The sequence below is a fragment of the Balearica regulorum genome, chromosome 9 (assembly GCF_011004875.1).
Source record: "Balearica regulorum gibbericeps isolate bBalReg1 chromosome 9, bBalReg1.pri, whole genome shotgun sequence".
Taxonomy (NCBI): Eukaryota; Metazoa; Chordata; class Aves; order Gruiformes; family Gruidae; genus Balearica; species Balearica regulorum.
Window position 1 is genome coordinate 16,386,961 of NC_046192.1, and position 144,179 is coordinate 16,531,139.

Sequence of the window (144,179 nt, forward strand, 5' to 3'; positions counted from 1 at the left end):
TTGACTTTCACGGCCAGTCTATCTGGCTCCAAAACTCCAGCCTCTGCTTTTTGCTATGTGCTCAGGAAGATGATTCACTGCTGTCATGGGTCACAGAGAAACAAAACAGCTCAGGACCCAGAAACCACCAGCTTGAGCCTGGCAGCCAGGCAAGGCTGTTTGCCAAACCTGCCTGGTGAAGGCTCAGCATAGGCACGGCCGTGCTCCACGTCTGGGTAGTGGCCATGCACTGCTGCCCCACGGAGCAGACCACGCAAGGGAGCTTTGCAGGACTAAAGCACTGGCCTAGTGTAGCTCCTCCTTAACTTTTGCACAGCAATTGGTATAAGCTACACATTTTATAGCTCAGCAAAGCAGAAGGACACACAGCCCAAGCTCCTGCTTGGCGCTAGGCTGGGCTGCCCATATGGTTTTACCACTGAGAAACAACGTGCAAAGAGGCAGAGCAGGAGGCCAGGTCCTGCAATCCTCCCACCACAGTGCAGGCGGACGCTTTGCCACCAAGAAGGAAGGGGGTTCTGCTAAGCCACACAGGACGGGAAGAACGTGATGAGCAAGACACCCTTCACAGGCTCCAATCGGACGTTTGCCAAGTTCTGTTGTGTCCGGATAAGTTTCATTCCAGGGGACTGCTAGCTTCAGCACACTTAGAAAACAGCATAGAAGGGCATGCACGTCTTCAGGGGCCTACCCAGGCTTGCAAAACACAGCTGGAAGCTTGTGATGGATCCCTGCCCTGAAAACTTCATGCCTGCATATGAAGCATCCCAATACCCAAAGACAAAATTCCAACGGGTACGGGTGGAGGGCAAAAAGGGGAACGCCAGCTTAGATTCCTCAGCACTGAACCCCTTGCTGCAACATAAGCAATGCAAAAGTTCCTACTTCAGCAGTGGATCACAGAAGTCAGCAACTGCAACCATCAGCAAACATGTTTCAAGCTTACCTGGTTAATAGAAACCAAAATCCTATTTTACCTGATCCAATTTGCTCATCTAGAGGCAGAGTCTGTCAGCTGAAACAGCAAGTTCTTGCACTTGTTATAGCAGCACTTCTCTCTTTAAGGGCAATTACTAGTTTTTAACATCATGTTCAAGCAATCCCTGACTGTCAGAGTGGAATCAGGGGACTGATGCCTCTGGATATTGATATCCAGGGACAACTGCTTCTCTAATCCTTCGGCAAAAAGGAAAAGAGAGACCAGAACCAAAGAAATCATGCAGCTATTCCCTACCTTAATAGTGAAAGTGAAACTAACTGCCAAGGGAAGCCTTTTCCTCTTTTAAGATCTTTGTGGTTTGGGTTGTTTTGGTTTTGTCTTTTTTCCCAGCTGGTTTCCAAGCCCCCTCCCCCAACCATAACCCAGGAAAACTGTAAGAGAGGGAGAGACATGGGCCCCCATACAAAAACCACTGATGAAGCTGGGCTGTTAACGTGGTGGTCCATGGACAGACTGAAGGCACCGGCTGATGGCAGCCACTCCATCACTTTCAAGACAGCCACCCAGCTACTCTTTCAAATCTTTGGAAGAGGAATTGAGATGCAAAGGAAAAGGAAATTACTGTGGTAGGAGAGAGGATGCATGGGGTGATGCACAAGATGATGCGCAAAGCTTTTGGTGTAAATTAAATAAGAAGGGCAAACCTCCCCAAGCTCTGAGTAGGGTGGAGGAGATGGCTGTGCAAAGCTATCCGCAAGTGTGGAGTTAGGAAAGGGCAGCACTGACCCTGTCTGCTCATAGCACACGCTCCCTTCCCCCGATCAGGACACACAACAGTCACAGCTCCATCGTGTTTGAGCAGGACACTGAACACGGGGCCCTTCCTAAAGCCCTGCTCAGAAACAGAAAAAAGAAACCTGATGAAAGGGCAAAAGAGAGCCACACAAGTGATGCAAAAGCCAGAAGACTTCACATTTCAGCAAGACCCTTACAGGGGCTGACCCATTTGAGCTGCTGGAAAGAAGGCAGATGGGTATGTGATGGCACCGTATAACACACCTTTGTGGCATGGATGCTGTGGGGATGAGAAAAACTGCACATGTGGACAAAGGCCACACTAAGCCCCGGCTGCTCAGAGGAGAAAGCAGCAGCAAAGTCTCCTGCTCATTTCCGAGAAGGCGCACAGGCAAGAAAAGAAGCTCTTTGGGAATTCAGTGTCATTTTCAGTTTGGCTTTTATTTTCATTGACTTCAACAACAAGGTGTTCCAAAACACACACAGGTCCTGGTGCAGGCAACACTGTCATTGCTACAAGCATTGGCAGATTCTCAATTAGCCCATACGCTTTGATGTATCAAAACAAAATAAAACAAAAAAATCACAGCTCTACAGGGGAGGGTAAAAGCTACAGCAGTTCAAACTCACTTGAAGATTCCAGTTATACAGAAGTGGGCTCCATAGTGGTATACAGTAGAAAGAAGGTTTTCACAGCATGTATTTTAACCATTAGTGATGCAGCAGAAAAGCTCCATCTCACTGCTGAGTTGAAAAGCAGATATTGAAGTTCTCGCACCCAGACTCTGGGCGCAGCATTAACTGCATTAACCTTTATAGTCAGAAGCTTCCTAGTTCCTAAAATGACGGTATTTTTGCATCAATATTTGTACAATACTGAAGCAGCTCAGAAGGATTACACAATGGAGATGCAAAACCTTGGAGGTGAGAAGGGCACAACCTAATTCACCTCCAGGAATTTGCAAAGTACCTGCACTAACACTTTCCCCACACTAACACTGCCCCGCTGAATTAAGTCTTGCATCGAGTCAAGAGTAGGATGACTTGCTTCTTTTGTAGCATATAGGAGAAAAAAAAAAAAAAAAAAAAAGATGCAGTAAGTTTTCACACTGAGCATGTTAAATACTTTGAAATCTAGGACGCTGCTCTTTGAAGTGTTACAAAATAAAATGATAAATCAGGCTTTCAGTACCTGCCCCCTCCCCCCCTCAACTGCAAAGTAACACAGGAATCTCAGTATGAAAAATACAAATATATTTGTCCAGTGATGAGTCATTTGTTACAAGGTATACTGTAAGCATTCTGCATAAAAATAATTATTAAAAAAACCAGAAAAACAAACAACATTTTATTGTGGTTCTGTCAGACCCGGTAGCCCAAGAAGAAATAAAAATTGGCATGTTATGCTGTAGGAAACAAAAATTACACATACAAAAAAATATTTATATACACACACTTTACAGGGTAACCATCTTGCATTACCATTCAGAGCTATCCAAAGTAGGCTTGCACAGTTACCAAAAGGCAGTCTTTGAATGCAACATAGACCTGGCACAACAGATGGAGGAGGATGCTAACAATACCGGACTTAAATGAAATACGTGGCACACAGCAGGGACCAGAAAACAGCCACTGCATTGAAACGAGATTATTTGCTTGTAGCAAGGTAGGATGACAAGTCATTTAAGCTGCTTTTTTCATCTTTCCCCAATAAAAAAAGTCAGGCTTACTGTTAAAAAAAAACAAGCCAACTTGAAAGCAGCCACGCTGAGCCAGGCTCCTTAGTTTAGGTTTGTTGTATATACGTTAGAGTCTCACTACCTTGGCCAATATAAATGTGAAAACATGCACTCGGTTCAGTTATTCGTCCACAGGACCACTGGCAGTCAGAGGAAATGCCTCAGAGCACAGCTGCTGTAGAACCAATAAAGAAAAAACAGAAAAATCAATTTCTCATGTAAACATGACTTTTTTTGCAGTAGCAACACTCATATTACAGGAAACTGGTCCTTGGTCCAAGGCAGTTGGAAATTTCTTTTTTTACTCTCCACTTCTAGTTGCTCATCACTTAGTCTATAGTCACCAGCAACAAACCACAACAGGCTCCAGCCTATTACAGATATATCTAAAGATGGTTCTACTTTACTTGGCAGGAAACCAAATCTAGCACGGTCTAAATAAAAGGTTGTCTGGGTTTAGGGTAGCTGAAGCCCTACAAATAAGTGTGCAGCTCTCAGTTGGTCCTCTGTTCAACTGGAGGCTAGGCAGGCAAATCCTTATGCTAAACTAACCAGGCTGCGTATGTGACAAAGCCTAATTCTCTAGCTTAAATGTCAGTAGTAGTACAGAATGACTAAAGGTTGGATGGGGGACAGAAGTCAAGAGCGACCAATGGCTGTATTTGTGTTGACATCCTGGAACAAGTAAACCAGGACATACATGTGGATGTAAATTCAAAACAAGAAGAAACAGTAGGTTTGTTTTTTCCCCTGCAGAAGGCAAGGGAAAAGGAAAAAGTGGGTTGGTTGCAGGTGGCCGTAAGCGCTGGCCTGCCCAGCAAAGTGCATGTGCTGTCTCCGCTGGAGAATACTACACATGAACAGAGCACTCAGCTCCGTGGGAAGAGGCTGTTTAAGTGCAACGTTCAGCAGACTAATTCCCATTTATTTTTCAGATGAACCGCCAGTTCAGGGTTTGGTGGCTTTAGGCTTTTTACATTTGGTTTTGGTGTTGGGTTTTGGGGTTTTTTTTGGCTTTTAAAAAATTTAATTTTAACCTTCCTGCTTTTCAAAGTGGGATCGCTGGATGAGAGAGACAAATTTGCAGGTCAGGACACCCACAAGGTGTATGAGGATTCAAAAGTCAAGAAAAGAAGCCCTCCCCCCAAAGAAAAACACGAAACAAGAACGACACCTTCTCGAGAAGGTCAACGGCTTTCAAGGGAATACCACCCGCCTTCCCCCTTCGCTCAGCTCTCCCTCTTGCAAGAGCTGGGGGTGGAAGTCGCGGTCCAGGAGCATGACCTAGACAGCATCAAGAGCATAACTAGCAGGAGTGAGCAAGAAGACTCCCTCTGCCCTTCGTCCAGGGGTGCAGTACCAAGCAGAAGGAAGACAAATGAAGGGCTGAGCAGTTTGTGGCCGAGGCGGGGTGGAGCGGGGTCTGCAGAGCTCACTCCCCTTCCTCCTTGATGCGTTGCTGTTTGTTGCGCCGGGCATCCATGTCGAAGTTGAAGTCGTTCCACTCGTCGCGGGGCGGGAAGGAAATGGTCTGCCGGAGCGTGAAGCGGACTGCGTCAATGACCCGCTCCCCCCGGGTTTCGCTGGAGCCCACGCTGACGGTGGAGGCGCCGCTGGGGGTGCGCAGGAGGTGGGGAGGGGAGGAGAAGTCATGGAGCTGCCGGTGGTCCAGGATGCCCTTCCAGATGGCATGGCGGAACTGCTCCGGGATCTTGAGGCTCACCAGATCCTGCAAGGCAAGGAGGAGGGCTTAACAGGGCAATCCCTGGGCAACCTGGGCTTTGGGAGTAGAAGCAACCTCTGGGCCACCCTGCAAATGCCTCTTAACCCATAAAGCTGCTAAAATCCAGGGGGTCATGATGCACTGTAGGACACAAACCACTAATCCCAAAGGTGATGGTTCACTTCTGAACAAGCACATGCAGCCAAGAGGCAGCAAGGACTGATGATGCAAGGTCTGTTTTGAAGCTACACAAAATACACATTCATGCATGAGATGTGGTGACCTAAAGCTAGACTTTTAACTGGACTGCACAGCCTCTGAGACAACCTCAGGGAGATCTGCTGGTTGTCTATAGTGGGGGATGCATTTTCAAAGCTCAATGGCTTTGAAAACTTCCATTTTTATTTCAAAGCCTGATTTTAGAATCAAAGTCTGAGCTCGGGTATTTGAAACTCTGGGTCTGACTCTATAGAAACTTCCTTAATTGCTTGAACATAACCAAAATTTAAGAACAGAAGCCTAACCTTAGAAAACTTGGACTTTGAGGCCCCATCATCTCTGCGCAGGTACAGTACCTGAGGGTAACCTTACCTAACTCTGGGAAATGTCATATCAGCTTCTGAAAAAATTAGCAACCAGCTTTGGTTAAGTTGGGTCAGCTTTTCTAATTAGAGCAGAAGCAGTAAGGCAGGCAACCCAGGCTAGGAAGCAAAAGCACCACAGCCTTGCAAAGTCTTGGGGCAAAAAATGGGATGGCCAGCTCTGAGGAGAGCAACAGCACAGGAGAGGAAGCAGCAACCCTACGGTAAAAGCCATGCAAGAGGAAAAAAAAAAAACAAACCCAAAACCAGGGCTGAGATGCCAGTGGCAAGGGAAGATTGTTAAGGTAAGGCCAGAAAACAGAAGCAGGGAGTGAAAAACGCAGACCACTTCTGGACAGCCTACTTGTCTGCAGGCGAGTGAGGTGTTTCAGAGCAGTGTAAACTGAAACCAAGCCTTGCAGAATTAACAGGCATGTGGGCTGGGGCCACTTCAGGGGCTAAACTGGACAGTGGTGGGGAGGGGGAGACACTCTTTCTCTGTGCCAGGCAAGGCAGTTACTGTGCTGGCCCTGAGTCCAGCCTCTCTTCACCTCACAATAAGTCTTCTCTGTGTGCAACAGCCTTAAATCAAACTAATCATATAAAAAAAACCCTGAGTCTGGATTTCTGACCCGTTCCTACAGTAGGGCCAAGAGTGCAAACAAAGGAAATGGTGAGGAGTTACTTACATCCATGGAGTAATGCTCAATCTGATAGATGGTGGTCAGCCCCTGGGTCGTGAAATAATCCACACAGGATGAGCAGCCCAACCTCGCTAAGAAGCTGCAGAGGAGGAAGGAAGGAAGGAGAAAGAAAAAAGGATCACCCTGGCTGCAACAGCCCAAACCACAGAAAAACCAAATACTCAGCCAATCTGCAGCAACAGGAAACAAAGCTTTCACCCTTGGCTTGACCTTCTCCAAGACATCCCAGGCCAGCAAGCCACATCACTACCACATCAAAGAAGTGAGGGAGTCCTTCAGCTTGGCTCCTAGCAGACAACCCTCATGGCAGCACCTTGCCTTAGTCAAAAGCTGGTGCCACACAGCCTGGATCTTGGGGCAGGATGGCTCATGTGGATCCTTCTGCCACCTCACTTCATCCAGAACATGGCTGAGCCCGTGGCAGCCTGCTGCATGGATAGAGGGCTTCAGCAACGCTCAGACACACGATGTACACAAAGTACTTCAAATCAGCACATTCCTCCCTAAGCATAAAGAATTCCTCCTTTATGGGCAGCATCTTTCAACCTGTTCAACCTCATGGAGGGCAGAGGGATTCTGACCCCAGCCATGTTGAGTGGCCAAAGGGGATAAAAAGAAAAAAAGAAATGTTTGCAAGACTGCCTGGCACCCTCATCTTCACCAGTCCAACAGGTGCTGCATCCCTTGGTTTTCTTGCAGTCCTAAGGTCCCTGTTTATCTCAGCTGCTCAGAGGTGGGGGTTTGAGGCTCCAGGAGAACAGGGCGAGGGACCCAGCAGGACCCTTCAGGCTCCCAACACGAGGCCTCCGCTCCCTGCGGGTGGGAAACATGCGCCGGGCAGCCTGCTTCCGCTCACCTGACGATGCTGCAGTCTGTAGGGTATGGAGGAGGGGGGGTGCAGTGGGACGTTGAAGGCATGGAGAGGGGAGGAGGCAGCGCCTGCGTGGGGCTGAGGCCATTCATGTCGCCGGTCATGGCCATGTGGGTGCCCATCATGGGAACTGGAGGAGAGAAGGAGCAGCACATTGTTACCCTGGTGTCCCCGGATCCCTGCTAACCCCCAGCACAGCACCAATGGACAGCACCTGCAGCCTTAAATCCCCTGCAAAGCATTGCACGGAGCATTTCGGGCAGGGCCGCAATGACCGCATGAGGACCAGATGACAGACAGTCCTTCAGGAGCTCCCCCCTCGCTGGAGCAACTGTCGGCAGCACCTCCACCACGTCGCCTTCCCTTACAAACAGGCTCAGTAGAAACCCAAGCAAGCTGCAGGCATCTCAGCTTTCCCTGCCACAGGAGAGGAGCAGGACAGAGCCAGCGGAGTAACCCAATACAAAAGCCAAACAGCTTTGTTTTCAGAGACACTCAGAGCACCCAAAGGGGATCAGCAACAGGTGTGGGCAAGAGCCCAGTGCTTTTGAAATAAAAATTAAAAATTTTAAAAAGAAAAAAAACCCAAACCCACTCCAAAACCCACCACCACCAAAAAAACAACAACAAAATCGCCCAAAACGCACTACCACCAAAACTCGGCCCCTAAAACCATGTCTGTCACCCTAGATTTACAGGGCTGCTGGGCACTCTTCAGCAGCCAGGAGGAAGAAGGTTACAGAACTGTGAGATGCAGATATTTCCTTTGAAACAAAGAAATGTCTTAATTGAACTGAGGGGAAAAAGTTTGTCAACATTTGCATCTCCTCTGCTGGGAAAGGAAGAAGAAACAAGTCTTGAAAGGCAGATGACGGTGCAGCCAGCCAGATCTGCAGCAAGCAGTAGCTCTGTTCACCTCTGTGAGGCTCGGGGCAGGATGCTGAAGCCTGAAGAAGGCAGGTGATTTGCCCCATGGCACAGCAGTGAGCACTATTTGACTCTGCAGGTTCCCAGAAAATGACTCCAGGCTCCCCGGACTAACACTAGCCGCTTGGAGATGCCAAGTCTCCTTGCCCAGACTAGCGGGAAGCACGCGTGGAACAGGATAAGAAGGAGCAAGGGTTTCTTACTGTTGGTTCCCATGCCGTCAGGGATGGTGGTTGGGGTCAGGGCATTGCGCTGCTGAGGGTTAATTAACTGGCTGACTGAGGGCAGCTTGTTCATGCTGTTCATTTTGCTGAGTGGTGGAGAGTTGGAGCCGTAGGATGACTGCGACTGCATGGAGGTCCTGCAAACCAAGGAGATGTTAGGACAAGGATCACAGCAGCTGGTTAAGAGTGTGCATCTAAGGGTCTATGTTTTCTTTTTGTGGCAGTGGTGAGCTACTGCTAGTGAAATCACTGACACCATGGGAGCAGATAAAGATCATTAGAGAGAGAGAGTCAACAGGAAATAAGAAGTTTCCCCAGATATTCTAGGCATTTGAAAAACAAATGGTGAAATACCATCAAAGGAAAGCTTCTCTTTCAGTTCAAAATTTTTAAGGAAAAGTTTCTACATAAGTGTTTCAGTTGAAAAGAACATACACAAAGCCAGCAAACAGCTGCCAAAACTAAAAAAGAGTATTTTTAAGTTAAACTCTCCTTGTGGTCAGACTTTTTTCATAAGAACAAGAACTGAGGAAATAATCTCAAACCATCCTAACTACCCCTAAAACCTGACTGGAGAAACAATTTTCAGATCAGGCCACGCTTATGACGTTGGTTTCTCTGAAATTCCTAGTTATTCATATAATCAGGTTGTTATCAGGTAGCCAGAGGCTCTTTGCTCAAGACTGACTCCACACACTGTAGGGACCTCTACTGAGATGATCAGAAGTGCCTGGGACACTGACATGCAGCTTTTGTTGGTGTGAAGGAGAACCTGGTATCCAAACCCCGCAGGCTGCTTCCAAAGAGTATCATATTCCTACTACCACTCGACAACAGCACTAGCCTCCCTCAAGTCCAGACAGCCCCAAACTCCATCCAGCTCACCCCTGCCCAGCCCCAAGGGTCCCAGCTGCAATCCTGCCTCGTAAGCGATCCAGAGCACGAAGACCAGACTTCTTCTGAACGGCAGCCCAGTTCCCAGATCAAGTTACGGCTGTGGCATCCCATCTGCAGTGGGGTCTTATTTGGGATATGCAGAAAACGATTATTAAAGCGGGTCCAACAGTACAATTGGCAGAGCACCGCCATGCCGCAAGAGACCAGGTTTTTCTCTCTCCGACACCAGGGGCGTTTGCAAGACTGGGCAAAGGCGCTGGGGAAACGGGCATGCTTCCCAATATGACATACCCCTGCAAGCCATGCTCACCCAACAGCGTGGAGGTCACCCAGCTTGCCACAGAGCCCAGCACTCATTTGGCCGTATCATGGTGACCCTGCAGTGAACGTGCAAGGGCACATTCCCATCTTATTTCCCATTGGGAAAATTTTTCGTCTGAGTATAACTGGTTACACCAAATCCTGGGAACTGGCTTTTCTTCTATGCAAAGAGAATAGTTATTACTTCAAATAAGCAAAGTGTAAAGGAAAGAAAAGGCTTATTCCTAGATAATTTACTAAAACCTTCAGCACTCAAGGTCAAGTTTCATACAATTATATAGTCTTCAGCTTCCTGCACTTTTAAGACTTGCATTGTTGGGTGGAGAAAACATCTATGCTAACAGGCTATAGTATCTAAGGCCCTGAAGAAATCTTACCTAATTACACAATTACAGGAGGTACAGAAGGGTGTGAACTGTCCTTTGGCAGTGAAGATGCAGGACAAGATCCAGCAAACTTCATAGACTCAAGGAAGTGGAAAGCACAAGAAGCTTCACAAATTAATATTAATGATGGCAGCAACTCCCAAGGGGAAATGAAACCGAGCCATGAAGTTCAGACCCAACTTTTCAGGGTGAAGGGAATGATTCAGATCTGAGGTTTCAATTCACCAATTATGAAAGTTGAGGCCAGCCATGAAATTCAAGTCAGGTTGACACCACCCTTAACCTAAGAGGCTTCTGGATTTAGGACCAAAATTAATATTTCTACTTTACAGGTTCAGGCACCTATCTTAACTGGGCTTCAACTAAAATTAATACACACCCGAGTAGTCTCTTGGGGCAAAATCTGCATGATATACAAGTGAGGAAGTCACCACATACACAGCAAAATTCCAAATCAAATCAACAAAGACTTCCCCAGAAAGATTTAATTGCATTGTTTAAGCTCAGGACAGATTTTATTCACAGAGCTCATGACTTAAAACTTTTTTTTTTTTTTTTTTTTGAAAGGTTGCCTGTTGCTATGGAAGAAGATTCTCCAAGGAGGTCAGTAGAGGGCCCAACTTTGCTCTCTCCACCACCAACTGGGATTTCAGCAAAGCTAGTTAGGAGACTACTAAATACTTTGGGGATGAAAAAAAAAAAAAAAAAGAAAAAAGAGAAGCAAGCAAACATAACCCAACCCAAAGCACTCTACACTATACAAAACAAATGCATACTATAACATATAGCTTAAGGACTCCATTCTTATCTCATTCATACTCATAAGAATCAAGATTAAGACAATCAAGCTCAAGTGAATAAAACAGGAAACAAAGGCATTTTTCTTCATACCCATACTCGTTTCAACTAAACTATTCCATCACATGACCAGATATGTAAAAGGTCTAGAGAAAGCCATCTAGCCAAGGAAAAGTCCCAAGATAAACCAAGATGCAAAATTTTATTGAAAATTAATGTCACACATCAATATAGCAACAGCCTCAGAAACACAAGAAAATGGTTTTGGTATTAAACACACGGACTACATGGTGTTTGAGGATTCATTTAAAATATATTGCTTTTTTCTCTTTTTTTTTTTTTAAACAGGTATTATAAGAATGTCATGCACAGTGATTTTCATTAAAATTATACTTACTATGTCTCAAGAAAGATTAGAAGTAGGAGCATTAACATTTCTTTGATTCTATCAATGCCAATGAAATGCATTTTAATATCAAGGTATAAGGACTTCAAGTAAGAGACTATTATACTTCTTGGAACAGTCTGATACGAAAGGCACCAAGTCACATTCTGCAACTGATTTTTCTCTCTTCAAGAGGCTATGTAATTATTTAGCCAATGATATTTGTAGTTATGCAAGCATATATGAGGGCAATTGCCTTGCATGCTTCAAGGCATATACCGATCATCTCAAGAGGTCAGGAAGGAACTTCCTCCTCCTGCCACATACAAAGCACAATTCAGTTCACAGGTTACTTTGTATACTTCTGCACTTTCCCAGAAAAGGGGTATCAGCCCTTCACCAGAGGTAGGAAACTGCTTGGATAGACCAATTACCTGATTCAGTAGACAAGTCCTAGAGTCCTCATTCACATTAGGTGAGCACACCATCACGTAAGCAGCCTCAATACAAATTACATCAAAGATTCATTAAGTGCAAGAATAGGGCAGCTCAGACTCAGACAGTTTAAGATTTCGCCCAAGCCCCTGTGCCAACAGTTTGCTATCCCTGAAGACCTAGAGCTAGTCACAACGCAGATATACCCAAGTGGAATCGAAGCTGTCCAGTTCTGGGCCTGCCCTTCCTTACAGCAGCCACAGCAAGTGCAGCAAGGATTACATCCCAAGTTCACACATGGTCAACGTGCCCATTGACAATGTTTTTTTTTCAAGTAAGGTTGCTCACTGGACTGCGTAACACTGGGATGTCACTGATGTAGTCTAGTAATGTCACAGATGACACTCAACTGTACTCACCCACTTGGAAGGCCTGTGAAGTGGGACACTAAAAAAGCAGAGAGATGCCCCTGATCTCTACATCTCAAACAGCTGCTATTCTAAAGCAAGCAACAGGGCATACTTTCAACCACACAAGTGGTTTGTAGGCTTGGTAACTAACTGGGAGCATGGAGAGGAGGAGCCCTGATGGTCACTAGGCAGACAGCAGCTACAGCACAGGTACAAGGGTGGAGATGACGACTCCCCTTAGATTTCAGGTATGGGAATTTCCCAGGGCAGGCGGTGGATGCAATCTGCTCTCCAGGGAATGGAGCTATAATATAGGGAGTGTATATACATCAACTAGTTGACATAGACTGGTATGACATGACTGACTGATAAGGCCTAATTAGTCCACTTGGTTATTCCTTGAAAGGAAAAGGCTTCCTTTTCTGAAGCTCCAGAGATGACAAAGAAACAATCAAAAGACAGCTGGGAAAAGTTTTTCTTCTTTTATCTGCAGAGGACAAACTACAAAGCAACTCCAATTGCTTCCATCTCCAGCTTATTTGATTAAAAATAAAAAACACACCTCTAAGATAACCACCTTGTAGCTGCAAAGCAAATCAAGTCGCCATTAAGACCAGTTTCACAATCATCATCCTCTTATAGGTAAGGTGGACAAATTGGAAAGCCTTTCCAGAGGACAGTGGGATGCAAACAATTTACATTCTTGTTTGGTGGAAGTCCCAGGTGCTGTATTGCCCATCATGGTACAAGTGATTTCTTAGAGGTCAGACCAGATGATGAACTGGAGCATGAGCTGGAACCTCCTGGTGTTGGCTGTGGATACCTTGTATTTTCTGGTGGGCTCCCTCCTCAAACTTGCAAGCGGACAAGCCCTGTAGCAGAGCTCTAGGTATGGATTAATGCGTCCCTGTCGCAGTATTTCTATATTGCCATCCACAAGCAGACAAGCCAAGATCCAGGAATAAACCTTCATTGAAAGGACAGACTGACCGCACCAAGCATAATGCTGTGTCTGGGCTGCATTCGCAGTTCAGGTTCCCACCTCTCACAGGGAAAGGAACAGTATTGTCTTTCTTCTCCCAAATAAAATGGTACAGAGCAAAAAGTTATCTGTGCTTTGTGATCTTGAAGTACTTCCTGGAGTTTCCAGACAAAGTAAAGAGGCACTTGATTTGGCTAGCTTTACACAAGGAACAACGGTAGAGCTGCATCTGTATGAAATAGTCACTGCTCATGTTTAATTAGTTATTATTTATATTTAATCACAATTTTGGGGGCTCTACTCCATCAGCCCTCCCCAAAACTCCTATGGTAGAACAAGTCTTGCTAAGACAATGAAGGAGATATCCAGAGATGGGATATGGCTCTCAAAGGAGAGTTAGTACGAGTCATCACCTGCTCAGATCACAGCTCTGCTGTCTGGAAGCAGATGATGTGATGTTCAGAGATAAGAGTCTTCTCTCACTGCATCAGGCTTTTTTCCTTGGTGGGTGGCCAGGAGGCCTGCTCTGCATTTGGGAGGCACCTTCTCTTCAGGCTGTGCCTAACCACAAGTGTGTCAGAGCTGGGTACACACCTGCCCCGAATAAATCCAGCACAGACCGCTCTTCAGGCACAGAGAGGTCCCCACCAGCATTGATCCAACCACCAGGCTGTGTCTCCCAGGGGCTGCTGATCACTGGTATTTACATCTGAGGTCTGCTCCCCAACCACTGCTGATCTGGGCAGACGCCAGCCCGCAGAGAGCACTGTTCCTGGTGTGCCTTCAGTTACCTTCAGTAACATCTCCATTTCCTGCAGCCATTGAACATCAGAGGGTTCCTTGGGAGAGATGCCGCTGCCTGAAAGTGTGGGCTGAAGGACACTTCTCTACCAGCATTAGGGGCTGTTCCTCATGTAAGGATGTTGAGCACCTCTCGGAGGGGACAGCCACAGGAGGCATCACGCCCACCCTCAACCAGCTCCTCCCTCATCACCAGTATCCGCGCCTAATGCCCCACCATCCGCAATACCAGGTTCATTCCATGGCACGTTACTTGCCTTTTGATCATTCCTCCTTCATGCTGGTCTGGGCTAAACACTTAGAGATAATGTTTCCAAAGAATTCAAATCCACCTTGTCAAGCCTCATACAAACAGCTTTCAGAGGTAGAGTTTGATACAACCAGTGTGAGGATTTACAAGTCCTTGCTTAGAAACGGTCTCCTGCATGGGAATTGCTAAGCCAGGATGCACTTTACAGACACAACAAGCAAAAGCAAAGGCTACTGGTTGCAAAATTAGTGGACGAGGTGGACATGGCCTGAGGCGACTTGGCTGAGTCAACTGCAACATATGCTGGCACCACTTTCCTTTGAACTGTGATGTTTGCAGTGATGGGGTAAAACATAGTAAGGTTGATTAATACTCTAAAACAACATCTAATAACTGCTGAATGTCTGCAAGGGGCAAGCTCCGACCCCTTTACACAGGTAGGGCAATAAGCAATTTTGGACTCTCTACCCTTGTTCACTTTGAGCAGCTCAGCTCACTGCTTGGATTGAGACCACAGAGTCAGAAGGGACCTTTCCAAGTTCAGCAAAGCTGGTGCTGGTGCAAAGTCAAAGTCACCTAGTCTTTCCTACAGTTTTTCTGTATTTTAGATCAGACTCTTTATGATTAGAAATAAGGGGAAACAACTCATGATGCTAAATTAGTGGACATTTCTACAGAAAAAGACATGATTTCTTACCAGTGCCAATTCATATAATTATTACCTCCCTCTGTCCAGCAGTACAAATACTTCAGCTACTTGTGCTATTACTGCATGACCAGCATTAAAACAGGCCAAATTGACAATCACAGACTGTTTAAACACACCCAACCCTTTTCCACCCCACCCCACCCCCCCCAGCCCATGAACACATTTTTAATTTAAACATGACAAGAGGCTTTTTTAAATTGAGACCTGCTCAGAGAAACCCCACTGAGTTTTCACAAATACAGAAGTAACAGGAAAGAGTATCAAGAGGTTACAAAAACAGGAAGAAAACGGTACACCAAGACAGACGACATCGTGGTTCCTGACCTCCCAATGCTACAGGCTACAGCTAAGAGGTCTGTAGAAGTGTCTGTTGTTTTTGCAAAGTTTGAGTCCCTTCAGGAGATTACTCTCGCTATTTACTCTGTTTCTATCAGGCTGTGTATTTGCCCCACTGTTCCTAGTCCCGCCAGCTGGGCAAAGTGACCACCAGCTCGGTTCATGGATATACTGATGGGTTTGGGGGGCTGGAATGTTTTAGGATGGCATCGGTCTGTTTGGGAGGGTCTCTCCTTGAGTCCGTGAGTTCACTCCTGAAGCAGGCCGAAAGGAGACTGTAGAGAAGGAACCAGAGAAAAAGAGATGAATGTACAGGACCCTGCACCAGCCACCAAGAGAGAAAGTGTCACTTTCCACCTTCATGATCACAGTATGGGCTTTGAAGGAGGGGAAAAGCAGATGTCTTAGCACCTGGTGTGAAGGTATGTGACAGGGAGATTTAGAAAGCTGGAAAGCCCCAGGTACAAGCGAGTGCTTGGCAAGGAAGAGAAAATGACTAGTTGACAGGGAAATCTGATTTCTGTGTCCGAGTGTCACGGGTGCAAATGGTGCCCCGACACTGCTCCCAGCAACAAATGCAAGAGGAAAAAAGCACTCAGCCAAAGAGGAAAAGAAGAGAAGCAGCTTCCATTGAGCCCACTTCAAACTTCAATTACTTAAAAACCAGAAGCTGGTGCTAGGGAGAGAGAATAGTGCCTCCTGTGAAAAGGCTGTATTGATTACATCTCAAAGCAGCCAGTGGACCTCCCGCACTAAAGCCAAGGGGTCCCTGGGGCTGCCAGCTGATGCAGAAGGCACTGCACCCTCAGACACAGCAAAGCAAATACAGCATGTCTTCATATACCTAGCCCCACGCTTTTTTTTTTGCTTACTTTCACCTGGGCAATTCTCTAGTGAGAGCACTATCCAAGTGCCTGGAGTGCACAACGCGTGCAAGCACAGCACTACAAAACCAAACCATGCAAAAAAAAAAAAAAATATCACTGTCAGCTTCCACACCAAAAACTAGGTGGAGGTATGAAGAATACCTTCCCCACCAGCCCCCTCCCCACGACAGCAAGCGCCTGGATCCCTGCAGCTCCCATCTCCGCTGGAGCACTCCAGGCACTGGATAGCTCAGCTTTGTCATGCCTCACTTGCAAGGTTAATTCCCTCTCATTTGCATAATGAGCTATGCTGCTCACTAGATTGAAAGGCAGCCAGTGGGCTGGTAGATGCAGCCCTGCTGATATAAGAGAAACATTTACTGGAATATAAGATCCCACACTGACATAACAGCCATTGGAAGGCTTTGTGAAAACCCGTCAATTATGGGAGTTGGACTTGATGAGCCTTACAACTGGAGATATTCTATGATTCTATGGTATGACCAATTGAAATAAAGACTGTTCTGAAAACAGTGCTCAGCAGGGTGAAACTCCGCATAGGAAATTTTGCTAATATGAAAAAGTGTTTTCCAGTGAAACCCATAAAGACTGTGCGGATACTCCCTGGAAATACTGATGGTAAGTGTATTTCACAGCAAAGAATCAAAGAAACCTTCCCTTCCCAACAAAGCAGAGGCCACCTCTGGCATCTCTGCCAGCAGGGATATTCTGGCAAATCCATGTTTTAAACAAATGGTGGCAGACCATGAAAAGGAAGTCTTCTAAATAAACATGTGTGCTGCTGTTCAAATATCAGCCCCAGGATTTGGCAGTGAAAAAGGAAGAATAGAAACTGCAGAAAAAACCCCACCATCCCACCTATGATCATGAAGGTATTTGGCTTAACAGTAAATAAGAGAAAACCATGCACAAAGGAGCAAACAGAGAGAGGAGATGAAACAGAGAAAGATTGTCGTCTGGCACAACGTGGAGCATTGCAGTATTTTGGTCATCTTGTGGGACACAAAGCGTTCTGATTGTCACCAGATTAGTCCTTTTAATTCCAGAACAGGAAGACAGTTGCATCTGCTAGCCTGCCAAATGCAATGCTGGTCTCATGCAAGGTTGCTCTTACCCAAACCAGTTCCTACAAAGTGTCTTCTCTGCCCATTCTCACATCAACACTTGAAGCTCCTTGACAATTTTTTGGGGGCTGTGCAATTCCATCTATGAATCTTTTCAGCCTAAATGCCCCTTTGCCCTGAACACATTCCTTCATAAATTAAGTCATACCCTGGATTACCGAGGAAAAAGCACCAGAACCCAACTGCACCTAAGAAGCTATTGCTTGAACATGCATTTCAGCAGAGGATCCTGCTTGATGGCAGGCTGTTGGCAGACACAACTGCAGCAGCTCTGGACAAACACTGAAAGTTATTTTTCTCCCCACTCCTGGCATCCTTAAAAGCTCTTAATCTTTCTCCCCAGTATCTGAGCACACTCAGCAGCTGAGAAAAATGAGTATATAACTGGAAAAGTGCCAGGAGACATGCCGCAAGAAGTTTCATTAAATTAAATGGCTGGACTCATACACGCTGGTCTTAAAGGTAACACAAATACCAACTTCAGTTGCCAGGAAGCCATCCTATTGATATAGGAAGAATGAAAACAGTAATTATGGCAAAGTAACTGTCAGCACCGAGTGAAAGCTGTCATCTGCTGCTGTCCATTTCTGCTTACAAAACCATTTCTCAGCTGAAATGGCTGTAGTTCAGGTAGAGCTTTGAAGACACGCAGCTGAGTGCACAAAGGCCGCAATGCCTAGGAGCTAGTAAATACAAGCTACAGTATACACAAACAGTGCAGATGACTGATAAAAATAAAAAATAATGAAAATCTTAAGTGCCCTGATAAAGAGTCCAGAGCCCCTGGATGCTTGAGCCATTTTGGCACAAGGCTTTTTTTCACACCTTCACAAGACTCCAGCTGACACTAAAAACACACAGGTTGAAATGTGAACACATGCAGAGATCTGGCAGAAAGCCGTGGTATTGCAGAAGTCCTGAGACAAGGCCAAGGCACCAAAATAAATCCCTACAGGCTCAAGTGGGACTTATGTGGTGCCTTGGCCTCGTGCTAACCTCTGCAGAGGAATGAGTTATACCCACAGCCTCTTGACGCGTGAGCTTACCAGCAGGAACGCTCAAGATCCTAAGCACTACCGCTGGTGGCTACCTACAGCCTGGGCAGCTATTTTCTGTCACCCGATACAGCAGGTGAAGCAATGCCCGTGAATGACATCGCTTACGGTCTGTCTGGGAAGTTATTCTCTGACCCAGTCTCTGTAACTGCAAAGCTTTGAGAACAGAGGGGGAAAATGGAAACCAGACACTTATTTGGCCCTTCTCCTCCCCATCCTCCTGCCACTTACACCACCCAAAGTAATCCTGGCGCAGCCCTGCCAGCCAAGTTCAGATAGGGACTGTGTCTGCCTAGATGGAAAGTTTCTCACACGCAGTGTGGAGAGTCAGTGACAAAGTACAGTTTTTAAAAACACTTTAAAAGTGCACACATTGAGTCTTTGAAGTGCCCACTGGTCACAAAGCAATTCTTGCATGTTTTATCCTTGCTGCTGGAATTTCAGCTTCCCTTTTTATAGCTGAGGAACCTAGAGTATTTATAGGCCACTGAGACACCAGTCCTCCAACAGCACCAGAGATGTGCAGCAGCAGGATCTGAGCGCTCAGCTGAGCTGGTGCTCACAGTCCCAGCTCCACGGGCTCTTAGCAAGATCCTCAGGTGGACATCCTGGAGAAGGCATGGAGATGGCTCCACATTTGCTGCTGTTCCCATGGAGCAGACGAGAGAAGAGCACACCCACTCTCGCTCCCCAGCTTGTGCACACACGTGCATTGGGTTTCTGTCTGCAGGCTGTTCTACAGCACTGCCTTGCTGTGCCTTGGGCTCCGGCTGGAAGTCAGAAACGAGACACCGAGTCTGTCCTCGTTCACCCACCAACAGGTGAATTGTGTGGGACAGGAGACTAGAGAGGACTTTGCAAGCAGTCAGGCCTGCTTTGTCCCATTGCACAGGTCATGAAATCTGAATCTCAAACTCGTAATATCTCTCGTTCTGGCCCAGAAACTTGGCTTCGGCCAAACGCCTGGCATCAATTTCTACCAGCTCTGACCAGGGGCTTAACAAGCAGCTACGCTGTTGGAAAGGATTTTACCGACACAGTACTCTACAAGTGCTTGGCCCTCGGTTGAGCGCCGCATCCCTGCGAGCAACTGTGCAGAATCCTTCTGTGTCTCTCTCCTCTCTCTCCCCTTTCACACCGTCCTCACCGCACAGGTCACTGCAAGCGCACTCATACTCACTGCTTCTGAAGCAAGTGCTGGTGCTGCTGCTGCTGCTGCTGCCGGTAGGTCTCAATCGTGTGCTGGGGAAGGTACTGCATAAGCTCCAGGGACTCTTTGATCTTTAGTAGCATTTCATATGTCTCCCGTCCCCTCACCTGGATCATGGGAAAAAGGAGGAAAAGAAAAACCTTAAAGGACTGCATCTAGAATGACAGACACCTTAGCATGTTTTAGATAAAGTCAAGTAAATAACCGGAGCAGGATGCAAATACTCTGTTTAAACACTATGCATACGCAATAAAACCGCTAAGCCTTGTGCTAGAGGTACAGCAGATGATGTTGAAGAGTGATAATCTGACACTGCAGGCTAATGAACATCTTGGGGTTGTCATCTGACTTGATGTAAATTTATGCCAATCAAAAGCAAGATTCTGATGCAATCTGTTATACAGAAAATGTCTTCACCTGCCTCAGATGAATTTTACATGCCTTGAGGAGAGAGGGGAAAAAAAAAAAAAAAAGTACTTGAATTTGGATGTTGGGTTTGGATCTCCCTTCTCCTCTAAGCACACCATGGTTTGTGATTTATCCAACTAAATGTGGCTCGTGGGAAAGCAGCTAAACAGTCGATTACAGATACTTCTTGCCTTTTCTAATCCTACGCTTAACACAGCGTATTTCACTTCTATCACTCCACAACGATGGTAATACATATAAAAGCTACAGAAACATCCACCTTTGTCAGTAAGGCAACACTCATTATCTCTAGAGAAAGTTCAAGTGCCACAGACCCAGAAATGACAGAGGAGGAAACTCAGCTAGGTCTCCAAGACAATGTTTCCACCAGGACAGGCAGATCCCTTGGGATACTCTCATATGCCTTACATAAGCCACTCTCAGTCAGCAGCTAATGAGGTTTTTCATATTTTTTGTTTGGAATATGTATTTACAATAGGTATCTCTGGGGATTAAAAAAAAATAATTCCACATCCCATCCTCATCCTCAGTTCTCTCTGAGGTCTAGGTAAGCAGACCTCAAGTCTAGGTGAGACTTGCCTCAAGTCACTGAGGAAGACACTAAACATAAGGTAAATGCAAAGATAGAGAGAACTCACCGGCAAGTATAAGAGCTCATCATCTGGGGAACGTCTTTTTTTGATAGATGTCATCTGTATGCCATGAGTTCCTTGTCGAAAAGCTGGAAGAGAAATCCCAAAAGCATCCCATAAAAAAACAAAAAAACAAAAAAGAAAAAAAGAAAAAAGAAGAAAAAAAAAAAAAAGAAGAAGAAGAGAAGAAAGACATGAAGTGCATGGCCAGCTCAGATCTGCAGTGCTCTGAAAGAATCTCTGCCTGAGCCACTCCAGAACTGCACTTGCAGCTCCTGGCTCCATAAGGCAGACACGATTTTGCAGATGTTGGGTGGCCATACTGCTTAGGGAAACACATCAGTCAAGAAGTGCTAGATATATGGCAAAAACCCCAGCAAGTCATACCTAGGACAAACACTGTGTCTTTGCAAGTTTTGGTATTACCATGCTCATGAGCTATTGGCGGATCAGTGATCCATGAAGGCAAGAGAACAGGCAGGGAGCACACAAAAGTCACTGCGAAAATGAAGCCCCCTCCAATCTGCCTCCTGTTAGAACCTGCTGCTTTGCTGTTCAGCCTAATGCCATCACTGAGTGCACACAGGAAACCAAAGCTGCGTTTCCATATCTTGCGTGTCTGATGAGTACACTGCACCCTTTAAAGCACAGAGAGAGGCCACTCGCCAGAACACCTCTGATGCACAGCAGGGTTTACATGCAGTCTGAATCTAGAACCCTGTGGCTGGAAGACACATGCCACAGCATGAGACACTCGTTAGAAGGAGCAGAGAATGACAGCACAGTCCCAAACAAGCAGTAAAGGTTCAAAAGGTGATTACCGAGTCCTAGCCATGTACCTTGAGGGTGGCAAATAAACACCGCCTCCAGCCACTGCTGGCAGGGCTGATCTAACACAGGCAGCGCAGCAAGGGAGCCTGCAAACCCAGATTGTCAAATGTCGCTTTGGGAACACCAGCTCATTTTTCAGGCTGATTGATCCTGGGAGACCAGACATCTAATGCCCTCCTGCCTCTAACAGCCCATGCACAGCGCCGCTCCATCCCCGTGGAACCTGCACCTGGTGACAGCACGATTTGCAATCTGCCCAGCTCTGCCAGCTACTTACGGCGCTTCGTACCATCACCATTCTTTGTGCTGTCAGAGACTTGCTGCTTGCGGATGCTGTCCTCGTCTGCTTTGCGATCTCTGCCTGGGCAAGCGCAAATGCGGGCTTCAAAACATCGGCGGCCCAAGACTTGCCCACTGGGAAAAGAGGTGAGAGGAAACATCAGCATCCCTCAACTTCAGTATGTGCAGACAGACCCAAACCTCCCATTTCCCAGTCAGGATCTTCCAGGTGTTGGGCAGCTCCCACCCATAAAGATTTGAAAAATATCCTGTGGCACCTTGCATCAAACTGTCCCTAAGTATACGCAATGCTGCCCTGAGCAGAAGAGGAGCCAGAAGGTCACCTCTCAAGCAAAGGGCTACACTCGTGATGCACTACTTACTCTCTGGTTTCCAGTGTCACAATGATGAGGATTGGGCGACGGTTCATTCCTCCCACGCAGCTACTGTTACACATGAAGTTGTACAAGACTGTCGTGAACTCTGTACCAACCTGGATGAGACAAAGGGGATGAGCAGAAGATACGGTGGATGGAAAGCTCTACTTTTTCCAGGCTCTTCTCTCGTACTCCCACAGCTGTGCTGCAATCAGACTAGCATGAAATGAGCCCCACCATAAGGCTTCCTTAAAAGAAATTGAGAACTCCTGCTCTCAGGGGATCAAGAGATCATTTAAAAGTTCATTTCTGACAAAGAGGAAGAAGGGTTTCATTGTGATGAGGATGGGGAAAGCACAAGATCCCAACTCTTTCGACTAGGGTTAAAACCCCCACCCCTTTGTGTGCCGGAATGCCACCACCCTGAGCTCACAACGTACCTGGGGTGGCTCATAGGGGACCAACACGCTCTGCCTCCCGGTGATGGGGTCTTCTACATACTGGGCATGGCTGTTCCCTTCCACCCTGATCAGGTGGCTGGGAGGTGCAATCTGCCCTGCAAGGGTAAGGAAGCAAAAAACCAAGAGACACTGTTCAGTGAAGCAAGTTCATGCGCAGGGCAGCAAGATCTTCCACCAAGAGAAACCCCTGCACCTGGACCCAGAGGTCTACCAGAGCACACACGTGCCTCCCAGCCCTTAAAGCGTACCTTCCCAAGGTCCCCACTGCCAGACAGAGGCAACGCAGACTTTCTCAAGCTAAACACCTGAACATGGGCTTCCCGAGATCCTGGACTAAGTGAGCCCAAACGTCAACTGAATGGCAGCTCACAGCCAACTGTGAGCAGATATCTTTGAGCAGATAACTCCATGTGGATTTTCACATTGGTTGAAAGCTTTTCTTTTCCATCCCCTAATGTGTACATGAAGCAAATTCCTTCAAGTCTCAATCCCTACTCTTTTCCCCATCAACTGCTAGCCCTCCTCTGTTCCCTCCCATCAGTCTTGATCCTAAGGAGCTAAAAAAGATTCAAGCAGCAGGAAAAATATGCATTTAATGGTCAGCTTGAAAAATCATGCTTGCTTACAATGACAGCAGAAGGGAACATGGTCATCTTTGGGTTTAGGCCCCTTTCCAATAATTTTAAAAAGTATTTTCCTTCCGGCAAATTTTCTATAGTGTTTCTACACCATACAACTATATTCTGAGGAGAGAAGCCTGTTATGGGTTCATCCAAAAATTTGTTTTGTGTTTGAAGGGTTCATTTCTTACTCAAGAGACAGCATATTTCTAGAGAAATAATTATTTCAGAATAAGAATTTGTAGATTTAGGTTTTTTCTTTCTTAAAACTCCATCACTGAACCAGCTATTAACCCTCAAAAACACTAGTTCTGTCAGAAAAGCACTTTCTAATATGAAAAACTATTTCAAAGGACTGTCTCAGTCCACTCTGATTTTACACTCCCAAGTCCTCACTTATTTTGAGGCTTGTCTAGCTGGCTGCATCATAACCAGCAAAGGGATCCAGGCTCCTAAGACATCCTGCTAACTGACACCAACCTTTTTTTTTTTTTTTTTTACAGTAGGAGATAAATAATGCACGTAGAGTAAAACAGATGCGCATCTGAACTTATGTGAACTTAAGCAGCCAAGGCAAAACGGAGCCCAGCCCATGAGTTTGCAGAAAACCCCAGGACATTTTTAAACCAGCTGCTACTTCACTAACATAAGGAGAAGCAAGTAAAAGATTAAAACATTAATACTGAACCAATAGTGTTAAATGTACAGGAAGGTTGCCTACAGTTGATGCTGGCACTTGGTGTTATCCTGCTAGAGATAAACAGCCCCTCTGTCTTTGAGGCGTGGATTAAGGACTGGAGATGATATTGCATCCTGTTACGAGATCCCTGTCCCAGTGATGTGGAAGCTCATTCCTGAGCACAAGAACAGCTGCTTCTCATTGCGGGAGCAAAAGAGGAGCGGGGAAAGGCTGCCAGAAGGGCACTGCCTGCCATGGGGACAGACATCCATCCAACCCGAGCAGGCGCAAAGTTTATTTCGGTACTTTCTTCCCAAGGATGTGCTTGCACAGGAACAGCTAAAGTGTAGTATGAAGCTTCCTGCTAAGCACGGGAAATAAAAAGCTGCACAAGACCTTGCAGAGAAGTCTGCTTCCAGCAGGTCTGCTGTGAAGCTGCTGCCAAATCCCTGCACCAGCTAGTCATCAGTCAAGCACCTTTGGAGAGGAACTACCAGCAAATCACTGCCCTCCTTACCCTCGTTGAACTCCCGGCTCAGCTCATGGTTCGGGCAGCGTTTGACCACTTCGGTGACATGTTCAGCTTTCTTGTAGACTGGCATAGCCCTGATGACGGCTCCCTGAGGTGGCGGGGTCATCACTTTGATCTGGATGGGACACGTCTTGGCAATCTGGCAGTACAGCTTTTTCAGTTCGGTGGAATACTGGATGGGAGAAAAGAGCAAGAGAGAGTCAGGATGTTCAGCTAGAGGTGGAAGTGTGCTACAAGGATGGAGGTGCCTTTGCACGTGTAGATGAGTGCACCAGCTACTGCACGTGTATTGCATTTTTTTCACACAACAGCCACACCACATGTGGCAAAACCCCCGGACCTTTACCTGTTTTAGAACAGTAGAGTACAAATCTACATCTTAATTTTCCCAAATGCAAAAATCTTCAGATAAAGACCACTACTCTTAAACAAATACAATCTTTATTCCTCTTGGCCACACACCCCCTCTTCCAAGGGACGCACATTACTCACCTAACAAAACGGACACGACAGAAGCCCTCCTACTTTTGCAGAGTTGTGCCAAATCTGACATTTTAGTCATCTTATAAAAGCATCTCAGACCTCTGCTGATCACCTGTATGGCAACCTCCCTGCTTCTAAACTCAAAGCATTGTGTCCATGAAGTAAGGGGGAAAGTAACAATACTATTAATAACTAACTAAATATCAAAGCTCAGAAGAGTTGAGCAGCCCAAAGACCAGGTCCACAGTGAGAGCTAGAACTGACTCCAAAAGGGAGGTTGTGACCATCTTGGGGTGGGAAATAAACACCTGAAGCAGAACAAGATGCTTTTATTCACTGTGCTAACTCGGGACGTACTAGATTCCCTCTTTTAAGATGTTCCCCACTAAAGCAATAACACTGGTGCAGCATTTTTCTGAAGCGTGTTCACATCTGGAAACCTTTACACAGCAGAATATCGAGGCACAGGCTGAAGTCATTGGTTTCTGTTCAAAAATCCACACTGAAATAAGGGCACGTGCTTAGTAGAAATGGTCGCAAGGAAACTCTTATGTGGTTCAGTACAGTCTAACCTAAACCCATTTTTCTGGATGTCCCCTGTGAAGGGGACTCTCTGATCTCCTCTGCTATAGAAGGTTGTTCCAAAAACCAGCTGTTCTTATCAGTACCCCACTCCAAAGGCTTTCTGTTTTCTCCCAGTGCTCAGACATCTGCAAGCGCAGAGCTCTCCCAGTAACTCTAACCATGTAACCCACAGGAATTGCTGGCATTTCCCCACTTCCATCTCTTCTGTTCTTGCAGAGGAAGAAAAGTGAAAGTCCCAAGGTAGCTGTTTTCTCAAAAAACATCTCTAGCAGCCGTGGCCGATACAGCCCCGGTCCCAACTGTTCAAACAGAGCACCAGCAGGTTCACACAGGTTGGGAGCACGACGTGGCCATCCACCCTGCTGGGGTGGAAAGAGCTGGCGCACGCATGGGTGGGTGGCGGGTGACGTGGCAACAGAAGGATTAGCTAGTGATATTCAGGGATTATTTGCATTTCAAAGCGTATGCCTTGCTAACACAGAAAAAAACGAAGTTGGGAGAGAGACACTGAGGAGGAGAGGGGGATTAAAAATCAGCCAAGCTGGTCCCTTCCCTCCTCACTCAACACCACCCTGCCATATGGCAGAGAAGATGCTACAGGTATTTAAGCTAAGGAAAAAAATTCTTTAAAATGCAAAGGCCAAGTTGTGCAATGTATTTTATGTGCCTGCAGGCTAGAGATTAAACCCACAAAGGATTTACCCAGCCCGCGGAAACAGGGAACATGCCAAACAATTACAAAAAAAGTTGCGAAATAGATCTAGATGATGATTTGTATCGTACATCTTTTTAACCTGAAATTCCTTATTGTTTTTTGATTAAAAAGCAATTCCTTACTGAAGGTAAGAGTGAGCTCACTATGTTGTCTTTTCATCTCAAGAAGCAGGAAAAGAATCACTTATATTTGAAAGAGGAAGAAAATTTAGAAAGCATTGTTTCCCTCAACACACCAGTTTGCTAATAGCATTGTGAAGGTTTCAAGGACAGAAAGCCTCAAAATCTCGAAAAGCCAAGGCATCCAGGCGATTTGTTAACACTATTGAAGTGTAAAGAAATTGGGTACCCAAAGGCGATGGGCTGCAATGAAAGCATAAATATGGAAGTGTGATGGTGCAGGGAGGGCACACAGCACACACCAGGAGCCAACGTGTCCGGTGTCTGCAGGCATTTGGAGAATTGAACAAATGGAAGGAGATACACGCCCCTCGGTCACGGATCAGAAGTGTTAGTGTTCACTGTTATTTTATGAACAATATCTTCAAAGACAGAATGCTGAGGTTATGGGGCGGGGGGGGCGGGTAGCAGAAAATCACTCCTTTCAGAAGGACAGGAGAGGTGCCCAACACGAATACCAAAGCTCCAAGTCAAACAGCGTGGCCCCTCTGCCAGCAAAGGCAGGGATCTGCTCCTTGTCCTCCCTTCAGCACCCCAACTGTCAGACCCCTTTGGCTACAACCAGCAAGGAAGGCATCGGACCTGCAGCTTAAATTCACAGAAAGCAAAACAGCTAAGGACTAATGTGTTACGATGAATAAGCCTATCTAACAAAGAAAAAAATACATATATCCCCAAAACACAGGGCAGACTCAAGAGCTCCAGGCTCTGGCCAACACCTTGAATTTGGCATGTCAGAGGAGGGTGACCAGGAGCCCTCCTCTGCTTCAGGATACAGGGCATGGGGAGGCAAACAGCAGCACCCAGCAGAGACAAACAAGACAGCAAGAGGCTGTGCCGCCTTTTTGTCATCTGATTGCAAGAGGGGTTCAAGCCTCGCACGCACCACACCGGGCTCAGGGCCATGGCATATCGCCATGATTTCACATCTACCTCAGGCACAGCCGCCTGTGAGCGTGCAATTGCTGAGCAGTTGGTCATTTAACACCAGTGTAAATCTGTCCACGGGGTACCTGCTGTCAGACAGTAAGGGGCTTGGGTTTCCCACCCTGCCAACTTTGCTGCAACCATGGGTAACCTGACGCTCAGCTATCTATTGGCATAAACAGATGCGAACAACTAGGTCATGGTGACTTCGTACTGGATCGGTGATAATCGCTATATCCATGAAGCAAGACAGGATATTGTATATAGATTTCAAAGCAAATACGCATCAGAAAAAAGCCCCAAGGCAGGAGCTGTCTGTGCATTCAAAGAGTGCCTGCAAGCAAGGGTCACCCCTCTCGGCACACATGCCTCTCCCCAGCGGTCTCCAAACTGCCCTACCTCGCTGACGTGACAATGCCCCTGCCCACCATTTTCCTACAGAAACTGACAGACGCTCACTGTATGAGGAGTAAGATCACAACCAGCAATTCCCAGAAATCTAGAGCATGACAATAAGTCAACGCACTTCTGTTACTTGCTAGTATAGGAAAATGAAATTAATTAGGAGCAAAAAAATACCAAAAATTAGCTTGACCCAATCAACAAACCTGTCCTTTAGCAAGATGACAGTAGTCATGATCTAGCAGCAAGAACAAAAGCTGCGCCAACAGTCTGAAGAGTGTGAACACTACTTCTACCAGACGCACAGACCAGAAAGTTATGTAAAAGAAATAAAAGAACAGAGCCTGGCGACGTGTTATCCGTTTGAGAGGGAGAGGAAAGAGCTTTGGCTCAGACTTTTCTTTGGGGTTTGAGTGCTGCACATCATGCCCAAATAAGCAGACTTCAAGAGATTGCTAAGAACAACAGTGAATTTAGCTTTTTACTTAATAATATGTTTTAAAAGGAAAGAAGAGAACATTCCAGTGCCTGCAGCCCTGCCCTCCCCACCTGCCTGTGCAGACATACTATATTACCCACTCTTGGCACCCTGGCTGGTAATTCAGTATCACAATACACACACCAGTTACCATCAGGCAACACCTGTCTGATTTCTTAGCAAGCCCCTACTCCGGAAGGTGTGTCAACAAAGGGTTTAAAGGAGAAAACAAAACATTTTTCACCTCTCAAGTGAAAAATTTTTGCTAGAAAGGACAGAAGTCTCCTGGAAATAAGTGCTGGGTGCAATACAAGCTGCAACGGCTTTTCACTGAGCATTCAATTCCCCTGCAAAACTCTGATGCAGTGAAATCCCCCAAGCACTACTTTGGAAATCTACCTCTAATATTGGTTTTACCATCTGATCTAGCCGAGGGATTACGGCCTCTAAGTCTTTAAAAGGAGCAGGGTTCAACCAGCTCTGGGAATGCTGACGGATGTCAACTTGAAGGTGATCCCAGAGGCTGGCTTATGGCGTGACAGCTCCCTGAGCCCCTTCTGCTCAGATCAACAGGTCTTTCAAATCTTTGGCAAACTTCTTTCAAGAAGTCACGTTTTAGTTCAACTCAGTTAAACACTAAATTCATTTTACTTGATGTTTTCAAAGCCAGTCAGCTGTGCTTTGTCCCCTATCAAACTAACTCCGAAAAGGGGGCAGGGAGGTAGGGAACAGGTCAGAAGAGTGGGAAAGCAACATTTACTTGCACCAAAGAATTTGCAGATGAGAAGCAAGGAGTTGCAAAAAACCAGAAAGTCACCTGCATAAGGTTTATTCTTTTATGAGAAAAAAGGTAGTAGGAAGTTACCTACTAAGAATAAAAATTTATTTATTTTTTTTTTTTTTTTATGAACAGCGATTTAACTTTTCATTTGCAAAAAAACCTGTTGGGGGCATGGCAGGGACACCAGATACATGTGTATGCACACGCACACACACTCTTAACAAGTGCCTTGTATCCACAGAAGGCTCAGCAGTAAAGTCCAAGAGCAGCTCTGCCAGGAGCGCTGCGGACATAGACATCTCCTGCCAGATTTAACCTTTGGCTCAGCATAACCTTAGCCACACCGCTCACTAGTTGACTCGTTGCAGCTCCAGTTTGAGGTCCTCTATCTCATCAGGCTCCAGAGAAAAGCAGACAGCTTGCTGCTAGCAGACGTAGCAGACATTCAAACCATGGGGCATGACAGGTCTAGCGATTGTCAGCCCCAATGCATCTACAGGTCCACCATGCGTGACAACAGCCCCCAGACCCACAGCCCACCGCACCAGCGAGCATCCCCCCACCTGAAGGGGAAACCACCATACGATATCCGGGGAGGACGGGAACGGGAGGGATGCTGATGCAGCCCCACAAGCGCTTTGCAGACATTTACCAGACTTCACCCTGGGCCAAAGAAAAAAAAACCCATGTCACCCTCTTTTACCCCTTGGGGAAGGGCAGCGATTCACCCAAGGGGGTCCACCTTTGCAGAGACTTAAACTTCACGTTCCCCTTGAGTTCCCCCGCCGCCGCGCACCCCGCGCCTCGCCAGGCGCGCATGAACGGTACTGAGGAGCTATTAAAATCCTTCCTTCGAGCGCTTTTCCCCAGGAGCCGCAGCCAAAGGCCGCCTGTTGCCACCTGTCAGTCGCAGGGATTAATTACCTGCGCCGGGCTGGGAGCGGCACATTCCTCCCCGGCCTCACCCTCCGAGATGTTGACATCAGGCAGGGGGGCCCCGCGTCCCCCCGGCCGGCAGCGCGGAGGGGACGGCGGAGGGGAGGAGGTACGCGACCCACGAGCTGCGTGGGGACGGGCAACGCCGCGAAAACCGCAAGAGAAACGGGAGAAGCGGCGAGGAGCGTGTCGGTGCAGGTCCCCGCTGCCCCGGGGCAGGCGGCGCTCCCCACGCCGGACCGGACGCCGACGGCAGCTGGTGCTGCACCTTGGAAACCTTAGTGAAAAAATAAATAAATATATATTGTGTGTGTGTGTGTGTGTGCTGACCTGCTTAGGTAAACGGGGAAGGGGAGGGGTGGCAGGGAGGAGAGCGGAGAAACGTAGCCTGAGGACAGGGATTCAGCGGGACGGTGCCTGGTGTGTGCCGCATCCCCTCCTTGCGTGCAGCCCCGCCGCGGAGCCGCCTGCCCCCCGCCCCCCGGCTGTGGCTAACCGCGGGGCTCAGCCCACGGGCAGGGATTTGGGAGAAGCGGTGCTGCCCCCCCAACCCGCTGGAAAGGGACGCTTGCGCTCGGCTGAGCTGGCACGGCTCCCGCGTTCTGCTATCGCGCAATGCAAAAGGGAGAGAAAAGCGGATTTCACCCCCCCCCCCCCCCCCCCCCCGCACACCGGCAGATGCGGAGCTGCGTGCACAGCCACCTACTCGCCTTGGCAGAGAGCGGCAGCTCCGTGTTCCCCCCTCCCCGTACAAACCCCTGCGATGTCCTCCGCTCTGCACTCCTGCCCAGTCCCCTGCCACCACCCCGCAAACACCCGTCCCCAGCCACGCACCCTGTCTCAGGGGACAGTGCTGAAGCAGGCTGAGAAGGGCGAGCATGGGGACACGCACAATTGGTCGTGTTTGGCAGGAGCGTGGCAGGTCAGGGGGTAGGAGACCCCCTGAAATTCCCCAGAATATTGAATTCAGATCATCCACTAGATTCTCCCATCTTTAGGAAAATGGGATCATTCATTCATGCAACAATACTTCAGCCTCTCGCTTGAAGCTCCCCAGAGATTTAATTCAAAACTACCTCGACCAGGATATATTATCTGCTTTAGGAATACTCCTCCTCAATGTTGCCAGCAAAGCCACAATGATAACAGAAATAACACTGATATTTGCCCATACTATTTTTGCACTGTGAAACAGTTATAAGTTTGAAAACGTTACATTCAAGGGCTTTTACATTTCAGTTTCTTATCTACAGACTTATTTCATCAACAAATGAAGACCTCTTGAGGTTTGGCTTGAAAACGCATTTTTAAATGAACAACAACAAAAAAAAAGAATGAAATGAAGAGTATCCTGTTTCAAGAGAGGAAAAAAACCTCTGATGGAAAGCTTCAGAGGCAAGCTGGGAATTATTTTACACATGTTTTTTGATACAATCTGATGGCTGTAAAGGAAGGCTTTACTATATAATTTTGTTAGTTAAGTTCTCTTCCTTTGCTAGTCCATTTTATTTTTTTGAAATTAATTTATTTAAAAACCAAAACTGTAAGACTCCTGCAGTCAAATGACCTTACCTTGCGTACCCAGCTCACACACTGCTTGTGCATCGTATCCAGTTTCTCTGCCAGTTTCTGAACTGAAACTTTAGCAGTACCAAATAAGTTTCAGATGCTAACAATGTCTAGTAATTTGCATTTCTGATCGACTACTTTGCACCGGAAATTTTGCAAGTGAGGTGAAGGTATGAAATGAGAGTGAACGTGCTGAAAGCCAAAGCTGAGCCAGTGCTGAACAACTCTTCCCCTGTGGGTCGCAGTAAGCGCCCGCTGATGGTGGGATCCCACGTTATTTTGTAATGTGGCAATTTTCTCTGACTGAAGTAGCTTCCACAAGGAGTATCTATTTTATGTTATTACCCAAAATCCAAGGTACACTCTCAGGTACCTTCTTACAAACACTGGTTTACACTCATACACAAAACACCCAAGAATTATCCCCACAATAGCACGGTTCCCTCTGATGCAATGTAACAGGCCAAAGCACACACGCTTTGCAAGCATACCAGGCTCTGAATGCTGTGCCTATTTCCATAGGATCAGAATGATTTTGCAAATAAAGCCTCCCATGCATCAGACCTCATGCTGCATTGTCATACTTCAAACATTGGGTTTTGGTGTTTTTGGGGGTTTGGGATGGACACATGTTCTTTTCATCCTGTTCAACTCACAAGTTGATATTTGGGTCTCCCAGTGTCTTCTGTATTACAGATGCACAACAACATAAGCAACCCGTTTGACTACCAAAGAAGATACACCACTAAAACTGTGGAAGCCCACTCTCATACTACCCACACTCACCTAAAGGCTATGAAGTGTTAACACTTGGCAGAATAGTGAGGAGTAAACAAAGTCAGACTAAAATATTAGTTAAAATTGGAATTGAAAAACATCAGCTTGATTATTGAATATTATTTAGTGAGTCAAAGTTTGACAGCAACATTTTTAGTCATTACAGTGAATGCAGAAGCAGCTCCATGAGCAACTTAATTGCATTTCTTCCCTCCTTTCACAGCTCCACTATCCTCAAGAACACTCAGCTGCTTCACATCCTCCTAGCAGGAGGGAACCCGCTGCAAACGAAGTGCTACACTGAAGGTACAAGTATTTGCATCTATATAAAACACATGCAACTCCTTGCAGGTAATGCAAGTGAGTATATATATGACCACGTGTGTTTGTTTACATGAAACTGTAAGTTGATTAGTATAACACTAAGCATCACACCAGCTAGAAACAGTGACACTGACATAACCAGCCAATTCTACTCATTACATCAGAACATATTCACCAAAGCTGCAGGTAAAAACCTCCAAGACTTGATTTAGCAAAAAACCTTCAGCATATGCCCAACTTTTGGCAGCATTGTTACCTGCCACCTGCTTAAGCCGGTATGCCTCTGCGTAAGGGCATTTGTGAAGTCAAACCTGGACTTAAAGGTCTGATTCAATTTGTATTTTAAAGGAAACCAGAATTTTCTTATCAAGGAGTCCAGAAATGAACTGGCAAGAACATATCCAGGCTCCCGACAGCAAACCCACCCCACCGCATACTGCTGCTGACTCACGTGCACATCAGCCTCAGATATTGAGCATCAGAGACTGTTCTGCTCAGGGACTGCTTTAAGCAGAGCCTAGGTTAGCCATTTCAAACCTCCTCCTGGCTTGGTGTGAGGGATGAAACCTTCTTACAACCATCTGTCTCAGGTTCAGCCAAAGAGGAAGGCTGCTGTTTGCTTCCTATTAACCTCTCAGATCTCACTTGTTTCAAGTCCGCATGTTCCAGCATGCTCCATCCTACCTGTAAAACTCCAAAAACTCTAACCAGCCAGAGGAAATATTGTCTGGAGTAACCAGACACCAACTTTTAGTGCATCTCCCAGTCACTTTTGTCCCCTGCTGAAAGTCAAAGGGTGATGAACTCAACCATAAGGAAGGAAGAACCACAGCAGCACACAGAGGTTGTCCTTACTGATTGTTTCTGTGCATGCTCAATTAAGATAAGCAAATGGCAAAGCAAAAATCCTAAAGCTCTCCAAAATAAGCCTGCTCCCACCAAATCCTGCCTGGTTTCATCAACGCAAGTCAGCTATAAGAGTCCCTGACAAGCAGATTAAGCCTTGTAGCCCTCTAGACAGTAGATGTATGCTTTGGGCCCTCAGCAATTTGGGATACAGTCACAGGTTCAGATAGCTCCACACCAGCTGAAGATCAAGGGGAGGAAGTAGGGTTCAAAGAAATGCCAGCTGTAAGACCTAAATCCAAAACTCTCTCTAGTTCTCTCACCTGCAAATAAGGGGATTTCATTAATATCTCAGAGGAAAGTAAATGAGCTGTTATTAGTACAGTATCTGTTACAGGGGAGGGAAGCCAAGCTGGACAAGAGAACATGTTAAAAAAAAAAAAAAAAAAGAACACTACAAAAGTTGTTCTGGCAACGTAGTCTTTTCAATCAGCAACATCCCAAGCCTGCAATTTAGGGGCAGAGTCAGACCTGGAGGTATCAGGCACTTTGCCATAGACTGCACCAGCCATTCAACACCCTGGAAAGCACGACACCTTGCTAGATGGTGACAGATTTCTACCCAAATTTTGGCTCACGCCAAAGGGCTAACCTAATTGCAAAATGCTACAGGGTCAGCATATTGCAAGGGTAAGAGTATGTGTCAAATATGGGCCCATCTTCCTAGTTGGGTCACTGACAGGCTCAGATGAGATACAAGCTGGTCGTCTTTGCACAGTCTCATTCTAACAGACAGCTACAGGAGAGAAAATTCAAGTGATTAAAAGCTAAAACCAGGTTGAATGTCTTCTGATGTCTCATACTTACCACCTTTGCCCAAATACATTTTGTTTCCTGTTCCCTCTTTCTTGACTTAGGGTCAATAGACTCTACTTAAAGGACAAATAACCCCTGAAGAAGCTCACACAGAGGCAATTTGTATTTCTTCCTCCTTGTCTTCCTAAAGTGCTACTGAAGGCATAGTTGGGCTTCTGTTACCTATTAAGCCTTGTGCAGATGGCCATAAGAGATCCCTCTTTCATTCCCCCATAACCCGTTTGAAGGATCAGCTTCCTTACTCATCCCAGGTGGCCCAGCAACAACCTTCCTGTTGGTAACTGCATTACTGACACAAACTGCAGGACATCTCCAAACCGTGCAGTTCAACACAAGCAAGGGATGCCAGATTTATTTCAAAGGGGGCAGTTTTCAGCAACGTTCATCCAGAGGGAAAGCTAGCAGATCTGGCTGAGCACTCCTGTCTCCTCAGATGGTGCAACACACATCTTCAGATCCTGAATTTGTGCACGTGACAGCTCAGGGCTCTCCCACAGTAGCTCTCTGTAGCTCTCTTCTTCATCCAAAGATACAGGTCAGACAGAGCCAGTGTGAGAGCTTTGCGACACCACAGCCCAGCACAGCTTGGAAAACGTGAAAACATCTGAGACTACCTCCTATGAAACGTGGGGTTTATTACCTATACTAAAATCCAGAGCCAAAACACATTAGGTTTTTTGTGAGCAGAGAGCAAGACACTCTGCCTCTACAATGGACTAAGCATTTTGAGCAGGCTGATGACCGCGTGCGTATTTTCTTGGCTGGGCATGCCTACTTCAATGTCGTTCTGTGACCAAGTGCAGGACTGCTCCCTGGCTGTCCCTCGAGCTGGGAACCAGCCACTGCACCCCATGGAGCAGGGCTAGCAGCTAACCAGGAGGCCAAGGGTCTCAGCTGTCAACTGGAATGTTCTGATAGAGTAAGGGGCCACCAGCCAAGTCAGCCAGTGAGGTCTCTTCTGTACGCGCACTCTCGACAGACTGGTTTTGATGGAAAAAGGCAATCTCCTTTCTCTCCTATTCACCTTCCTTCCCCCCCTGTTTATTCTACCTGAGGGAAAGTACAGATACCTCTCCATCCTTCTAATAAAGTATTAATCACACCTATGGGTGGAAAGACAGAAAGTATTAAATCTGACAGGCTCTCAAAGCAGCAGTACCAGTGAAATGCATCATTAAGGTGAGTAATTTTCCTGTTTACTTCATAGGCTCTGAGTGGCCCCCCCCTTCCTCCCCGCCTAAGATGTGGGCAGGACCCATCAAGGCAAAGCTTTGGAAGCAAGCAACAGCGTCCCCAATTTCTACATAAATGCTGCAGGCCAAAGAGCAAAGGCAAGTTCCAACTAAGCCCTTGACAGTAATCAAGCACTGCGGCGCCTCTGGTCTTGTCTTGTGCATACCTTGCAAGTAGCATCATGTCTTCCCACTGAGATTTAACTGGCAGCGCACACAAGTGCCTTGTTCTTTGGCTTCTATCTCAGAAAAAGCAAGTCCTGAACACACACACACACACGCCCCTGCCTTTCTGCTCCAAGGGAGACCATTTCAGCTTCAGTGTACTGTGGGCAGCCTTTTCAGAACAGATTTATGAATTTGCAAGAAATCTCTTTTGTTCCTGTGCAGAAAGGTTAGCGTGAGTCCCTTGCCAAAAGGGCATTGAGTTTTCTCTATTAACGTCCAGGAAACCTTCCTGAGTCAGATCTTATTACATTTGAAACAAAGTGCAGGTACCAGCAAGTCTCTTCCATGATAACAGCCAGGGCCTGTCCCATTTCCTGATCACATTACGCTCAATTTCCAGAATTACATCTATGCAAATATTGTTCTCCTGCTTGCAGAGCATTTCATTGATAATTAAAGTGAAAAGCCAGCAAAGCTTTTCTGACCAGAACAGACTAGCTGGTGAGAGAGGCAAAAAACTAACACACAGACACTGAGCAGGGACAAATTTTCTTCCTCTGTATGAAGACCATCTGGTAAGGGCCCTCTCCTCCTCCTAGAAAACCGGGAATCCAAACTGAACCAAACCATTTCTGTAAACGTCCCTCTGTTTTGTGGATTTACTGACCCAACGAGGCCATACTCTAATTCTGAGTCACAGAGAAAACATAAGGATTAGGAAAGACAAAAATCACACCTAACTGAGCAAATCATAGTTTTACTGAGGACACAAAGATGTACTAACTCAGATCTAAGCTAGATCAATAAAGCATGACAGCAGCTCCAGCATACTTGGGATGAATGGTGACTAAGTCAAACCTTTAAACCTTTTATTCAGACAATTAAGCTTTGGGGATGAACTGCGAGAAAGGCAACTAGTGACTGTGTTCTTGTCTATTACCAGCATTTGCAAGGTTCCGAGATCTGTGTTTTACCTAGATCCTCCTCCTTCCCAGCCCTCTCCTTCTATCCTCAATGACCTACCTAAGCACAGTCCTTGAGTCAACTGATGTGGTTTCTTCTAAGCCTACTTTCAAAGTCAAGACATGATTCAGCAAGGTGTTTAAGCAGATGCCTACCTTTAAGGATGGGAGCAGCCTTGCTGACTCCAACAGAACCCAACAGATTTCACAGGGAATATTCACGTGCTAGAGGTTATGCACTCACTCAAGTACCTTACTGAACCGGGACCTTGATTTTCCTACGTACTATGGGAAACAGCTTGTCAAGAACCATGCTGAGGAACGTAACGGTGTCATTGCTGCAGCCATCAGGCCATCAAGACGTGCCCAGCTCCAGAACGCAGCATCTCACCCCCCAGGCAGCTAGTGAGGTCAACACTGTGGCATCTTCTCTGCTAGGGAGATTAACAAGCCCATCTCAGGCTTAGGGTATTTCTCCTGTTTTTCTCATGCTTGCCAGCAGCCCTAAAGCTACACAACTGCAGTGGCTAGGGAAAGACAGCCATTCTGCAGAGCAACGTTTAGAACAGGAGGAAGGTATGCAATGAGTTTGGGAAACGTTACCAGCAGTCCTTCTTTTCCCTCTTACAGAAATCAAAATCTTCTGGTTTGCATCTCCAACCCCCCAAGAGAAGAAGAATGGAAAACCACGTCCCAGTTGACATGCAAGCCAAAGGAAGATCTGCAGTAACACATTGCATGAGAAATGGAAGGCTTGAACACAGCATAGTCCACACCTGTTCTACCCGATTCTTAGGTTGCTTTATAATTTCAGCAAGAATGCACAAGTGCATAAAACAAGCTTGCATGGACCTGGATGCACTTTACAGGTAAATCTACAAGCCTGCTAGGTAAGCTCATGAGGAATAATTGCCCAAATGCTCCATGACATAGTTACAGATCTATAAGTTATTGGAAACAGATCGCAGCAAGTCTCTCAATACCTAGCAATTGATTTATTTCACTTGGTAACTGAAAGATAATCATGTCATCTGCATGACCTAACTGGAAACATAACAGGAATGAATGTGGATTTAGATGCAAATCCACATGACCACAATCTGAAGATGGCTTTCCAAGAAAAACACCAAACAGCTCTTTGTCCCTGCAAACCTCACTACCTCTGCACTGCTCCATTTGCAAACTGCAAGTTCTGAAGACCCCAAGTCACCGGTGCTTTGTGAGAAGACCTATCGCATTCAAAGCAAGGCTGCTTTCCCAAATGAAAGGCAGTCTTTGTTACTGGATAACAATGAAAACAGGAATAGTTCCCTGAGAAACATAATTTTAAAAGTCAGATTTCCCAACTAACCACACCCAATTAGTAAGTAATGCCATGCTTTTGAGTGATATTGGAATCCCAGCAGATTTTTCACCAGTTTGAATTTTCTGATTTCCTCCACCTCCCCCACTCTCCAAAAAAAAAAAAGCCAACTAAAAACCCTCTCACAAACTTATATGGGTTGAAAGTACTAGAGACAAGCACCTTCCTCCCTCAAAAGAAATAAAACAAAATGGAGCAAAACAAGACAGACTTGCGACATCAGAAGAAGTTATTGGCTCATATTGGCCGGCACTCCCATTTTCCTTACAGCTCATACATGATGCATCAGAGAAAGGTGCAAAGCCTCCATGGACAGAATGTGCTGTTGCCCTGCATGATGCTGTGCAGACGAATTCCTGCCCTTGCAAAAAGCAAGCTGTGTCCTGAGATAGCTAGCATGAATCTCATGAGCTTGCATCACTGCAAGTGCTATCAAGGGTAGGACCTAAAACCAGCCCCTTATCAGCTCTGAATTTACTGCTATCTAAGCAAGAAGGCACAAGGAAGGTTGGGACCAACACTGGAAAGCCAGTTGCAAATGTAGCCTGTTGAAGACAATCAACCGGCAACAAACAAAGCAGGGACTTTGAACCTGGAGAAGCAAATCAGTGACAGCTAACTATCCCTCCAGGATTTTATCTGCCACTACCATGTAGAGGAAGACCTCATTAAACTATCAGTATAACCCAAAAGACTCTTTCCATCCACCAGTTCAAAACTGAACAACAAAAAGAGTCCAAGGGAAACAAGTATTCAGCTTTCCAGTTGCAGACTGCAAAGCACCAGGATGCGAAAAAACCCCAACAGAACACCACCCTAAATAGGATCAGAGGCATGACAAAACACACGACAAGGATGCAACCGTGCTACTGCTATGATGGGCAGCGGGATCATCATCGCGTAAGGCGGCATGCCAGGCTCTGCTGCACAAAGCACTGGGTGAGAAGAAATAAGCCCAGTTTTACAAGGTATGGAGGCAACAGATTGAAACAATCCAGAGGGAGACACTTGGGAAGAAGCAAGTTGGTAAGGGAAGAGAAGCCCTAGTCACAGCATGCCAGCTACCTGACCTTGGAGGACAGCAAATAATAGAGGCCCAGCTAGACTGTAACTGTTGCCACATATTTCTTATTTAAACGCAATTTGTTTAATCTCAAGTCGGATTCAACCATCAAAGGCTCTCTTCTGTAGCACACTGACAGTTCACTCTAAATCTCTGCACCTTTAATCCTTTAATTAGCCAAGAAAAATGCAATCTCAACTCTTCCACCAACCTAAGCTAATTTTCTGCATGGAGCTTCCAACTCCTGTAGGTTACAGGTTTTAGCTGCTCATGTAGCCAAGGGGAAAAAAACAAAACAAAACACCACCCCCACCCCATTCCCACACAGGCTGATGTATGCTTCTCCATGCGCTACCTCTCCAAAGAGCAAGCACCTTTGAAAGTGCTTGCAAAAGTAAGAGGGACCCGTTTTCACATTGCAGCAGTGGGCTGGGAGGAATAATTAATCACACAATTCAGAGAAAGAGGAAGCAGAGGTTTTGATGTGTGGTACAGAGGTGTATGGAGGAATTGAGGGACAAAGCAATGTTTGCACAGGAGGGGGATAAAACCAGAGAGTTAGGCCAATGCTCGAGTAAGAAAATGTCATTCCCACCACGTAGCTTTGGCCACCTTCCTTGGTGATTCTGCGATGGGAGCTCTGAAGCAGGCAGACAAACCCCTGGATAGCCAACCACTTTTGAAACTCTCTCTGAAAGGAGATTTCTCCACAGATGAGCTCTGCTATTGCTCAAGAGTGTCACAGCAACACAGCTCTGAAGGCAGAAAAGGAAGATTGCATGAGTTATCAGCACATCAGGACAGAGACCCACTCAGGCAACTTGAATTATACATCAGGCTTTTCTTGCAGTCCAGGACAGCAAACTCAAGGAATGACATGAGAGCCACCTAAAGCCCTCTTGGCTGAAGCCCTAAGCATGGGGAGTGAGGTACAACCTGCACCTGAACGCAGTCCTGACCACCTCTCTAGGTCAGGATGCTCCTTGCAGGTCAAGGCCTGCTAAAGGCATGCCCATAGTGCAGCTGCAGGGACTGCTGGCTTGCCACATGCTAACCCAGTGCGTGACATGCAGGAGAAAGGAGTTCAGACGCAGCCAAGACATCTCTGCACAGCCCCCCAGACTGTCACGTTGAAGTTGCAATGTGCCAGAGCTAACGAACCTGACCCATTGCTGCAGCACCACACAGACACAGCAATTCTCTTTCTAGGTGCAGTGAGGCAAGTCTGTGCAGCGTGGCATGGAGCCTAAGGCTATCCCTAGCACAGGTGTCCACCTGCCAAGTATGGTCAAGCTGTAGGAGGCCTTCCTGGTAGCCGACCAGGGAATACAGGTGAACAACAGCACCGAGAATCACTAGAGACTTGACAAATGCATGCAAACACAGGAGTAAGAGTGATGCACTGATGAGCAAACGCACAATGGAGGAGCCCTGTCTACATCAAAGGCAGAGAACAGGCATTTCTACATCTTGCAGTTCCTTAATTCACTTGTGCATTGGGGCCTTGAAGAACATTAGCACATGACCAGGGCTGGCTTGCTTAAGCAAGCACTTTCAGCAAAGTTGCAGTAGGATTCAGTGTGAGGCAAGGAAAAAAAAAAAATTGCAGCCTGCTGTTTTTAAGCACTGGCAACATACTACCTTAGTAGCATTACACCACCATCCACGTAAAGCAGAGCACCTTAAAATCCTACCAGAGGCAAGGAGCATGCATTCAGAGGCACATTCTCCACCTTATTCAGCCTAAATCAGTTCCACCCCCCGCTTCCCAGCAAGGCATTCAGCCTATAAGACAAGAAAGATCTGAGCAACAGTTGCTACACTCCCCTGAGAGCAGATCCCTGTCACATGCAGTCTGCACATTCAAAACTCACGCTAGTTATATGTATAAACGAGAAATACAGCTAAATGTGCATCTTGGGGGTCAGCTTAAAAAAAAAGCCAAAAAACCAACCAAAAAACCCAAAAACCCACAGAGGTCAGTATGAGGATGAGAACCATCAGTATGATGATACGAGAACCTCAATATGAGAACCTCTATTACCAACCTCACCACTTCAGCTGCTCCTGAGTCATATAACTGTTCTATGCTGCCACAGGCTCTGAGAAAGAGGCATTTCAAGTGCACAATTAAAGGCAGGCAAACGAGCTCTGCAAACTGCAGTTTCTAGATGTTCATTCTACATTCAGTTCTTACAGAACAAAGAGGACGACACTAGCTGGCAAGGAGGATTTGACTGGGAAGCTGCATTCTGGTGTCCAGGGAGTCAGCCTGGTAACTGAATCTCTGCACACCCTTTGATCAACATCCTTCCACTGACAGTCCTCAGGGTGGGTACACAAAGGTAGTGAACAGTTACCAGATTCGCTCCAGGCTAGAAAGCAAGCTCATTTTGCAGCATGAAGATGACTAGGGTTTTTTCTCTTTTCTTCTAACAAAAGAGAAAAGGAAAAGAAAAGAGAGAAAAAAAAAAAGGAATTCTACAGTGCTCTGAAAGGAGCTAATCAAATTATTAAAGTGCTTAAAAGTTTAATGAAGAAATCAAAGCTATTAAGCAAACATTCAGCTTGATGTCTTTTTTCCTTCTTACCCACCCTTCCTCAATGCATTCAAAACCTCTTTTTGCTGTGCTGCAACATGTTTGAACAGGTACTGAGATACAAACAAGTCTTTGCCCCATCTCATACAGAATGGATTGGTTGCAGATGTTCTCCTGCAAGCTACATCTTGCCTCCTGCAAGAGCATTCATCTCCAAAACACATCATTTCACCTACTTTGCCTGAAGCCAAAACTCAAAGGTTATTTAATTTTTAATTTTATTTTTTTTATTAACTCTAACATACCTACAGCTGTGCAAGCAAAACCCCATCTGGTTTTTCAAGGCACAAAGAGGCGAGCGACGAAGTTTAGATAAATGTAACCAAGTTGGGGCAGTCATCTTTCTGTTCACCTCTGCAGCAGCCAACAGCAATGTCAGGGGTGCAATAAAACAAAAACCTGCTATATTTCAAAGAAGCCTGACATATTTCACTATCTTCCTAGGACAAGTCAGACATGAGCTCATACAGTGGCAGGTGAGTCAGTGAAGAGTCAGACAAGAGCTCCTTAATTAAGCTTTAGGGGCAGATGATCCCTTGAAGGTGTAATCAGATTGGTATGGCCAGTGGAAAAAGAATAAATAAATAAATAATTTTAAAAAAAGCTGAGTGAACTGTTACACCCTTGCCGAGCCGTGCCAGGCAGGTTGAAGGCAGCACGCTGCACAGAGCCGGGGAGCCCCCAGCACGCAGGAATACCTGTCCATCCTGCACCGCTCCCCGGCAGTCAGCGCCTGCTGCGTGCTCAGCCCTGCTTGTCCTGGGAGCAGAGAAAGGAAAGGATGACTTCCCCAGCGAGCAGGTTACGCTGGGGTCATACCGCAGATGTGGCGTGATCCAGGGGGGTCCAAGGTAAGGCGTACCCCAGGAGTTTGACTCTCAGAGGCAAAGGGGTGGTTGGCAGCAGCTCAGACCCGTGTGGTGGAGAGGGAAGTGGTCAATAGTTAGTCATTCCCAATCACGAACCAACAGAGTCCATCTCGGCCACGTGCTTTATCAACCATTAAAATGCTACCAAGCTACCACACTTAAGAGAAAGACCCCATGAGTTCTGTTTAGGAAGCATTCCTGAAATAAGTTGCACCGTGAATCAGAACATCAGTGTATTGAAACAAAATAGTCCCATTAAAAACTGATTAGGATTAGCAGGGTGGCTAACAGCATCAGAGCATTTTTGCACTCGCAACATCAAACATGCAGCATGGAAGTGGTTTTCTTCCGGTGTGTGTTCCTGCAAATTCAACCTGGAACCCAGCTCCCCTGCGGAGCTGCTCTTCCCGTTGGCCAGGGACCATGGGAAGCGCTCCCTCTGAACGCCAGCGGCACCGGAGCAACCCAGCTCCCCCCATGAGTATCTTGCACAGATCAGTCTGCTGAAAAACAAACCTAGAATGACAGACTCCAACTTCTGTAGCCCTTTTGAGAGGCACAGGAAAGGAAATTAGCAAAGTTGACTTAGAAAAGTCACCACACAAAGGAGATGCCAAATAAAGGTCAAATTTATTAATTCTTCATAGAAACTGTATCACAAAGTGATCAGTCCACAAGCTTTGTCTTTGTCAAACCTTACCGAGCTAACGATGACTCTTCTGAAGCTTTTCCTAGGGGCATCACCACTTCCTTTATGGGTGCCAATATTGAGAAAGATTTTAGCAGGATATCTAGAAATGCACACACTGTTTTTTGTTGGAGTCCCCTTTGCTCATACTCCTACAAGAATCCACCAAGGATGGGTCAAAAACCATAAAATGACTAAGTACGAGTAGCGTGAGCAGTTTGCACCAGAAGAGATGGGAGACAAGGAACTCATCACAAAACCAGCCGCCACCTCACTGATTAATGAGCAGGTGTCATTCAGTGCTCAGCCACCCGACAAACATCTCACAGGAAGACTTTTTCTCTCCCACCCATGGCGATGCTGACGCTCAAATGCAAACAGAGCGGGTGTGCTGCCTGCCCCATGAACACCCTCCAGGCTGGGCACCGAGCCCAGCGGCACCACTCCCGTCCCTTCCCCACGGGAATCCCTTCCAGCCCTGCATTTTAAAGGGGATCCAAGGAGCTCTGGGTGCAGGTTTGATAGCAAACCTGGGCTCAGTCTGCTCCCGTTGCAAGGTCAGGAGCAAGTCAGCTCCCAGCCACAGCTCATGTGGTTGAGCTAATAAGCCCCAACAAGCGGCAGGGTGAGTTTGCTGAGGCTCAGCACCGCAGCTAACATAGCAGTGCTGGTACGGCATCATGCTCCGGCTACATAACAGGAAGAGGCTTTCCCTCATGCCATAGCCCTCAAACAACCTCTGCTCCAGTAATTTTTAGACTGGGTGGGCCTGATGCCAGCAAAGCTCGAGATCTCAAGCAGGGGAAGCAATAACCCAACCGGCACTTGGGCAGTTTCAAGCTTTAGCCTGAAGCTACGTTTTGGTTCCTTCAGAAGTTAGTTTGTAAAAACACTTTAGTGTCCTGTAAATAAGTCAAAAGTGGAGGTCTGAAAGCTAAGGCTAGTGATACGGGGTGCACAGCAAGCAGCAGTCCCCAGCTGCCCACCACGGGCATTTCACATCAGGGGTCTAAGTACTTTACAACATGGCATTATAGTGACACAGTCCCAAATTTGAGGGTGGGTGTGTAGAAAGGGGGAAGAGGAGGAACGGAGGCAGAGGGAATGCCTTACACAACGTTACCCAGATTACATCTAAATGACAGGGCAGGAGCTGCTCTGAGGCTGGGCTCAGAGCCAAACCCGCTGCTGGTCGGTGCTGCTCCCTAGCAGGGCAGCCCCAGGCAACACGGCTTCTCGCCCCAGCGGGAAAGCGCGGTGCACCCCGGGACGCACGACAGGGGCGAGAAGACCCCCGAGCAGTGGCCCCTGCAGGGATGCTCCCCTCTCCTCTTCTTTCAGCGGAGGGCATTGCCCTCCCCAGCGCTGTGAGGCAGCACGACCATCACGGCTAACGGGGAAAACAGAGCTAGAAAATTTAGACCCAAGTCCCGTCTCGTTTGTTCAGGAAAGACAGGTCAGCTTTCGAGTGCTGCTTTCCTGTGTTTCCTCTAGCACAGCTTCCAGCTTTCTGTAAAGCTGAATTTAGATGAATTTCAGTAGCTAAAAATGTATCAGCAGATCATAAACCGCTCCTTTTTATCAGAAAGGTAGTATTTTGCTCTCCTGAAGAAAGACACTCTCACAGAATACGTCTTAAAAAAATGAGGGAGAAATAGCACTCTCCTCCCGTGGCTCCACAGAGTTTTGCTCCAATGTTGAAGTGTTATCTTTAACAACTGGAAACAATAAAGTTTGTATCAATACCGAGGTCTATGTGCAAGAGGATCTAAGCTCTTATTTGGGTAGCTATCCTTTTGTGTTTACAATAACAAATCTGACACACCTGCACATAGCAAAACCTCATGAAAAGATTTCCATTGCATAATAAAGTTCATGCTCTTTCTATACAGAAGCCATCCCTACCCAGGACACCTCTTTTTTTAAGCCAAATAGGACATTTCTTCATTTAGCATATGGTCTGCCAAGCACTGGAGCTGAACCCTCAGCATACAGAGCACCACCAATGCAACACACACAAAATTATCCTTGCTTCAGCGCACCACTGGACTGCTGCTTATTCTGTATCAAGTTGGCAGGGGAATAATATCTATGACAACTGCAATATTTCAGCTGACTTAAGGAAAGGAATGATCATCTCCAAAGGCAGTCTCTGCCTGCAAGGTGAGCAATACCTCTTGCACCAGCCTACCTGAAAACCTTTACCCAAAAGTAACTTATTGAAACAGTCACGCAATTTTATTTTTTTTTCCCTGCGAAGTTTTTTGCGGGGTTGAAATATCTTCCAACAGTGCTCAGTTGATGCAGCTTAAGTTATACAGCTCAATGGCATGGGGTAAACTGGCAACTTTTTAGGAAACCCTCCTTGGCCCGGAATGGGCTGCCTCCCTTCTGGCACAGCTCGCCGTGACCTCTGCAAAGGTAAGGAGGCGACTCTGCTGATGCGTGGTTTGAGCTCTGCCGAGCTGCTTTGCATGCTTAGCGCTTGTGAAATCCAGGAGAGCTCAGCAGCTTTTACAAGCCAGCCTAGAGGCAGTCCCCACGCTGAACACTATCAAAAAAAAAAAAAAAAAGAAAGAAAGAAAAAAAAAAAAAAAAGAAAAACCCCACTCCAAAAAAACTACAGGTTTGGAAATTTTGGCACTTCTGGCACCTTAGTTTCCCTTCTCTAAAATGGCGACTGCGCTCCTGATTTGCCTATTAAGCAAAGGTGTTTGCTGATTAGGGAAGTAATGTTTGTGCAGCACTTTGAAGATTTAAAGTACTACATTAATCCTACATGTTGTTCCTAGTAGAAGCCAATTTTAAACTAAGAGGAGGGGAAAAAAAAAAAGAAAGAAAAGGCGATTTAAATAGTGACCCTCCCCTACTTCAAGACATTCACTTATCTCCCATCATCAGCTATTCTTATCTGTAAATGTTTTTTTAACCCTTCCTTCTCATAGTTCTCAGAAACCACAAGTCTCATTCAGCTTTTATTTGAAAAAATGGCTTCTTTCCAGGCTGTGGCTGTTTCTTGTAAAGTTAATTCCTTCGGTAATACTGCTGGAGGCACATTGGTATGTTTGGTGTGTGTGTATACATATATATTTTCCCCCTTTTCACACGGTGTTGTTTTTATATATGTGTAGTGAAAGATACCTAATCCGGGATTATGATTCTCTTTATTCCTTTCTCATGAAAGTAGGTGGGGCTTTTTTGTGCAAGTTGCATTGATGAAAATTATGTTTAATTAACACTTTTTCCTCTTCACATAGACAAAAAAAAATTTCTCATTAAGAACCAAAAAAGTTTCTTGCACTTAATTCTGTCTCTCTCTGACTTTCTTAAAAAAAAATTAAAACCTTAAAACAAATTTTCTGAAGGAAAAAAATAATTTAAAAAATGTGATGCCAGTACAACTAGAAATTGTGCAAAACAGCAAAGGGATCTTCTGCCCCTGTGGAGGACACAACCCCTCCTGATGACTACTTTCTCCATCCTCATATGTCTGACCCCAATGCCTCAGTGGTTTTCACTTGCAGATCCTGGGAGACATGCAGCGAGCTCTAACCGGTCTCCTGTTACACTGGGAGAGAATCAGCCACAAACATAGCAACCAAGATGCTAAATCCTAGTTGAAAGAGAAGGACATTCACACCACCTGAAGCCTGCTGTCTCTCAGCAGGTCGGGCATGCTGATGCCCAACACTAACTGCGCTGTTTGAACAGCGAAGCACACACCACTGCATGTCAGGAGACCCAAATTTTCTGTTCCCAGTGCCAAGAGGTATAATTTCATATAATCAATAAGCAAATAACTTCCCTTCTCATCCTTCCTGGGCACCGCTAGCCGTGTGGGGTACAGACTGCCCCTTACAGCGTGCTATTACACCACAGCACAGCTCTGTCGTCAGGGAGGGCACTGGTCTAAGAGAGCATGTAGCAGAAGTCCTCGCTACAGTGACAGCAGTTCATACAGAGGGCTACATTGCCACGGTAGGCTTTAGAAAATAAGGTACAAAAAGGAAAAGAAAAATACAAGAGAGCTTATATCATGAGATGTTTTCTAGAAACTATTACACAGATCTGTAGAGTTGCTTGCAAGGAGTAGCAGATGACTGCTGAGAAAAACAAAATATACATGACAAAGATTAGGGACAAAAAAGCACAATTACATTCTAATAGGAACCTAACGCACTCAGATCTCCTACTCAAGCATAAAAACCCAAACAGAAGCCAGCAGGCCCCTCCTGGCTGGTTCTCACAGGTGAACTGGTTCTTCCCAGCCTCGCTAGCTTGAAAACACCTCCCTGCCGTGAGAAAGGCACCTCCTTCAAAGACAACAAGCCTGGCTCCTCTCTTTCCAGGTAGATGACCTAGGACAAGTCACATATGTTTCAACAGCCTTAGTGTTAGGCCCTGCAGTATCACACAGAGGGAAACACACTTCACAAGTGCAGCTACAACCTCTCCGTGCACGAGAACGATGGTGGCAATCGGCACCCGCCCTGCCTCCCCACTTGCGTGTGCTGGAAACAACCTCTTCAGGCAGGCACGGCTGCAGAGAGCTTGAGGAAGCCAAATCTTAACCACTTCTCACCTGAAACAAATGCCCAAATATGGAAGCGCTCCTGCTTCGCTGAGATCAGTGGGGAGCCAAGCCCTTAGCTCACACCATTGCATCAGCTCTCACAGCCTGCAGCGTGTACATCCGAAGGCTGCAACCTCATCTCCTCCTCCTCCACCGCCTCCTCCTTCCAGATCGCTTCTCTCCCTTTGGATTACAGGCGTTATTTCCCTTCCTCACTCTTGCTGTAACAAGGGGGGTTATCACCAGCAAAATTAACTTTGCTGGGCAACCAGCTGGGCTGAAGAGAAAGCCTACAGTTAGAGGCATGAAAGGATTAGCAGAGTGGCCAAGAGGTGATTGATTTCAGTGCTTGGCGAGGTCTGCATACCCTCTGCATAAATGAGTCTCTTACAAGGATCCTTCTCAGCTGCCCCATGCGAACAGCTAAAGCCTACATCATTACTAACTAGGAGTCTCTCATGACAGGGAAATTCAAAATCCTGTAACAAGACCACTTCCACTCCCCTTCTCCCAGCAGCTTTAAAAATAATATTAAAAGGTAGAATGGGAAAGCTCAAACTACACTGACCAACACACCACCAAGGAATAATAAAGCTAAGATTTCACATGAACACTTAGCACAGCCCCACATGTATATTCATTGGGAGAGTCACCAGCCTTTAAAAAAAAAGTTTTCACATATGATGCAGAGAGATAATCAGCAGCTGGGACAATACTGGACATTACCAGTGTTATTGAAACAATGTGCTATTTGAACAGATTATTTAAGAGAACACTGAACACATAATTAAGGACTGTTGAGTCAAGGCAATGCACGCATCTAATTGCCTTCTCACTGCTTCCCTATGCTTGTGCACGGTCCTCTAATTCATTTTATAGAGATTGGGAAAAAATTTCCCAATTTTACAAGGTGGTTCAGGACACAGAATATATTTAAAATGAAAATGGAATGAATCAAACTGAAATAAAAAGACTGAGATAGCCCAGCCAAGGAATCTGTACTCTTAACCACAAAAACCTGTTATTGCTCGTGTAGCTTAATTTAAGTGCATTCCTTTCACCTTCCTTAAAATGCAGCTTTTCCAAATCCACTAACCCCAGCCAGCACAATCCATTTACTTGCTTTCATGCATGTTGCACAGGCTGTTATCCAGCTTTGCTAGCTAAGAGAGTCTGAAATCTGAGCATTTTCTTATAGCTGTAGGCACAGCTGAGTTTACCGAGAACAGGAGAACCACCAAGCTGACTGGAACACGGATTGCAGCAGAGCTCCACGTTTCATAACAAAGCCCTGCAAGGACCAGCCCAGCTCAGCTCCAACCTACTGCAGGGCATGAGAATAAACTTCTAAACTCAGGTATTGCCAACACCTGAATTATGCAAGTCTTGCAGGGCTGGGTGTCTTCAGCAGAATCAAAAATTTGCAAGTAAATTTCAGTTTTCATTTAAAAACTTAAAGCTATTTCTGCCTTCTTTTTCCTTAACACTCATGACTACCAAGAAAAGCTTTAAAAGATTTAGTAGATGCACCCTAAAGGCTCAAAGTCCCAGGGGAAAATAAGAAGAACCTGTTTGTCTTTTAAAAAGAGTCTCATGACTTATAAGGTGGTATCTTGCTTATGGGGATGGGTGGATCCGATTCATTTTTTGATAGCTTGCATTTGGCAGTAATGTTAACTTTTACTTACCTTGACGTACGTTTTTAATTTTTACTTTCCTACTGCAATCATGTTCTTCCCCATGTAACAGGTTCTGCTAGTGACAGGTGATTGCCAAATATTTTTTTAGGGAGAAAAGCCAGTGAAGTTGTTTATTTATTTATTTGCACTCAGAGTAGGTGGGGAAGATCGGCACACAACTCACTTCCACAACAGGGCGGGGGGGAAATCTGAGGTGGCATACTTTTGAAATGCCTCATTTTCTTCTACTGCAGAAATGGGAGAAGATATTGCGAGGCATGGGAATATGGGAATTCTTGAAGGAAATATCCCACAATAAGTGACACACAGTTCTGGATAAGTTCCTTATTTCATACAATTCATAGGGCTTCTCGCTCAACCTCAACTACCTACTCCCTATCTCAGCATTACAAAATGATAACTGCTTGTTCCTTCCCGGCATGGTTTTCAAGAAGGATTTATTGTACCATAAGTATGCATGTGAGAAACGTTGTTCAATTCAGACTATTAGGGCTTTTGTTTTTAAACACTTCAGCAGAGTTTCAATTGTTAAAGATTTTCCTTCTGAAAAGACTGATTAACCTGCTTATATTCTTACTTGTGTTCTCAGGTCATTAATTAAAAAAAATTAATCAAGGATGCTTATAAAGTCCTCTGCAATCCAATCTCAATTTGTCATCATTAATTAGTTCAACATTGCATACAAATGAAGAGCTAACCTGATTAGACAGCATGTTTTACTGGAATCCCTACTTAAGGTCATGAAAGACTTCAGAGAGAAAAATTGTAATGTTTTCAAAGTGAAGTGCTCATACATATGAAATCACCCTCTCACCTAGTGTTTCTCTCTTGCAATTTTGGTCAGGTTCCCCCCCCCCCCCCCCCAAAAAAAAAAAGGAGCCCATCACAAACTCGATCAGAGAAGCAGTCCAAATGTTACACTCCTTGCTCTCTCTCTCTCCCCCCCAACCTATCTTATTCAAATACTGCTGATTTGGCAAAGGGTGCCCGGTGCCCGCTGTCCTGGGACAATAAGCCTGCCCCATAGAAAGAGTCTGGAGAAGTTGAAAAAAAAAAACAACCAACCAAACAAAAAACCCACAACCAAAAAAAAACCAAACCAGGTTTTGGGGAAAAAAAAAAATATTATTTTAGGGCTGTTTTCAGAGACATAGCATTTAGGTACTCCACAAGTCTCTCCTTTATCCCACCTCTAGAAGTAACCTGGGGATCTACACATTATTCCAGATTATTGCCTCCAAAGCACACAGATTGGGAGCTAAACACACAAAGTGACAGAGAAATAACCCAGTCCTCTTACCAAGCCCACAACCTTCGCTCCCATGACCTAATCTGACATGACTCAGCCCAGAAGCAGCTCGGAGAAGCTCCAGTGAAGTGCACTGTCAGCCAAGACAGCAGATCCCCTGCCAGTCACCACTGAGCCTTCCCAGCAGGGCAAGGTGGGTCATCAGCCCGGCTCATCCACTCCCCAACAGGGGAAAGTGCGATACAATGGATTTCCTGACTTAATACTGTTGCCCTGGGGAACAGCAAGAGGGGGGGAAAGAAAGAACTAAGAAACAAGGCTTTCAAGTTTTGGACTCTTAATAAGGGTGGGGCCATCTAGTAATTAAACTTTTAATAGGTCACTGCAGTGGAAGAAACTCTTCCAGTTGGGTAAGTTCCTAATCCATCATTAAAAAAAGACGACAGGCATTAATCAAAGCATATGAAATCACATGGTGGGGGGATGAGCAACCCCGAGAACTTGCTCTAGCTGAGAGGATGGGGCAATCGCTCCTTCTTTCATCAACATTTCACGCATGTTTCCACATTTCTCAGGATGGCAGCAGGAGAGAGAGCCTTCACGTCCCTCCCCACCCACCCCACTGATAAAGCTGCCGAACGCATATTACCAACCGCTTAAGAGCCCATGTGAAACGAGTTGGTGGATTAATTAGCAGAAGGGCAGAGCTCCGAAGATGGGAAGATGCTCTACTGTGAAAGGCATATTGATTGAAGGTCGCCAGCCACCACCGCAAGACTGTCATCATCCACCGTGAACACACAGTGCACTGCCAGCCCCTGCACGAGCAGCGAAATCTAGATCACTTGGCTCAGCACAGGGACACCTGGACCATGCTCACTCCTCCCTGATCAGAGAGCTGTTCAGGAGCCCACTCCTTTAGTAAGAGCCATGGACTTATCCCTAGACAGACTGCAACAGGTACAGGGAGCCGACCTTCATCTGTTGGTAGAGTGGTCCACATCAGGGCAAAAGAAAATGAGGGGAAGCTAAACATGGCTGCCCCCAGGCTCCACACATTTGGCAGCTGTAGTCACCAAGGAGCAATTTTATTTAATTTTTTTAAAAGCCAGAATGTAATCAGATCTTTGACTTTTACCCAAATCTACGTTAAACCTCAGTCTCCACTTCTACCCCAAAAAGCCACTATCACTACAGTGAAACATCTCAAGGTCTTGCTTAACTTCAAGCTCATGAGTAGCTCCCTTGTCTTCAGGTCTGCTAGAATAGCCTTCTACATACATTCAAACCTTGTTTCAAAAGACCGCTTTCCACAGTTGAAAGGACAGCATCAAACGCTCTGGTTCCCTGCAGCTGCGTTAGATAATTCTTTGTACTGTAAGTATCAAAAGAGAATGTCTTTTCATATCTCCTTCAAAGGACCCTCTCTAGACCAGTCTGCAAAAATCCAAGGGCAGCATTTTCTTGCACTGAGAAATGGAAAGTAGAGCTGACTGACAATTTCCTTACCTAAAGGGAAGTGAAAATAAATACTGCGTGTAGCGTAAGGGGAGAAACCTGGACGTGAAAACAAGCGTAAACTATAGCAGGGCATCACTCACAATGGGGATAAGGAAAAGGTGCAATTTCAACCTCACTTAAAAATCCTTCACCCTTTTAAGCATAAACAAATGAAAATTTGGTCTTGAGCAGACCTATCACATTTTAACCCCATTTAACACAGTTTTCTGAACAGTGTTATTGTTACCAGTTTTAGACAAATTTTACTGGAAAAGGCTTTTAAAATATAAAGGATGCAAGCTTACAGTGGTTTATCGTTAGGTAGCATCTTTTTCCAGATTGGAACACACGGGCTCTGCTGCTTTGCTGGCAGCAGTGGCTGGGAGTTTGTTAGTTGTAATTCCTGCTAGGTTGTATTGAATTTGAGATTGAAGTAGTTCCTCAGATTAAAAAAGAAAAAAAAAAAGAAACCACTCACTATTTCACTATTTTAATGCTCTCAGCTTTTGGTAAAAAGCATATCTTTTTTAAAAAGAAAAAGAGTTGAAAAAAATCAAGTCCCTATTTCTATTCAGGTAGCATGAGGTAGGGCATTATTCACTGAACCTACTCCAAATGCCTGAAGGAGAGGAAGGAAAACATCGAACATCATTAAGACAGTGATATTCTCCACTGCAATCATCTCTACTCTAGAGCCCTAAATCACAACAGGACATACAGCTCCAGCAGTGCTGTGTCCTGGGCTATGAAGTTACTACGACTTCAACAATCAAAGACAGCTCCATCAAAAATCAAGAGCTGGCCTTCAAGTTTTAAGCTCCATACTTTTTTTTTTTTAAATAAGGGATTATTCTGACAGCAAAGCAGAGTGTTAAGATAAAAAAAAACCAAAACCCCACACATATATACATACACACACAAACAACCCAAATACCACAGGGCTGACCTGAGCTGGTGACGCTAGAGTTCCCACACCAGCTGCAATAGGGGAAGGACATGGAGAGAGCCCCACACTCCATGGGTCGGAGCAGGAAGCACCACCTCCATCCTGCTGGCATGGCCCCACGCGCCAAACCTCACACAAAACCCACGGATGCTGAAGAAAGCAGAGGGTAGCACTGAAGCCATGCTTATGCCCACCCCATGTTTTACTCCAGCACACCTGCTAGACCCAAACGGAGAGCCACTGTCATCATGCACAATCTTTAGGAAACTGTTTGCAAGGTGTTTTATTCACCTGGGATTTAGTGATATTATTGAGGGTTAAATTCCCACCACACCCTCCCAGAGCAGCCAAGATAAATCTCTCCCTTCTGCATGACATGTCATGCACTGAAGAGGACACAGGTCACTCCAATTCTTGCACAAGCCTGGATACGTATCATACAAAAAATGTCACTACTGGTATCAGGACTACAGCCAGAGAAGGAGCAAAGCTACGCTGCGTCCTTACCGTCCACGTTGCTGACTTTGCTGTGCTGGACTGTTGAAATGATACATCGAAGCTGTGAGGTCCTGGGTAGTCTGTGTTGGAAGGGATGGCTGGGGAGGGCGAGAGGGCATCAAAAGTCGAGCTGGGCTGGGCGTAAGGCGAGGGGGCTGTGACGCTGTTCTGCGCGTGCTCCGTGTTGTAGGGGCTGGTGGAGGAAGACCCATTCTGTATCTGCTGGTCCATGCTGTTCAGGAGCCCCAGGTTCGTGTACTGCGGCTAGAGGGAAAGAGATGCACAGAAGTGTTACAGAAGCAACGTTAGCACAGGCTGGCTAGCCACGGCATGGCCTTCACAATGGAGGATGCACAGCATGATCTCAGCACTATCGAACATGTGTCACACCAAGAGAAGGGATATTTGCAAAGGATATACCCCATTTTACATCGGTGACTGAAACAGAAAGAAGTAAAGCTTCTCGCAACCACACAGTCGATGAACAGCTGATAAAGGAAAAGAGCTTGCACATAACAAGGAGGTGATTCGCAGGGCAGCAAGCCATCACGAGGAGACAGGCTCCTTATGTCTAGCAACACCCAGACTGAGACCCTTTTGAAGAGACTGCTATAATCCGATAAAAAAAAAATCACCAGGTTCATTACAGTGCAACTGGTTCTAGCTTGTACAAAGCTAGATCAGCTCTGATGGTCTCATGTTCTACACAAAGACTGCTCCTCTTCTTATGGATCCAATCCTACTATGCACAGTGACATATAGGACCTCTAGCTCAAGTAGTAACTGCACTAAAGTGTGACTCACTGGAGAAGAGGTTCGTAGCCCTTAACTAGGTTACACCATACACTCATTCCCAGTGACTGGTCACAGACAGTAGCAGAGAGGAATTAAAGGTCTCATCAAGTAGCATGGTAGCTCACAGCACGAAAGGCTTCCCCACATACTTAAGCAGCAGTAGTTGCACAGTGTGTAGCACTTAAATCAGCAGATGTGATTGTGCTCCAGAAGTAGCCTCCAGGTACAAACGACACATGAAACAATTGAAGACATCAAAAACAAAGGCTAGAGAATGGAGTACAGAAAGGCAAAGGTTAGATCAGGGAGAGGTTAGCAGAAAAATCTCATGCCTAATACCCTAGATTTTATGTGCAGCCCTGGTCCCCTAACCCAAAAAGACAGAGGGGAACAAATTTCAGAGAAAGGTGACACAAATGGGCAAACTCTTTCAATGCGTTCCTGGAGTGCAGCAGTAGATAACAACTTCTCAGCATACAAAAGAGACAATGAGGAGAGACGCAGAATGCAGTGTGACAGAAGTGGATAAATTCCTAAACAATATGGAAAAAAGCAAATAGGAAATGACTTTTCATGCTCTCTTAATACAGGAGTTGGGGGATAAGAAAACATCTTGAGCAGGATTTTTGTTTAAACACACACAGAGTGGTTCGTCACAAAGCCCATAAATACATATGGATTTTCTGCCACAAAATGCTGTGGATATTAAAAGCCTACATATGTTCAAAAAGGCATCAGACAACTTCTGCTAGAGAAAATCCATCAAGGCAGTGTATCCGATTTTAAAATTCGGAACCACAAACAAGCTGGGAAAGTAGTCTGGGGAGAGAGAGTCACAACTAGCCCAATCTTTTACTCCTCCAAAGGACCCAGCGTTGGCCATGGAGACAGAGCAGTAGGTGAACGGTACATGGGATTCAGCCAGGTACATGTAGTCTCATCCTTGTGTGTGTCCGAAGGGCATTGCTTGTGCCCAGCTTAGAGAGAGCAGCATCCTAAGGGTTTGTGGTATCCATCCCCAACAGCTCTGGGGTCATGCAGGAACATGCAGCGATACACACACCTGGTTCTGCAGTTAGCAGCAGACACAGCAGAAGGGACTCAGGCTCTTACCCTTGTTCAAGGGTCCAAGCACCTCATGCCTCCCCCCCCTCATCCTACATCTTCCATCCAGAGCCATCAAGCTCACTTATCTCTCAGTACTTCAGCTAGTCTGCTTCAGATTTCCCTCTTCTTTCCAACAGTTGCTCCTTTTCCAAAGACAACTCTATTATCAGCCAAGCAACAAAAGCTCCTTGAGTCAGAGCACCAACAGCAAGACCCATCACAAAAAGCTTTCCCAATACTGGAAATCCCTCCGGCCCTAATGAAACTTCAAGGACATCATCACTCTTCCAAGGATGCGAAAGGGAATAGCACAAGCTACCTGCTGAGCTTCCTAGGGACCTTGGACAAGCCTTTTAACACATAGTTTCTCCAGTCATTCCAGCCACAGAGAAAAACAGGTTGGTCCCTTTGCAAGGATGAAGTGCCCTCCCTATACCCAAACACTGTGCACTATCAGCTGTCCTTCCAGAGAGGAGGAGGTAGAGAAATTTGAGCCACCAGAGCTCGCTCCTAGGTTTCTGTGTCTGTTTCACTGGAAGAGGCTGATATTTTATGGGGCTTTAATGAAAAGCCCAAGGTGAGCCTGGTGCTATTGAGTCTTCAGCAAGGCACATCAGACTTTCCAGAGATTGACCAGCTTGCTAATACAAGCTGTGGTGGGAAGGAGAAGGTCAGGTGGGAAGTGCCACAGGGGACTTCATACTGGGAGCTGGGATGGTCTGCAGAGAGAAGGGAGAGCTGGTTCCCTCCCTTGCTCTGCCAGTGGTGTGCCATGTCTTTGGGCAAGCCACTTCGCCTCTCCCTCCACCCTCAGCCTACTTCACGCAGCAAGGTCTGCAGGGCAAGGATTGCTCCTCGCTGTGTAAAAAGCATTCTGCTTAATGGGCCTCTGATTTGTCTGAGGCCTTCAGGCAGCAGAGTAATAAAAGCAATTACATATTGAGTCCTAATCCTGGGTGAACCAGTGACTCCGTGTTGCCTCAGGTTAGTCATTTGCCCTCCCTGCCTCAGTTTCCCCATCTATAACAGCAGGGATCTTATAGATGCCCAACACTCCTGTTAAGTGGGCAAGCAAGTATCTGTGATTGGACTCAAAGTATGCTAAACAGTTGACACAGAAGAAAGTGATCCATCCAGACTGGTTGTTCTTCTCCAAAAGAAGATCGCAGCTTTGGGAATGCAGATGACAGTTATGTCTCATCTCCTGCGGGTTATTCAGTCAACCAAGACCTATTTAACAGATTTTGGTACTTGTTTTCCCTTGAGGCTAATTCTGTATTGAAAAAGCCAGAATGCTGGTGTACTGCACCAGGAACAGTCTTTTTTCTGCTCAATACTTTTGTACGTAATTAAAAAAAAAAAACAAACCTCCCTGTCGTCCTGACCCAGAATACCCTAATAAGACCTGAAGACTACTCAAAAATGTAGAAGTACCATTCAGTTGTTTAATTTCTCATGGAGATTAGCATCAGACACACTCCCTAACCAGCAGAATGATGAAAAGACAGCTGTGATGAAAACAGTCTCCTAAACCAGCTCAGACATACAGACAGCAAAACAATAGTGTTTCAGCTTTCACTTAAAAACTATCCTCTAATCCCAGGCTACTTAAGGTGATGGAGAAAGATGGCCAAATGGGCAGTCAGTGTTAACAAGACAGCACGGTCTGGAAACACTGAAGGTGCTGCCTGGAAGTCAATTAAAAAAAAAGTGCCTCATTAAAATTTAAGATGTCCTTAAGAGAATCAAAGATCCTTTTCATTCCTTTCAGTCCAGGGACCATCTGTCTAAATGTTACCAGCGGAGCAGCCATTCCACCGCATTTATACACTTGCATGCCACAGCTGAATGCCATGTCCCCATTTGCTCTTTAAATAACTATTAATCTCCTTGCACTTATCCCCGTGCTGACACAAGCAGCTGTTGGACTCTCCTTCTCCCCCTCCTAGTCCCACCAGCCTTTCACCTTCCCTGGCCCCTTGGTCCCCTCCCCAGGCAGGTGCTCCATCCCGGTGACAAAGCCAGCCGGGGCTGCACACACACGAGCACTAAACCTCGTCTGGAAGCTATGCCCCAAGGCAGCGGAGACTTGTTTGCGCTCAAGGGGTCAACATCTGAATTGCTTGCGAGGCTTTTGGAGGAATCAGATAAGGCTTTGGGAGGCACACGCCTTCTGACAACACCACAATTAGAGGGGCAGCAGGCCGGGGGAAGGCGCACGCAGGAATTCACCCACCGCCGCCACAATAAATCTCCTTCGTCCCAGCCACGCTGCGAATGGCGAGAACAAAGAGGGCAAGGGGCTGCGGGCACGTCTGCAAGGCATCGCCCTGCAGGAGGGGTCTCTGCAGGGTGTGTGTTTGCACACACGCAGCTTCCCTTCACCGCTTACAGAAAGAAACACAACAGCATTTAATTCAGAAATTAATAATTGCCAGGTTGGTAGCCCAGAATTTAGCACATGCTCGTGTTTTGCTGTGGGGTTGTTTTAAACAACTGCAGGATGTAGTCCCACCACCGACTCCTGGCAGAAGCAGAATGCTATTTGGTGGAAAGAAGGGAAATGCATGCAAAACTGAAAGAATGGATTATCTAATTTTCATTTCTCTATTTTGTTCCCTCCAAGTTTCTAAAACTATTAATATCACTGAGGCATTACAAAAACCTTCGGGGGAGTTTAACTGCAAATAATTAGAGAGCTACAATTAGATCTTAGACTACGTATTTTGCAACATTGTTTCAATAATGTATCTTGAACTATCGGTTTCACTTCCTACATCCCATCAGTTTCACTTTCAGGTTTTCATGCTAACTCATGCTTCTAGATTAGGAGAGCCATGGTTTCACTGCAGAGGCTGCTGAATTAAAACCAGACTGAAAACTGCAGCGCTGTTTAATTACGGTTCTGCTGTCGGGAGGACAGATGTCCCTAACGAATGCCGTGGACAACATCAGGCAGAAAGCCTCCTGACCCCAGCAGCTCCAGGGCACTTGCCACAAGAGGGCAATGCAAATGCTCCACCACGCACGGCGGAGCTGATGTGCCAGGGAATATTCCCCAACCCTCCCAAACCGGGGCCCTTCTCACCCTGCCCTGTAGCAATAACCCACCCTCAGTTCTTTGGACACAGCCTGCTTCTGAGCCTGTCATGTTAATTGATAATATTATGAGATGGATCTGCAAAGAGACCCCCAGTACAACAGCATGAGGGAAGTAACGCAAGTAAAGTTCTCAAGGGGACTTCCACACCAAAAATCCCCTAAAATACACAGCTCCAGTTATTAACTACCCAGTTATCAACCTCCCAGAAAAAAAAGTTTTGAGAGTTTTTACACTTGAGAAAATAAAAGTTGCCATCTTCAGGTATAGAACACCTAGATGCCTCCACCCCATCGAGCCCCTTCTCTGTATCTCCAAAAGAACACGCATCTTTGTCATGCACACATACTGACAAAATTTTAATTTTTACCACTGTATCTATGCAGCTAAAGAGCATTGTCCAGCTACTCAAAAAGTTTTGCAAAACACCACCACTTGTGCTTCTTCTCCAAAGATAAGAGATGATGAGACTAATATGCTACCATGGTTGTTAGCAACAAGTTTTTGCAAGGTGCTTTGCTAATTCTGTGTTTTGTCCTTAACTACACCACAACTGATGCACCAAGGCTAACAGTTGCAGGACAAGTAAGCAGCAGCTTATAGCAATATTTCAGTGCTGGACCAGATAAAGATTCAGATTCCTGTTGGAGAGCAGCTCTCAAAAGCAGCAGGATAAATGTTTTCCAGTGTGCCTGATCCAAATCAGAAGACAGACACCTCAAATGCATGAAGAAATATTTAAATCAACGTAATTTTTCAAACCTTCCTAGCAAAGGATGTTAGTCAGTGGAAATAAAGCACTTGAGCACAACAGAAGTGCTTCTGTCATAATTATTAATCAAGATATTGCTGACTGCAAGACCACGCAGCTTTGCCAGTTGCTCAGAAGGCAGGTGATACAATACCCGATGTAGGCACACTGCCTGTGCCATTAAAAAGAAATGCCAAGAAATAAAGGGCTCCACCCATGCCCCTCAGCTAAGATCAGGGCTGAAGCTGAAAGAGATATCTAACTCACTCATCGCAATGAAAGGTGTGATTTGGTTTGCATCTCTAGCCTCTTTTCTCATTAAAAAAAGAGACCGAAAAGCTTCTTTATGCGTCAGACTTTCCAACTCATGTACAACTGGACTGCACTCCTTTCAGGAGGAACAAGCTCAGTTCGGACATCGCTCTGGTCCCCAAGCCATGAGAGGAAGATATATACAGTCATTTCAACACCAGCTCAGGTTCAGATCCCCACGGAGAGCCGGGGTGCCAGCAGCATATCTCACTGCCTCTGCACTCCCTCCAGCTCCATTTCTAAAAGGGAAAACAAATCCCATACATCTATTTTGAAGAGGTTTTAAGCCAGAGCTACTGTGCAGCTAAATATATCAAACACTCGGAAGCCCGCAGATAAAATGATAGTGTGCACCATATACTCAATATGAAGAGCGAGGGAGCAAATAACTTTGGTTCAACCAAAGATATCAACAATTACCAAGATAGGTTCCCAGGCACTATAGCTCCTAAGCTGTAATTACCATGTGTCACAGTTTTTAGCACTATTTAAAAAAAACAACCCAAAACCCAACAACTCATCAATCTGCTTTGAGCAACCTTACTGCTGGGTCATTGCTTTTTCCAGGAAAAGAGAAGACTATTTCACATCCCAATAGCGTTACAGGTTCCCAGTGTGATAGAGTACGTTGGACTAGAAGAGGCCCTGGAGACAGTAACTCTTGTCCTGGCTATTATGCTGCAGCATAACCAAACATTTAACGTCTCCTCGACTCAATCCCACCCATAAGCAGGGAGAAAAATATTTCTGCATACTATCTCCAGTGTTATTTAGAAGGGGAACTATTTGGGATCTATTGGTCTCTACAATAAGCATGACCATAGCAATATTAAGAAATTAAATTCAAGAATATTAAAGAAAAAAATTTTCCTTCCAAAGGTGGCATGCCTCGTCTAAAAAAGTGTGTTTATATATACACTACAATCTTGGACTATATGTATCTAGTCCTGCAAGGTATTTCATGTGAAGTATTAAGATAACCCCAGCAGGTCATCTGGATACCTTCCAACACCACCTAAACACATAAAGCACAACCTAAAGAAAATAGAGTCCTATTTCACCCAGCTGGAAAAAAAAAAAAAAGAAAAAAAGAGGGGGAAAAAAAAAGACACAAACCTGAAGCAAACAAAAAGCCTCAAAAAATCCATACACAAGTGATTAACTGAAATCATGCCACCATATTTAAAGTTCAGATATGCAAGCTTAAAAAAATCGCCTGCTCTGCCTAATGAATGCAGCAGCCCTTCCCTTCAGCAGTTGCCAATCAGCCCCTTGGCCACGGCCAGCTTAGGAGACAACACACTACTGATGCTGAACAGGAGAAATCAGTGCATGTCAGTAATTTGCAAATACACACCATCACACTTGAAAAACACTATGGTTTGTATACTGGGGAGAGGGAGGAAAGCCTGGGTGATTTTCACTGGGATTAGCTATTCCAGTCTGTACATCACGCCACATCTACACCCTTTCGGTTAACACAACCATTACAATTTTAACAGCCATACCCAGTAAGGCTGCAGCCCACGTGTTTCCGTTCAGACACAGTTCTGCTGAATTCTTGCCCACGTAAAAGTTGACATATGCAGGTATTTGTAGGTTTGGAGAATGACACAAATTCATGAAAAGCAACACGAGGGCAAGTTTCTGTCCACCTATAAAGGCTATAAGCTTTGGACTTGCGTTGTTCCCTCCAGCTGTAATTGTTTTCCCTTTTAGCTAAACTTTGAGTTTTGCCCCTTGGTTAATTCATTTACTTTAACTCAGCAAGAAGTATTTTTCAGCCAGAAGCAGGGTGCCTTTTAAAACAAGCACAGCCCAAAGCAGGAATGCCTGTAATTCCTGACTCTTACCACCTGCCACAGGTTCACGTAAAAGAGCTTGTCTAATTCAAGGATTATCAGAATGACAGAGCATCCCACTTCACACAACTATTAACATTGTGTAAGTATTTGTAAGTATTTTCCAATACATATAAAAATAATATTGACTTCCCTAGAGCTGTATTTTAGGATTTTAACAGGAAAAAAAAACACAACAGAAAAAAATTCTGAATTGGGCTCTTCTTGTGTAGGAAACCATTTCTGAAAGTCAGATCATTTTATGCAGGCTTTCATTAGAGTATCTAGGCTATGCTTAGTTATTTTGAAAATTCAAACAGTTTAAAACAGGAAAAAGTTCAAGATTCACCTCCCTGCACACAATCATTTCTTTACTCTGAGCTTGTGCACAGGAATTTATTTGACATGTAATTGGAAAACATACAAAGAGAGCAGGAGGGAAAAAAAGAAAAAAAAAAAGAAATCATACAATGTCATTTCTATGAGATGCCAGAAGTCATGAGACATCTTAACTCCATGATCTTAAAGCAAATTGATTAATAACCCAAACATTCAGCTTCCTAAAACTAAAACAGAGGCCAAGAGCTTCCTATGTTCTCCTATTACCAGCTGGACAACACAATGTCAACAAAGATCTGAAGAGCCATAAAGTACAGACGATTTGGAAAGGCACCCCCTCACACTCCCAAGAGATGTAAACATAACTGAAGACAAAGACCTACATCAGGAAAAACAGAAAAAAGACTGCAAGATTTCAGCAAGACATTTTTGCCTGATTTCAACAGCTAAGAGCAGCTGTAGGATTACAGCTTGGCAGCGTGTCCAGAAATCTTATGTGCTGAGTTCGTACAGCAATGTTGAAAAGTCAGATAAAAATTAAAAATGAATCTTTAATGTAAGAGGAATCAATTGAAATACAAAGCGGGAGGTGGGGAGGAGAAGCAGGGACTGGAGAGGAAAACTCCAGTAGTTAATTAAAGCTGCCTTGTTTCTTGAGCTCTTTACAGGACAGTAACCAGTCGATGGTTATCAGCTGTTTCAGACATGCAGCATTTTATTGTGTTGAGAGGGCAGCGTTAGGCTGGACAGGACATCTGTGTGTCATCCACAGTGAAAGGCTGCAGACACTGTAACCACTAAAGTATGGTCATAGGGCACAAGGGCCTTGAATAATCAGGATCAGAATAGCACCAGGAGTTGAAGTTAGCTCCCAAATTCATCGTTATGCTCTATAAAAATCAGAATACGCAAACTTTCAGACACCAAGGTAAAATACTCCTGTTAGGTAGCATTTTAATCAGAACAAGAAAATCAGATCATCTGCAAGTTAAATAAGTGAAGCAGTTAAACACACAACAAAAAAAAAAAAAAAGCAAGCAGCCACACACATAAACCCCCCACACCCACTCTTTGAAGCATGGTGCAACTACAGAATATAAGAATTCATAAGAGTTATAGGAGGGCAAAGGGCAAATTAAAACAAGTTAGAGCAAGAAAAGGAAAAGGGTTACACTGCAGCACGAGAGTCCCTATAGATTAAAAGGAAGATCTACTGGGTTTTCTGTCGTATTTGGCTATTTCATCTGTCCAAATCACGCAAGCAAACTCCTGGAAGATAATCTTGAAAGCTTCTCAGTCTCCTGATCGGTGTCTCAGGCTTTTGAGAACGAGTGGGGAGTCAAGAGTGCCAAATTCTGATTATGCCCCGACTACAGAGAACAAAAGGGCTTTGCCTTCCAACACTTTATTTTGTATATTAAAGCAGCTCCTGACCTGCACCAAGCTGATGTTGCCTGCACCCAGGATCTGTTAGGGTTCAGTACAGCAGCGTGCACGAAACCAGGAGACCACCCTAACCCCCCTCCCTCTGCGGTACATGTTGAAGACAGCTTCACATCACTGCTGCAGCCTACTCCCAAGAGGTGAGCAGGAGCTTTATACGGTGTATTTCCAAAGGTGCCAGGCTGCGTCTACACCAGGCCCAAAAGCTGGTCTTTGGAGGGGGGGGGGGGGGGGGGGGGGGGCGTGCGTGTATACAGACACAACATGCGTGCAAAGGCAGTGCTTCTTCCACAGCGACTTCACCCCATCAGCCTTACAACCATCAAGAATATCTTCCCCAACCATTTAAATCACGTTATCACATACTCTGCACACCCAGGATTTCCACAGGGCGCTCTGGTATGGGATCTCCAATGTCTAACAGCACAGCCAAACCCACTTCTCAGCGCTTTCCTCCCTGTCCAATACTGCTGACTTCAGCAAACACTGAAACACATGGTGCCATGGTCACGTATACAAGGCACAGCTTCAGAGATCTACGTTTGAGGTACTCAGCTGGACAGACCTTTCACTATCCAAACTGAGATGTTGATAGATTAATTGTTCGATAATGAATCGCTCACATTAACAGACAGACAGGAACATTTTCAGCTCAAACAGACTTTCCATAATTTTAGTGGTTGCCTCTTGCAATAAGCAAGTTACCTAAGCTAACTGCAAGGAATTTCTAGCAATTCCCTCCCCCCCCGTTACCCTGCCTGCATGTGATTTTGATAGCCAAAAGACAGAAAGGTGTTCTTCCAGAATTTTTTGAGTAAAAACATACCTGCTCATTTCCAACCAATACCACATTAAACCCCCTACATTTACAGTTCCTTTCGGACACACAGTGCAGTGGGCTGACAAAGGCTCGTCTCAACAGCTTTCTCGCTTTAGTATTCAAGCAGTAGTTTCCTGTTTCAAAATATTAGATGACACCTAGCCAGTGAGTGTTCAAATTTCCTTTTTAAGGACTTCTTGCACATTTATCTGCTGCTGAAAGAGTGGAGGGAAATTCACTCATCTATTTAGTTCTTTTCAGTCACCAGCAGCGCTCCTGAGGGAGTCAGTTCTTATGCTACGGATAAAATGCAGAGTAAAACTGCAGCAGTGAGAAATCACAGTAAAGACTTGCAGAGGCTATTGAGGAACTCAGAGATACAACTTAAGTCCGCAGAATCCAAGTTTTACAGAGCAATTAGAATTTTATTCTTTTCTTTGAGCAATCACACCCCCAAAAAGTATTTTGTGATGCACAAAGACGTCATGACATTACTTAAAAAAAGACACCCAAGCAAAATAATTAAATACTTTAAGTAATTTCCCAAGCAGCAGAGAGATCCACTTGCTGACTTGACACTTGTGTTGGCAGCATGCTTAAGTCCTGTAAAGCTACAGGCTGAGAGAGTGCATCCACCTATTCCTATTGTTCTGTTCAGCTCGGCACCAGCCCTGTGCTTCAGATCCCTTACGCAGCTGGACGGCAGCTCTGCAGCACAGCGATGTCTGCCTCAGCAACGCAGCCCAAAAGCCCGGCGCTGCACCTCCTCCCCTCTCCCCATTCCCAGAAGTCGGTAAGATTCTTTGTATTTACTTCCTAGATGTGGATTAAAACTAAAAGATTCATATCTGCTGAGACACAATCCATCCCTTTCATTCCCAGACACTACCCCACCATAAAATATTTCCCCTTCCCTCCCTAAACTGGGCGTTTCCTCCCACTCTCTTGCCCTTGGTAAAAACATTCATCTTCTTGCCATCTTGAGGAAGTTGGACTCATCTCAAATTTCACCAGGTCCCCTTGTATACCACTTCCCAAAGTCCTTGGGGGGAAGTTTAATCCGGATCCAAACTCTGGAATCCATCCCAAGAGGCTGCTGGGCTCCAATCAATGCATTAGTTTTCAAGCATGCTCAGCCTTGCCACTTGGGTCCACTTCCAAACAGAGCGGACGACTGAGCACAAGCCCAGAAATACATCACACCTCGAGCCATCTATTCTAGATACCAGCACACACATCCTGGTTCAAACACTGCTCCTTTAGTTGTACCATTAAGACTCCAGGGGAAACAGCAGCAGCAGGGGATTTACAAAAATACAAGATATCATTGAGTGTTCTTGGATCAACTCCCAAATCATTCAAACCTGGTATAAACTAAAAAAAACCAAACATATCCCATGTTTTTGTTGCTTGCTTGTGCATGGAGCTCATAACAACTGTCAGCAATTTCATACAAATTCATCAAGTTTAGATTTGAGTTCCCAAAGAGGATTCAAGTTTTCTTTGTCAACACCAAGGAACTAAAGCTTTCACGTATCTTATCTGACACTTCCTGTAGAGTTATTTCTTACTGATTTTGCTCCTTATATTAGAAGCCTTATAGAAATAAAACCCCAATTGTCTTAAATCTCATCTTGCTCTGTTTGCTCCTTGCTCAAGGTAATTGCAAGCAGCTAAGCTAAACCTGGAAAGCCTCTCACAGGCTCTTCGTTAGAAAAGAGTTGGGACTCTCCCCGGGAGCCAGTCTGTTTATAAGAAATAGGTTCATCCCTACATTTCATTACACTTCCTTCTCAGTAGCTCATGGCCGAACCACAACCTGCAAACTCTGTCTGTCCTGGGTCGCCCTGCTAAGGCTTTATCCCATGGTTTGCCCCGACTGGAAAGCAGGTCTCTAGGCCCTCTGACAGTACAACATCTTCTCCCAGCACAACAAAGCTCTGATGGGAAGCTCCATTTGGGAGACTAAAAACTGGAAGATTTCTCAGAAATTTAATATAACCGAAGAAACCAAAACAAAACAGGAAGTTTTTGAAGAACAGCAAGGTTATTCACTTGGAGAGACCCACCCACATGCCTAATCATTGCCGAGCTCACGTATCACTCTAAAGATCACGGCCTTGCTTAGTTCTCAAGGGACTGCAAGGCAATCATGGCACCGAGACAGCAGAGAACATAGAAAACGTGTGCAACTGAAAAAAGCGTTGAACCTCAACATTCTTGGAGAGAAATTATCTTCCTCTTAATTCCACTTCATACCAAAAGCGACTTGACATTAATCCAGGCCAAGTGGCACAAACAAAGAGCTTGAGCTCACTTCTCTGCTGGAGAGGATGGAGTGGAGTGTTGTTGCTGGTATGAGAAGCTCCTCTCCTTTCTGATGATTTATGCAACCTCACTTTAAAAGAGTTGCATTCATTTTATTGCCTACTCTGCACATTCTCAAGAGGCGTTGGAGGCAGTGCCAGAAAAATAACAGGGCTTAACAGTGTCTAGTGCAAATCCATCGGTGCAAGAGCTCCTTTCTGAAGCATTTCCAGATTACTTTTTTTTTCCAGTGGGAACATTTTGTAAATAGAATTTAAAATTTGCCTTGAGCCAGGCAACACCCGCTTTTATTCAGCCCTTCACGATAATGAAATAAGCAGTTTCTCCACTAGTTATAGCCAACATCTCCCAGAGGGGGAAAAAAAAAAAAAAAAGGCACTAAGCACATGGTTTACACCTTCCCACATCCCACATCCACAGCTTTCCTGTTGCAGATGCCACGTCTTCCTCATGGAACTAGTGAAGTCTCTGTCCCTCTGCAAACAGAGCCACGACTGGAAATAAACCCTTCTGCTAGGCACAACTTGGCAGACACAACCCAAAAGGTCACCACCAGATGGGCTGAAACACACACAAGGCAGACAAAGCTTCCTTCTGTTGTTTCTCTGCTCTCAGGGACAAGGAGAAAAGAAACGCATTTTCACTTGACTTAAAACCGTTACTTCGTTATTAAAAAAGACAAAGTAAAAAGAAAGAAAAACAGCTCCTGAGGGACCCAGGCAATAACATAACTGGGCTTGCCTCAGAAGAAATCAGAGAATTCAGGTGTTAGTGTCATTGTGGAAGATTCAAACCATCGGACTGGTAAAAATAACCAGTCAAAACAACAGTTCTTGTATTCCCCAAGGAATAATCCTAAACAGAAAGTATATGGATAATTTCATCCTGTCTCAATTGAGACCAACTTACAGCAAACAAAAATGGATCATCAGTTCCAACAACTGGTTCAATATGTAAAACATCCTCACTGCACTGCAACAGCAGCTCTTTTCCATCTCTCACAGTGAAAGCCTTTTCATTCTAAAACATATCTACTATTAGTTTCTTGCCAAATGAAGCAAGGTAACAATTTTCCAGCAACTAAGATCCCCTGTCCCTAATATCATACTGCTTATTAACTCTTGTTTTGAGCACAGAACACTGTAAAATGGAGATACAATTTCTAATCTGATGTCTAACGTATCGCATTACTGTGCAAACTGCAAAACATGTGTGTTACTGAACAATAATGACACTTTACACAAAGCCAAACTATCCTGATTTCTGCAGAAGTACTGCATGCTGCACACCGAGAAGTTAAAGCTGTGCAGACTGACAGAACGTCATCAGGTTTCTTTTTTGCCTATTAAAGGACACACTCATTTATTCTTTCCACCCACATGCAGGTTACAATTACTTATTTCTGGACTATGCCCGCAGCCTTAGACTGCTGAGGTCCAGTCCCTCCATCTAAAGGAAGGAGAGGATTTCCACCAGGTAACATCCCCAACTCACTGCTCAGTGCAGGGGTCGCATTACCTCTACTGTCAAGACAGATATCACCAACATTTTTCAGTACCCTATTATGAAACAACAGAAGAGCATCCATGGCACGACAAACCTGCTCTACCGAGTGGCTGGACCCTTGTTAGAAACACACTCAACTCCTGCCCTTCCCTGCGTTTCCCCCGAGAGCGGTCCTCTTGTTTCAGCCGGGAGGGAGATAGGAGCACACGGCAAGCGGCAGGTCTCACCTTCCCACTGCCCATCTCCCTAGACTGCTGCAATCTCTTCATCGGCAGACCCAAACATGGCAGCAGCATCCAATTAGTCTCTCCAAACAAAAGATACAGACATACCTAACCTTGGGCTTTTCTATCTCAGGTTAAACTTTTGCGACTGGACTGCAGCTTTAAAACCCCTCAGAGGAAAAGGTACCTGGTTGCACAGGGCCTCCACATTCTTGCAGATCATTGCAGCCCAAGGATAAGACATACTTCACAAGCCTGCACAGAAGACGTCACATGACAAAAACTTTAGTCCCTGAAGTGCTGTTACAGCAGGAACGAAGGATGGATACATAAGAAGTGTAACTGGAATTGCAGCTGGACACCATCGAGGAACACAACCCCCAACGCATCTCCTTATTTCTTGCTCCTAAAGAGACACTGTGCCCAAATGTGTGGGGTGTTGATACCATTTCTGTAAACAGAGGCCTCCAAAAGGTATGGCGCTTGTACCTGAACCCTGCACAGCTCAGGGAGAGGTTTCCTCCTGGGGATCAGGAGTTGTTTCCCTACTCAGAGCCAGCAGAACCCTGAGACATCATCACAAATAGGAGGAGGAAGGATGAGGAGAGAGGCTCAGGTATAGCCAAAACCTTCCTTGAAAAACTCATTAGACTTCATATAGCATCTATCCAAGTACTTTCATCTTCTCATAGGACAAGATATGGGACACAGAGGGTACTGCACTGATGAGCCTTTCTCCTTGGTACCTCCAGACTAGAGGAAGGGAGAAGAGGGCCTGCTCTCCTGGGCAGCAACCAAGCAGTGTCCCTCAGAGACCGCTTCCTTCATCCCAGGTTTGGCAGAGGACCACGGACAAAGGGTGGGAGGATGGAAAAGCCTTTGCCAAACGCAGTTTGGATGACCACTGCTATGTAGCAAAACAAGCCGAGGAAAGCAGCACCAGAGGGGCCATAGCTTTGTCCTCTTCAGTGGTTCGCAGCCAAATCCAGGCTGACAGCAAGGATAATAAACCCCAGTCACACTTCTACTGCACAGCAATGAAACTGATGCTCGAAAGTGAGCTACAGCTCAGTTCCCAGATTCTTTAAACTAATGTTTGCTGAACCAATGTTCCAGACGGGTGCAAGAAATGTTCCTCTCACTAAGGAGGTCCAGCTCCCTGAGGACATCCTTCCAGGCCACCCAAGACACCCATGTGCCTGCTCCTGCAAAGAAGAAGGACTCACATCCAGGGCACTACATCTCAAACACATGTATATGAATTATTATTTAAAAAACTAAGAGGGCAAAATACCTAAAACTGCCCCTTTCTGAACAGGGTATCCTAACCCTCAGAGATATTTGCAGCAATCTGTATACAGTTTTTCTAATTTCCAGTGTGAAGGAATGGTACCAAAAAGCCATAAAGCAGAGCACAAGACATTTTAGTATAAAACCAGTTTCCCCCACTCCTCTCCCAAGCTATGATAAAAATCTTAACGGAAAGAGATTCTTTAATTTGACTCTCTCCCACAAAGAGCAGGAAGATCTTTGGGAAGGCTGAAGGATATAATCAAAACTCACAGCACATTTCTTATCAGTGTTTGAACACGATGTGTTTATTCTTTTGGCAATGCTTTAACTTGATTTTAGCAAACACTCCAAACTCTACATCATCATCTCAGCCGAACTGCAGAAGAATCCAGAATCCCCAGAGGGAATCTCTATCATTCTCATCCTCCCTCCTCTCCCAGCACCCAGGAAAGTTGGACAAGACTGGACAAACTTGCAGATACTCCCTTCACACCCAATTTTGTGCATGTCCCCCGTCCCCCCCCCCCCCCAGATATTTGTGTGCAACACCTAAAATTCCAGATGTGGAGATGAGGTAGGAAGACACAATGAGATCCAAAGGGTTCCTGTTAATCAGCACTTCATCACTCCATTATAACCGCCCCAACGTCTCTCTCCTTTTCACATCTCCTACTCATAAACACACAGGAACAGATCTCCAGGGTCATCAAGTCCAGTGCTCTGCCAACAAAGAGCTTAATCGTTCTTATAGTCGACCCAGATCAAATGCTGGGTTAGATTAAGTGGGTTGCTGCGTTGGAAAAGTGGTTGGGGCAGGTTCCACCTCCGGCTTTTCAGGGCCGTGATTCACTTCAACACCCTTCTCCCCTCTCTCAGCTTTTCTCAACCAGATTTACCCATTTGGGAGGAACTCTTCATCTCACCACGGCATTCGGCACTGCGCTTGCGGGCATGGGTGCCATAGGGCCGTGGGCGACAGCGCGAGCTCGCTGCCCTAACCGTGCAGCCTGCGCCGGGGTTGCGCAAGGGCCGGTTCCCAGGCTGCGGGGTGGAGCACGACGCACCACCGGCGGGTGCGGAGGGCAGAGCGCGGCATCTGCAAGTGGGCAGCGAGCATCCTGGGGTGCCTGGGCAAAGCACCCCAATGAATGGGCTTCAGGTGGGAGGGAACTGCCCTCTATTTTAAAATTTTATTTCAATGGGGGGGGGAATTACACACACACACACACCCCTTTTTGTCTGTTTTTAAACCCAAACTGTAGTTTATACCAAGTTTTTCATGATTTGGTATGGCTGCCTTCCGCCCAGTTCAGCTCCAAAATGTGAACTCCAGCAAGCACCAGTTGCAACAAATTGATACTTCTATTTCCACACTGAAAGCTTTTCCCACTCACCCGCCCCCCCTTTTTACTTTTTTTAAGGGGACCACACCAAAGCCCACATCTTTTTTTCAAGCTTAGGATAGGTGAGGTTCATCATCACCAATATATTTTAATTTAGCATTAACAAGTCTCCATCTCTCGAGACAAGTCGTTAGAAAGTCTGGTCTTTCTCAGAAATAAAGCCAAGTCAATGCTAATCGGGTTTTCTTTCCCCAGCGTACAACACTTTGCTAGATGAACAAAGCGAGTGTACCATGTTCAAATTCAAGAAGGAGAAAGGGGGATGGGAGAAGAAAAAAAAAATAATAATCCGAGCCAAAGCCTTTTTAAAAAACCTCCCCTGACAGCAACAGTGATGAGCGGCATTTAAGCGGAGCGAGAACGCTCCTGAGCACATTGCTTCTGACAGATGAGCCCAGTAAGTCAACCATAGGGACTCCACAGCCCCACCGCTGCTATTCAGCGAAAGTTGATCAGATAGCAGCAGACAAATAATGCCAAGCAAACACTCCGAAAAGTGCTCTCTCCACATTTAAGAGTTTATAATTAACCTGAGGAGGGGAAAAAAAAAAAGAGGCACCAATTTGGGTCTTCTGCGCGGCAGCTAGGAACCGCGTGCACGCTGGGTGTTCGCGCTCCCTGCGGAAGGGGGGACAGGGCAAGCACACCCGTTTCAGTTTACCCCTCGCTCTCCCCGAGTCGCAAACCTGCCATCCCAGGCGTGCAAGCCCCAAGTGTACTTTTAAAAGCCTTTTCCTCGCCAGCTATCTCATCTCCTAGCTGCGCTCCTGGCCTTGCAATTCCTATTTTGTTTTCTTTTCCAAGTGGCTGAGCTTCTGTCTGCTTCAGGTCTCGTACCCCATGCCCCTCCACTTGAAGCATTTTCACCAGGAATAGACACACGCGCGCACACTCACACACACAGAGCTTTTGCTGTGTTGCCATTCTGATGAGTGTCAACACAGCTGCTGTCTCCGCTGGAATGTAAACCAATATTGTCGTTAGATCTCCCTCAACCCCAGGTAACTTCCTCAAAGATTTGCACAGCATGTGGCAATTCTCTCCACTTCCACCTTACAAAGCATTGACCCAGTTGGTTAAAAGCAATTAAATTTAAAAAAAAAATTAATACTAAAAGCTGCATCTGAAGTTTGCATTCCACTCGCACCCATATGGTGCAAAGGGCTGTAGAAAGTAAAATGCATCCATTGTATGCGCATTCATCCTCATATAGTATGTTTAAACACCTCGTATAAAAAAAAAAATCTTGCTGCTGCAAGTCACGTTAATACCTTTTTTTAACAGCACTAAGAGACTTACTGGTGTGAACACTAATGCAATGTTTGCAGCGGAGAACCTTTGTTTGCATATTATTTTACTTTTTTAAAGTAACTTAAGAGAGGGTTTACAATGCATTTTTGGTATTTCCTAGATACCAGCCACTTTTAACAATGAGCAGCAATTTTGACAATAAAAGACCAGTAAATGAGTTATAATGCAGTCAACACAGATACTGTTCAGACTGCTACAGCAATCCATATGCATTATCCACAGTTACTGACTGCTTTGGCTTGCCTCTCCATTGAAAGAAAATTATGTTCGGCTGGTCAAGGTTCCCAAAAGAAATTCACTGTCCGAAATGTAAAGATTCAAAGTTCACTCTCATTCCAGTATCAAGCCCAGCAAACTGTTTCCCATTGTAAAATGCAAAAGTTTCAAAAAAACCAAATGTATATTCCACACCTGACTTCAGGACTACAGGGTGAAGAAATCATATGCGTTCACTAAAAATAAAAATATATTAGAGATATGATAGCTCAAACCTAGAATCCTTACCTCGCTATACTGGGACTGGGCATTGTTTTCCAGGTACAACATGTTAGCAGTCAAATTGATCAATGCTGCTGTTCTTTCTTCTGGCTCCAGGATTTTGACAAACACCTCCCACCCCCTAGAAGACCCTAAAAATATGTGATGCTACTTGGAAGATAACAGGACTCGGAGTGTGCCTCTCTGCATAATTGAAGTTTCCCTTATATACCTAACTAGAGGGAAGGAGGAGGAGGTGGGGCTCTCCTGCCTTACCTGTCCAATCTGTCAAAGTGCCACCTGGAGTCCTCCACTCCAATGGAGAGAGGCCTCTCCCAGCTCATTAAGTAGTTAGAATTCCTTATCACCAATCTCTAAAAAGCAAAGGGAAGGAAAGGGGGGGAAACAGGGGGGAAAAAAAAAATAAAAAAAGACAGATAAAGAAAGGAAACTATAACTATCCCCTGTCACTTTTCTAAAAGTTTGGGAACTCAAGAGACAGCCATGGAGTTGCTCCAAAGGAGTTGCTCCCAGAAACTTCTCCTATTTATTTATTTTCTGAGAAGACTCTGGGGTTTTCTTCGGGCACGGGCTTTGCTGTTACCAAAAGTCAAAGATGTTCGGAAAGAGATCAAGAGGTAACGCTTCAGCCCAGCGATGCGGTAACACAGTCGAGCCTCTGGCTGCAGCATGCAGGTTTTGGACAAAACCCACAAGGAACTTTCTGAGAAGCAATCACTGTTTCACACGCTGTAATCCAGCTACATGCTCTGTCATCTGCGTGCTTTCACCCACACTCACAGCCAACAGATCCTGTGTTCACCGGACATCACTGCAGCTACATTTCTTTTCTCCTTTGCAATTGCTTCTCACTCACACCACAGTAATAAGCCTTAAAATAATCTCACTTAAAACAGGAAGTGTTAAAAAATGAAAAAAAGCACCCAAAGTCATCCAGAGGGACTCATAATTTTGAATTATTATATGGGCGAAGTTGTTGGGTACTGCTCAGTAAAAAACACCTGGACATTGTGCCCACAGCAAACTAAAGATTTTGAAAAGACAGATAAGAGAAAAACTTAGCCAAGACTCAATCCGTGGGAGAACAGAGCGAGCAGACAGGCAGGTCAGAACGGCCCCGCTGTGACTTTATTCTGAACAAGCCAACAGAATCCCCCGTCCTGCCCCGGTGTCCCGAACGCAGATGGCTGCAGCGTGCCGGCGGTGCGAGGTCTGGGCTGTGCCAGCACCAGCCGCCCTCTGGGAGCGGAGCTGGCTCACCCCAGCCGCCCCACGACGCCTCGCTGGAAGGGGTCCGCCGCCGTCCCGCCGAGCGAGCAGGATGCACGGCGAGAACAAAAGCCGTCTGGTTTCGCCTGCTCCCAAAGCGCAGGGTAAGCGCCATCGAGCAAGGGGAAACAAAACACCTTTTTAAAGGGGTGGGGAGGGGGAAGAGAGGAAACCAAACATCCAGATCAGAAAGCGGCCGCCTGCCCTCCCAGCCCAGCGACAGCGCTTCAGACTTTTATTTGAGGACCTGCGGTGAAGCAGACCGGTGCCTAACTGCTGCGTACCCACACGAACTGCGAGCGCTCACAGCAAACACCAGACCTCCGTGGGTGGTGAGCGACCGACCCGCAGGTGCTTTGCGGCGGTGGGAGAGGGGTCCTCGGCAGGTCTGCAACGCACCCGTGGCCTCAATGCCTCCCTGCAGCCGAGCCTCTGCCCAGGAGCTGCTGCTCCCCGCCATGCCGACTCCCTCGCCTTTGGGCATCATTTAACCCCAGCTTCTCTGGGCACACTGGGAGGGGACTCCAGGTTCACAGGGAGATGAAAGTAAGCAGGCTGTGCTGCTCAAGGTTCTAACGGCTCTCTGGGCTGCCTTCTCCAGCACATGGCAAGAGAAGGAGCCACCACTGACTTCCTGCCAATCTGAGAATTAAGACACTGCAAGCTCGCACCACCCTTTCTCTAGGCTGGAGACAGGCAGAGCATTCACAAAACCGCCACTAATAAAATGGTGCAAAAACCATCTTCATGCAGGAACTGACACCAGAGCAAACACAGAGCAGAGGATCGCAGTGCCCTCCCTAGCCAGCAACACCTCCTTGCCATAAGAAGTAGGGTGGGTGTCTCATTTAGCTCTAACCCTGCGAGCACAGCTGGGAACAAAAGCAAAAGGTTGCAAGCGTTCCCAGTGCACCCTCCCGATTCCTCTTGCTGAGCACAGCGCGAGGAGGTGCTTCCAGGAGCGGGCTGCAGGGAGGAGCACAAAGCCCTCCCCAGCCACGGAGAGCTCTACCTACCACCAACAGAAACATCCCAGCCCAGGCTGGGGCAGCACGCACCTCCAACACTCCTGAACTACCAGCAAGAACCTGCTGAGCACCCAGCAGGTTTCCTACCTCACAGGAACAACTCAACAGACTACTGCCACAGCCCCTGCCCCTCCGCTCCATCTTCCCTGGCACCACCTAACACCAGGGGCTATACCTCATGCGCTTACCTGATCTCACCCGAGGTGGGTACAAGCCAAAAAGCCACACAAGCGCTCATCTGGAGATACAGGCAAGGTCTGCAGGGAGCAGTCACAGCCACAACACTGCTAGCCAAACGGGCCACTTCGCAGCACCACTGCAAAGCTCGCACAGTGCTGAACATCACCTGTGGCTTTTCTGCTAATAGGGAGGAGAAGTTATGCCGTCATCAGAGGACCATTTTGACCCCTGAATGCTGTCAGGTTTTTGATACTGGCCCATGAGTTCAAAAGCTATGGAGATGAAAAAAAGAGGAGGAGAAGGTACGTACATAGATCTCCCAACCTTAGGCAGTCATTGCAAAAACCTCTTTTACTAGCTGTGCTAAGAGACTCAGAAGATCCTCCTTTTCCAAGTCATTAATGCAGCACTGTTGTGTTGGGTATCTGCTATCTTCTGCCCCACAGGTGGCTGGAGGTGGTTGTGGGTGAAGCAACACCCAGATGCACTACACAGAGATAGGTGGAAGTTTATCCAAAGAGATCTGCATGTCAAACATGAGGAGAAGTGTAAATGACATGAATAAATTGACATGTCAGCACAAATCCCTGCCCTCTGTACACACAGCCCCAACCTGGCTCAGAGTTTCAGAGGCATTAGCTTGTGTGGTCACCTTGAAGTGGATGCTGGACAAGTGGCTTTTTGCAAACCAGTGACACAAGGAGGCCGCCACCACCACCCTGACAGGGGTGGCAGGAGGTAACAGAGCATGCACCAGACACTGTGCCCACCAACGCTGATGCAGCCTGGACACAGGTGTACCCCTGATCTCCCCAGGGCTCCAAACTTTATTTCACTGGCTTTAGACCTAAATGCAACCCCCTCATAAGATGCTTTTCCCTGTCCCGCAGGCTGGTGTCATGCCTTGACTATTCATACAGGCACCAATGGCACAAGGGAATAAAGGCTCCCTCGCCTTTCTACCTTAAAATGCAAAAGGTTGTTGGACACTCATTTATGTGAAAATTTTGCATCTGCAAAAGGAGAGAATCAAATGAGACTCCAGGAGCTTTTCAAATAGTGGTGAGGCAGCATCTCTTAGAGGGTCTCAGAGGGAAACTTGACTCCATGAAATAGCTTATGCTTAAATAGCCGAGTCACAAAACCAAAGGGACACCTTGCACCTCCTCAAACTGTACACTCACTTCTCAGCAACGGGACAGTGATAGTTACCATTTATCTGAGGAGCCTTTTGGACAGGTCTCCAAGTGAAACACCAACATTAGTCCTGTTGCAACTGCGATGGTCGAAACTCATGCCAAGACAATCTTTGAAGATAGAGATTATACATTATTATACCAATTAGCCTAGTCAAAAAAAAGCAGATTCAAGCAAAGGATCTCCTTTCACATGTTAAAAAATTACTTCACATTGAGGCCAGATGAACAAGGTTTAACTCTATTCTTCCAGTCCATGTCCCCCAACCTGAACAGGAAAGAACAAGCTAGAAAATAAAGAAATCAACCCAAAGTATCAGGAGTTGTACAAAGCCTGGCACTTCACGCTTTGGATGCTCAGTTGGACTGAACTTAAAAAAAGCAAAGCAGCTCATCCTTGGGAAAGGAAATATCTTTAAAGCAAGGTACTTCCAATGCTTGAGGAAACTAAAAAAAAATTGCTAGCTAGATTTGAAAGTTTCAGCTGCAACCCTCCTAGATGTGACTCAGATATTCCAGAGAGCGTCTGGTGACACTTTGTGGCTCCTGCTGGTATGCTGAAAAACAAAATAATACACAAACAAGACCCCTGAGTTTCTAAAATGAGGCATGGGCCAAGTCAAACTGCTGATTCAGGTTCATTTGACTCCATTTTCCCCGTGCTGTTAGATGGTTCATCCCAGCCGCTCTCACTGGTGCCACTCACAAGTTCTCAATAACCCTTCCTGGATGCAAGGTAATTGAGCTAAATCATGACGATTAAAAATGTCATTGCCACAATTGTAGTGTTAATTGGAGATTGTGTAATTTCTTGTAGAAGGGGTGTGTGTGCGCACACCTGCCTGCGCACTAGCTAGTTCATGCAGAATTTCCTGCAGATCAAAGGAAAAATAAAAAATCTGCTCGGACCTCTCCACTCATAAAAATAGCTTCTGGATCGACTGCGTCACCACGGACTGTGACATTCACTTAGCTCAGAAATGTTTACAAATTAGGACTGAGATAGCAGAAGGTGGAGGGAAAAAATAGAATGTGAGGTTTAGGGTTTTTTTTTTTTTTTGGTCACATCTGAATAACTGCTGAATGCTCAAAAAACAAGCCTCTGCCAATTGGCTTTGAGAATATTTCCAGTGAAGACTTTAGAGGGACAGAAATGATAGACTGCAATAGCAGGCAGCCAGGTTAAAGAGCAAAAAGAAAATACTTTAAAAAAAAAAAAACCACCAAAATACCAAACCCATAAAAATCACCCTCCCTTCCTGAAACTCATGCAGAGTTGGTCTTCATTGTTCAAACCACAAGGAAGAGGGGAAAAAGAAGCCAGCACATACTGAAACAGGGGCTTTCCCCTTTCGAAAGAAAAGAAAAAAAAAATCATCTGCTTGGGAGGTACAGTGCACCCGTATGCAGGGGAGACACAGGCACCCCTGGCTCTCACAGGGTTAACCGCTCTGCTGTTGTCACAAGCAAAAATTCAGTGTCCTCCTGGCTTTCCCACCACTGACCCAGGGGTCTGATGCCCAGAACGTCCTTCGGAAAGCACTCAAGTCTATTCAGTCTTCAAGCTAGAAACACAGACCGGCTGCAAGTGCTTAGTACTGAGGATCAGTCCCTTCCTTCCAAGGACTTCAAACTGCATTTTCCCCCATTTTAAAAGTGTGGGGGCAAAGACAGAGACTCACCAAGGGCAGGAGGAGAGCCCCGCTCCCTGCTCTGCCCATGGCACAGGTCGGCTTCTCCTTCCCCCAGGAGCATGCCCTCCTCAAGGCAATCGGCTGTCACAACAGCCCTGCCCTCCGACCCTGGGTAAACATCTGCGCACGCTGCTTATTTGAGCTCCTATAGCCTCGTTATCTCCCCCAGAACACCCCTAGGGCTAATTAAGAGAGTTAATGGCATCATGTCAGGAGATAACGCTATGTGGGGGGAGCAGGGAGAGGGAAGGTGGAAAGGAGTTGTGAAACAAAACCAGTTCCCTTCACAACCGCTGTGCAATATTGGTTTAGGAAGGGTGCACGCAGCCCCTGGGGACTCTGCCCTCTGGCTGCTGAGCTCCATTTAATAAGAGAACAAGATACTCTTCTGGAGAGATTCAGTTCTCCAGCCAAGATGATGCAAGGTCCCAACACCTTCCCCACTGTCTGCATAACCAAAACCCCTCCAACCCCATCCAGGGAGGTCATTCCCTCCACAGTGCCAGCAGGGACACACTTCCCACAGCTGAGGTACGATGCATGATGGACACCAAGCATACAGATGATATATCATCAAAAAGTGTTGCCTGTTTACTCCTGGTGCTCCTTTTATCTAATTTTTCCCACTTTTTTTTTTGTACCCTAGTAACTCCCTTTAAAGAGCAGTTGCTCTCACCAAAAATGCTTAGGGATAAAAGGAAACAACCCTCTGGACACAGAGATCTTTGCAAGGCGGCTGATCAGCCTGCAAAACCACTGGCCAGCAGACTCCTGAGCTGACACTTTTGCACTGATGAGTGCAAAACCACAGGTCAGCAGACAGTCGACCATGGAGGCATGACCAAGGGACTTTGGAGGTTCAAATCTCAGCCATCAGCAACTCTAACTCCTGTTGGAGTAACAGCCTTCAATATTCAAATTGCATTTTTGCCCGATGAAGACCTTTGGATGCTTAACACTGCACGCTTGACCTTCCCCCACCAGAGCTGTGAAACATTTTGCAAAAGAAAGAAAAAAAAAAACCTTACACAAGAAAATTAATGAGAATTGCTCCTGAGCAGCATGAACAGTCCCATCCCTCCAGCTGGAGGTGGGACGGCACAAACCTACATCCTGGTACGAGACAGAGGGCTCTGGCCAGGGAAAGGGAAAAGCAGGAGATAGTGACAGATTAGAGAGCCTTTGTTTTTAATTATAAGAGAGGAGCAACTGTTGACAGCCAGGTTTGTTCTTGCACAAGCAGCTGAGGGGAAAGTGGTGTTTTTCCCTTATCTTGTATAAACTACAGATTGCTCTTGGGAAACACACAACTGTTCAAAATGCACAATCACAGCAGCTCTTTCCAGCCACCCTCTGCTACACCACCAACTGCCTCCCATTCAAGCCCTTGTAAAGTAATCCAACATTAAAAAAAAAATCAGTTTATAATAATTCAAGAACGGTCTCCCAAACTTCTGGTTAAACCCCGACCCTGCAACCTGTCACCATTCACATTTCCCATGTAAGCACATCGCTGTTTTCCTATATTGCCCTGGTGCATTTGGCCTCTCCGAGGGGCGCACACCCTGAGGCAGATGGCGAGTCTGTTTGTTGCTTGTTTCCTATGCAGTAACATTGAATTTCTCGGTGCTGGTCTTAGTCTGGGTGCCCTCTGCCTGCTCTCAGGTGCCACATCCATGACCAGTATGGCAACAGCCACAAGGTTCAGTTATTTGGCCAGAGACCTTCTGCAGAAGATTGATCACTTTAATTTTAATCCAGTCTGGACATCACCACGAGGTCCACCATACCCACCCATGTCCTCAGAGAGGAAGAAGAGTGCTTCAGGGTACTATTTCCTTATGTTTAAGCAGGCTGGAAATAAAAATCCATGTTTTTAGAGCCAACAGTTACACTCATAACTGAAGACTCCTTTGATCGTTCATTAATCTCTGCAAATTCAGTTGCTGATTAGCGAAGGGTTTGTTCAGCAGTGAGTGAACTAACCCAGGCCACAAACCACTCCTTAATCTACGCTTCACAGATATTGATTTAATTTTCTGTGACTGCCTGACAATTCACTCCCTTATTAATTTAAATGCTATCAAATCAGTGACAGTGAGGTGGAAAGCAGATGGTAGAGACATTTAGAGGAAAACATCAAGTCCAAAACTGTCCTCACAAAATATTGGAGGAAAAAATAATAGTTATTAACAAGACTGTGGGCAGGATCTGCAGAACCACAAAGCAACATATATAGCGAGACTTTGGATGCTTAAGACTTTCTTCAAAGCAAGAATCTGAATTAATGCAAGAGAAGACTTTAAAAACAAAAGCTACACCCCACAGCTTGCTGCGGCGCAGACGCTGTGGCCCTGTTGCACAAGGAAGGAGAGCGGTGCACTCCCAGGGCTGTGCTCCAGGTTTTTAGCCTGAAAGGAGCATCCCGTGAGCCTGGCCACCCCTCCCAGGCACAGCCGGCACTGCAGCTTGCAACAGGACAGTGAGGTGGTCTCTACCCACCCCACAGAGCGCGGGGCGGGTACCACAAAGCACGGCAAGGTTTTCTTTTGACTGGATACGGACAGCTCAATTCATCGCCCTACTTCCAGCTAACAAGAGAGAAGGGCTTCATTTCCCTCCTGCCACCAATTCGGTTTAAAAATAAGAGTCCAGAGAAATGTGAACTTTGGGGATGACCACTCCACTTCTGTTGGCGTTCAAACTGTGCTTCGTGGTTTGCTGAAATGCCACCTTCCCAAGGGTTTACTGCTTATGGGCTCTAACCCAATCAAAGTGTTTCCAACAAATAATATGCAAAGTATGTTAATAGTCTAAGAAATAAAGGGGGGGGGGGGGGGGGGGGAAGGAAAAAAAAAAAAAGCGCAAAGGGTACCCACACAGTGAAGTTCCCAGCAAGACAACATAAACTGGAAGCAAAAGTGCCTATGGTCTGTTGCTCCAAGATCAAGATGCCTTTTAATTAAGTGTTCGTGCAGACCTTTTCAAGATACAAAATAAGCGCTAACGCATTATTGCTCCATACTTAAGCAAGGAGCACGTGCAGCACCATGGAAACCTTTGGAGGCAGGCCTAGCTGCTTGGGGAAGACGTTTTCTGAAGCAACTGCTTCTTTTGTTTGGAGGTATTTGCATGTAGGCAGATGACAGGATTCACAACTGCAACACTCTTCCACCTCAACAGCTCGTAGCAATAGGAGCCAGGGATTTAAAGCCCAGCCTCCAGACGAACCAGGCCAGAAGCAGCGCTAAACACTCCATCACACAGGGCTCTCTTCCAGTAAGTTTGTGCTTTTCAGCTTAAAATTAGTTCATTCCCTCTAAGATGAATGTAAAGCAAGATACTAAAAGGACAGAAATATTTTTTAAAAATTTTAAATATGCTTCCAAAATGATCTATAGCACAGCAGACAGATTGCCCATTGGTTTTCTTCAATACCATTGAGAATTCAGGGAAGTGGCATTAAAAATAAAATGGTTGGTATAATGATACTCATCAACTGGCTCCATTCCTACAAAAAGAAATGCAGCCAGCCCTGGTCTGCAGCCAGAATCTGGGCAAAACAGCATAGGAAAGGGAGTTATGAAAAAGTTATTTTAAAGAAACATAAATGTGTCTTTACAGCCCTACTACACACAGAACGAGAGAAGTCTTCAGGCTTTTGCCAAATGGAACATACAAATGCATTCTCTACATGCATCCTTTATTTGAAAGGATCGATCATTTCCGGATTTGGATCTGCAGCCCTAAATGGGATGATTAGATTATTTGGAGGGACCTATACTGCAGAAGATTAAACATTCAGCAGGATTACAAAGCCAAGCCTAAATTAGCAGAGCTTACGAGTTCAACTGCAAACAAGAGATGTGCTGGAGGGAAACTTCCAACAGAATAATGCATTTGCTCATTATGGAAATGCCTTTGCATAATCTCAACTTTCTTTGCACAGCTATGGAACGAACAAATGCCCACAAAGAAGAGAAACTTGGCAAGCCTCAAACTCTCTCAAGCACAAACCAGACAGTAACAAAGGCTTTGATCACATCCCTGTGCTGTATAAAGTCCTTCCTTCCTTTCTATGGTCAATCTGGGAATACTTAGGCATGGAAACAGGCGGCCACACAACCCACTTTGATGCATCTACTTATCAAATCTGCCTTATCCTCCAGGTGCAAAACCATTTCCCAACAAAATGCAGGGCTACAGCACCTGCCAGAGCCCTGGGAAGCACACACCACGCGTTAGTCAGCCCCTGCACCGAGACACTCTGCTTGTACCGCTCAGCCACACGAGCTCCCTGCCCTGTTGTTGGTACATAGGGATGTCCTCCCTGTCCTGCAGTCCCATCAGCCCTTAGCTAGCTTTCATCTGCTTCCTCAGCCCTTACCTTGCAGCAAGCAGAATTGTCTTCTCCCGACCCAGCAGAACACTTTTAATCAAGCAATTAAAATTTAACAGAGATCAGAGCCTGCGTTTTAATATTAAAAGCATTGGATAGGATGCAACAGGCTTTCCTTCTGGACAATGGGTTGAGGGGTTATTTTATGTCTGTCCATCATATTTTTGCTGACTCAATCCTGACCACAGCCCCCAGCTTGAACAGCTGATGGGCTCCTAGGGACCCACGAATTCAGTGCATGGCCACCAAATATAAATTACTGAACTGATTTACATAGTGCTAATGCTGAGAGCACACAGAAGTGATCTACCAGCTACCCTGGCCACCTTGGCCCAGGATAGCTGTGTGGGGGCTACCCCACTCTTCTCCAGCTTGTTGTCTGTGGCATGGGAAGGTACCCTGCCCAGGGTGGCTGGGATGGCTCCTCCATGAGCCTACAGCAGGAAAGGTTTCTTGTTCCCGTTGGAAAGCATCAAATACCAATTCTGAGATATGTCATTGGCGCAAGGACTGAGGCCAAGTGCCTCACCACCTTCATGTCCTACATTCAGTTTCTCCTACAGCCTACTTTTTTTTCCACCTCTCTATATAGAGGAAAACAACCAAGTTACAGAGCTGAAGCTGTCACTTTTAAAACCATGAAACACATGTTGCACCTCCAAAATTTCTGTAGCCACCAGGCTCGGGACACCCACAGTCCATGAAGCTGAGGACCTAAACCCAAAATGACACAGCTCTGTCTGAAGCATCCACACCACCATCTCCAGGTCAGAAATCCACCCCACGGGGAGCTCAGCAGTGCCTAACCCAGTGACACACAGCAAATCCCCACGATGATTTGCAGAAGATGAGGAAGGACAAATAAAATAAAAGGCAAGGAATTCTCTCTCCCTTTTGTGGGGAGGAATGGATCCAGGTTAAGAAAACTCTGACCACAGTGACTATCTGGGGAAAGGCATTCCACTGAACTGGTTAGGCAAGGGGCTGCGGGAGGACGGCTCGGCTCGCTCAGGGGCATGAAAGGAAGGTATGTACAGGGGGAGGGGGACGAGCTGCTCCATCACTCAGGACCGCACTCCTGCTCCCACCGGTGAGGTCCCCAGAGCCCTGGACACACTGCTGGGATCCTGGCAGGAGACCCAGTGACTTCCAGTCTCTGCAAGGTCCTCCAATAACACTTTTATCAGGATGCTGCCTGGCTAAAGTCCTTAGCCTAAAGCAGCTTTGTTTGGGTCCAGACTAGTATCTCTTAGCATCGGTAAGCAGTTTAAAGGACTTCTGAGGGGTGGTGAAGGAAAGCAATTTTACACCTGGTACAGCAGGCTGACGGCACACTGTGAGGTCTCCAGGGCAACGCAGGGGTTATTGCACTGCCACACGCTTGTTCCTAGAGAGAAGTCCCCAGACCCCTCCTCCCCACGGCTCCAGGGCATTGAATCAGTCAGAAAAAAAGAAAGCAAAATAAAAATCATATAACATCACCTGGTTTCTAGCACTGCAGGAGACAGCCTTCAAGACCAGCACCCCACCAAAGACCCCACAGTTGCTGGCTACATCCTTGGTCAGGGAAGAGGCTGCGGACCACCACCTTTGGTGAAGCCTAACAAATGGCAGGTGGCCCACAAGGAGACACATTCATCTTACCTTCCTGGCCATCTGCAGCTCCTTCCCACACCAGGGCCATGGCAGAGACTAAACGCACCCACAGGGACCACCAGCCCCTCACTCCAGCTATGGAAAAAGGCAGATCTCTGCTGGGATTTCCCAGCCTGTCTGTGGTTAACGCCATGGGAGAGGAAGGGGCACAGCCGGCAGCCTCACAGACGGGCCACCCAGGACATTGTGAAAGAGCCGGTCACAAGGCACACGACTGGGGAAGGCTGCTGTCTAATGTTACACCAGACCCACAAACCCTCTTCCTGTCCCCTCCAGCTCTTTTCATCCTGAGGTAGTGCCAATCACCAGTTTCTCTTACTCCTTTCTTACATGGGACACAGGAAGAATATTTCTTCCTTAAAAACAAGAGTGTGAGAACTGCAAGGTCTTGACTCAGCAACAAATAGATCTGTAGCTCAGAGGAGAGGGGTTTCGTTGTCACCCAACCAGCTCTCTCCCCAGGCAGTTGCATTTTTAAGGCAGCGATCACAACTGATGGGTGTTCAGCAGGGCGGGACTCAGTCTCATTTTCCATCCCATCCGTGTTCTTCTGAACACTGTAGCTCCTTCCCCACTGCCAGCTCTGTTGCGAACAAGCAACTGTATCCCCAGAAAATTAAGTAGTAATTAAAAAAAAAAAAATCACAGCTCTCACCAACACAACGCATGGGATCAAGGATGGACATCTTTTAAGGCTGAAAGTTTCACTTCTCAGCCCTAAGTTGCAGAGCTTATTTTAAAGGCTGATTGGAATTGCCTTAAAGTCCACAGAAGGACAATTGCTTTAAATAAACCAGTCTTAATTGCTTTACACCTATTTAAATCTCACATGGTGGTACATTTTGGAGGAAAAGAGCAAGGCCAGCTTTTCTAAGACAAATCTAATAATAAAAAGCACTCTGCCTTGATCTCGCTGTTCATCTCCCAGGGCCCCTCTGTTACTGCTGCATTCCTTTGTGTTTATCTGCCCTCTTCAACTCTGTGCTGAAATCAGCTGCGTGCGGCACCTCGTGTCTGGAAGTGACATGGCTGAGGTTACAGGAGAGACAGGTGCAAGGGGAGCTTTTGCCCTGAAGCTATCCAAAGGAAAAGAGAAGCTGGAGGGGAAGAGGGTTGTAAGGTATTTCAGATTAAAGCCGACAAACAGCAAACACCTTGCCCCAGGCTACACATTCTCTGCCAATGCAAGCTGCAGCGGCTGGGAGCCCCAGAAACAGCAAAGCAAACATGGACTTCTCTGCAAGGGGGAGTTGTCACCTGTCAGGGATGTTTGCAAATTTATAGGGAGGTGGTGGTGGTGGTAAGGGGAGTAAAAAGAGCTTTCCTCCTTTTAAAAGATGGGCTGTTTGCACAGGTTTGCGATGCATATTTTGCTTTGTAAAGGCTTTTGTGCAGCACTCAACTGAGCAAGGGTGCTGTCTTCCACTGAAGACAAACTGGAACATTTATTAATGTACATACATTAACGTACTCTGAGCCACTGCCTTACAGTAAGGGCGAGGATGGGATGGAATGGAATTTCCCTGCTGCCCCTTCAAGCTTGTCATATGTGTGAAAAACACTTCTTAAACAAGTCACTGTGCAGCTCAGATTCTTCAGAAATGCCTCCTGCAAGGCTGAGATCAAGCCCATCATAAGCAAGAAGTAACTGCACAGCGAATCTGCCGGCCCTTCTCTCATAGCCCCAGTGCTCACTTCAGCAGTGGTCAGAGAGGACAAGAAGGGATTTTCCATTGATTCTTCACTGTACCACAGACGGGAGAGGGAGACTCTGAACAAGGGCCTCAAGTGAGTCTGTCAGCTACCATGGTGCTCTGCAGACAGCTCAGAGGAACCAGAGCTGGTCAAACCTCCTGGCACCAGGGACTGCAATCAGCATGGCCTGGGAGCTCTTTCCTTGCAGATGCAATCCTCCAGGCTACAAACACTGCCCGGATGCAGGCTGCCAACACACTTTGGTTGAGCCCATTAAAAATGGTGGCTGATTAGCCAAGGAATTAACTGACACAGTTTCTCAGGATGGAAACACAGAGGAACAAGAAGATTTACTGATACCAACACAAATTTCACACCATTTTACTCCAAAGTATACAAAACTCAGGAAGAACAGAGACAGGACACGAACAGCTCAAACTCCTGAAATACCTCCTGCTCCAGCCTGCAAGAATTGTACCTGGCTTCTTCACTAGAGCTAATGCTAAGAAAGAGCTGGTCAGTTTGTGCCAAAGGCAGTGAGCCAGCAACCACCAGGGCCTCATCTGCATTCCAGTCTCGAGCTACACTGGTGAGACACCCATGACCAAGACTTGTTACAAACACTCTCTGGCTTTTCCTACCTAGGAGAGGAGGAAAAATAACCAGAAACCAACCATGGTTTGAAACCAAGTTTTCATTCATATCTGACCTTCAAGAAGAGAAAATCCAGTGAAGAACATCCTCAAGCCCCAGCCCTTGGTCAAAGTTACAACTATGCCCAGAACACCAACTATGTTGAGCAGCCAGAACAGTGCAAGAGACTCCTCAGCTCTTGTGCCTGTTTAGCTGCCTCATCCCTCTCTCCTGCCATTGCTGCAGCAGGAGAGGAGGAGCAGGTAAGGAGTCTGCATGCTCCCCCTCGCAGACCCAGGGAGGCACAGAGGAGCGATGCCTTTCCACAGGTCGCACGCCATTCGGTTTAGCCACACGTACACCACCGTTCACCACCACCAGAGTCACTTGGCAGAGCCATGCTCTCAACTGGCTTCTGTGAGTGGGACACAACAGGCAAAGCAAGAAGGAACTTCCTTGGTCAGAGGCAGCGGCCACAGCTCCTCCACCAAGAGGGGGAAGATGACCCCGGGGCAATGCAGCAAGAATAGCTCACGCAAAAACTCCTCACTGTCCCCAAAGATTAACAAAGTTCTTCTCACTACTCACCCACATTGGGTCATTCAGTTCCGTGTCCTGCACCCGGACGCAGTCCATGCTAATCTCTATTTTGTTTGTAGGGCCATTTTCAGATGGGCCATCGATGAAGTTCAGATCGATGGGCTGAACTGAGCATATTGGCCTGAAAAGAACAGAGTAATGTGGTTAAAACTGGCCAAGTTTTGTTGTCCTCCTCCCGCCACATGCTAGGGTGTCACCCAGGATTTAGGCATGACCACGAACCAGTCTCAGGACAAAGTAAGTAATTACTAGTGAACAACTACCTCATCACCTGCTATGCTGACAGCAGCCCCTGAACAGGACAGGGCCTGGAGGGACATTTCACTTGCCTGACCAGAAAAATGAGGTAAGAGCACAGGAGTTCAATCACAAAGACAGAATTCATGGAAGATTTATAGCGGTAACTGTCCCAGCATCAGTCATGGCAAGTCAGGAATGGGAACAGAGTCAGGTTTTTTTCCTTGAATGGACCTGACAGAGTGAACTCTCCACCGTTTCCACCTCTTCTCCCTCCCTGGCATCAGCAAAGGAGGAAAACATGCAGCCTGGACAGAGTAATGACCCCATTTCATAGGGAACAATGCCATGAGTGACCATGTGCTGGAAAGCAGTCAGCTCAGCAACCAAAGCTCTTGAAAAGAGTCAGTGTCACTGGTCATCTCTCCATCTGTTCCCTATAGCCTGGATGAAGAACCTCTTGAGAGGTACCACATACCCACATATTCTAATCAACAGGTACAGAAGACTCCAAAACCCCCTGAGCAACCTAACTACAGAGGTGTCCTGTCCCAAAGTGCCTTCTTCCACAGGCTCCACGTAAGGACTACTTACTGTTCCAGGAAGTCCCAGATATGCTGGAGCACCTCTGGGCTGAGGAATTCCCTGGGCTGTGAGCTCTGGGACATGGCTGATCGGTAGTAACTCTCCTTCCAGGAGAAGTGGCTCGGAGTTTCTACAAACCTTAAAAAACAAAAGCAAAAAAAAAAAAAAAAAGAAAGAAAAAACCCAAAAACAAAGAAAAACACACAAAGATATGTTGAATGCATGAGCCCAACTCGATAAAAACCCATAAATAGAAGCTATTGTGTGAAAAAGGAGACATGCTGAATGCCTGGAACATTCACAGCTGTACAACACACATTCCACACTGCTGCAGATGCTGTATTTAGATGGGAGAGAATTTGGCCACCCTTCCCAATAAGTTAAACACTCCTCAGAGTCCACTGGGATGCTGTGTTATAAGAATCCCAGAGGGGAAAAAAAAAAAGCTACCTTCTATTTTACCCCCAAATAATCAACTTTCCATATAAAGCAAGTAGTCTTCGCAGCAGGTGAAGCACTTAAGTGGTGTACAATTCCACTCTCCCCGGCTGGTTGCCTCTCTGGATTGCACACCCTTGGATGATTTAGGTGACTTCTACACCCAGCCACTGCAGCTGAGGGCTTGGACTAAAATAAGTATTTAAAATAAATAAATAGATTTTTGTTGTTGTTGCTTTATTTTCTATGGAAATAAGTTCCATCACATCTGATTATATCTGCTTGTCTACTGCCCTCTCACCTCCAATAATTTCTGAGCCCAACCGGCTGATTTCCACCAGATCTCCTAATTACCTTGGCCATTTTTATCCCCTTAAGCTCCCACAAGCCTCACAGAAATAGGTGGGCCCAAGAGTAGCAGTGACGAAGCCGGAGCACTCGCGCCTTCCACAGCTGCACATTCTCATCCCACTGGCCAATTTCTAAATTCAAACACAGCAGCTTTTACACCCGTGTCAAAATACTCAACGGCTGCAGGGATGCAAGGGGCGGAGGGAGGATTTTCTCGAGTATATTTGCAGTTGAAAAAACTACTCCCAGTTCAACTTAATTAGAGTACAAGGAAAGTGACTGCCTTTCCTGCTACAAATACGGGGACACCCTGCAAAATTTTCATGTAAAAGTGTTTTGGCACAATGCAAGCGAACGGCCGTGCTCCCTGCTGGGGGGAGCGGCTGTGGCAGGAGCCAAGGCTATAAATGGATTCCAAAAAGAATTGGACTAACATTTGGTTTGGCACATTTTGGTGCTGTTTAACACCATGGTCTAAACAAATTGCATGGAAGACCCTAATTTATTAAGCTGCCAAAATTAAGAAAGTATGTTTCAGAGGGAGGATCACACTGCAGTTGTTCTTTTCCTCTACTTTTTCCTGAAGCATCTATTTCTGACTGCTGTCAGAGAGCGATCTAGCTCTCTCTATGGAATTTGTATGCCTCCTATGTTTTGAGGATGACTCTGGTCTGCAAAAAGCAGAGCTTTCCTCACCTCTGCCGCCCACAGAACTGCACGGTCTTTGAAAAGAGCAGACAGTTTTCCTAAGCTAACTGAAATCAAAGCGGTTTCAGCCCCCGAGCCATGGTGAGCATGCCTCAAAACAGGTGAAAGTATCACTTCAGTTGCTCATCCTTTTTCTGATGAACAAAAAAACCCCAACATCATCTAAAAGTTCATGAAGAGCCAGAGACAAAAATAAAATTCAGAGGTGTCATAGCCAATAGCTTTGTCCCACAGATGTGAGCACATACCCACACTATCTGTGAATAAATAATCACAAATCCTCCGAGAACAGCAGTTATCCCACAAAGTACCAGAAATTACTTCTTTCAAACTTTCAGTCTGGTAAGGCACTTTCAAGGGTGCTGTATTGAAACTCAGAAGAACAGATCTGGCCTGAAGCCTGCTATATAAGCTGGGAACCAATGCTACAACAAGTTTTGGAGGAGAGCAATGGGGATGCTCCCCAGCCCACTCTGCCACTAAACCCACAGACCACAGGCACTGCTTGATGCCCTGCACCCAGTTCTGGCCTCCCAGGAACAGGCAGAGAAACCCCACAATGGGTTCTCCCAAACCACTGAAGTGCTTGCTTTTAACTGTTGTTTGCCATTTATCACAACTGCCCTTGACTTAAGCACTAAAACCCACTTTTTAGGAATCACTGCAAAGGTAGCAACAACCACCATCCACACCAGCTCATTACTACGTATACAAGAACCAACTTTACCAAAAAGAGTTATTACAAAACAGACCTTCCTCAGAGACCTTCTTTCCTTCAAAAAGTCTCAGTGCAACGAGGTTTCTGCATGCTATGACATGCCCCATCTTCAGTTCACAGCTGCACAAAGTCGTAAGTCTCAAGAAGACAAAGCAACCAGTTCAGCCCTGCATGCTCTGGCCCTTGCAGTCCCATTCAGCAGCAAAGCAGAAGCTGCTTCTCATAAACCTACCCCAACCAAGCACTCTTCACAGTGCCCACAGTCTGCAGTGCAGGAAAGGAAGAGGAGAAAGCTGCACAGATTGATAAAGCCAGGTTTGTTATTTCATGCCTCTGAACCTAACAGAGGTGTTGGAAAGAGTCACTCCAGCTAAGGACACAACCAGTGCATCCCTGTACTAAACACAACTCCAAATTTCTCCAGAGAGGTATTTTCCAGCTGTGTCATCTTTATCCATATACCCAGCCAAGCTCCTGGCTTACTGTTTCTAAGAAAAGCATTATCAGATTTTACCTGATAGCCAAAAAGGCACGTTTCCCTACACCAAGCAAAAGCAGTTCCCTGGTTAATGCTTTCACAGAAGCAAAGTTTGAGACACTCCTTCAACACTCTGTACAACACCTTTACTACCCTTATAGCTCTATTTCCAGAGGAGGCTGCAGGATTAGGTGACCAAGCTTGGCAAGGCAACTGTGAGAAGCCTGCAGCATTACAGAGGTAGTGAGCATTGCTCTTTACTTAGTTTGGTGCATCCTGCTCTCAAGTGGGAAAGAGCTATCAAGGCACAAGAAAACCAACTACAGTTCAGCACAAGGCAAGCTAACCTGTCACCTTCTCTGTGATCGTAAAATCTAAACCTAGTGCCATTTTCCTTAATAAAACAGCTTTCAAAATAGAGGAGCAGTCTGTCTACTGAACACCATACTTAAGTGCCCAAATTTGCACTTTTGTACTTAAGTGCCCAAGAAAATAACAGCTAAAGCCTAAGCAAGGTCTATGCATAAATTTCACTACTCTAGTTAATTGTCTTTTCCCACATCAGCAAACACTCTAGCTTCAGTAAAATAATCCTCAAGTACCTAAAGTTAATCACAAGATAGCAGGAGTTTGCATTGTTCAATTGCTCCTACCAGCTGCTTTTTTTAACAGAATTTAAACAACATCCCTTTTACCCACAACCACTCATCCCAAAGCGCATCATAGGAGACAACACAGCCTGTTATACCAAACTACCGACTATGACAGGACAAAACACGGTACTAAGTCTTGTGTAGCTTGCCCTCTACTTTAAGTCTACAAGCCACTTCCCTGCATTGACTGCTGAAATAGTTGGCAGGCAGCTTGCCACAAGCAGAGAGCACTAACTGCACCAGGTTGGAACAAGAGAGGGATTTACAGCCCCCATCAAACTGCAAGCTGAACAGGACATTGCACCCACAAGTCCCTCCTTCAAAAACCACCAGGGGATTATTAATTAACAGAAATAACAGGTTAAATCTTCTCTGAGAAGTAGCACCTCACCAAGAGCACAGGGTTTGCCTGGTGCAGCGCTAGGACACAGCTCTCCTGAACCACTGACACCCAGGACAGGTTTCAGCCAGCAATGCACTCTTACTGAGGTCTAGCTCAGCTCCATCCTGTTTATTCTGCTGAAGCAATAGCTGCCCAGACTCCAGGTGAAAACACTTTTCCAGATTCCTTCTGGGGGCCGAAGCCTCGTGCACACTGATTTTTGCTGCTGCCTCCTGATCATTTCCCCACAAGTGCTGTTACAGCCCACTGCAGTGGGACTACATCCCAGCTGATTCCATTTGCCATCACACTGATGAGTGAGAACGCTGCAAAACATGGCAATAAGAGCCACGTGCCCCACTAGCTGTACCCACACAGCGCTCAATTTCAGAGTCTCCCAGAAGGCTAAGGGAATGTTAAACTTCACAAAAAAATTAACCTCCAAACCCCACCCCACCAAAAACCAACAAGCAAACAAAAACAGCCCTGGCAAGCACAGCATTTGCCTTTCATGGGGTTCTAACACATGTGGAAATGAAGCCCTGACTGCTTGGCCCAGTATGACATAAACTGGTGGCAAACCAGAGAAAAGGCAAGACGGTTCTGCTCCCACTACCTCACTCTAAATGCTTGCTTCTACTCTTCACCATGTTTTCCCCCCTTCCTACCTTCACATCAAAGACATTAAAGAAAAAGCAACAAAACAAAAAAAACCCCAAACCACTTTCCACACCAGAAAACAGTGACAGAACACTATTAAACTAAACAATTGCAACATAACAACACTTTGCACCCAGAAAACCACCTTTCACTGCAAACAACTTTTCTTACAAAGGGCTAAATCCAAAAAAATGAGGCTTGACTTACCACCGGGGAAAAGACACAGAGTCCTGAGGAAAGCAAGACCTAGGTTTGATAGGGAGCATGCACAGCCCCTCCTCTGTAGCTTTAACCTTAAAGGCAGATGCCACCTGCTTTCACTGATGTAGGGTCTGATGCAGGGTGCAGCTCAAGCACCACTGGGGTGCATGTGTGAGTCCAGAAACCTCCTTCTAAAAGTAAGAAAGACTGTTGCAACCAAGAGATAGCATGGGTTTTTTTGGGTTTTCATCCAAAAGAGGCTTGGAACCTCAACACTCTGAACTGCCCCCGGGAAGGAGAGAGTTTATGAAGAAGTAGAGTATAGGGAAAGCAGAAGTGAATAAGGTATCTCAGTGAAGCTGCTGTGTTGGGTTTCAAGAGATTCAAGCACCTCTGGTTCTCCTTAGCTTCCCTTGGAAGCTGGAGCTCTGGAGTAGTTTGTGTTTCTCCTGCATGGTATGCAAACTCTTGGAAACTATCAATGTTGTTTATAGATGCTGAACTTTGTAGCTTGATATTGGTATAAAGCCACAGTGTAAAATCTTGTGCGAATAAATCTTTCACAGTAGGGATGAGCAAAATGATTTAGAGGTTTTTTTCTGCTTATTGCCAAAGTTACAGGATGCTGCTTTGCCTATCAATGGTGTACAATTTTCTGTCACTGGGTCTGTAGTCCTCAGTCAGTGGACAAGTAGATGGGACCAGAAAAGTCTTTCTTTGTAAGCTACAGATTTTGCTATTTTTTCACAAGATATATTCCTCTAAAGGACCTGCTAGTAGAGTACTTGGGAAACTTTGATGCAAAAAGAAGAACATCTACTCTTAGGAGGAAAGCATTTCCACATTATACTAATGAACCCAAAGAATAATTAATAATGTCTAAATAATGATATCTAATATGGCTCATTTTATTCATAGCTCTCAAAGTGCTCTACAAAGGAAGACAGTGTAATTACTCCCATTTTACCTGTGGGAAAACTAAGGCACCAGGAGGTCATAGGATTACTCATCGTTACTCAGCAAACCAGTTGTGCAGCCAGAAATACAACCGTGGTCACCTGAGTCCCTGTCTGGTGCTGCTCAAAAAGGAGCTAGTGATTTTGGGTGTCTAGATAGAGAAATTCCAAAAGGCCCTGATTTCTTCAGGTAGAGTATGCACTGCACTTCCTAGAACAAGAAACCCCCAAACTTCATTTATCTTCACCAAAATGCTGATGCCCAGGAATTAAAATCATGGCTGCAGAAATACTGTGACTGGCTTTAAGCCACACCAGAGTTCAGGGTGGAAGTAGAATTCAAACTCAGATGCCCAGACTAAAAACTAATCTTTCTTCCTGAATGCTTACAGCAGTTAACCACTTAACAGCCCTTAATTCATGCAGAGATTCATATATTAGCCCTCAACTGTCACAGGGTGTGGGCTGGATAGAGAAGTAAATCACAGAGCAGAGAAGACTGCAGCCTTAGCTCCAGCAATCCCAATCCACGTGGGATTCTCTGGTTACACCTTGAAGTGCATCAAAAGCAACAGTAAACAAATGATTTAAAGTTCATAAGCATTACACTTAATTGCCTGAATCTTGGTGTTAGTTGTATTTTTAGTTCTTGAGTGGGGAGGGGGCTCCTTTTCAGACCGCACCGTTAAAACTCGAGGAACTTGGCAGCCCTCATCCGGCTGGAATTCCCCCCGCTCTGCATTTTAACACTGCAGTGATTTGTAGGCATCACTACCTAATGAAGCTCACAGCTGTGCAAGAGGAGAAGGAAGCGGGGTCTGGCAGCATGGGACAAGCGTGCGCCTGGCAGGCAATGTCATCTGGAATTCCCCGAAGCGTGGAGCACACTTGTCCCCCACGGCCACATCAGCCACCCTCAGCCGGCAAAGCACACCCTGGAAGCACCCATTAGAGACCTTCGGTAACCAAATAGGTTCATTGCCATAAACGGGGGCAAAATGAAAGCCTGTGGGTAGACAGGCAGGCTCTCACCCCCCCTCAACAAAGAGATTGCTGTTGAATTTCAGGGATCTGTATTGCACCTCTATCTATGCCTCTTTCTGTGTTTACTTCATCAACAAGCAGCCCCCCTTCCCAGCATGAACTGCACTGTACTACACGTTTTCCCATTTCTTTCCCTGCCTCATGCCATATTCCAAGGTCTTGGCTCACGATAGCCCAAGAGAGACTGACTCCCATCCCGGCAGAGGCAGGTTGTGCTGAACTGCACTCACAAGTATTTATTCTCCTTTAGATTTCCAGCCCAGCTTTCAGATTTAACTTTTTAAAATCTAGGCTTCCAGCAACTTTAAATCCTTCAGATTTTCCTCCCATATAACATTGCTCCTATGTGTTAGTCCTATAAAATATCTCTGGAAGAAAGGTGATGAATGCATGGGTTTGGAAGGGTGAATGCAAGGAATAACAAACACTGACACACAGGGGGGTTTTAGACAGAATCTAACTTTCACCCGTGGTTCACCTGTCCATTCTTTTTTCCCAGATTTGATCTGCAATCTCACTGAAAAACATGTGGACAATGGTATGGGTTGGGGGGGTGCAGCTGAGAGAAAAGTGGTCCAGCATCACAGAGATGTGCGTTAGAAAATGAAAGCTAACTGCCCAGAGGGTGAACCCTGATCTCTGAGGTAGCCACCAGCCAAGGAGATATGGGGAACACAAGAAGCAACCGGGAGTGACAGCGGCAAAGGGCTCTGTGACACTGCCAGTGTCCTACAGCATCCTCTGAGGACAGCCTAGGGAGGACTATTAGCTTCTTCCTAGTCTCTAGGCAAATGACACTTGTATTGTGCACGCCCTGTTTCAACTGTGAGATATATGATATTTAGAGGAATTAAAGCAGTTCTGTCTCAGATTGCATGGCTTACAAAATTTCTGCGTTCTGCTAGAGTCTACTGTAATAGCGCATCCCGATCTCCCTGTGATTTAAATTCCTCTTTTGGAAGTGTATGTGTGTGAGCAGAATGGAAAGGGATGGTTCAGCTTTCTGGTTGCTCTTTACTTGAGCCTTCAGTGCACGGGCAAGGCTAACCTATATCAAAGAAAGTGAAACTGGCTGTGTAGAATGATCCTCCTAATTCACTATGCTGAAAAACACAGGGGGGATTTTTTTCCATTCATCATCTTCTTTCACTTAGAGTCATCTTGAGTAAGACTATGCCCACAGTGGATGCAACGTTTGCAGCTTTACGGTGGCCCCTCAAAGCACGTTATATCACCACAGCCCTTGGCCCCACACCAGTGCCCTGCTCCAGCGCTGGCAGCAGAGCTCCTTTGGGAGCCTCTGCATTCCCAGTGCTACTGTGCCGAGGGGTTCCCAGATTGGGCACTGCATGGCCTGCTCCCTGCAGACTTCTGGGAATGGCTTCTGGCAGCAGAATGGGTTCAGAATGCTATCAGCAATGCCCACAGCCTGGAAACCCACTGCATCTCCTACCCACATCTCATCACATCTGCTATCTACGTGTCATCATTATCAGCCTGACAACAGTGACCACTTCTACATAATAGAGGCATTTCTTTATCCTCAGGGCTTCAGGCAGCTAATCACTCCACTAGCACTAGTGGTACTGTCCCCTAACTGTTGGAGCAAAGTCAATCCTAATTTTTTTTTTTTCCCTCCTCCAAGGATTCCTTCAGCATCTTGTGAACTTTCCCAGACCTCTCTCTTATCTCCCACACAAACTTGGACACCCCCTTCTCCACCTCCTCCTTCTCACCCATCCTTGGAAACTACCTCCTCACCCAGCCGCGGACATCCCCTCCCCTTCTGCTCAGCCCTGACACCCACTCCCTTTCTCAGCAGGGGCCGAGAGAGATGGAGCTCTGGTCAAGGTGAAAGCACTGCCACAGCAATTCCTGCACCTCCCTACTGCAATTGGTGCTTTCTAGTCTGCGGTACAGAGTACTCATAACCTCCAGAAAACCACCCAGGAGCCTGAGCAACCAGCGTTGGGAAGTCCAGAGTTAGAGCACAAGCCTGGGGCTCAGGACAGTCAGCTCAACCCCTGGCCCGTGGGTGGCCTTTCCATCTTTGCTCTTCCATTCCTCCGGTATAGCAGTGCCACCAAATTCGTACAGCGCACGGAGACCTGTTGACCATCAGTACACCTCCAGGGAGACATGGTCCCAAAACTTTCCAAATTTAAGTAATAAAATAAAATTTGTATCTCCATCCATTTTTAAAAAGCATTAAACCCAAAACCAACTAAAAAGCAGCTGCAATTGTATTATTTTGTAACTCACTTTTCCAGTCAATCCCTTCCCCAAACTTATTTGCAGCGATGGTTAGAAGCAGTACCCAGCTGGAGAGGGAGGAGTCAAGAGCTGCCTCCTCTTTGCAGCTTTTGCTGCGGTAAGTGAGAAAGTCTTCTCAAAAGCAACACCAGCGGAAAATCCAGGCCCAGCCCTCAAAATTCTCAGGTATTTTTGAGCCTAGTCCAAAAATAAGTATTGTAAGATAAACCTTAGAGGCAAACTGTTCGGAAGCCACAAAATATTTTCAAGTCCATTTAAAAAAAAATCCCTTTGCTCTAAACAATAGGCATCATTTGCTCAGTTTTAGAGACCTAGCTGAGAACATGCATTTGGGTCTACCTTTCAAAGTTTACACAAGACTTTTTGCAGCTAGCCAACCAGCCCTGATAGTGTTACAGCAGGACAGAGTGGTGCCTCTTCCCCTCGGTGCAGGAGAGGATGAGCACAGATATCTGCTGAGAGGTCTCCTGCTCGGTTGGTGCTGCCTCCAGCCCTGCTGCCACATGCCAACATCTGCTGCCCAGCTGCAGCTACAATTAAAGACAACAGAGACCATCTTTTGTGCCTGGGGGGGGGGGGGGAACTGCCTAGCCCAAAATCACCCCATGACCACTCATCCACCCTCAGTAATGATTTGCAGCAGGTGCCTGGGGACATGTCCACAAGCTGCCAGGGCATAAGGAGACTTGGAGATCTCTGCTGTTGCATTCTGCTGCGCAGTATGGGGGAGACTCCTCATCTTTTCTGGAGGATGAGGGGGAAAAGGCAGATGTTAAATGCCCAAAGCAGCCTAAAACAGCTAACCACATCCTTTCTAGTTATCCAGATCTCTGCAGCATCAGGGAATATTAAAATAAAAAAAAGCAACAGCCCCAGAAATGAGAGTGGGTGAGGTCATTTTCAAGAGATGACAGTCATGACAAAATACAGCTATTACAGGCCTTCATCACTACCATCGCTACTGTTCTGTAGTGATTTTAGGTATGTAATACGGAAAAACAAAAAGTTCTGAAGGGGCAATGGCCAGAAATCTGACCTTCCTGAGGCTTTCTAAATCAAATTCCTCCTTTTCAGGTTTGGTCATCAGTATTTATCCTGTGAGTACAGTATTTATCCAATAACCACATCTACAGAAGTTCATTGCTGTTCAATTTCTTACAAGGAGCTTGCTTTCAGTATTTCCCACAGGAAATTAGGAGGCTTGGGTTTTCCTTCTTCTAACTATTGTCTGCTGAAATTTTGCAGTGTTGAGTGCAACCAGCATCTCTCATGTTTCACTAGTCTACCACCATCACACCAATACAGAGACCACAACACAGAATGAGACATTACTTTATTTATTACAGATAGTAAAATAATTCAGCCAAGCGCATCAGAGCTTCAGAAAGGCAGTGGGGGTGTCAGGAACTGGCTCTTTTTAGATACTACAAGGCTCTGAAAGAGGCCAAAGTACGGGTGGGGGAGAAGAAAAAGGCACCAACAGAAAAGTTCCACTTGCAGCCAGGGTATAGCAGCAAGGAAGGACCTTGGCTACATCCACACCATTGGTCTGGCCCAGGTTCAAGGTCTGGTTTGTGTATTAGCCCTTATATACATGCAAGCACGTTTCTAAGACGTGGTCCTGGCCTGAGCTCTGGGCTGTCTGGAGAGGAAATGACTGAACTCTGTTGAGCCCAACCTCTTGTTTTATGTAGCGTGGACAAGTTAGAGATGGTCTAGGCTGAGCTTCCTACAGTCCAGACCACTACCAAATGTCCTGAGCTCACCTCTTCCTAAGGACTGTGCACCATCAGAGCTGCAGGCAGCACATCACCAAGCAAACCTGAGAGAAACCCCCCAGATCGAGCATGAGCATGGCCAGTCCCCCAAACCAGGGACATGCACTGTGCTGAGTAGCTGCCAGGGAGATCTCTTTGGGTTCTCGACTGGCTTGCGCGTTAACACAATAAAAATGAGATTATGTGGTGCAAAGAGCAACTGTTACAGTCTACAGAGCAAAGTCAGAGCAGTATTTCTCTCAAAGAATAACAGTGTTAAACTAGAAGGAAAAAAAAAACCCAAAAAACAAACCCCCCCCCCAAACCCCAAAAAACCCACATTAGTTTGTACCTATTTTAAAAGGCACAGTCAGAACCCAACATCTCATATGCAATGCTCATGCCTGCAGAGATGAAATTGGGCTCAGTGCTTCTCCCAAGGAGTGCAGGGATGAATCATCATCTGAGGAACTCTCACACTGCTGATTTACATGCTCCAGACCATGGTATACAGATAGCATCCAGCTGAGCAAATAATAGGTCATTTCAAGCACCGTATTCTCTATTTAGTAGCAGATACACATAAAGGTATAGCATATGGGAACTGACGAAGTGACTCGTACTATTAGATATGGTGCATTTACATAGAGTCCTTCCTAGGCAGCCCCACAGAGGCTGTGAACACTTGGTACAGCTCATTCACTGCCTCCTTCAGCCTGTTGCTGTGAGGTGTAGTGGAGAAAGAGGAGACTTTCGCAGCACGTGACTGGGAACTTCGGAAAACCTGGTAAGACCAGCTCAAATCTCCAGGTGTCTGATTACCCTCCATGTCCCTGGGGTGAAGATGCTGGGTGTAGATTTGTGGGTCAGGATGGAGGTGCTTAGAGCTGTGCTCTCAGATCCGAGTACCTCTCCTCACCGTCCTGCACCAAACACTGTTTCTGGGATGTTTCCAGCCAGCAGAAGAGAGAATAAGAGGCTTCTGCCTATCTTCTCCCTGGTAAGGAAGTTTCAGTCCCCACCAAACCTTTCCTGAGCGCTGGCACCATCCAAAAGCCTCCAGAGACAAACAAGCAAAGAGATGCAGGGTTCAGCTCCCTCCCACCTCTGTTACAACTGCCATCCACCAAACTGAATGTGCTTTTCTGGACCAAAGGAACAGGAACACCCAGGCTCCGCAGCATGGCAGAGGCACACACAGTATGGGCTTTTAAACACTTAAACACTTCCAGGGTAACATCCCTGGAAGTGTTTAAGACCAGGTTGGACGAGGCTTTGGGCAACCTGGTCTAGTGGAGGGTGTCCCTGCCCATGGCAGGGGGGTTGGAACTAGATGATCTTTAAGGTCCCTTCCAACCCAAACCAGTCTGTGATTCTGGCTGCGCTTGCAGCCCCGATTGCTCGTGCTGGGATTGCAGCCCTGCAGCACGCTCTGAGCTCTGTTTAAAGCCTGACACAGGTTTCCTGCAAACAGCGTTTTCCCTGCTTGCACCATATCACCATCAGCAGCATTAAGCGCACGTGTTCCCCAGAACACTATCACACCCTGCCAAGAACAGAGTTTCTTTTGAATTTGGTGATGTCTGAGCCTTTTTGATCGGTGAAGAAATCAGATCCTTTCTCTACCAGGGTCTTCCCAGCAGCTCCTGGGGTTTGTTTGCGTAAGTGCTTGGTGTGCTGCAGCTACAGCCTCAGGGAAGGCACTGGGCACCCCTGCACAACCAGCAGCGAGTTGCTGCTGTCCCAGTTCATACAGGACAGGCTTTTCCCAAATTTGGCTGCTGTGAGGCGGCGGCTGGGAAAGGCTGGCGAGGGGACATCCCACGTGGGTCTCAACATAGTCCCCCACCAGGAGAAAGGAAAGCAAGAGAAATCACGCAGCCCACACTGATTTACAGCCCTGGGATTCAATGCATGGCAGGGTATTTAGTCGTATAAATATAGTCAGAGAGGAGAGGTACAGCTTCCCCAGACAGAGAACATGAAATACATGATTCTTTTTTAGGACAAGAAGGTCTCAGACTGTCTACTGCAAAAGGCTTGTGACATTTGAGTTGAGCCAGGTAAGACTCTTGTCTCCCTAAGGCACCAACTCTAACGAAAGCTGCTTCAGTCTTTAGTGACACAAATTGTTTTCTCTATTAACTGCTCAGGGGACTTACAAAGTCCCCCTCACAAAATCTCTCAAGGCGGCTGAATTTTACAAAAATATAAAATAAATCATCACAATAATACAGAAAGTCCCTAAAACTCTTTAGAAGCAGGAAACTGTAAACAGCAACATCCTGTGTTTCAGTAAATAATTAAAATGCAAAACAGAAACACCAGCAAAGCAGATGTTCGGTGCAGATTCCTGTAATATGAATTTGGTTGAAGCTCCCGCTTATTACCCCCTACAGCCAACCTGCAAAATCTGATGTGTTTTGGATGATAAACAATAACTTCCATTCCCCACCCCTGCCACCAGCGATACTGCTATGGGAAAACGAAGTATTCTGCTGAATATCATGCTGGCTGCATTTTTCAGCACGTAGCAACTCTGTGGCAGGCCAGCTATTGGTAAGCCCAAGGGCAGAGAATCCTTCTCTCAAAAATAAGAGCACTTGGAAACACCTTTCTCTGTGTCACAAAATAGCTGCAAGACAGCGCAGATGAAGGACAAAGAATTAAGAGCAGATTATAGTCCTGGAAGACAGGAACAAGTGAACTGTCGGAAACACTGCTGGTGTGTAAGGGAACACTACCAGGACCGCTCACAGGATCTTCACTTTTGCAACTGTGCCTGGTGCTAAGAAATTACAGGGTTGACTCCCTATAATTTTATCAATACATTGCCACACCTAATGTGATTTATGATTTTTGCTTGTGATTATCTTAAAGCAGTAGCTCCTGAAGTGCTGTGAATACATCGGAGCCTTAATGTTGTTTAACATTAAGATTTTTAATCCTGTAATATTTGACCACTTAATGCCCACATTAAGTCTCAGAGCTGAACTATGATTTCACAGCTGTCACAGCCACCTCAGAGACCCTGCCGATGGCAAGGCACAGCAATCCCACTGTTTTACCCCACCAGCTCTGGCTCTTACTTCTGAATTTAGAGGCAGACACTGCTGGCAATACACGGCTGAGCAGCTGCTGCTTGCAGCATCCAGCTCACTAGCACACTGCCAGCTTCTTTCCGTGCATTTTATCAGCATGCACTGACATACATACATACCAACATTACTAACCTAGACAGGCATTGAACCTCCCAGGGCAAGGTTTTGTAAGCAGACTTATTTTTATGTTGCAAAGAGCCTACTGAACCCCTGATCATTTACTGCAGGGTTTCCCCCTTCTCACCCTTGGAGGTGGCTGTTCTCTTTATAGCTCCATGCACTAAGCGAATTCCCCTTGCTTACATGCATCAGTATGTATCACATCAGGCCACCTGTGGCATTCAAACACCTGACTGGAGATGATTCAGCAGCAAAATCCTGTGGGCAGATGGTCTGGTACACAGTAGTAAGTGGTTACAAACAGGCACCAAAAACTCCCTGGTAAGCCCTAAGAACAGATACAGATGTTGACACGAAGCTATCTAAGCAGATGGAAGGATATTATCTATCTATCATCAGAATACCTAGTCACAGACCTCAGAAATCTATTATAGTGAAACATTTTCCTTCTGATTATTTTGGTTTTGATCATGGGCTACAAAGTTTTAAATTAAATGAGAATACAAATTTGAACGGTAGCGTAACCATCAGCTCCCCCCACAATGCCCAAGTTCCCATGAAGGTTTTCACATAAATGCATAACTAGCTTAGAGCCAGACACCAAACTAAGCACCAGGTTTCCTTGATTTCTTCCTCAGCTAAGACCCTCCTTCCTCCCCCATGCTTTGTGATACCTATGGACATTTTTTTATAAGGGTTCAATACTCCTTTGGCCACTTGCTCGATGTCAAAGGGTTTTATTTTCCCCAGAACTGAAGCTGAGCCCTTCTGCTCTGTATCAGGCCAGAAATCCTCATATTTGTTGGGAGGAGCCATTGCAAGTTAGCTTATAGCAGAAGGTACCATGCAAATGAGCAGGGGATTACACTTATAACATGTACCACAAACACCCTAAACATCTCTGAACAGGTGAGCTACTGAGAACTTGCTTCTTTAATTTCTTCAGTATTTTTGGAAGTTGAAGTTGAGCAAGATCCTATGGATTAGGTATTCTCTCCTCATAGTAAAAAGGACCACACGAAAGATTTCACATATTTTCCTTCCAATCCTTTGAGATCTAGGAAAACCAGAAAATGGTCGATTTGGTTCCACTTTAATCCTTTAAGCAGCACTAAAAGGACCTCCAAGCAAACAAATATCTTCTTATGACACTCTGAGGGGCCCATAACGTTTTGAAGAGGAAAAGAGAAAAGTGCTGTCTTTGGCAATGACCGTGAAGGGGTTGTGACATCCTCAGCACAACCACATCTCTCTGACTTAGAGCAAAGAGGTCCAGCAGGAACGAGCAGCTTGCGGGGGCTCTGCCAGGAAGAGCAAACTGCAGAGGGTTTAACGTGCTGCTCTTGAGCAGTGTTTTGCAAAGATCCTATCTTCTAATCCCATCTTCTGATGAGACTGCAGTGTAAGAACAGGAGAGCAACCAAAGAACAGACCTCAAAGACAAGATAAATACCCTCCCTTCCTCACCACCAGCAGTGCATGTCCTCAGTGAGGTGCAGCCGAGAGGTCCCATGCCGGCAGCACGTCCTCCCTGCAGAGCTGCTCTGCAAAGCCCTCCTGCCCACGAGCCCGCCCCGCGATAGCTATGTCTCAGCACCCTGCACTCTGTCCCCTTGCTCATGTCTGGCTCTAGCTGGGGACCCTCCCCTGTGGGATTTCTACTAGGGGTGACAGCACAGCCATGAAGGTGACCACCACTTCACAGGAGAGCTCACTGAGGCCAAAATGCACCTTCCCAGCTCCCCTCCACCTTTTCTTCCTGCCTGGAGCCAATTCTGCTCCTCCAGAAGTCACTGGCTGCTCTGAGCACACCACAAGCTCCTCAGAACAATTTCTGACCCCTCTCTGAGTCTTTGGAAAGTACCTGCTGTATGACTGGTTGTTTCTGCAAATAGATCTATACCAAGTCATGTGCCTTTCCTTACTTGGCTTCAGGTCTTTCTGCCAACACGGCAAATTTGGGCTCCCATCTCAAAGGTGAAGGCAGATGATTTTTGTCCACCCTGTCATAGCAGTTCAGTTGTACTATGCATTGCTAAAGAACGAGGAAAGAAAAAAAGTGTGCAGTTGCCCAAATGCAAGGATTCTGCAGAGCCTGCACACGGGATGAAACACTCCTGCAAGACGTTACCCTAGGACAGCTTAAGCAAAGCTCTGGCGCAACGTCACCCAGCTGATACCTGGGCGCGAGGAGCGCTGCTTACACCAGCATCGATTCACAACCATGAAGGGGCACAGCACGCTGCTGCCTGTTATCAGGAGGGGTAGCCAGCACGTTTTGCCTGAATGTGCCCCCTCCCAACCCAAAGGGAGGAAACCTGCTGTTTCGTTACTGCCTCTTAGTAATGATGAGCACTGGGTACAGCGAGTTTTTCACCTTTGTGCTGCATTGCAAGCATTAACATTGGCGAGACTCCTATCTGATAATTGCAGTCCGTTTACCAGCCCCGTTTGATACGCATGGGAACTAATGAAGAAAGGTGAGGTGACATGTGCAATGATCCTGACGAACAATCCCTTTGAACCCAGGACCCAGGAGCTCTGGCTGGCTGGAACTAGACCCTGCTCACCAAAATCTGTCCAGGTAGAGCACCCAATAGATAATGTTGCCATGGCCCACGCCCTCTCCTCCCTCCTATGCCACAACTAACTTCTGAAAGTTTCCCCTCATCCTCTTATAAAAATAGATTTTTTTTTCTACATAGCTGTTTTGGGTTGGCTTTTTTGATTGTTTGGGATTTGTTGGGGCATTTTTTGGTTTTGGTTTTGTTTTTTTTTTTGCAACCCCATCCAAAACCTAGGACTGTGTCTGAGAAACCAGGTTTCTAGCACAGATGCTGCAGACACCAGAGGATTTCAGGGTTGTTCCTTGAGTCTCTGTTATTAGTGAGATTTGGGAGGCTGGGCCGTACCGCATTGTACTGAGAATACAAAGCCAGAAATGAAAGAGGAAAGAGCAGCTTGTGTGAGAAGCCTTTCATTCAAAAGGGAGGAGTGAGCCACAGCGAACACCTTCAACACATCAACAATGCAAAATCCTGAGGCCACCAATTAGCCTGGGCATGGGGAGAGGGGCGAGCAGAGCAGGCAGGACCGTAGTCCGGTGCACCAGCAGGTGCATTCCCAACAGCCCCAAAAGAGGAGAGCTCCTGGGTGAAACACAGCCTAATGACCATCATTTCCAAGAACACAAGTAACTTATCTGTAAACATCACTCCCCCAACCAGGCATTAGCTGGAAAAAAAAAAAAGAGTAGCTTTGGAGAGAGAGAGAGAGAGAGAGACTAATTACATAGCTCTCAACAGCTGGACTTTGATCATAATTACAGTTTCCTCTTCATCTTACATTAGTGGCTTTTAACTGCAGCTTGGTGGGCACTTCTTGGAAGGTAGAAATCCCACCCATTTCAGATAGCTCATTTTATGACTCAGAGCTAGCCTGAGTTTTCTACAGCACAGGATGAGCTCCCACGGTACCATCCAAACAAGTAATTCATGGGGGTCAGCGATTTGGCACTTTAATGCAGGTGCTTCTGTCCTTACAGACAGACCAAGAAGCTAGAGCACTAAGCCTGCTTTATCGCTGATTTCAAGCATTTCATGCAAATCCTTTTAAAAGGGAAGCAAAAGTAGAAAAACTTTGAGGTTTTTGCTCAACTCCATTATTGCTGAATTTTAACATCTCTCAGCTCTTTCTGTTTAAAAAGAAAAAGATGAGCACACTCAGGATGTACCTTTCCAACCTCACTCCAGACATTCACATGCTGCATTGGCATCCCTCACTTCAGCACAGGGATGCACGGCCCCGTCAGTGCCCGGTGCCCCTCGCTCAGCTGGGCTGCAGCTCCAGCGCCGAACTCCAGTGCCCACAGCAGCAAGCGGGGTCGTGAAGGAGGAGGCTGCTGTCCCGTGCCCCAGCCAAGTTGTCTGTACTTTCATGTGATGCAGGGCTGCTTTGCTTCAATACCCAAGTTTACAAAGAAATAAATAGCCTAAGCGGGAGAGCTGGGCTGTTGAGAGAGGCTGGAGTGGCCTAAACAATAACACACAGCACCGGGAGTCTGGGCACCCAGCTATTTTTCCTCACCCAGGGCACTGAATTACTGCGTTGTTTGGATATACCATAGCAGCAGCACATAGTTTCACCGCTGTGAAATGACAGGCAGTAAGTATACAAGCATTATAATGGCACATTAGTTAATGGTCCTAAGCGTGATCTGTGTTCACCTCTTGACAGAGGAAATGTTTTAGCTGGCTCCCACGCTGTCTGCCTGCCGGACACCCCCAAAGTGAAGAGATTAATAGATGAAGCAACGGCAGAGGGTAAATCTAAGCCACAAATCTTAGAGCTAACTGGGATTTATAACTGCTTCTCTCTCCACACTGACCTACAGGGAAATCTGTATGACAGCCCCCCCACACACCCCCCCCCCCGCCATTTTAACAGGGTTTCAAACACTTTTCACTATTTATTATTTTGCCTCAGCTCAATGTTATCAGTTTGCTGTTTAGATTATTACTAGATGTAATTTTAAAGTTGCAAAGAAGCACACTGGTAAACACTCCCAGCTAAATAAAGCACTTTGACCACATCAAAGCAAAAGTGTTTCAAACTGTGTAAAATAAATGCAATTATGAAACTATTTAATTTTGTTAAATCAGTCAGACGAATGTCATCCAGCACATCATGAATGTGCAACCAATGGAGCTTAAATCTGAAGACCATCTATGTCTTCAGACTGAGAAAAGTATCTCTGGAACCAGCTTTCAGCTGATTTTAACCTGTGGCAGAGCACAGCCACTAATAACTGGACAAATGCCACTCTCAGCTCATGTAAACAGCCACACATAACAGCTGAGACACATTATTACTCTAAGCTACATCTCGATCAGGTTTTATGACTGAGGGGTGTCACAAACTCTATCTGTCCCAAGCTGTCCTGAGGCTTCCCACACCGCAATGGCCCCTTAAAAACTCATCACGCCGCTAAGGCACGCGTCGAGGAGCAGCATTTCTACCAAAGGGCCTGATGTGCTGGAGGATGCAGATTTGAAGCGGAGAAAGGCTCATTAAAAATTTCTACAGAACACAGCCAAGGGAATTTTTTTTTTCTTTAATTCCTGCTCCAGCTGGGTTTTTTGTCTAAGCCACAGCACCAACTTTATGAACCTGTTCTTTGACTTGGGATGGGATGTGACTGGCAGGAGCTCACAGGGGCTGGGAAGCTGTCCCAGAGCTCAGGTACACTTCCCCGCGCATCTTTACGCTTTCCAATTCTTATTTTTATTATTTTTTTAATTTTCTGTTTGGGAATTTGCCTAGCTTTGGCTTCCAGCCACTGAAACTTATTTGTCTGCTAAAGACCCCACTGCTGCCAACCTGAATCCGCCTTCCCGGATGGGCACCGCTCTTGTAGTGCCCTTCTCCTGGACGCTCGCACATCCCCGCGGGGGTCAGCGGTGCCGGGCGGGTTTGCGGGAGATCAGAGCGTGGCTGCGTGCGTCCGGCCAGCCCTGGGGCTCGTGTTGTGGAAGGTCTCGCCGGGGAAACCAATACCCCCCGGCTTCGTTCCACATTCCTCTGCCACGGCAGCGAGGCCAAGGACCGTGCGCTATTTCCCAGCTCCCCTCCTCTCCTTCCCCTCCGCTGGCCCCAAACGCGGCTCCTCCTCGCTGCCAGGTCTCCACACTCCCCCCCAGGACCTTCACACAGCAGTGACACCGAGCACCCAGCGGATTAATGGGGGATAAAAACCCTCACAAACATTTCAACAAATCACGATAGTGGCGGGAAAAAAAAAAACCAAAACAAAACAAAAAGGAGAAGAGATCACAACACTGCTTGTAATGCCCTGGGCTGGGTGACGGTGGCCAAGCCCTTTCTTCAACAGACAGCTATGCAACACAAGCAGCCTTCCCCAGCACAGGATGCAGAGTTAATAGTTAACCCTTCCGGGGATCGAATGCCTTCGTGAGACACCAGCCAGGGCTTTTTCAAAAAGCAGCCAGAAACTAGCCTTAAAGTATCTCGACAAGTGACTGTTTCACCTCTCTGAACTTTACGACTGGAAAAATACCATCTACATGTCATTTACATGCTTAAATATAGTATCTTCTATTGGGAGAAACAAACAAACTGACAATGTGATACTGTGATACCTTGTGCGGACATGCTCTTTTATCTGCTGGAAAATTATAAAACTCAGCGTAACAACAAAGCTAAAATAAGAGTGGTTGCCAGGCTCTGAGGTTGGCTGTTAGAATGAAAAAGTATTCTTGGAAAAGTGGTCTCTCAGAAGGCAGTTTTTTCTTCTCTGAATCTTTTAAATGATTCATTTATCCTTTAAATTCCAAAATCTCAGAGCTTAATAGTTAAGCTCATATTCTTTCCAGGAGCTTTTTCATTTAAAGGAACAAATAAACACACCATAGAAAGCTAAAACAATTCCTACACTACCCAAAGCAGAGAGTAACCTTCTGCTCCAAAACACAGGGAAAAGATACTATCAGTTTTCATGTTATTTATCATATATTTTTGTGTCTAATGCCAAAGAGGAAAAGGGAGATATCTTAAACGGATGCCTATAATTAAACAGTAACCTGTTAGAAAGCCAAAAATAATAATAAGCTCCACTGAGCATGAAGAGAGCAGCACATTTTTTCCGCATGCAGCCCAGCTGCCACCAGACGATAGCAGAAAAGTTAACAATTACACAAGACACTCAGATCAAACCTACGATAGGAGAGAGTTACGTCACGCTCAGAGACTCACCGCTGGATGCAGGGATCAGGGTAGTACTGCAAGGTGGTGAAAGGTGCCGGTTCAAAATTCATTTCCTCCGAGCCCCTCTTTGGGTACAGACCACAATAAAATAAATAAATAGATATAAAGCCAGCAGGCTAAAAGCAATAAGGTCAAGTGGTACACGAGGTACAACTTTAGAGATTTATTTTACACTTGCGAATGGGTGGGATCTCCCAGGGGCTTGGCCAATGGGATTCATCAAGTGACCTGAGCATCACCACCAGTCCCTCCTCGCCAGCTGGGCATCTTCTGCACAGATATTTTCCCCTCCTCTCAACATCCTTAATAAACTTTGGTGTATGCCGGCTGCACTTGTTGTTGGGAGCTCATCTGGGGCATCTCTGAACTTCTGATCTCGCTGGTCATTGGTTGCCTTCCCGCCTGACTTCACAGTTTAATTTTGGCAGCTCCTGCAATTTTGCTAAACTGCTGTGGCCACTGGTCATCCTCGTCTCCAGACGGCTGGAGTTTCCTCTGTTGGGTGCAGTGCCCGTGCCAAATTTCGTCGTACTTTAAAAGCTTTCCTTGTCAACTTTGTGGCTAGTACCTGCATAAAGTTGCCTGGGGAAATTTTCAGTCTCTCTCGCACCGCCGTTCGAACAGACTGTTGTGGTCACAGTTTCAAAAGCTGAATGACAAAATATGGGGAAATTCCTCAATTAAAATTAACTGTGAACTTTTGCTCCTCTGCCTCCCCTTCCTGCCCTCCTCCCCCCAAGAAAATTATCAGACATAATTGTTAAAGTTTCCCTCTATAACTTTTGACCTTTTTTTTTTTTTCAAAGAGAATTGAGATGATCTAGAAATCTTTCACTGTTTTAGTGTTCTGTAAATAATATATACATTTTCCACATGAAAAACAATAGTTTTAAATATCTTGATGAGAAAAGTAAGAAAAAAGAAAATAGGAGTCATATTTTTCAGGCCTCTAAAGCCTAAAGAAATGACAGTGAAGTCCACCAAAACAAACTACCAAAGATGAAAAGCAGATGTGGTTTTCCTGGAGGAAAATAAAAGCCAGGAAGGAAGATTAATTCCACTCTCCCCCCCCCCCTTTTTTTTTTTAATTCACACTGAAAATCATTCAGTAGAGCAACCTGTTTTGCTCCCCTGTTTTTCCCCCTCCACGGCTCATCCAAATAGTACAGGCTGTAAACCTATCCTGGTTTTGTGGTTTTGGAGAATGAATGAAATATGAATCAGGAGCTAAATTAAAATGGATTCCAGCAGGAAAAAAATAGCGTCCATGTATCTATGCACCAGTGGGATTGCATCTTCAAGCAGACGTATGTTTGTGTATATGAAGAGAGGGAAAGGGGCTGCCTCGTTGCTCACCTACAGTGCAATCTTTTGTGCTGATGTCAGCATAAAGGCTGACTTCCAAGCAAAAGCCAGGAGCCCTCAGAGACAGAAGCAATTACCTCTTATTTTTCCCCTCTGTGTTTTCCTTGTAGGAAATTTTGGTTCAAAGAATGTCATGTGGAAACATTTTCATTGCTGCCTGTGCCAGGGTGGCAGGGGAGCTATTTCAGACTTGACATTCTCCACCCACACTCAGCCTGATAGTTCCTAACATCTGTGAATTGTGAATCCTGCAAACTCGCAGGGCTGATCCTCGGCCAAGTCCAAGCAGCTTTCATTACGATAAGTGGCATTCGCCAAGGAAGAGAGGCTGGGAATGAAGGATGTATTTATTAACTGAAGTTAAGGGCTCCTTTGCTGCTGGACACCGATTCCGCTGCCTGGCCCGTGGAGGAGCAGTAATATGAAATAGGGGCTGAGCCCTGGAGTAGACACCAAACATCATAGCCTGCATCAGTGGGCAAGAAGTGTGGAAATGTCCAAACCAGGCTCTCCTGGGGAGGAGGAATCACACCAGGGCTTATGTGTACACGATGCAGCCCAGGGAACATGACTATAGAGCGGCTGCATCCCCTTCTGCTGCCAAAGTCAGGGCTGTGCTTTCCCCTGTGCAGCCGCCTCTCCTGAAGCAGCAGATACCTCCAGGGAAGCGAGAAGGAGGGCCAGGGGACAGCACAAGCTTGTGGTCCACACTGGTAGCCTGGTTCTGGTCAGCAGGCTAGTCCCTGCACAATCTATTTGAGCAAGAGCTTGGGTTCATGCTGTCTTGCAGCAGGACTCAGTTTCAGTCTGCACCCATGGGTGTGAGTATGGATAACTAGCCTGGCTGGGGAGGTGTATGCAGGCACCGGGCCGTGCTGCAGGTACGCTGCTGAGACCTCATGTGATTGCTCCTAGAAAAAGACCAGAAGCTTGTTGGATTTCTTCTACCATGCCCGCGGTGGGACTGGCTGTTATGTCTGCAGGCCTGGCTTCACGCAAGAGTAGCCATGTATTGTGTGCTCTCCCAACAGCCTGGAAGGGTTTGTCTTTCCTGCTAGATTTCAGTCTAAAAGGCATAAACCTCATGCAAAAGAAATGCTGTGTGAAAACAGCCATTCTCATGAAATCCTGCTCTACCTACTTCTCCAAGGGAGCTAGAGAAGCATCCTTCCCAGCATGGCCTGGCTGCCAGGGACGACACATCAGGGGCAGGGGAAGGCTGGACAATTCCCACGTGGAGACTCAGACCTGCTCTTTGGGTTTTGGCCAGCCTCCTCACCTGGCATGTGTCCAGATCACCCATCCCAAGGGCTTTGAGAAGTGCAACAGACAGCTCCTGGAATCGATGCTGCTGGGCTAACTCTGCCTGCAAGAATGAACCTGACCCCTGATTTTACACTACCGTAACTCAGCAGAGTACCCCTTGGTACCTCGGACACATTACGTACACATCTGCTACAGCCCAAACTACTGAGCCTGTGATACCTGCTTTTAGTGCTGAACATGTCTAGCAGCATTGCAGTCAAGAACAGGCAGTTAGTCTCCAGCTTGCAATTCACACTAAAAGAAAAACTTCTCCTGAAAAAACATAATTAATTTAAAAAAGAAGCACCACATAATTATAACGAGTAGTGGTAGCTTGGAGCAGGGCTCCCTTCTCACTCACAAGGCACTGATGGGAGGAGGTGTCTAGCAAAGACATTTCCATAAAAACTTCAAAAGGGGCCACCAACTGCCCAAGGTCCTTACCAGCCCTGATGCCTGGGGCTGGGCAAACGCAAATGGCTCAGTTTGGCTGATTTTGGCAGTGCACACACCACTTGGCTGTTTTTCCCAGAAAGCTGGACATCTCCAGCCTCCCAGATATCTGGACATGTTTTGAAGTAGCTCAGAAGGTCCATCTTTTTCATTTGCAGCTGGAAAACAGAGCCATGGAAACCCATGAGTGACAGCACACAAAAACCACCTGAAAAAGCCAGCAAGACTCCCAGTTTCTCTCCCCTAACCCCAACTTCCTTCCTCCTCCCTGCTCACAGTCAACATTTAGCTGTGGGTTGATTCACCATGAATTTAGGCAGAGATATCTACCGTTGCAGTTAGACTGCGTCAAGCTCCTATCAGCTGCAAGGCGCTCCTTTGCATAGCACCGTCTGCAGTGGAAACACAAGCCACAGGGTGTGTGTTGCCAGTACCCCATGCATAGCTGGGAGGCTCTCAAGGCTCAATGGTATTTGGCCAACCCCATTTGCACTGCCTTAAAGAAAATCTACTGGGAGATGGAGCCTGAGACACTTGAGAACTGAAGATTTCAGAGGGAGTGGGTATACGAGGACTAGCAAACTTCGTCACGGCAGCCTGGGAGCGCAGGCAAGGGGGACCTTCTTGCAGTAGCAGACCTCAAAGGAAAAGGGGCTTGTGGTATCCTCAGTGTTCACTACCCTTCCTAGGAGGTTTCCTTACTGGTAATGAGGGTGACGCTAATCTAACAGCAGCAGGCGCGTGTCCTGCAGAAGCAGGGCGGAAGCCGGGGTGTCAGGGATCTGTCTGGCTAGCGGATTTACAGCCGAGCCTCTAGCGCTTGCGGTAAGCAGGCGGCACGGGGATATGCGGAGGAAGCATGTGTGTAGGTGGGCAGGAATGCAGGGCATCGCTCCGCCACTGCTGCTTTCACGTCTGGGAGAGAAAAACAGCCAGAGAAACAGCTGTGAACTACTCTCCCATTACCCCTCCATGCACCCTCTCTATAGCTTCGATTTAAGCTGTGATTTAAACAACCACGAGATTATGTTTTAGCAGAGGCAAACATTTATATCCTCGGGAGAAGACTGCTGGGGATTTATAATGGTCTCCCCACTGCCACACAAACTCAGTGCTGGGATGCCTGTCTGCTAGACCCAGTCCTGAAAAGACGAGACAGTTTCCCAACACCTCTGTGGCTCCAGTCCTGATCTGAGGACCTCTGAACAGCTTGGAGCTAAGGAAGACAGGGAAGGGGAGATGCCAGCTTTGCTCTGAGCCACTTCTGCAACTGCTGGCTTCAGGATTTGCCTGGAATCAGCTCCACCCTTTACACCAAGGGATGAAAGGTTTCATTCGCAGCTTGGGGTTTCCAGGGGAGTGGTTGTGGTCGTTTTGGGGTTTTTTAAGCTAAAATGAATTTCTTTTAAGAGCAAGAAGTCTGTGGGATATTTGGGGATCTTTTTGTTAGGAAAAGTTGAAGAGAGGGAAATAATTCCCTCCCAACAGCAACACAATGTCTTTAGCTTTGCTATCCAAGGGAATAGAAACACACAATGTCACCGTCCCTTTTGAGCACATTTTCAAATTTCATCTAAATATTACAGATGTTTAAAGGTCTCAAAGATATTAAGGTTTTAGGAGTTTCGTGAACAGAAGCAAGCAGAGGAAAGATAGTTTTTCAGTAACTCCAGTGAAGAGGAGGCTGCAGCAACAGGAGTATGACCCTCACAGACTTTGGAAGATCTACCCAAATGCAGTGACGGTGGAAAAAGCTTCTATAAGAATTCACATTTTGCCTCCACCCAACAGAGATCTCTGATCCCATTGCTCCAGAAGTGTCAAATCTCTGGCTTCTGGCTCATACAAGCCTCCCCCCCATCCTCTATACAGAGACAAAAGGGACAGGGAGAACAGCAAACTCAAATAAATTAATAAATAAAAATACCACAATTCTACACACAATCTTCCCCATTCCCCCAGCACCTTTTGTCCCTAGTGCAACCATCAACCCCAGCCCCTCCATGCTGGCATGGGGAGCCCAGAGCTGCTGGTGAGGACATGAGGGGCTCAGCCCAGGCAGCAGCTCTGGGACAGCGCTGTGCGGATGCAGCTGCAACATCTGCGGTCCAGCGCTGCAACAGCTGCAGCCTAGGGCATGCTTGGTCACCAATGGCCAAGTCTGAGCCCAGGACTAGTGACAACTCAGTGAGTGAGCAGTCTGGCACAACGTTAAGCACATCTAAAAAGAAGCTGGCAAACGTGTCAATGTACTGCACCACACATCCTCCTCTTCCGGCTAAATCTGAACATATCAGTGTAGCAACTGTGGACTTTAAAATACACATCAGCTTCAAGCTGCTGGCTGCATGTGATACCACGCACCTGGAGCTCTGCACTATCCTCATGTTGGCCATCAACTGTTATGTAGAGCTAGAAAGAAACAGAGGAGATGGCACTGTTCCAGCCCTGCTCAACAGGACGAGATGAACTACTTTCAGAGCTGTCTGGTTGCCTTTGGTGTCTCCTCTGTCACATCCGCAGTATCAGAGCATCATCCACTCCCTGTAAAGGACAGTATTGTTTGGTGTTTTCCTTTGCAGGGATTTCATGAGGCATAAACCACTTCTTGAGCATTTGTCCCCAGCATCTTGTCTCAACAGTGACTCAGATGACAGGGACTGTAAGACTTACTACCCCACAGTGGAAAAGCTGAAGTCTTCCACGTTCTCCCCCCTCACCATCACCTACTTTGTGGTCTTTGTCTGTCAGGACATGCTGTAGTCCTCTGCTTGAGCAACCCTGAAACTATTAATACTTCCAAGTGCCCCAGAACAGCTACAACAGGAGCTTCCAACTGCTTCCCTTTCTACTCCAACCCCAGAGCTTCAAGAAAAACACTTTTTACTCTCCTACAGTTGTCCCACATGTTTATGGAGACTTCCAGCTCCTATGGGACAGTTAGTGGCTTCCATTGTTCGTGATAGATTTTCCTGTCCCCCATGTTCCAGGGCAGAGACTGGTGCTAGGAGCAAGCCCAGAGCACCCATCTCAGCAAGCTAATTGGGACTATGCTCTGGGCCTCCCACAAGTGCCAACTCTACATGTTTCCTTGAGATCACTCTGAGCCAAAGAGCCTCTCTGAGGCTGGCTTCGCTTCTAATGCACCAGCCTTTATAGCTCACTGATCTCCCACCAAGTTCCTCAGAGATGTAGTTTTCTACATCTCAGTCTGATGGCAAAACCTCAGTACAGCTATGGATGTCCACTTTTCTGGAGACATTCCCACCACTGAGGGCCACACTGGGTCTTTTTTTTTTTTTCCAGAAGTAGTGGCCGTGGGAAGTTTTGCCCCTTGCTTTCACCTAGCAGGAAGGAGATGATATGAAAGCAGGCTTAAAGCTGAACATGCATTTTAGAAGCTGCAGTCTTAATTTTCTCACCATTGAGGAGGAGTCAAACAAAACTCTAACTGTAAGGGCAATGCCATTAATGAAGAGCAGATATAAACACTGGAGTGGTTTCTTTTAGCTATTCCTGAGCACCAGGGCTATTCTCTCTACAGAGAGGGAGCAGAAGGAGCCATCTCAGAGACCAACATCAGGACACCAACACCCCACACCAGAACTGGTGCTCCTGTTTGCTCTATCTCCCTAGCATGCCATGAAAAAGAATAACCAAAGCCCAATAATATTCATGCACACGGTAAGAAAGTGAGGCACAGAGAGCAGTGACTGTAGTGATAAACCAGAAACAAGGCCAAAAGCAAGTATCCCTCCCGCAGTCAGCTCCTAGCAGTCTTCTGGTCCAAGAGAGGCTGCCCTGTCCTTGAGAGCTGCAGGACACCATGCAACTCCTGTGGGAAACTCCCGCTGCCTGAGGCGGGGAGGCAGTGACGGACCTACCCCGGGCAGAGGGAATTTCCCTCCCTGACGTCAGCACAGCTGCGGCACCGTCTCCGGGCGTTCCGAGACATAGCGGGGCCACGGCCCTGGCTAAAGCTGGGCTGGAGGCTGGAGCGCCCCAGGACAGGTGGCAACACCCTGCCGTGGGGTCAGGATTGCATATCAAAGGGGTGGCAGGAGCTGTGTAGGTGGAAGGCTTGGCCTCCCCGTACAGCTGCCACGCGACATGTCTGGCATTCTGGTGAGAATCGCGCCACAAATACACATGGTGTCATTGCACCCTGCGGGGTCAAGCCCAGGTTGGGGATAGAAACCCTGGTGACCATCCTTACGGGTGAAGGCCCACGCTGGCTCTGCTCTGCCGTGGGGTGGGTGGCAGAGGAGGGCAGGACCAGGAGGTCCCTGCCATTCCCCTTCAGTTTCCTAGCACAGGCTCACACTCATCCTCTCACCCCAGACCCATCCCAGAGTTTTCTCACGCCCTGCTCCAATCTCCCAGGCTTTCACATCAGAAGCACTGGTGCATGGGCATCGAGGGTATCAGCTTCTGAAGCGCTGGTGACAGCCAGCAGCACCAGACCAGAAGCAAACGAAAGAAAAGGGTTGCTCTACACGAAGCAAAGTGAAAGCTTTCAGCAAGCTGTTTGAGTGGAGAGATTCACTCAGAGAAAGTCACTAGCAAGGATGGCATTTACTGTCAGCCTCCATGGACGACATAGAAATGCAGTAGATTGAGTATTGTTGCATCACTCATCTTTCACTCCCTCTGACTTTTCCTTGTGAGTCAGAGCTGAGATGAATCGTAGCAACATCTTGTTGCAGCTACCTGCTGTTTTCCATCTTCTGCATATTCCACACAAGCAGAAACCTCTCTGTCCTTCTGGCAGCTTCAGAAAATAAATCCTCCATGCAAAAGCATCAGTCTCAAAAGAATTTCTCATTTCCAAACAGGATACAACAAAAAACTTGCTGCTTAGCTGGCAGGGCTCTAGTTCCCAGCATTAAGGCTATGTCTGTCTTGCAATCCGAGGTGCAAGCACAGCTCCTGCAGGCGTTCCCAAACTAATGGGATTAAAGCCAGTTCAAGAACCAGTAGCAATTAAAATAAAAATCCCCAAAGCATTAACCACTAGCAATGGAAGGCCTGGTTGCAAACCTGCACATCCTCTGCTAAAGCCTGCACTTCCACACCTCCCCAGCCAGCAGTACCCAGCTCACCATTAACGTGGGTGTGTTCACACAGGTAATAATTGCCCTCCTGACTCTGCAGGAGGTACAGGCTGAGAACACCTGCATGTAGGGGCACAGGGGTCCTTTCTCCAAGCTGTAAGCCTGGAAACAGTAAGGACAGGACTTACTCAGCTCTGCTAGTCAGTCCATCCTCCTCAGGGCAGAGCACAAAATCCACTTAATCAGTGACAGTAAGTACATGAGCATAAAGTACAGGTTTAGTACCACTTAAGTAACATGTGAAAGTTAATAAAACCTTTTTTCCCCTCTCAGAGCAAAGCTCAGGAAAGCTGAAGAGCCAGTGTTTCATGTCTTTATGGAGAAACTAATGACTTAAGGAGAGTCTCTTGCATTACCCCCATCCTTGCACTTTGATGTTAATAGCCTGTATACGCATCCTTGAAAAAAACAAGACCTCACATGCGATACGATCAAAACTTTGCACCTCACTTTTTCCAAAGTGAGACAATTTCTGTTGTGACTCAGCCTGAGCACGTCATACGTTGCACTCTTGAATCAGGCAAAAGATTAACCCTCTGTCCCAAGCTCTCAAGTCAGCCTTCAGCTTTTCAAACCAAGGTAATTTCCCTATTGCCATGGGACGGCAGAAGCCAGCATTGCTCTTCACTAAGAAGCAGACCTGCCAGAAGCAACACAGTATCTGGGTAACACCAGCTAAACGAGAGGTACCTAACATACAGGCGATCCTACATTTTCAGAAACCCCTCCTTTTGGGGGAATCAAACCTCCCCCAAGCAGCAACGCTGGTACGAGGTGCAGCACAGTGGGCAGACTGACAACCAACAGTTGATTTACAAGAATCAACCTCTTAAAAACCTCAGTGATATAACACGTTTCGAGGCACCACGCATCTGCCGTACAGGAAAGCGAGTTGCTGCGAGCGCACGTAACAGTGCCATCTGGTGATCCCTGCCACCGTGCGTCTGGCGGCCGGGCAGTCGTGGGCAGCTGGCGGGACCAGCTCCGAGGTGCTCAACGGACGCTTCTTTGCAAAGTCTCACGGCTGAGCATTGCTGCTGTCATCTCATGGGGTGGCGGGAGAGAAATACTTAATCTGGAAGTAGGGATAAGGGTGGAGGTTTTGGTTTGTGGTTTTCTGTGGGTTTTTTTCTGCCTAGCAGCTTTCCTGAAAAGTCCTGCAAGCATGAGTTTTAGTGAAGCTGAGCTGTGTCCTTCCATTCCCCAACCTATTACCATCCATCAAAAGGCTAAATCCTACCTTTCGCAATATCTCTGCAGCCCCCTAACTTTACATACCTTTTTTCCAGGGGCTGTTCCAGATTCACTTAGAGACCATGAACCTCAGTGGGTGTGAAAGTAGAGGTCAGCCCTGTCTTGCAGGAGTGCACTAGCCCTGGAGAACAGGGTATTTTAGCCCCTAGGCATGCATTCGAGACAAATGCAAAGCTGGAAGCATTCCTGCTTTTTTTTTTTTTTTTTAAATCACCCTTCTTAAGGGTAGACTCCAAAGCATAGTACAAGCTGCTCAAACAGCATCAGTTCAGAAAATCTTAACGCTGCCTGCCGCCTGCTCAAGGATTTCCAGGCAGCATCCACAATCTACATTAACTTTGCTAAAAGCAGCAGCTTTTGGAAGGCCTGCAGAGCCCACCTACCATGCACGCAGCTCCTGCGCCCAAATCTGCGTCAGCTTGAGACGGCGCCAGAGGGGCAACCAAAATGCATGGCATACTGTCACCATTAACCACTGAGCAGTTACAGGCTGCCTGCATACCTATAATCCACAATAAACATCAGGTAATTGGCATTCCCTTCACTCTCACTATACAAAAGTTGCCACCCAAGTCCTCCTGGGACAGGTTCTGGAAGAGCAGGGGCCACCCGAGGCTGATCTCAGCTTTGAGAATAACCTGTCACTTAACACAGCTCTTTCCAGCCTCCTGGAAGGGAAGGAGGGGACATCTCCAAAACCTCTCAGGAAACTGTAGCCCTGGCAAATGCATCGCTAATCTACACATAAATGTCCCAATACCCCAACTGGATATAGGTGGATCTTTTTCAGTAAGTCATCTAAGATGATGGGGAAGGGAAAATTAATATAGTCTGCTCATGAAAGCATTTTCTCTTGTATCTTCTTAGTCTCCAGGAATGGTTCAGAACTGTACTTGTTCTCCTTGTGGGAGAGCTGGCCTCCCATACCCTTAGCAGGCTGTATTACAGCCCTCCCCTCTGCTCTAAATAAATAAGTAAAAAAAAACCCCAAAACCACCACAACCCACCAACCTAAAAAAACCCAAAAAAACCCAAAGACAAAACCCCATCCAAAACATAAACCCCACACACTTCCCAATGCTAGATCCTAGCCTTGTCTCCCAGGAAATGAGAAGCTTATTCACTTACTTCCAGTTCTAATATCGTGAGGTCTTTAAAAATCCATACTTGAAAGTAGTGTTAAATATGCATTAAATGATTATTAGTGATAACAGCATTTAAACTAGCTTTATAAATAAAATATATTCTTCTTTAAGTGCACATAATTAATGCCTCTTTCCAAATAACTTATCCTAAAGCATTAGCGATCAATTACTAGGCAAACAGGCTTTAGGAAAGCCTCTTCTAAAACAGATTGCAACATGCAGATTCTGTACTGTTAAAACAATTCACATGCCTTTTTCACACATGATTTCAAGTTACTAAGGTAAGCGAGACCACACAATATAACTTAATACATAGCAATCAAAAATTTCCACACAATCCTTTAATACAGAGCCACGTCCCTATGTAATAAGTGATGCAACAGACTTTCCCTGAAGTCCCAATTCCTTCAATTGAAGCTTAAGCCCAGCAAAGAAAGAATTAAAATTCTTTGGTTGCCGCTGAATCACTGGCTGCATTGGGTTATTTTACTGTGCATTAGACTTTAATTATAACTAAGCTCTAGCCATCTGTTCTACTCCCTAATTATAGATGCAACAAATATTTCACAATTCCAACCGTTAAAGTGATCTAAGAGAGCTCAGTCTATGGTGTGCAAGATTGGCTTCATTAGGACTCTTCACACTCTTGTTTAAGGTGCTGGGGAAGAGGAAAGAATACTCAGCACATGAAGCCCACTGTTGTTATTAGTCCCAGGAGGCCTTTACTACATCAGCTTTCACACTTCCTGGAAGGACTGCAAACTACCCTCTGCCAGGGCACAAAGGGCCAAACTAGTGCTACCTGCTGGTGGCCTCTAACCCAGGCGCTGCTGGTACCATACGAGCTAGAGAGAGGGGTGAGCAATTCAGATCACTTGCTAAAGGCTCATACTTTGGAGCATCAACAGTTACAGCATTTGCAAAGGACTCTAGCCGGTAAGTTCTGGGCTTTTTTGCTCTGGAGGCTAAAGATGCTTCCACCCACCTCCTCTTGCTACGGTTAGCACCCCACATGCTCCTTACTAGGATGAGTCCCTGTGAGTGCTTCAGCTGTATCACTTCATGGACCAGAGTCTCATCAACACCAAGATGAGACAGTCTTTAGACATCATATTGTGAACAGCAGCAACTGAAGACAAAGACCCCCATCCTGTCCCCTTCATGCCTGCTGCAACAATAATGATCTCAGCATGATGGCTGTGCAGGGAGAAAGGTTGGATGAAGGTGTGATAACACCCTAGCCAGCCAGACCTACCATGCAGCACAGTTTGCTTAGGGTGAGCATTGTTACCAACTCCCCGTAGAGCCAGGGCTGGCTGCCCTTGCCCGTAGGCTGGTGGATACCCTAAGAGGAGAAACTTGCTGCAGACTCCGGAGCCCCTCAGTCACCTTCCCAACAGCTCTGCCCACGGTCATGAGACACAGCTGCAGCTGCCTGACTGTGCCACCACCTCCTGCCTCTCCTGTCCACAGCACCACCCAGTCCAGAACTTTAAGCACACTTATAGCTATAGGGTGTGCTTGTGCCTACGCAAACCACCTGGGCAACTGCCCCGTGTTTTGTAATTACACACACCACCACTGACCTGGGCAATCCCTTGACCAACAATAAATAGTCAGATGCCCAGTGAGCTCCAGAGCAGTTATTCATCGCAAAAAGATTTTGTTTCACGGCAGCTGTCTGCAATTGCATTCGTATCCAGGTATGGAGAGAAAAGTACCTCCTTCTCAGGTACATGCCATGGGCTACTTTTTGTTTGTGTGTGTCTGGGGAAAGCATGAAGAAAGTGAACAGGAGAAGAAAATGTTGAATTCAGAGCTGAAGTTTGAACGTTTATATTTGTTAGTGTATCAGGAAAAACAGAGTTTTGTAGACAAAAGAGAAACCTAGGAAAGGGTAGAGTAACCCAGAAGCACATACAGTTTTCATGGTGGGATTTTATATAGTTACATTTTAAATTATCTCATCTCCTGCCTCCACTGTAAGTTTTCAGATGAAATCCAGTGGTTTCTCACCACAATCATACATAAGACCCTCTTTACATTTCAGTCCATTTAGGTATATGCCCAGACTTTCACTCTGAATGTAATGTTAAAATGAATTTAGAAAAAAGTAATCAACCAACACTCTTCTGCTGTGCTTTGACAAGGACCCAAAACCACCACGTTTCTTGTGGTTTTCTTCTAAAATCATTATGATAGGGTTGAGTGGAATCACGAGGCAGGTTTGCCGAGTGGTTTGGTTCTGAGAATATAATAGAGTCCAGAGTCAAAGTATTTATCTCTGGCATCGGGGCAACGGATCACAGTGTTTCTGTGGGTACTCATAACCATGTGCTTGCACGTCCTAGCCTCTGGGTGATTATATATCACACAAAGTGATAACACACACACCGGGAATAACTCTGCAGGAGACACCATGCATAGAAAGAAGTGACTTTCCATGATTTCCTTGAAGTTAGTCCCAGAGCTAAAGCCAGAAATTCCTGCTCTGTCATTCTAGTTCAACTTTAACCCATAAGAAAAGCAACAGCAGAATAATATCAGTTGCTTCCACCTTAAGGAAAAAGCAGACCAAAGTCTAGCATTTTCCAAAGAACCCCTAAAGCCTTCTAGAGTCACATGTGGAGTTCCCTTTGCCCTCAGGCAAGCCACAGTCTTACTTATCTCTGCAAAGGTCCTGGAAACCAGTGGCTTCCCTTTCCACCACAGATGCTTGTTTGGTTTAGACTTTGATGCTGCATTCAGTAACCATCTGAGAAGTGACGAGAGCAGCCACAACAGCTGCCCAGGGACAAGGGTGCAGCCAGCCTGAAGTTCAAAACCCAAATATAAGCAGAGGTTCAAATCGCACAAAAGCATTATTAACAGGACACATGGGATCCAGATCTGTGCTGAAACTCTGTCCTTATTCAAGTCACAACAGAATTCTCACAAACTTAAGGTTTTTCAGTTTAATTAAGAGGCTGCAGCTATATCTTTCCCCTCTGGGTACTTTCCCACTTTCCATGCCCTGGGGAGTACAGAGCAAGCAAGCAGCCTGGGGAACAGGTATTCAGAAATCCCTGTTAACACAGGAGTCAGCATCAGGAGTAACTTACCCGGTGCTAAGAGGCTGACATAGATACCGTGAGCAAACACCTGCAAGGAAGCTAGATTAGGGGATCTGCTTAAAGAGATTAAATAATTCACTGTGGCATTTTTCAAGACCTAAGTTAAAAGGGAAACAATCTCTTCATTTGAATGATTCACACACACAAAAAGATAAAATCCTGCTTACTTTTCTTCCCACCAATGATCAGTTTTATTCGATATGATGTCTGTTTCTGATCTCCCCTTTTTTGCCACCCAGTACCAGCCAGGTCAATACTGTATATGCAGAAAAAAAGAGGAAAGCAGTGCAGTGAAAGACTGCAGTCCAAATGGGAGCCTTTTGCTTTCAGTCAGCACATCAGATGTGTGTTTTCACTCACAGATGTAGTACAAATTCTGAATCAAAAGGCAGGATTTTCCCCACCCACCGCTCTATATTCACTGAACGTCGCCAAGCAATAAATTCAACACGTCACGCTGAGAGATTAAGTTATGCTCCCTGCATAGCAAAGACAGCTGCACTGCACTGAGGATACACTAACAATGTAGAATTTTATTGATTTTGGCTGATCTCAACACTGTTGACCTCAAGACACGTGATACTAGATGAAGATTAATGGTGAGGAATCTGGATGGGATCGATTACTAGTTTCTGTAGACACATTTGGCATGTCTGTGGGATAAGTATGTTGAGTTGCTCTGTCCCGTTCTTCTGAGCAGACACATAGTGAGCTCTGCCCTAAGCAGATAAGATTCAGCTCAGGACCAAAAGCCGTGCAGTTATGTGAGCCTGGCTGAAAGCCCAGACCAATATACCCAGCACCAGTCATGGCCACACAGCTCAGACCAGCGCTGGCTTTTGTCCAGACCAGACAGGGGCTCACATCTGTCTGCAAGCACTGCATCCTCTCCATCCAGCAAGGTCTGATCCTGCAAGGCTCTGTGCTCAGGGTGTGCCTCATCCCTCATGATGCATCATTCAGCATCATCTCAGGTCAGACCATCCATAAACTGTAGAACCTCTTGCATTTCACAGTGGCCAAGAACTGTGCAAACCAGGCTGGGAAAGGCATTCAGCAGATTCAGGCTGTCCTTAGATGATGCAGCTGACCTACAGCAAGCGACTTGCAGTCGATTGGATAGTAGTAAACAAGTCATCCTGCCTGCAGGGACAGAAAGCATCACAAATAAGTAAGTTACAGTAACTTTCCAGAAAAGAAGAGGGAGGAATAAGTGGAGACCTGCTCTGAGATGAGTAACTAGATGGAGTCATCTGCCCTAACCGCAGTGCACCTGCTCTCAGGCTCTCTAGCTCCAGCCCTCAGCACCCTCACCTCGCCTTCCCCACACTGCCACATCAAGGTGAGCACAAAGCACCTCTCCATGCCCGAGGCAGCTCAAGAATTCCCAGCAGCGCAGGAGCATGAGCAGGGAAAGGGGCAGATCTGGGACAGGGAGCTGGGAAGGGTAAGAGAAAGGGCAAAGAACCCTGCGGTCGCTGCTTCTGTTGCCACATAGGAAGGATCAAAGGGAGGAACAGCCCCGTTCTGAAAACATCCCCTGCCCAGCAAGAGTCATATGGGCCAAGGTTTTCACCCAGCAGGCACGCAACTGGTGTGCCCACCAGCACAGCTTTCCAGGGCTCCAGTCACAATGAAACGGAGAACAAATCTTGCCAGGATTGCCTTGCTGTTTTGGCAGCCGGCTAGCATAGACAACTGCCTGTGGTTAGAGAGAGCCCTAGAGGTCAGAACACCAGAACGCATCTTGCTAGGAGTTTCTGAAGAAAATCAAAGGGATTTGGACTGTCTGAAAAGGTGTAGAAAAAGACGTGTAAGAGTAGGAAGAAAAAAAAAAATGAGACTGTCAGGGACTAGGGAAGCATCCCTGAAGCAATGAAAGATAGGAAAGCATGATTATAGCAGGGATTGCATCCAGCACAGACAGACCCCAGCAAAGAAGATAGGCTGGAGTCCCAGAGTTAAGGCTGTAGGAACTCTCTGAAGACATGTTTCAGCACAGGTCCCCTCCAAAGCTGAATATGTAGGTATAGAAACAGGGTCTGCCAGAAATGGATCAACAGTGCATTCCCTGTTTGTGCAACAGGTCTGAAACTTGCACCATTCTGCAATAGCCCTCTGCTATCATCCTAGAAAGATATTGGAACATGAGAATGGATCTCCAAAGACATGGATGGGAGAAAAAAAGAAATATTCAATCTAGGGATGGGGCAGGGACGTATACTGACAGGGACACACTATCATTGCCCTAGCTTCTATCAATTGTCAGCATAAACTACTCCTTTTCTTTCCAATAAGGTCAGGTCAAACAAGAAATTACAATTTTAATTCTTAAGGATTAATGGGTCAAGCTGAGGTAGGGCAATTGCTGTTGTGTTGAAAGTTTTGGTACATATGCTGTATCAATGACTTAAGCTGGTCATATAACCATGATCTTGTATCAACCCACATCCTTCAAAGAATGAGTTTTTGCAACAGGCTTCACCACGGAAAGCACACGCACATGGATGAAAAGTCTTGTAAGCGTCACATGGTTTCCTTACAGACTCATACAGATGCACCCACAGGTATACTACAACGTACATAAGCATGCAGTGAGTGAGCAAAGAGAACCCACAGAATATGCAAAACAAGGAAGGTCCTGAGAAAAATCATGGAGAAAGTTCTTCTCAGCTGTATGCTAACTCAGATGCAGGGAACTGGATTGAACTTTGCAAGTGAAAAGGATTCATCAAGAAGATTCTAAGAAATGCTGGGCTCCAACACCAAATTCGCTTTCTAATGGAAATGACCTGCCAGATATTGAATATTGTGGGTTAATTGCTGGTGCCAGTGAGGAATGAGTCACACAAGACTATTCCAGAAACATCAGAACCCAAAAATATTAATCCATGGCTTGCAAATGAACGTCACTTCAATTAACGAGATGCTAACTTGTGTTTGCAAACGTTGGAGCCCCTGAAGCTTTTATGGGAGTAAGGAACAAAACAGCCAAGCTGTTCTGATCCAGTGCAGCACAGTGGTGCACACAGGGCCTCTATAAATGAAATAAGAACAGACAAAATCTCCTCCTGCCAGAGACAGGCAGCTACACATTGTGGTGACACTGTACTGCTCTGGCAGAACAAGGTGAGGATAAGCCATGTGAAAGCTAACTTGCCTACACTGGAAAACCAGCTGGAGCTGGTATTGTGAAATGCTGTCACCTGCCACTCTGCAGTGGCTCTGTTCCTGAGCAGAAGTGGCTTTAGCTCAGAGCAGTTCAAAGACAACTCATCATCCCTGGGTAGCTAGCTCCTCTTCCGTTTTGTACCCGTGACCACATCGCAGAGCGATTCTGGTCCGGTCAGTATCCTCTGGTAGACAAAGCCCTGATACTGGGACAAAGTCTGCCTTTCTAAAGCAAGATAATTATACCCAACATCATTAGCAACAAAACAATTAATTCCTAATTCCATAGTGCTTATACAAATAAGATGGAGATAAGAAAACAAATCCTTTGCAAATGCAGCAGAGCATAGGGTGTCTGCAATACGCCTCACTTAATTACCTATTCAAAAGGAACAAAGCGTCTTTCGTACTGTGACTCCAAAAATTAATTAGTCTCAGTTCTCATTAAATAATGATCCAGTTCAGCTCTAATTAAATTAGGTTGCCTTTGACAATCAGCTACAGTCTAGCTATTGAAAGTAACTAGCTCCTTTTCCCTGCATCTCTCCCAGGCATCAGCAGAGGCAGGGATGCTGGCAGTGACCTACAACCCTGTCCCTGCCACCGAGCATGACCAGGATGCCCACAGGACCTGGGAGCAGCTAGCATGCAGGAAACCTCCTTGACTTCAGGTCTTCTGCCACAAGAACTAGTGCCTCAGGGAGAACTAACTTCTCTGCAGCAAGACTTGATTCAGCACTGTATTTCAGCATGATCTGCTTTTTGTGACTGCTGTGTTCAGCCTCAGGTGTTCCACATACCCCTGCGAACTCCCTTTCTCTGGCTGCCAGAGGAGACTCAACCTGGGTCAGCACTTGTCCTCTTCAAGGTTTCCTGGAGGGCAAGCAAAAAACCCCATACTCTGGGCTTTGGCTAGAAGATGAAGGACATGAAGGTTCTGCCCAGTCAGATACAGATTCCTTGAAAAGAGGGGAAGAAGTTTATTTCATCACCCTATCATCACTTCTGTTGACCCAAAAAAATCCGCCCTGTGGGGGCTCAACCCAGCCTCCAACATGGGTTCCATTCTGCATGACCACTCGAGGTTAGTGGGATCTCAAGCACAGCAATGTCTTTCTTGCTGAGTTGGTGCCTTCCAAGTCTCACTGTCCTGTAGCTGAAACAGGACAATTCACCTCCCGCATTTTCTGCTCTTCCGTCTGACCCTGAGCAGAAGCTTAAGGAAGAAGGATCAAGCACACCCTTGGTTAAGGGAGTGGGTTATAGCACACCAGGCTCACCAGGCCCCTGCCTGCAGCACTTCACCAGGCTTCAATGTTTTCCAGCTCTGGGAGTCTGCGAGGCAGAGGTGTTAATATTGCATTTAGTAGTGCAGTCACTTAGCTTTCATTGGTTACCTAATTTTAAACTGGAAGAAGGTTTTTGTAGCCACAGCTTCCTCTGGTAACAAGTTACACTGTGTAGCTGCTCAGTGTGCAAGAGCAGCAACTCAGGTAAGGGAAAAGAACATGCACTTCTGCAAGTTTCAGACACTGTCTCCTTTGGGTTGCTCTGCACTTGATGGCCACCAGTCTAGCTTTATACTCCAGCTCTTGAAAGTAAAAGAGCATGAAGACTCCAGATAACCTTCTCCATGTCACTCGCTAGGTAGTTGACTCCTAACATGCTTCCCTTCTCCCTCACTTTTTTGTAGCTGGAGTCCTCACTTGCTTAGCTGTTTCTTTTATGGAAATTGCTTCATGTCTTTGCTCATCCATTGATTCTTTTGAAGTTTGACTGGATTACCAGAGACCCAAACACTTCCCGACAAAACCACTGGGAAATACAACGTGCAAGGAACTGAAGAGTGCGGAACCACCACACCAAAATAGCTTTTTCTCCTGTAACATTTTACAAATAGCAAGAGAAGAAAAAGATATAGAGGCAGGGAGATTAAAACTGTTTATAGATCAGCAGTGTGATACCACAGATAAGCATTTCAGAGTTTGCATAATGATTTGTGCATCAGTGTGCTGCCAGGGAAACATGGCCTTGTAAAATGAAATCCAACTGTCCTGCAAATAACTACATCAACTTTTGCAGACAGCATCACTATTCACTCCAATCTGAAATGTCACTTTTGCAAACAAGCACATGCTCATCTCCCTGGCACACCTGCACCTTTATTTCTCCAAGGTTGTTGTTAGGTGCCAACCAATGTCCTTATTCATTCAGTAAATGCCTGCTCTGGAAGAAAGGCAGACGGACCTGCGATGTCCCCCACCACTCATTTCCCAGGCAAGTACTGCAGCTCCAAACCCCACCAAACCTCCATGATCAAATCTGTGGAAACACATAGTGTTCCAACAAGTTAAAATTACCCTGAACTCACTGCAATCTGAGAGCTCCCAAAGTGCCCCCACATTAAGGAGATTACACAAAAATGTGAAATGCTCAAGTCATTTGAAATTGCCACGTGATCAGCATGGGGTAAAGGGACATTACTGGACTGCTTTGGATGGTTCTGTAAAGCCTTGTAACTTGGCATTCAAGCAGCACTAGGAGATGTACACACATCCCTTAAGAGGTATCAGACAGAGATAGAAAGGGGCAAAGAATAGCTGTAGTAAGGAGAAATGCCTTGGCTCAGGTAAGGTCTGTATGCCAACCGCATCCAGATGCTGTGGCTCTTACTTGATAAGACCTTCTGGAAATTAGTGAACAGAAACTGTTCAGTATAAGATATAGATGTGGTAATGCTAGTTAGGAATACAAGAACATGGGGAACAGCATAGGGAACGTAATCCACTAGAGACAAACAGACCTGCAAGAACTGAGCCATTTTCTCAATCATAAATAAAAAGAAGTATGCGTTCCCACTTTCATCCCTATAGCACATCTACAGAAACCTCCAGAGAGCTGTTAAGATGCTTTTCTTTGGGGTCTGGTTCACTGTAACAGTGTCTGAATGCTGTGTTCCCATCTTGCCTCACAAAGGTTTCAGCAGAAGGTGGTACAGTCTTTGCAAGAAAGCTTTTAAGATTTTGATAGCAATTTTTTCCTCCTCTCCCTCTACAACATCCATATTCTCCTTGCTTTTGGAACTGGCCAGTTCCCACCACTGCTGACAGATACTCAGAAAAATACTCAATTCACACAAATTTTATGCTGCCTGGTGGCCATGTAAATAGAAAACACAAATTCCCTGTGCTCTTTGAAGGAAAGGCTGCAAAAAAGGTCCAGCTTTTACCAGATTTAAGAGCATTTTAATGAGAACATTTATAAAACTAGGATGTAGGAGAAATACCAATGGGGGAGACTATCTTAGACAGCAGGGAATCAATTCTTCCATCAGGGGATCTCTCTGCTGTGGATTTATAATGCTTATTATTGCATTGCAGCCTCAATGTAATGCAGTAAGGGAAAGAAAGTTCTGGCAAAACAACAGCAGCAAAGAAGAAAAACAACAACCCTGCATTAACCACCAGACAAAGCCCTAGGAAATTTTACTTCACTGTCTGCCAATCACAGAACCCACTTGCCTGTTGTTAAAATTGAAAAATTTCATGATCTAGCCCTGCAGGGAAGGAAGAGAGCCTGGGAATGCACTCATTTTACAAGTGTTTCTTTCCCACTTGCATGAGAGGGAAATGGTGCTGGTGGTTTTGCTGCAGAAGGAAGCAACTCTGGGCTCCTACTCCAAAGCCCATGCTGCAAGGAAAGCACTGGCCTGGTGATGCACAAAGCAGATGTGCGTATGCAGGGGAAGCCCTGCAAAACCCAAGTGACACAAGGCATTTTTTAGCTGCTCTGCAGCTCTGATTGCAACCACTTCCTCATCACTGCAATGAAACTACCTACTAGAGCCGGGCTTTTGGAGGGACACATATCTGAACAGGAACTGAGCATTGCACTGTGCTCCAGGGAACAGCCACAAAGATTTACCCCAGGGACACCCACTCTATCAGTGAAAAAAGTAATCAGTGAGCTAGAGGATTAGTTGCTTTGGAGATGTAAATTTGGATGAGGTACAGTATGGGTGTGTTACTTTGAATGCCAAGTATCTTTTAACGTTTCGTATCATTTCTCAGCGTTGCATTAAGGGAAGAGGAGACAGGAGAAGGAGAAGACCGAATTTCCCAGCTGAAGTAGAGATACAGCTTCCCAAGCTACAAAACGAAGGAGTGTGCAGTGAGCAGATCCTAAATTTGGAGTGGGCTGGGGGGGAAACATTGCTCCACGCTGAAGGCTCCTATTTCAGTGGGGTGGAAGATGCACAGTGGGCTTCTGTCTTAGCAACACGGTCTTTCTCTGACTCATGGGCCAATTAAACCAGCACACAGCAGAAGCCTTTACAAAGCCAGTGAAAGAGGTATCCAGAGCTCACATTTATGCAGTGATGACAAGTTACAAGAGAAGGATTCCACTTCTTACATTGTACATATGAGGATTTTAAGGGCTTTTGGCTTCGTCTAATCAAAAGCCATTTTCACCACAACACTCAAAGACTTTGTGTGAAATCAAGATAGTTTCTTTGCCAAATTTTCTCTGGGTAAACTATTGCTCCTTACATGCCAAGTTGAGTAAAAAGAAAGAGTAACAAGTTTTAACATTTTTCTCTGCTATTAGTCAGAGAGGAGAGTTAAACCGCTGAGGCTTAAGTTTTCCACAAAAATTCAGTCTAATTAAAAAGAAAAAAACGCATAGGAAATTTTACCAAGGTGCCTGAAAACAAGGACAGAGGATAGAAAAGCTAAGGCAGCTCTAGCCAAATCAGTGTCCTCTTCTCTCCTACAGTAAGTTATGTCTATGTGATTGAGGTATGAATTTCGCAGAAGTTCAGTCTGAGCTGCAGACTTTGCAGAGTTCCCACACAGCAGAAACAAAAGCAAGAATCTCTCACGCTGCTTGTGAACATTTCTACAAGGCAGTGCCTCACCCAGTTCTTAACAGGAAACTTCCCATTAACAATAAGAGAAGGATGACGAATGAATGCTTAAATGCTCTCCAAACCCATTCATTTCTAATTGTTTTATGATATAAACCATGCTAGTCACACAAGTGTCTCAGGAAACCTGTATTCTATATGTTCACAATGAACCAAAATGGTCCCATGGCATATCTTGTCCCTGCACCGTGCTGCACAAACTTATTTGCAGACAATCTTGAGACGATGCTCTGACTGGTTATTACAAACAGCATACACTCGCATTGCAAAAACTCAGGGACAGATCTGCATCTCATAGCCTCCCTTTTTCACATAGCTTGTGTTAAGTATTGATAGAAAGAGGAGGGCAGTAAACAGCCTTCTGTTTTGTAGAGATGAACGTGAAGTCACATCTGATATGCCGTGACTAGCCCCCAAGAGCAACCCTACGCTGAGGAGCTTGTAGGAATTTCCCACTGACCACCTGCTCTTGAAACTGCAGGGGGAAATCCCACACACTCTGGGATGAAGGGAGTTCAGTTAAAAACAGCCCTTAACAATTACAGCTGCAGGTTATTTTTAATTGAATTCAGATGATGAATGTGAAATAGATGATTTCAAGTGAGATAAGCAGGGAGATTCTTACTCTTGTCAAGAAGGTACGGAGCATACGCTCTCCCCAGCCAGCCTAGAGAGGAACTTCTTAATCGCTGAAAGAGAATTATGGGTCCAAACTACCAAGGTCTTCAGTGCTCTAAATAGCCCTAGGGCGAGTGAGCAGGAGGTGCTGGTTCTTGTCTCTAAACAGACCTAGAGGGCCTCAAGAAGCTACCTGTGGAGCTGGCGCACAACTCTCCCTGTCACATCAACGCCATGGTTGTCCTCCATCCTGGAGGAGGAGAGGGGGATGTTCTCACACCTAGTGCACTGCAGTTCAGAGCTGGCTACAGACTCCTCACACAACCTCAGATGCATTGCTGAAACTGTCTGAGCAATCGTTTCCCCACCAGAAAAACAAGAGCAAGACTTCCTTTCTCCCGCTCTTCATCTTGTCCATCTAGATAAGTCCTTTTACAAGTAAAAGATGTGGTGAAACAAGAAGGCAGCCAGAGTTTTTGATAATGTGCGGGTATCGGTAACTAAACTATGGCTTTGGTCCTGCAGCTCTACCAGCTGCTTTTCACTTACAACTGTGCATTCAGATGGTAATTGGACGCTGAAACAGAAGCTTTGTAGGAACAATGGATGCCCCTTGGCACTGACAGAGAATAAGAATAGGTTTGCTAAGTTTGGGGTATTTTCCACAGAAGCTGACAAAAACATTAATTAAACTAGAGACACTGTATGTCAGACTGAATAACAACAGAGCAATGTGGACATGTGCACAAACTACTAAGATGGACATGTCCCTGCACCACAACATCTTTTATTTAGATTCTGAGCTCATTTTATCCAGGCACGTGGTAGAAGTGTAAAAGAGAAAAAAAAGTCTTTTCTAAGCTATTGTTACATGGAAATACAAGTAAATTCACTCCAGCGGAACTTAAACACTCATTTCTAACGTAATGAAAAGAGCACACATGCAGCTCCTCCCTCAACCCCAGACCTTTGTGGGACATTATTTTCATTAGAAAAAAATGAACTGTAAATGCATGTGTGCAAAAGAAAGGGCTGAGCAGAGCTGGAAAAAAAAATCGTGCCTAAAAGCATACACAGTGTTTCAAAAGATAATTGCAGAACAAATAGAAAGCAGAGTAGAGCCAGATAAACACAGACAGCCTGCGCTACGTTCTCATGACCATCTCAAGAGCATTTTAAGGCAAAGGGAAGTGGAGTAGATAGATTTCTACTGAGCCATTTCCGGGTATCTCAAAGATGACTAAAAATAAAAATTAGAGTAGAAGCACTACCGAGTAGGTACAGGTCTTGCATACACTGTGCACATCCAGTGTCAATGCCTGTATACTTGGAGCAAGGCATAGCTCAGCACAAGGTGGAACCAACCTGTTTCTTAAGTGCACTTCACAGCTGCCACATGGCAAAACCCCTCAGTTATGGCTCGGCTGGGTGGGATTTGAGTTGGTAAGCCCCCTGCAAACACTTTCACAAACCTTCACTACAGTCTGCCCTACCATTCTCTCTGTGTAAAGAGATCCAAGTTAGGTGGATAAATTTTATAAAATTGTGCTAAGAGAAGGAAAGGAAATCCAGCAGTTACCTGCCACAATTTAAATGCAAAGTAAATTTCAGGAAGCCACCATCCAAAAAAACAGAGGAAGAGATGTCCTGAAACAGTGCATCCCATGGAGTGTCCACCTCCAGCCCAGCTTATCTGTTTGGGCAGGTGAACCACCCGCCCAAAGGAGCATCATTGCCCTCCACCCTGGCTTAGCCCTGAGCTCCACACAGCTTATCACTGTTAGCTTCCCAGGACCCTTTCAGAAGTAGCAGGCACTGCACTTCTACCTGGAGTGTAGGCTGATTTGTTAACTAGCTGTTGAAATTAGTAATCCTCAGTTGAGTCAACAGTTAGGCAGCTGCTTATATCACCTTACAAGGAAAAAAATATTGACACTTTTATACTGTCAACAGATCTAGAAGTAGGCAAATATAGACAGAGATAGAGTATCCAGATAACCTGCCAATTGCAAGCAAAAAATATAAACAGAAGGCTCTCTGCTTTATAAGGATTTGCAACAGGGCAGCAGCTACACAAGGAGCCCTGGAAGCACCTCCTGAGCTGAGTTTAAGGCCAGAGGAGAATTATTTTGCTATGTCAAGGATTTTTCTGCTCAAAAGGGCTGCTGATGTTATAGGCTTGAGCAAGTGGAAAGTGGCATCTCTGTCCCCTTTGGTAGGGGCAGTAGGAACTTACAGATTCAGCTACAGCTGCCAGATAACCCAATAGAAACAGAGCAATCTGAATTTTGAGCCATTTTAAACCAAAATCCCTAATTTGATTTGAAAAAAATCTTGATGTTGCCCTGCTCATTGTGGCTTGCTGACAAAATGGACACAGGTATTCTAGACAGAGTCCAGAGCCCATCCCAGATTTCAGGGATATAGTACATATCTCTGCTCTTCATTACTCACCATTTTCACCTGAGGGAGATAAACAACAGAAGATGCTGAGCCAGCTAAATGTCTTGGATTATCCTGCCTGGAGCATCTTTTCTCTTCTATGCCTTCTTCCATTGCTCTGTCTCCTATAGCAATTCCTTTTACATATATCCTGGAAGTCCTTCTTCAACTATCTCCCCAGAGGGTCCTTTCCTTGAGAACAGCTCTTTATATATAGCTGGGCCATCATCTGCTCTCCATGCCACATGACCTGGGAGGGACTGGTGCTTTAACAAGTTTCTCCTGTGGAAGTACCTCTCAGAAGGTCTTTCCCTAAAAGGCCAAATGTCCTTTTACAAAATCAGGCTAATTGTTCTTCCTCCTAGAGCAGCTGGTAACCCTTTCAGCAATTAGTTATGGCTAATGCAACTGAAAATGGGAGAGGTCCTTTGTTATGCAAAGGCCTATTCTTCATGGAGGTTACCTTAAGGGCAAAAAGAAACCCCTCCATCTCTACACTCAGCCCCTTGCTCTTTTTTTTTTTTTTTTTCTGAATCAACTCAGAGGAAGACTATTCAATCCCTTTCCTCATAAAAACCACACAGACCCTCCAACAATGACAAGTATCTGCTTAGGCTAACCACAGCCCCTACTTTCTAACGCACTCTTAGCAAAGCCAAAGGGACATATTGGTTTGTGGTCCTGTGGGAACTAAGTCTCTAATGGAGGCCTGAAGCCCACACCAGTCTGGGATTAGTGTGCATGGAGTAAATACTGGCTAATGTTCAAATAATTAACCTCAAGGGAGGGTAGAGGCGCAGTTGTGCAGGAGAAAGGTTTTAAGATATCGGCCATACTTTTCACAAAGTCTACGAAGGTTCAGGTCTGAGGACAGGCATATTCCAGGTTTAGGTTTGTGAGGTGGAAGAAGACAAAATTTAGGCTCAGCCCATCAAGAACTGGGCAAAGGTTCAGTCTGAGCTGCAATTTCTTCTACCTGAACTAGTTTGCCCAACCCTGGAGATGCTACTCAAGATATTAGCTTTGCTGAGGTTCCCACCTGACATCTTTCAAGGAGGGCAGAAGGGCTCAGAGAACTCCAACTCCACCTTGGCTTATAAACCTGCCAAACATGTTTCCTGGCAAGGTAGCAAAGTCATTTCCCCAAAGGCATGGTGGTTTTGCTTTGTCTTTTACCAGGTTCTAGCCCTGTGGTGCTAGCAGTTGTCACTGGGAGACAATCCTAAACCAAGAAAGCAAAGCAGAAAAAAAGTAAATAAATAAAACCCAACAAAATCGTTAAGACCACAGCTACACACAAAAAGGACATGTTGAGCAGACAAAAGCCAAGATGGATGAAAAAAATGACTCACTTCTTTTCAAAAGTTTTTTGCTTGTTCCAAAGTAAAAACAAATGGTGGAATAAGTCATTTCCATTGTGTTTAGCTGCTCTCTGTGGTTTTTACCAGTAGCCACAATTGTCTGTGTTGACTTAAGTATTATTTATAAGGTACAAGGAATGAGTTGTGGAAAAGTCAACCAGGGATTTAACAAACGGCAGGAAAGAGCTTTAAAGTTTTCCTGGTCTTCACTGTGCCTGACACTCACCACCACTGGCCTCTTTCTGTCTCTTTCCCTTTTTTACCCTTGATAAGAGAGTTTTGCCATTTCTCCCTCTTATGTATTACAGAATACTGAGAATACCTTGCAGGAATCCAGCACCAGCAGTGACACGCACTCTTTCAGCAACAAAAAGGAAAACACTGGCACCTCATTTGAGAAAACATTGGAAATGGAAGAAGAAAGAAGATTGATTCTCTAGGAGGAGACTTAGAATCATCCAGGCTGCAATGAGACTGTCATCCCTCCAAAACATAATAGATACGGAGATATGTCAGTGCAATAGGCACAGAGACGCCCAAGCAGGCTCCATGCATGGCAGCCTTGGATTACCAGGATTGATGAGGGCAGCACAGATACTTCTGTGCTGATGGTGCACAAACCAGCATGAGTCTGGAAATGACGTGGCCACAATTCCAGGCACCATTGTGCAAATCCAGTCACTTTGTTACTGGACAGGAGTGAAATGCTGACATGGCACTTTTCTAGCCTGCACTTACTGGCTCATATCTCCAGTTGACAGATCTGCATTTTATGCTCTACCATGGCAAAAACACCTGGTCCCCCTCTCCTCTCTCTTTCTCTTGCCTGTCTTGGCTCAAATGTAATTTGAATTGAAATTTCTAAGCAAACGAAAAAGTTTCATTTAAAACCAACTTTTGAGAACCACTTCAGAATACTTAATACCTGTGGATGTAGAAAAATGTTTCATTTCAATCAAATATATTACAGAAGTTTATTCAATATTTCAAGGCCAACATAGCGTGTTTGGTTGCAAAATCTGCCTCATTATTTCCTGAATATCTTCACACTATTTCTCTCTCTTAAGATGAATGTAAACGCATCTTAGGGTTTCCCAGGGGACAGAAATGTTCTTTCCTCTCCAGTTCTGCTGTTAGCCAGCTGAATAAGTTGGCTGCATATTGGAACGTGGAGTTGACTATTTACTGGGGAAGTGGACACCTCTGTTAAAAGGTGCTTCTCATTAAAAATAGCAACAAGGCAATCTGAACAGAGGAATCCAGTCAATGCCCTATATAAACAAATACTCTGAACCTGACTATTAGAACATCACAGGCTTGCAGAGTCTGTAGGAACCTTTACTGGTTTTGATTAGCACAAGATGCCCCAGCTGCTTCCCTTGACTCACCTCCTAACGTATTGATTTTAGTCTTGAATCAGGGCAGAAGTCAAATACAGGCAGCATGATTCACGTGCCTCTCACTTCAATCCACCCTCTTCTTGGAAAATGAATTGTCACTTGCTTTGAAGTTCTATTTTTCTCAAGAGAACTTTTATAGGAATTGCAGCCTGCTTGCTGAGTTTTTTTGGCATAAATTGTTCTATTACTGCAGCGATCTCACTGCAGAATGCAGCAGCGTGGTGACAAGAAGAGCTTTCCTGCAGCAGGGCCAAGCGGTGTGTTCAACTCAGCTTTGTTTTACACACACAACAGCAACTCTACTGGCAAACAAACAGAATCAGAATAGGGCCCTAAACTGTGGCAAGCTTTTGACCTATGCAGCCTTGTTTGCTGTAGAAAGGTTGACTCTAAACGTCTTAAGTCATGGCTAAAGGCTCTTCAAACTTGAATAACCTCAGAATGATCCTTACGCTGTGTGAGAACTGTAGCTAATCTCATCTATTGTCAATGAAAACAAATAAGAGAAAAAGAGGTCCCGCTCCAAAGCCAAGGAAATCTGGACTAGTCAAACACAGCTACTTAATTTTCTTTGTATCTTGCTGTGTCCATACTGATCCTCTCCTAAGATGTCTTGGCAAGAGTTCTCCAAGCCCATTTTTAAGTATGTCCTTCCCTATTCTCTCTTTCTAAAGCAAGATATCCTGCCCCAGGCTACCAGTCTCTTTGATTTGTACTGGTACCTCTTCAGAATCTAGTGAATTGTCATCAAATTCCCTGGCTCCCTCAAGCCAGCCCTTGGTATTATAAATATTGGACTTTTTGAAATTGCATATGAAATCTTCATTGGCTCAGCCATTCTTAAGTCATGATTAATAATCAAAATAATAAAATGTAAAAAAGAAAAGTTAATTACACCCATGCTGGTAACTAAAGTGAATAGATCTCTTGCACACAAAACAAATCCCTGTACATTGACTTCCTCTGAGTCACACCCCAATACACCCACGCCTCGCCTCACTAAGGTATTTTTCATGTCATCGTAGCCTAAAGCAAACACCTACACTCTCTCAGAGTCTGCAGAAGAGAGAACCCAACCTTGCAGCATTGGGATCAAAGGTGCAAACGCCACCATCTTCCCCAGGATGTCCTGCAATTAGTAGGCGATAACACGGAGATGGTGGCTTGGCCTGAGGTCATTTTTCTCAAGGGAGAGGGTGTATGATGGCTTCTGATGTAGCAATAAGCTCCAGACAATGGGCCAGGTGCAAGGAAGGGGGACCCAGCTCCTCTGGTCTCATTCAGTGTGGCTCCTCTGAGGACCATACTTTGGATAGAGCTCTTACACAATGTACATAATTTCAGACTGGGGCTTGCCGCGATGCTTGGACAGATGTGCATGGCTCTGAATTCAAAAAGCAGGGAAAGAGAGAGAAGTATTGAGAAGTGAAAGACAGATGCAGTGATAAGAGAGGAACAAGGGAGAAGAAAAAAAGAACAATGACTGAAGTGTTGGAAATGCTTTCAAGAAAATACAGTCTCTCTTGCTTCTCTCTGCTCTGTTTTGTTGGGTTTGCATTTATGAGCGCATCCTCATCTGATAGCTCCAGTTTGCTGCTACAAAGCAACCCTGGGCTAACAGTTTTGCAGGGTCCCACTGCATGGGCAGGGTGTTTACAGACAAACACTCTTTGTGCAACGACCTTCCACAAAGCATCTAGCTTCTGAAGAGCACAGAAAATTGAATAAGTATTCATGCTCTTGAGTTAAGAAGAAGGGCAGGTCACATTACGGTCATGCAGTGCCCTTAGTTTGCTGTGAACCAGCTTAGTTTGAAAGCCTCAGTAAATCTCAGCTGCCACAGAGTGACCTCAGGTGCCTCTGGGCTGCAACTCGTTCTCCTCACCGCTGTGTCACGCAGCCTCAGCTCCCTGGCAAGCCTTCTGCCTGCTGTGGTTGTCCTCCTGCCAATGCTCAACATGGCCGGACATCAGTTCCCAAAGCTGACAGCAGAAGCCATGGCCTGGCCCTGCCACCATCATACTGTTATCACCCAGCACACACCCTGTGCTTGCGCCATGCTGGCTGCAGCTTCAGCAAGGTGGTCCGTACATCCCAATAGCAAGTCCCCACACTGGTTGTGTCTTCCAAATACCTGCTGGAGACAGAGCATAAGACACTGTGACTGCATTCTCCTTGGGACCACCAGACTTGTTGAGGAGGGCTTTACCAGGTCAAGTGCCCACCACCACCTTTGAGTGGCTGCAAATCCCTCAGCCAAGGCTGCAGCTGACCCTCAGTTCTGACATGTCATACATGTGATGTTGGTTGGATGGTGCTTGTCCTGGGCTACTTTGGGCAGCTCAATCATTATTTATTCAGGGTAAGACTCTTGTAATATCCAAGCCTGAAGCAACACCTTTTCAGGCCAGCAGGGTTAGCAGCGCAACCAACTCCAAAACTAGGGGCATTAGATATAGAAAGGACACTGAATGATCAGTCTTCATGGCCAATATATTATGCGCAAGGCTTTATAGCATCAGAAGTTAGAAACAAAAGTTAAAACTGAGGTCAACAAGAGCAAGGGAAGCAGCATTTTCTTGCCATGCATTACCTTCTTACAGCTGTGACCAGCAAAGCAAAGGCAGGGGCCACTGAACTGGATTTTCAGCAATAGTGCCCTTGAGACAGATGAGAAGTTGGGAGGACCCTCACCTCCTTCCCAGCTCATGTGGACATCTACTGCATCCCTGAATTTACAATGGCTGAAAATCCCAGGAAACTGAGAGAGGCAATGTGGGGAGCAATTACACTCATGTCAGTAACTATGGGCTGAAGTGCTTCTGTACCTGACCATGCCGGCGGCATCCCTCCCTGTCCTAATGGTATAGAAAAGGAACATAATTAGCAGCATGCAGCACACTGATGTGTTTCAAAATCTTTGCTGGAATACCAACACCCAGCCAAACAAACAGAGCAGAGCATGCTGCAACGAATATCTGCCCCATCTACAAATAAAAGCTCTCCTGATTTCAGTATTAGTAACCTGCAGTGAAGAATTCAGCCTACAGAGCTGCCAGGTCTATGCCAGGCAGACATATATCAGGGCTTCTCTGCAGCAACCAAACAGACAGAGACCCATGAAAAGGTGATAGTGATGGCACAGTTGGATAGTCCCGAAATACCAGTTTCCCCATAAATACGCAAATCAATTAAAGGTTACGAAATGCAGTAATTTTCTATGGGTGTAGCTACATGCTTCTGAATTTAATGAGCAAGTAAATGAAGTTGGGAGAGAGAAAGCAAAAACACACTTTGGGCTTTTACTGTTTTGTTCCTCAAAACCTACCAAACTTCACAAGCCTTAGATCACACCTGGTGACCCTTACAGGACCTTCCAGTTCGTGTCATCCTGCAAACAGTCAGTCGCTCCTGCCCGCCATCCCCTTGGGCGTGATGGCTCTTGGGAGGAGAGAGGAGTAGGAGAAAGAGAAGAATTGCCTGTCAGGCACAGAAAGTCAGACACTTAGATGGGACATAGTCCAAGCAATTTTACAGATGGTGTGGGGAAAAGAAATTGGCTAGAAACAATGTCAAAAATTAAAGACCTGCAGAGAGCATTAGGACTGGAAATGGACTAAGTCCAATATTTCCCCATTTTCTGTCCTTTGAAAAGAGTTTTCTTTTTCCAAAGCCAGATAAGGAACTTTTAGCATCCAGAGAAGTTTTATATCTCCTGCAGTAGGACATCCCTATCCCTACAAAGGACATGCATCTCTGTGTGCTCCTCTCTGTCAAAGAGCAGAATAGTTTCCCAGATGAACTTCAGGTGAATCCTTCATACTGCCCCAACTTTGCCTCTTAGCTTATGACCTGATCTCCTGGGTATCCTACCTTTAAAAATTAAACAATTCTTTTGTTCTTTTGGGGCAAGTGTTCACATTTACCTACAGGCCTTTTGGCTTGTTTGCCTTGCTTACTTTACACAGTGAAAATTTCTGCTAATTCAGAGCCATGACTGAGAACCCTACCCTCATTTCATTCTCTCTTGTATTTTTTTGGGGGGTCATCCTTTGCAGCAGCCCATTTTTCATGAAGAGGTGATATGGTGAGTCATTCCACTGGCTTCCCAAGGCTGGAGGAACAATGAGGACTAGCCCATGCACAGGCAATAATAGGCTTTCTGAATCATTCTGCAACGATTTCTTGGCATTACACTTAGGAGATGAGATACACCTCCAGATTTCTCCACTCCCCAAAATAGAAGATACTGCCACTTGGGCACAGAAAAAGTAGGAATAGTGTTGCAGTGCCATTAGACCTGGTCACAGAATTTCCTTATCTTAGTTTTTGGTGCGCAATCCCATATTTGGTTGCAATTTTCTGCTTGCAAACTCACTTCTGGGACCACATTTGTCATGCTACATGCCTTAGTCCTAAATGCTCCAGCCATGATCAAGGACTTGGTCCCCGACTCAGGAACTGATGCTCTTAGGTGTGACCAGATAGCTGGCATTCTTTCCAGGAGAGGGCAGCAGCCCTTGCTCAGCCCAAGGCTACTAGCCCAGAACTACTAAACCCACTGCTTTCCGGTCACTGGGAATTTTGATAGTCAAAAAAAAGATGTCTGCTGTAGTGGGATGCAGACAGAAGCACTCTGCTTTCATTGAACAGCAGGTGTGGAAGCAAACACTTTGCTTCTGATTGAAATGTTTTCATTAACCAGCAAGAGATTGCTTAAAAGAATACAAAGATTCAAATTCTAGAGTGTAAACTGAAGTAAGGAGAAAATTGTTAAATGAAATGTTCTTTTAGCCAACCCCCCCTTGGCTAAAAGACTTTAAATCCCTTTAAACCCCTTATCTGGCTCTACTCCAAGCTTATTAATTTTACAGAACTAAAAATAAACAAACAAAAGAATTCAGTAGAATTTAATATCAAAACCCAAAGAATCTATAATTTTTCATTAAAAGCCAGGGACAAACATTTTGCCTGGCTTCTCAATCATTAAAAAAAATCTGACTTCTAGCACTACTATATCTGAACAGGGTCTTTAGCTAACAGATGCATCAGTAGGATCAATATAACAGTATTCATGTCCTGGAATAATTTCTCTTTCACTTCAGTTACAGAAGGGAGATCATTGAGTGTAACTGTTGACACAAGACCAGTCCTCACTAACACTGTGCCCTCCCAAACCAGATCTCAGCTTTGTACATTGGACTTCTCCTGAGGTCAATTTATTGCTGCACAACCGTCCTGTTCTCCATGTAATGGGGCAAGGGGAATTCAACTCATTTCTAATAAAGAACCATTCCACAACCCTTATTTTAAATTTGCATTACATAGAAACCTTTAAAAAGAAGGTGTCGTTAGGCCAGAGGAGCTGGCTCTGCAACGTGCTTCTTCGGTAATAATATCTTTCACATTCTGTAACTTCTGAAATATAGGTATGACATAAACCCTATGGAGGCTCATATCACCAAGATACTGCTAACTCAAGCCCTGCAGCCCTTCTCATTGGGTGCAGAGCAAAAACACTGCAACCAATCACCCTCCCATAGTAAGCAAAGATGCTTGGATACTGTGCCCTGAAGTCACGTCCTGCCTTCAGTGGTAACCCTAGAAAGACTATCTTTTCAGTTTGGTCATTAGATAATTTACAAAAATATCCCATGCTGTGATCCCAGCACAAAGGGCACACAAGAGCACAGGTGGAGCTATGCCTCGCCTCAGGAGGATGCTAAGTTAAAACCAAAGTGCAGGTCGGTGCCGCCAAGGGCAGTATGACAGCATTTGGCCTTTTGGATAGGTCTCCTGTTTGGAGAACAGGTATTGTTACTCTGGGACACCTGAGCTCAGCTCTGTGCTTCTTTTCAAACCAGGGGCAGGTACGTTGGTTTTGTGTTAGTGTGAAGTTTTGAGGGAAAGTACCTTCAAGATAGATTTTTAGCTACTGTGGCGACATAACCACACAAGGGTGCTAGGAAATTAGATGGTCTGCTTCCTGTCCTCCTCCCACACTGGTCAGGACGCTTCGGCGCGTGATGAAGTTGCTATTGCCTAATGGGCTATTGCACATCATCTGACATGGTGCAAGCGATTATGTCCTGGTCTTTGCCTGCAGCAAACAAAGCTTGGCTCTCTTTCCTCACACGTTAAATGTAATTTGCTACAAAGTAGGTGTCCATATGTGCGCTGTTATCACACGGCAATGGATATTGTTGAGCTGCTGTAATGTGAATAGTGCCTATGCCCTTCCTGGCACAAAGAAAGGCAGGCTTGACTTCACAGAGCACTTAAGCACATGCTGGCTGAAATACAAACTGGCCAACTGAAGTCTATAAAACTGCTTTTGTGGCCAGATGCTTTGTTGGAGCTGGGTCCCTGTATCAAGGGCATGAAAACGAAAGGTGCTAGCACCTGCATTTCACCGGGCCAGGCAAGCTTTACAAGGAATACCACCCAGCAATCCATCCACTGTGAGGCACAAGCCTTATGTACTGTGTAGTTTGTAAATAACTTCAAATTCTGGAGGTAGCATAGCTTATTCTTATGTTTCTCCTTCCTTTCTCTTCTTCCTATTTATATTAGGTAAAGAGGTGAACTGGCTGAAAAGTATTTCTTGCTTTCCTAGAGAGCTGCATTTGGCACAGTAAGAGAGAAATCAATCTCTTGAATGAAAACTGTAAAATGGTGTGGCTTGTAAAACAGTGTGGATTTTTGGGGAAAAAAAGTCAACAATATGGGAAAAGTAAAGCTTGAAAAGAGCAAAGACCACTTGCACAACCTGGGGAAGGAAGTGTCCTGAAAATCCGAAAAGCAATCAGCTAGAGATCTTCTGACAATTGCTTGTATATTGAGAATCTTTAAGTTAGACACCTGTCTCTGCAACTCAGTCATGGCGTTGTGTTCCTAATGCCTAAAACTCAGCACTGAGACCCAGGCTCATGTGTCATTAATCCCAGCTGAGCCAGTCCTTCATGATTTTGATCAAAGAAATGCAATCCTGCAAAGCATAGGCAAGACTACCAGAAAACCAGATACATAAAGCAGGACAGAAGACCGAGCTGCAATTCCACAAAGGCATTAAACTCACAAACTCTTAGCTTTTTGTTTGTAAAATACTCTAGCTATAGAGAACAACATAGATTAAACAGTATCTCAGAATTGGGCTGTCTTCCAGACTCCATCTCACCTCTCCTGAGAGTCTGACTGACAAACCCCTGGTATTGCAGAACAAGAAATGTTTGAAGGCTGGCGCCTCTGGGTGCTCCTGTGAAGCTGTCGGTGCTTAAATACCCGCATCTGTGGTCTTGAATAAATACTAAATTTCATGGAAGAATTTTGCTTCAAGTGCATTCCCTTCATGTACAATGGAGAACATCTTTCTTTACCAAAAAAAAAAAAGGGGGGGGGGGAGGGGGTTCTTTTCATTTTGAAAGGTCCTTGGAGAAGGAAAGGAAGGTCACAAACACTCTTCAGTGAGGCACATTCACCCTGAAAGTGTTTGTGTGAGCATCATGAAAATGTTGTGGGCTTCAGCTAGGTGGGGAGCGGAAGCTGTGCTCTTCAGGCAGGTGACCAATGAGACACTCCTTGCAGCAGCTGATGACTAGTGCATAGTCAGAACAATCGTTGCGGTGAAGAGCATCTGAATAACCAGCAAGGTGGGTGCATGGCCAAACTCAGAGTGAATAATTTAATGCAAACAATCTGTAAAATTGTTTGCACAACATGAGGTCATACTTAAGGACAAAATTTGATGATAAATTTTGTCTGTTAAGGTGAGAAGTGATGGTTGGATTGGATTTCAGAGACAAAAGATGTTTTGTAAGAGTCACTTTTCCATTCGAGGACCTCATTTTCCTCTGCTGAGTCCTGACCTGACATACCTCAACCTCAGCACAGTTCTGACTGCTGTTGGGATGGAAAGGGCCAATGTCTGCCATGCAAAAGCCATATTACAGGGGCACACTGACTGCAACAGGTCCTGAGCATCCTGACGACCGCAGAGGACTACCTGAGTCTCACAGCAGGACAAAG

At 45.9% G+C, this 144,179-nt stretch overlaps 1 protein-coding gene across 4 annotated transcripts; it reads right to left on the reverse strand.

Moving 5' to 3' along the window:
• Positions 1-2,161: 2,161 nt before the first annotated feature.
• TP63 (tumor protein p63) lies at positions 2,162-109,100 on the reverse strand. Of its 4 annotated transcripts, XM_075761253.1 has the most exons (14): positions 108,475-109,100; positions 87,872-88,000; positions 87,029-87,161; positions 53,629-53,883; positions 24,316-24,502; positions 22,479-22,594; positions 22,045-22,154; positions 21,660-21,796; positions 20,558-20,640; positions 19,461-19,597; positions 8,484-8,641; positions 7,339-7,483; positions 6,468-6,561; positions 2,168-5,203 (listed from the first exon to the last, which is right to left on the reverse strand). In XM_075761253.1, exons 1-14 carry the CDS (start codon positions 108,534-108,536, stop codon positions 4,907-4,909), a joined length of 2,043 nt encoding a protein of 680 aa, XP_075617368.1. In that variant the 5' UTR covers positions 108,537-109,100; the 3' UTR covers positions 2,168-4,906. The 4 variants fall into 4 exon arrangements, with proteins under 4 accessions (XP_075617369.1, XP_075617368.1, XP_075617367.1 ...); XM_075761252.1 differs by lacking the exon at positions 108,475-109,100 and having other exon boundaries at positions 21,672-21,796; positions 87,872-88,229; XM_075761251.1 differs by lacking the exon at positions 108,475-109,100 and having other exon boundaries at positions 87,872-88,229.
• Positions 109,101-144,179: the final 35,079 nt, after the last annotated feature.

What these genes read in the sequence shown, in the direction of transcription:
- TP63 (XM_075761251.1), bottom strand. Translation starts at nt 88,110, where the DNA reads ATGGGTTTTTATCGAGTTGGGCTCATGCATTCAACATATCTTTGTGTG. An exon ending in TCCCCTATGAGCCACCCCAG is followed by an intron (nt 22,155 to 22,478) that starts GTACGTTGTGAG and finishes TGTCTCATCCAG; the next exon opens with GTTGGTACAGAGTTCACGAC. An exon ending in ACAGACTGCAGCATCGTCAG is followed by an intron (nt 6,562 to 7,338) that starts GTGAGCGGAAGC and finishes CCTCCTCTGCAG; the next exon opens with CTTCTTAGCGAGGTTGGGCT.